Here is a 144,179-nt window from a genome sequence, read left to right as displayed (position 1 = left end):
ACCACACACACACACACACACTTACACACTTCATATTCATCCTATGCAAACGGATATATATATATATATATATATATATATATATGCATTCACGCACATACACACACAATGCAGAAGGAAGGAAAAACCCTTTGACAAACCAAAACCAGGAAATAAAAACACATCTACAGCATACAATTATTTCCAAGTATTTTAGGCATAAGCTCTTTCAAATTTGCAAGGAATAATTTGTCATCCAAAATAAAAGTTCCCCAAATAAAAATACATTAGGCTGCCAATTTATTTTATTAAATAAAGTAATCCTTGTAGGAAACTATCACTGAAAGAAGATAGCATACAAATTTTACTTGCTATTTTCAGTTTAAAATTTTAATAAATTTGTAACTAAGTACATTTGAAGGTGGAAGGTCAACATGCTTTAATATTAGAAAAGTTATTAAATATATATTAATAATTCAAAAGTTAAGAAATTCTTAGATGAGGGAAATAATCAAATTTGTCATTAATATCTTACAGTATTAAGTCAATTTCTTAAGAATATCTAGCTCAACTATTATATTGAAGTCAGCAACTAGATTAACAGAGTGAAAGCTGTAAGAATTCAGCTATAACTCCAAAGAACAAAAAAGAAGCTTATTATTCTGATTTAATTTTCACATTCCAATTATCCAAAGAGAATTTAAAGTATAAATAAAAGTTGGAGGCTTTGTAGATCCCACCCTAGTTTATTTCATTGTTTTCCTTAAACTTCTGGGCTGTCTCCTCATTCACCTTTTTGTAGATGAGAGTTTTAAATAATGAGAAACTTCATAAATTAAGTCATTAAATATTTTTATTTCAAAATAATCTATGTTAAGAGACATAGCCCATAGTCAATTCCTAACTTTAACTCAGTCCTCCTGTTGACTGTTATTCTTATCATTTTATTTTTAAATTACATCCCTAACGTTCCTAGGCAGGAAGGAGGCAAGATTCTGAGGGGCACTAAGAATGTAGATTTCCTGTTACCTGCTCCTTTGGAAGCACTGCAATTCCCATGATTAATTTTTCAAGCTGTGAAAATGTCCCCAATTCCAAACAGCTCTATCAAAATGCCATCTCTCAGATTATCAAGCATCAGAAGAGCACTGATGTCAAGTCCAACCACAGGTGGCATCTGCTAATGAGAATTTCCTTCTGATGCCCATGGAAATGGCATCTCAGCGCAGGCAAACCAGCCAGTGTAAATGGTTCCTGCAGTACTATTTCCACAGTTAAAATGGACGGTTTCCACAGAAGGACAGCTCTTGGGACAGATGACAGAAGAGGACTCGGACAGGGGACAGAGGAGGACCTGGACAGTGACAGAGGAGGAGGGCATTAAAGAACATGGAGTCTTCTGTCTCTAACAACACGAAGACCTGCTGGAGGGGCTCCTGCTGACTTCTGACCTCCCCTAAACACCTAATGGCATCATCGTTTGTTCCCAGTGATGGTCTCTCCGTGTCTCTTTATTCCTGGTTACAGGATATGGAAATAATCTCTTTGTAACGTAAGAAATTGCATTTATGATAAATTCAACTATTGATAAACAATAGATATTAAGAAACAATTTTTGGTTTGTTTTGCTTTTAGTGAGTTATTTTTTCTTATATGTTTCCACCACAAAAGCAAGGATCTCATCAGAAAAGTTAACACTTCACAAGGCAATCAAAAAATTTAACTCGGTATCCATATCTGCTACATTAGCCAAAGCATTTGCTATAGAAAAATAAATCACAAAGTAAAGCTATCAAGTTAAAATTTAACACTGGAATAGAATATAGTAAGATAGACACCTGCTTCCTTCTACTTACACTATTTTCTACTGAAGTAAAGATAAAATTATAGTTTTAATGCTTCCTCCCTACTTGCCAGTTTTTATCTATTTATCATGTCTTCCTTTACAACCATATCAAATATTTTATTTGGGAATTTTATCTTTTGCAGAAAATTTAGTGGGTTGTTTCTAAACATAATCATCCAGCAACATCTGTCCATCAGCAGTTGGCTAATGAGTGCTTACAATGGAGAATGGAAATGTCAACTAATCATTTAGCAATGAAAATAATTCCCTTTATTTGTGGGATATAGAACTGTCAGCCGCTAGCTAATACGAGAATATAAATGAGAGCAGACAACATCTAAAGGCCTTAAAGAGAGACCTTCGGTGCCCACTTGGGTCAGATGAGGATGCAAGGTCCCCGTTATTAGCTGAGCTACCACGTCGTCATCCAGGGTGGTTCCCGGGCAACCTGTGGGCGCCGTCATCAGGCTCTGTTCTGACCACTCAGCAGAATTCTGATAAGCAAACCATTATTAAATTAAAAAATAGGTGGATATTTTTCCATGTGCAGTACAAGCCCAGTAACTAATGACAAGTCAAAAATTTAGTCATCGCATTTATTGTAAATCTACGTGAATAAAATGTGTGGCTTAACGGTAACAAAAACCTTACCGTGCAAGTAATAAATTTGTACTATTTTACCTGTTTATGATTTTTTGTAAGTAGATTTTTTTTTTACTTGTAGTTCAATATGAACTGTGGGGTCAAGTATGTCATTTCTGTAATCCATGTGCAAGAAACCTCAGTGCATGCAGACAACTGTGCCTCTCAGGGGATTGTCTGGCCCCCTCTGTCTTGCCCTCTCTTGTGCTCGCTCATCAATGGGTGTCAGAAGCAAGTCTGCACAGCAACACCTGCTAGGTGTGCAGTCCACCCTGTCCTTTCTCTGCACTTTGCCTTAAAATTACAGTGAAATACTCCTACAGGTTTCTCTTTGTCCACACTACTTTGGATTATAAATCCACTGCGAATGGAAACCTACTTTATATTTCTAGCCCTTCCCAGTAATGCCATAAGTGATCTAGAGATGTTTGTAAAAGTCAAGACAAATTTGCTCACAAGTACCAGAGCAAGCCGGCTGTCATACATCCGAGATTGGGGAGATAAGAATTCACCCAAGCGTTCAAGATATTATCTGCGGTACAGAATTATTTGCCTGTAACCTCTTATTATGTTCAGGAGGGGAATAGTTTCTCCCTCTCATCAATAACCATAATGAACCACATTTTGCCAGAATTCAGAATGCTAGCTTTAAGGATTCCATCTCTGAATTAGAGTCCTTTCGTTCTTTGACAAATATTCTATCCCTTGACATTTTGAGGAAAGAAACTATTCAAAGATGAGTGTCCCCCAAGAACTTCGGGGCTCTCTGTGAGTCTCAGTTTATTCTGCCAGACACAAGCTACACCCACACATCCATAATGGGCGGGATGAGTTTTGATTTCAACCAACAATCTTCTATCAATATTCTGTCAGGGACTATCAATACTTGTCTTATCTATACATTTTTAATCAGCTTTCTCATCCTATTGGGCACTTCGTGAGTGAGCCAAATAAATCTTGGACTCATGCTCAGCCAAACTCATGCTCAAACTTGGGTAAGAACCAAGTTTTTAACCATTTTGGAATTATGCTTTCAGAATAGATTAAGTCTGAGGAAACACAGGGTTTCTCTGATTAGCAGAATTTTGTTGGTGATGTGGATGCTATGCTGTGGCTGCCTTCCTATGTTGAAATTATGGATTAATAAAGGATAAGAGAACACATCAGAATGAACACAAGCAGAACACAATGTCTCTCGCTGTCTGATATATGACCTGACTGGATAGGTCATTGTCTGGCCAGGAAGGTTCTATTTCCTCATCTGGAAAGGGTGTGGAGGGGCCACAGAGTTAGAAGAGCAGAATGGCCTTCTGTTGAAATCTTAAAAAAAAAAAAAAAGAATATATGGGGCCTCCCTGGTGGCGCAGGTGGTTGAGCACCAAACTGTGAAGCTGTCCACAGCTTCTGTAGCGCGAGTTTGATCCCAACAGGCCAGGGAGATACCCACATGGCACGGCAGATCTCTCCTGTCTCACCTGCTGCTCCCCTCAGCAGTGTATTTCAGTCAGTCTGCCTGTTCTGTTCCCCACTGTCTCTGGTGAATCTTCTCATCCCCCCCACTTCTCTGACCTGTACCCCAGCTCTTGTATAAATAAATAAATCTTTAAAAAATGTTTATTTAAAAAAAGAATATATGTGGTAGAGGGTTCCATTCTCCTTCTGAGACATCAGATATAAAACTGTTCCTTTTGCTCTTGACAATTTAAAGAGCACCATAAGGAATAGGAAATACCTATTAGGTAATAAGGGAAAACCTATTTATCTTTTTATTTCATCAAAGAGGCCATCAGTTGAGGATCACACAGGTGAAATGGGTACCTTGCTTATCTGGAGAGAGACCACACTCTTGGGAATGGGAAATCAAGTTCCTCACATGCAGACTGACTGAAGCCCCATCTAGTTTCAGGTGTGCAGAGTGTGGAAAATTATATGCTTTGGTTTTATATTTTTTTAAAGCATGTTGGGAGAGGGACAGGTAACCACAGGCTCATTTTCACGGCATTTTCTGTGCATTAAAACAATGGCTGCAAAAACTCAGGTTGCCAACCTCAGTGCCAATTAAAGACACTGATATCTCATATCAGGGGGTTCATTTTGACAAATAGTAATTTGATGAAAGAGAAATCTCAAAACAAGGAAGCTATCGACAGAGCTTGTTCCTTATCTTAATGCCAGACTATGGAGACTAGACACTACTTTCTATGATATATTTTTGTTTATATAACATCTCTCTATTTTGTCTTTGACTATTTTCTTGGAAAAGCAGCCCAAACAGTTGATATAAGAAATTCTGAAAAATTTATGTATACCCAGTGCTGTGACATTCTTTATGTCTGATTTCCCTTCAGTCATATTCTAGCTCCAGAGTTATACACTCTTTAAGCCAGCATAATAAATCATGAAATAGTTTTTCTCAGAGAGACAAAGGGGACATTACTTGAGATGCTAGCATGGCGCTGGGTGGTGGGGAGGCTGATGCAATTATCTAGAATGTCTGCTTATTCCTCCTTCATTCCTCTCTACCTGAGAACAAAATTATTATTCAGCACCGTTAGTTCTAGCATTCCATCAAGACTGAGATTAGAAAGTACTGATTTATAAGGAGAATTATAGCTGGAATAAGAAATTCCGATAAGCACGATGACTTAAAGGCTTTATTTTCACCCTTTCTCCAAACTACTCCGGTCCTTGCTATCTACGTTTAAGTTATGTAATAATTAATATTAGGACTTTTATTATCTACTCACCTACCTCAAATATTTAACTTTGTATTAGGTTGCTGTTTCGTCTCTGAAGCTTAGGAATTCTAATGTGCAGGCATATAAATCATGCTGGTATATGATAAATGTACCACAGAACATTCGGTCCCATGTCCTGGGAGGGAAATGAATCGTCTTTGAAGGGTACAATGTTCTCAGAGTCTGTAGCAAATGTGGAGGGGGGCCATGTCCACTAGCTCTTACCTTTCCGATATAAGTAGAGTTTACTGGACTTCCCCCGAGACACATATACTCAAATTTCTTGATTTCATTTTATTTTCTAAGTATAGAAATAGGAAATACTACAGATTGAAAACCACAGGAGCAGAATGGCACACGAACGTTGCTGATGGTGGTGTGCCCTTGAGCACCCACTGGCCCTTTCTTGCCCTCTCGGCCACGTGGTTTGAGATGTAGAACAACAAGGAGCCAGCAGAGCGGCATCTATCAGCAGTAGGACCATTTGAGATTGAAAATCAAAGTGTTTCTGTATTGTCCTTGATGCAATCTGTTGAGAGACAGACAGCAGAGCAGAAGCAGGGCCCACACAGTAGACACAGAGACTTCTGCACGCTCATCGCAACACACAATGTCAACGGTGAAAGGACAGATGGGTGAGGGCACTAAGATACCAGCATGGTAGACACTGTGCATTGAGCCCTGGCGAGCAGGAGGGTCGCTAGTCTACGTGCCACACCCACTCAAAGCAATGACCGAGCCATTCGATCCTCCAGACAAATCCAGTTCTTCTAGTCTATCTATTACCTCTTTTGGGTAAGAGTATCCTGAAATTCTCCAAAGTTTACTCTTCTCTGATAAAGAAGGTCTGCATCAGAGACACAGATCATTAGCCTCCACTAGGTCACTCTCCTCCCACAAAGACAGGGACAAATGCAAAGCATTTTGGTTGGTTGTGTTGTAACAAGTCTACTTACATATCCAGAGACCCAGAAACCCCAGATCATAGGGAATGGTGGGTGGTATTTTCAAAGGAACAAGCACATCACATCATCAGAGAACATCTGTGAGATCTCCAGCCGTGTGAGATTTCCATTACATTTCAAGCCTATACAACTTTCCGATAAGAGCTGGATAAAAAATTTAATAGCTGAGCTGTTTATTAATGAACATGATGACCCGAGATTTAAGAAAATGATTCTCTTGCAATAAACATCATAAAATGTCACCGGAAGTACCTTAACTTTCATATGTACATTATTAATTGTAGTTTTCAGCTTATATGCAAACAGAAATCCTAGTGACTATTTCTGAATCCTATTAACAAGCCCCCAGCAGGATGTCAAGGTCATTCTCCAGTAAATATGAAGGATGAGATCTAAAATATGAAAACCACTGAATTCAAAGTAAATGAACCATAGAGATCAGAGTCCAACCCCTCTAATTTGCACAGAACATTTAAAATAGCAAAGGCACAGCGTGTTTAAATATCACTCATTTTTAGCCAAGTCAGCATTAGAAACAAAGGCAAACTCCCTCATGATCTTGAAATGAATGGTATATGTTGCACATCAGGCAGGAGAGTGAATCTGTCATTCATATTTTGTGATCTGATGGCAGGTAGGCTGATTCCTGTTTCCCATTGGCTAATCCAAGGGACAGTGAATTGCACACTACTCTAAATAATCCTCAGTAACCTCTGTTGCACCAAAACCAATCTGGACTTAAAAAAAGTTTTGCAAACAAACTAGTGTTGACATCACCAAATATAGGATATAGGAAGCTCTGTCTGTGCCCTGTTGGTGCTGAAATATCAAGGCGCTTAATCACAAGTCCTATTTGTATTAAGGCCTCTAAGTCCTGAGGTGGGGCTGGGAGTGAGCTGGACAGAGCACTGGGAACGAGGTTGGGCTCAGATCACGAGGTTTAGGATTCCTTGATGAAAGGGTTAGTTCTTTGGAACGATGCTCTAAGACCATAGGAAATTTCCTCACAGTTAGATGAAAGTGGAAGCATCCTGGAAGGTATACCTTCCTGGAAGGTATCTGGAAGAAGGTAACATAAGTGATGTCAATTTAGGCTCTACTCCATGCCAGGTGTTTTGCTAGATTGTTTCCAGTAGAATATTTCCTTCACTCCTCACAGCAACCCTGGGAGGTCAATGTTTCTACCTGAACATGTGAGTTCAAACCCCTTTGGGAAGGTCACACATAGAATAGCTGTAGAAATATATTTGTTGGTGGGTGGCAAAGGCTTCCACTCTAATGTTAACAGAGCCCAAAGTAGCTGTTCCTACCGAACAGAGATGACATGAACACTTTCTGGAAGTGGACGACCTGGATCTGATCCACTGACCGGCTGCATGTCGGTGCAGAGTCCCTCCAGGCACGCACTTCTGCATCTGTGTTCACCAACCTGCACCCAGCCAGGCACCGGGCAGGAGCTCAGTGCTCAGCTGGTGCTGTGTTATAACTATCCCCAGCAGGGGGCGCTATGCACCCATCAAAGCAGATTCCCAAAGGGGCCCTAACCCTTCAGATGGCCAAAGAGAAAAGCTACAAGTAGAGAAAGAGTAGCTCCCTGTGCAGGAAAACATGACTGTCTTTCAGCAAAGAATTTGGACATTGAATCAACATTCAGAGACCCAAAACTCCAGAAAAGGATCTGGAGACTATAGGCCCCGGGGAAGTGAAGCGTTGGTGTTTGGGAGCCTCAGCAGCCCCAAAAGGGGGTGCAACAGCCAGTGTGAGGGCCTGGAAAGGGCTGCCAGAGCATGTCCTAGGCTGCCCCAGCCCTCCCATGTGGAGGGAGCAGATAATGGTGATGGTTGCTGGCATCAATCTTGCATCCCTCAGGAAAATGCAGGAGTGATGAAGCAACAGATCAGTTAAGCATTTTCCCAAGGTGTCCAAGTAAGGAGGGAAGAAGCCAAGATCCCACCCATTATGCTTCTTTGTGCAAGTGTCTCCACCAATGCAAGTGGGTCCAGATGACAGTTGGCATTTCAAATCCCTTCTGGTCTTTCATCATCATTCTGGCCCCCAAAAACACCATCACGGGTCACAGAGGCTCTGCTGTGTCCTGATGGAGAACATCTTGCTCCCTGTGTGGTGGTCATATCGCAGGTCAACGTTATTCATGTCCGCCTGCATCCAAATGTTCTCCATCCACACAAAATACTTTGCATTGTCCCACTCAAAAAAACAAAAAACAAAAAAACAAAAAACTAGCCATGCTTTGCAAGTGAAGCAACTCAGATGAAGCTTTCTTTAGGTTATTCAAACAGGAGATTGGCTATTCAAACAGGGATTCTTCAAATGCGAAGATGTGGTGAAATTTTGGGTTCAAGATTCTAGCATCATCAGGATCGCCCATTTGTCCCTATGCCATTTACAGTCCCAGCCTTCCAAACAGGGCCTCAGCTTTAATAAGAGGGACCCTATAGATTGGGAAGTCATTTGCATTGTACTTCAATCACCCTCAAGATCAGATTCTAGGTTTGATTTCTAGCAATCTCAGCATTGTAACTACAGGACATAAGGGAGGATCTTCAGGGAGGTCGAAGAACCTTCCAGGTGCTTGGACTGTGAGCCAGGAATTTGAAGACCTGTACTTATCATTTATTACTCCCAGGTTCTCCAGCACAGTTATAAGGAGCCAACTCCAACTTTCAGGAAAATTTGTGATGACAGCAAGCACTTGGTCAACTGGAGCCTTCTACAGTTACTTAATTACAAGTATCGGAATGTGAATTTACGTAACATTTTGCAAGGCGGAGCTTACTGGTATCCTCTTAATCATTCATGACAGGGTCACTGAGACTTACACAACCAATCAGATCAAAGAACCAGTTCCAGAAAACCCAGAACCAATACTGAGTAACTTAAGATTCTGCTCTTCTAGAGTCATTTCTGGTACCAAATTAGTATAGATCAGGATTTTGTTAGAGAGGTAAAACCACCAGAATGGAAGTAGAAAGATAAATCAATCCATTTGCAATAAGGGTTTCACCTTATGGAGTTTGGGGAGCTGATTTCACAGTTGTCTTTGCATTTGATTCAGGAGCTTAAAATCCACAGGATAAGCAACTGGGGAGGAAAGAGAGGACCTCATGTGGTGGACTGAACGAGCAGACCGGACTCACAGCATGAGCTGGAGCTCACAGGGACAAGCAGGACTCTCTGACCTTGGGAAGTGGGTGTTTGTTAAGAATCCAAAGAGCTTCTGTTTTAACTTGATAGGTCAGGGCCCGTCCTCACTGAGCTATGCCCACGTCTGCCCACGTGAGGTAAGGGACCAGGCAGTGACTGCAAGACACAGTCACTGTCCTTGACTCCCTCCTCCAAATCACCCTCATAATCTCTTGATCTCACCCAACCAGAAGCATGGAGATTTTAGGAAAATATAGGAAACCCTTGCCAACTTGACACATTACAAAGCCACCCTAGTCTATTACAACTCCACTCTGAGGCATGTGACATTCACAACAAACCCGATGCAGTTTCCAGGAGAGACAAAAAGAAAAATGACTTGACTCAAGCCAGTGTCATCCCAACAGGAGAGGGGAGGACGAAACTGGCCCTTCAGGAAGGGGATATGCAAAAGGAACAGGGAAAATCCCAGAGGACTTACTGCTAGCCTTGACTCAAAGCAGTCTCTACACCAGCTAAATAGGCCCTGCGGGAGAGGAGAATGAGTTTGCATTTTGGAATCTACATTTATTTCTAATCAGCTTGAGGAAGACTAGGTTTGCTCAGTGATAAGCTAAATCTATGTGCCTTTTTCAGCCTTGGTAAGTTTTATAGCAAATTTATAATCAGGGCACAAAATTCTTTCTTTTATAAAATGTGTTTCTGCAAGTATGCCCGATGAGGAATTTCTTCAGCCAGAGTACTAGCCTGGGGCAGAAGTTTCCACACTGCCAAGGCCTTCTCATGTCTGTCTAGCAACCTTGCCAGGATTAATTCAGGCAGCAGTGAGGACATGAGTGAAAGCAGCTGGTCTACAGAGCCATTAGCACGAGGTCTACAACAGTGCTGACCCCTCTAGGACTCAGAACACAGAGTTGCTGGCCAGTGAAGAGAGGTGGACTCCCCAAAATAGCAGTCCTGAGCAGAGTGCTTTGACCCATTTTCAACACCTCACCTGCTCAGGACCATTAGCCTGTGACCAGTCTGAAGAGGAAGACATTAAGGAGCGAATTGTATCCAGAGTCACCAAAGCAAAAACAATTTGGGCATCTACTTAGAAAACGTGAAGCCTGCAGCCCTAAACCTTTACAAGTGTGGTTCAAAGACTAGAAATATCGACACACTAAAAGAGAAATCTACAGCAGGTGAGGAAATACAGCACATTTGGAAAGATCTCTCCAGTGAACTCAATTTGACAAGGGGAAGGGCATCTATCTCTCCATCATGTGGAGCGAGGCATGCGCCTGCAGAGGTGCAGAAAGAGCAGCAGTAATTTGGTGGGACGTGGTTCAGCCACTCAGGAGCACCCGATGGGTGTCATGGAGGTTTTTCATTCTGAATGGAACATGCCAACAAAAAAATAGGTGCAACCAAAACGAGACCCAAACATCTCAAGGACCGAACCATGTCTCCTTGGTCCCTGGCTACACAATAGATTTCATCCCATCCCAGTGATTTGCGAAGCCAAGACAGACACTTCTTTTTTGGGTCAATATCCTTCTTCAAACTCCTCCAAGTGATTTAAAAGAGTGTTTCAAGTCCAAGTGATCCTTCCCTCTCATCACACTGAGTTCCTTGTTAAACAGCCAGCGACCATAAAAGAGCATTTAACAATCTGCTTCGAAACACCTCTTTTCCAGCCAAATTGCACCTATCAAGTTAAAACAGAAGCTCTTTGGATTCTTAACAAACACGCACTGAATATTTTATGGTTTGCACAGTAGTTACAGCATGTTGCCTTTTCTTAATTAGCATATATATGGTGCCTTTCTTTCATGGCACGTTATGATCGTTGCAGTAATTCAATAAAAGGATCCTAAACATTTACATCGCGGGGCATTTTCATGAGTTATACCGACAGAACGGCACACGCACTGTCATACATCTGCTCTCAAAGTCATTGCTTTACATCCCCGTATCATCTCTCCCCTTTTAAGAGCAAGAAATAGCATAGCTGGAGCAAGCCTTCATTTTGTTCCCTTGTTGCCTCTCTGTGAATTTCATCCTTTCACAGACTCTGTTCTCCATAACTAGGCTCCAATCAGTTCTATTGAATGATAGCAATTTTTTTTTTCCTGAATCCCTCATGACAGACTAATGAATTGTTCTCTTAACCTCTCCCATTGGCGCTTACTATACAACAATAAACAACGCTTCCCCTGTCTGGTCACCAGCTAGACTTACACCCAGCCTTTTCAAAAACAAGCCATGACTAGTCAGAAGTACAAGTCTTCCATGGAGAAAGCAATGCATGTTCAAAGAGAAATCATCATTTCACTACAGTGTACTGTCCCCCGAAACCATTCCCAACCTCAATGGCACATGGGGTAGAGTTCAGTTGAAAAAACTGTTATGTAAAACATCTCATGCTCTGTATTGTTAGAGCCATTTGTGACACAGTCACATGATCTGCTCCAGTTTGAAACCCGAGGCTCTGAGGTGCCTTCATTTGCAAAAGCTCGGCCACATCAGGCTCCTGCCTTCGGCTATACCCGTCCTAGTCTCCAAGCCGCCTCCTTTATATATTGAAGGAGTAAGTCACAACTTCAGAGAAATTCAAGAGCTATATTCGGAATAATTCAAGCCTACAGCATCAAACTGATGGATTTCAAATAAGAGGCTTAGGAGGACATTCTATTACCTTTAGATGCATTCTGAGTGAGCAGCAAACATACCTGAAGCAGTAAACCGCCAGTGGTTTGGAAGCTGAGGTCAGGTCAGCGCTTGCCTGGCTGCCCAGAGAGGGAATAGACTTCTAAGCATCCACACTCATTTTCCAGTGGGTCCCTGGGGAATCTTGCAGGGAGACCTGCGAGAGAGGTAAGGCTAGCAAGCTCGGTTTCATTATCTAGGCATTGTAAGCAACCAAGGAAGCCATGACTTCTACTAGAAGGGAAAGGGATAGACTTTCTCTCAGTTGGAATTTCAGAAAGGGGAGATGAAAGGTCAGGGACCACACAAGAAGGGGGACATCAGAGCTGACCCGCAGGAGGAGCAGCGGGGTTCAGATCAGCCTGTCAGAGAAACACAACAGTGCACCAGATGCCAGAGCCCAGTGGTGCAATGGCAAGATCTTCAGGAAGGGCATTTTAAAGGCACAAAGGAGAATCATTCCAGATTCCAAGATGGAATAACAATCACTCGTATTTAAAAATTATTCAGGGGCCTCCCTGATGGCGCAAGAGATTAAGACACAACCTGTGAAGCTATCTGCAGCCACTGCAGCAAGAGTTCGATCCCTGGCCAGCCAGGGAGCTATGCACATGGCACAGCAGACCTCTCCTGTCTCGCCTGCTGCTCCCCTCCACAGTGTATTTCGTCAGCCTGCCTGTTCTGTTCCCCGCTCTGTCTCTGGTGAATCCTCTCACCCCTCCGCACCTCTGGCCTGTACCCCAGTTCTTGAATGCATAGATAAATAAATTTAAAAAGTAATAAAAAATAAAAAAATAAAAATTATTCAAATGTGTCAAGAAGTACTCTAAATATCTAAATACTCATACAATTGAGATCAGTTAACACCCATGCCATCTTTGGGAGGCAGAGACACCATGACCTCTTTCTAGATGGGAGTTGAGGGAGAGTGGGCTTACATTGTATATACGCAGTTTCCATGGTTACAAGAGTGATGCTCAGCATTGAAATGGGATCGTCTCGGTGTAGTCTGTGCTCTGGACCACAGCGGGACCCGTGGCAGGCAGAGGGGAGGCGGTCACCGAGGCCTCAGCCGCTCTGGCTGTCCTTCCCTCCTGCCATGCATTCCCTACTTATCATTCATTCAACAAGATGCCCTGCCTGGCTTCCGGGGGCAGGTTGGGACTGGGCCAAAGGTGAGGGAGCCCAGAGGACTATGGTGCAGAACTGTGGGTGCCTCGGCAGTGGGGGTGGGGTGGTGGCATGTAGCTGAAGAGTTGTGTCCCACACCCCTAAATCCCACAGTGCTGTAAATTCATGTGACCACCACAAATGAATTAATTAAACAATAGACTCTGCCCATTGCACAATTTACCCTGGTTGTGGCCAGGACGTGAATGACCCCAGAAGCACTTTCAGGCCAAAACGCCACCTCCTTTCCCTGAAGGCCCACGTCTCATCAGCTCATAACAGAACATGCCTTAGACAGTCACTGCCCCAGCCCGAGCTCTGTAAGGCAGAAAGAAGTCCAGAGCCCAGGATTTCTCTACCGCGTGTATCTTCCGTGGTACTTGCTTTGTGCTTATAGTCAAAATACCTCAACACACAAATAAAAGGCGCTGTTCTGCTGGAATGTATTAACGATAATCATTTACAAAAATGGTTGGGCTGTGACATGGCTGGAGAGTCAAGTGGGTTCGTACCTACACACATGCTTGAATTTTCGTCATATAAACCCCAAGCGAGTTAAGCATCGGTGCAGGACGAGCAAAGAGCGCAGGTCTCAGTGAGTCGACGATGCCGTAACAGTAAATGTCCTTCAGACTTGGAAATACATGAATCACATTCACAAAGAGGAAAAAATGCCCTTTTCATCAGTATGTTCATATCCCCACACGGCTCCACTCCCTAAAATTTACTGATCAGTGACCAAAATAAATACAGCTTATCAGCATGCTAAGAGGTTTATGCTGCTTGACCAGTGAGTGATGTGGTAGCTCTGAAATGGAGATAAATCTACCACCTACCTCTTCATTTTTCTTTCCACCACCTAATTTTGAAGATGCAGAATAAATTAAAGGTCAGCGACTCATTAAAATCCGCATGGTTAATCCTGAACACCTACTCTGATGGATTCACCCAGTTACACCCTGAGCTACAAGATCGTGCAAACATACCAGAGCCTTGAATCCACTGAAGAGTTATAAAATCCAGCCAGTACACCCCTTCTTGCGAGTGTTTCATGATTTTTTCCCCAAAGTGGTAGCTCTCTGGGGAGCTGACACAAAGCAGCTGCTCTCCTCTTCAGAAAGGGAGTGCCAGTTGCCAGACCTGAAATCGCTGCTGGGATTACAGCAGACTCCCCAACCACCGCACCACAGAAACAAGCAGCTAGTCTGACATGTGAGGATAGCAAGACGGGCTTGAAGAGCCTGGAACTTCTACACTGCAGAGCCCAGTCAGCACCCCTTGGATAACACTGACAAGGCTTGAAATGAAGGTGATTTTGCTCTAACAGTGACTGGGGAGAAAGGTCAGAATGTGCCAGTAGGACAAAGAAACAGAGAAGACTCATCATTTTAGAAAGTTTGGTAAACAGAGTTGGTCAGGCAATCCTTACAGCCTACTACCTAGCCACGTGGTGTGGTTGCATCTGCAAGGCTTGTGTTCAGAACAGGCTGTTGGCTTAGAGGTGGCCACTCCCAGCTGGACAACGCTCATTACCGTATGCCTGCAAATGCCCATAATGCTTTGCATTTGAGATGCATTTACTGACTCTTCCAAGCTAATGAAGATTGAAGTCATCGTCCTAAACATAGCAAGGGCTAACGTTCAAGCACTGGGCCATCAGAGAGACCAGATGGCTATTCTAAAAATTATAAATTCATATATTTCTGTCACTCGATGGGGGATTAATCATTGGATGTTAGTATGGCTGAACCCTTGAAAGGAGCAACCCCTTCAAGGGAGCAGTCAGCATTAAACATCCAACACTACACTGGACAAATGACTGTCTATTCACTTTCTATAGAACCCCAGAGAAGTTTTAGGAACCATTCTCATCAGGAAACACTCATATCGCCCCGTACTAAAGTAATACAAATAAATTTATTGACTAAATGGCAATATGTCAATGGGAGAATTTAAACCTTAAATGTATTCAAAATGCAGCAGACTTTGAAGTTACTATCACAAACCCAAAGTCTTCTGGGTATGTTAAAAATTCAGTCAAAACTTTAAAAAGTTAATGGGCAAAGTCCAAGTCTCCCTGTATGGATTGTTTGAGGGCTGCTATTGCAGTGCTTGAAAATCAGGTATAGTACAGAAAAATTAAACTCTGCCTAAGGTCCATTAATTATAACACAAGGCCTCAGCCAAACAACAGCTTGGCCTTAAATCAATACTCAATTAAATACATCCTGCAGTGCTAGTCATTAATTGCTCTGCAGCTTAGAAATAACATTCTCTCTGCTGTAGAAGGGAATCAAAATTGGTGTGAAACTTCAGCTTGGTTCCTTTACGATCATCTTTTCTCCACAAGGAAAATTAACTTCTTCAGTCACTTATAGTTCATCCATTTCAAATCCACTCAAACCCACTGAAAATTGAATGCAGTAACAAGCAATAGCTTTTTGGTTGTGAAATACCATATTAGTTTGCCTTAAAGAACACACGCCATCAAATAGGATTCTCAGTCTTCATAACGAAAAGCATCATCATTTCTACGTTAGAGCTTTTCTTGGGGACACGGGCAACTCTGCTGCCTGTATTGGAGGGAAGAAGATGAAGGCGGTATCTTGATCGCCACTGGCCAGGAACTTGTCTTAAAATAGGAAATGTTATCCCCGTGTAATGAGGAGCCACCTTTCAGCTCAACTCCACCCCACTGCAAGCAATTCATCCTGACAAAGGTAATTACCAGCGCCTGCCCACCGGAGAGTCATCTGGAGCGCTGATTGGACAGCAGGGCAAAGAGTGGAGCAGAGGGCGGGTGGAAGCAAGGGTTACTGCTTTAGAAAGGAGGGTGCGCAACCTAGAAACTCCCAGAAATTGTCACCATTGCTAAAGAAGAAGAAAATAAACAAAGCAAATGGAGACGCCAGCGGGCAGGGATTGTCGGGGCTTGCAGATGGGGGAATGGAGACTTTAGAGAGCATGCTTGTGTTGTCTTTATCAAGTTGTATTAATTTGCCATTTATTTATAAGGCGATACTATTTCAGGACACAGCTTCAACCCTCAAGGCGTGCACACACTTCATCTGCCTTCCACCAAAGTTTCCAGTTCCGGTGCCCCCTACGGTCACATCCACCCCCCGTCCCTTCTTACACACACACACCCCACGCCCCTGTCCCCCACCCCTACTCCCGGCCCTTCTGGGAACTGTCACCTTTTTCACAGACTCTAAGTTAACTCTGCTGTGTACCATCGCTTTGTCTGCTTCGGTGACTGGTACTGCGTGAGGGAAGCCAAGCCAAATCCGCCTTCACTTTCCCCGCCTCGGCTTCACTCCCTCACTCCCAGCGCCCTGGCCTCTCGCAGGAGGCACCAGCGCTTTTTAAGAGCAGAGGGTGTCCACTGAGCCCAGATTCCGCTGTTTGTTCTCACCCAGTCATCGGGCAGCGGGCATTTAAATCCTTTCTACGTCTTGATTATTGTGACTAAGGCCACGAAGGTCGGGTGTGCGCGTCTCCTAGGTCAGTGTTCTCACGGTCTTCAAGAAGTCGGAGCAGGAGTATCGCTGCCTCGGTGCATTTCCACTGGTATTTTGTGAAGTGGTCGCCCACTTCCCATAGGGGCTGCTCAATTTACACCCGACCCCCAAGGACTGAGAACACCCTCTTCTGAAATGAGGGGGTATCTCAGGTCTACACCGGCTGGGTCAGGACATTGTCGGTTTAAACCAACAACCCCCAAAATACAACGATGATGTAAACCAACGTGGTCTCAATGAACAGGATTTCAGAAGCCCTGGGAGCAAGCAGAGCTCCAGGGCGGACCCCGAGCAGAGAGAAGAGAGCAGAGCCTGGGGGTAGCTCCCTCCCCTCACACGCCCCCTTCCCAACCGGAGGATCAGGAGGGAGCCTTCGGCGCTGGCCCTGTCCTTACTCACCGCAGCCTGGCACTGACCCACTGCCACCCGATGTGCAAAAGCAAAACGTCCTCACGTCCTCGCTTTCTCCGAACAGCCTCAGTTTGAGTCTCCTAAAAAAAACAAACAAAAAAAAACCACTATTAATAATGCAGCCGAGACTCCCAGTTCCTCCTGTAGGAAGGTGCGAAGCTGCCCCCTTCCAACAAGCAGCAAAATGCTGAACAAGCTGAAAACGCAACAGCTCTCTTGGGCTCCTAAGGGACGAGGGGTTCATAGGTCCCTGACAGGTGCGCACAGAACCCCACGTGCAGAACCAGGACCCCAAAGCCGAAGGCTCTGTGGGCCCCTGAGCTGTGACTGACCAAAGGCTGGGGGCTCGGTGTGGGCAATTCTGAGATGAACCCCCAGGGGGGCCGGTCACTGGGAAGACCCACACTTCGTGAGTCTCGCCTTCTGGAGTTCCACCACATCCTGACAGGGACTGAGACAGTCACTCCTGCTTTCCAGACGGTCCGGGTGAAAGAAACCATCAGCGGGTAGGATGAGTTGCCCCAGGTGCTGGGTGAGCCGACATGGATCTGGGCTGCGGGCCCTGTGGGAGCAACTGGGCTTCCAGGCCAGAGGGCGCCATGATCATGTCCGTCTCGGAGGGAGGAGGCCGGGAGCCCACAGTGGAAACACCTGCGCCTGCCGGGGAGATCCCAGTGCAGAACAGGCTGCCACGCCGCTCTCCTCAGCCTTGTGGCAGCCTTTCACCCCCTGCTCCTAACACCCAGCAGGAGCGGCCAGGCCTGCTCTCCAGGCTGGCTCCCTCGGGCGCCGCCAACAAAGCCTTGCCCGCTTCAGCTGCACCCCGCGCTCTCCAGGGAGTTCTTTCCCTAGAGGCCAAGCACCCACTCTTTGGGGTCAGGACCCTGTTATGCTTCCAGCAGTGGATGGGGAAGAACCATCTTGACCCCCAGGCCCTGTGTCCTCTTAACACCGTCCCCCAGGGGAGGCTGTTGGCCAGAGTGAGGCCACCTGGGAGTCTGCAGCGGCCAGAGGGCCTGGGGAGGGAACAGCAGTTGCAGCCCCCAACCATCCAGCCCCTCCGCCACCCATCCTGTCCCACCTGAGGGGTGGAGGGGAGGTGTAAAGGCAGGAGGGCACAGGGCAGGATCTCTATGATCTGAGCAAACAGGGTAAGGAGAGAGTCCTGGAGCCCTGGGTGGCTTTTCAGGCTTTTATTGGGATTTACCAGGTACACAGCAGGCAGGGGCGCTGGGGGGCCAGGAGGCTGGCAGGCCTCTCGCCCCCGGCAAGACTTCTCTCGTGTTCTGCTTCTGCTGGTGTCCCAGTGATGCCGCCCTTATAAGCCCAGTCTCAGCCCAGGTGAATCCCATCTACCTACGCCCACAGCCTCCTCCAGGTGCCGCCATCAGGCATGCATTCAGGACCACAGGGTTCTGTCATCCATCCTAATGGCGGGAGGGCAGAGAAGCCTGATGTTTTACTTACCCTACAGAAGGGGTGACCTGGAAAGGCCAGGGGGTGCTCCCACCCAGAGACTGAGACTGAGAAGATACGAAGACACAGAAAACCATGTTTTCTTGATTAAACATTCTCGTTTCTGTAAAAGATGCGCATTGTTATGCAATGTTTATTCACTTCTTTGCATCCCACCTATTAAATCAATGGCCCATATTTTAAAATACCCGGGAGTGAGCAGCAGCCCCGCGGGAGAGCTGGCTGAGGGGCGTTCTCCCCGGAGCAGGGAGCTTCCTCGGGTCCTCCATCTTCCTGCCCAGGAAGTGTCCACCTCAGTTCGCTCACGGGAGGGACCTGGTCACTCGGTTGCTCTTGGACCCTCCCCGGGAGACCGGCTGTAGGGTAAGGAAAAATGTCAGGCTGTTCTGCCCTCCCGCCATCAGGATAGATGAGGATCTGCGGTCCTGAGTGCATGCCTGATGGCGGCACCTGGAGCGGGGTGTGGGCCTAGGGAGATGGGATTCACCTGGGCTGAGACTGGGCTTTTAGGGGCAGGTCACAGGGACGCCAGCAGAAGCCGAGAAAGAAGCAGAGGAGCAGAGAAAACGTGAGAGAAGGCCGGAGAGCCCAGAGAGAGTGAAGACTTGCAGGGGGCTGGGAGGCCTGCCAGCCTACTGGCCCCCCAGCACCCCTGCCTGCCATATGCCTGGTGAACCCTAATAAAAGACCTGCAAAAACCACTGAGGACTCTGACTCCTCCTTTACCCAGTCTGCATGGGATCAGAAAACCTGCACTGTGTCCTTCCTGCCCTTACAGGAGGAGAGGGGCCCCGAAGCCCCCTGGGGCCAGCAAGCATCACACAACACGGGCTCGGGAGCACGTCCTCGCCAGAGGCCTCTCTCCCTGCTGGTCCCCTGGTCTGTTTCTGCTCAGCTTCTTGGTCCAACAAGGTTCTAAAAAGCCCCGCAGCAGCACGAGTCAGCCCTCCCTGCCCATCCCGGCAGCAGGGCACCTCCAGCTAAGTTTCAGCAAAGGACGGAATGCATTGTTTCACATCAAGGGAAAATGCAGATGTGGTGGAGCTTCAGGTGCTGCCAAGCCTGAGAGCAGGCCGTGCCGTTCTCATCTCCCGCTTCTCGGAGGGACTCGCCTCACACAGGCTCACCTGAGACCAGCTCACCTGGGCGGGGCTCTCCCCAGGCAGGGAGCCATGGAAACATGGTGCCCTCCTGAGGGCCGTCCTTCTGTTTTGCTAATCCTGAAAGAGAGATGCTCTAAGAGCCCACCCCATGCGCCCAGCCGTGGGACAATGACCCGTGATTCTGGTCCGCGGGGCTTGGAATTGTCTCAGCCTCCGAGAGCGGCCGGCCTCCATCGCGGCAGAGAGCTGAGAGGGCTCAGAGGCAGGAGTGTGTCATTGTGGAGGCGGGATGAAGGGCCCGCGCCAAGCAGGACAGATGTCTCGGGCACACGACCGGGCGTCAGATTCCAGACACCAGAATGGGACATTCCCCCGGATTTGAACATAGTAAACAACACTGCCTGTCACTGCACCAAACAAATTAAAATGTCACATAAAAATCCTGTCTCCTTGTAAGCTCAAGTAGTCAAATATTAAAGTGCAATAATCTTCCCTTCAGTTTTCTTTTGCACCTTAATTCAGCCCCCCAGAAATCCTGCAGAAGGCGGGCGACCCAAGGGCTCTATCCGGTGCCATGAGGCTTCGGAAACGCAGCCAGCTTGGCCGCCCGCACAGGTCTCTAAGCACCTCCCAAGCTGAGCTACCTCACCCAGGTCTCCCGTGCTGAGACCAAGCAGGATGTGGGGGCCCTACCCCTCGTGAGGGGTGGGGTCAGGCTTCTGAAGGGGTGTCCTCCTACACCTCTGAATCACATGTGTGTCAACCAAGGCTGCCTCCACAAAAAATAATACAAATTAAAAATAATATTTAGAAAATACGAACAAAGCCTGCTTCACGGGGCTAACTGCCACAGAATAAAGCCGGGGGTTTGATATACTCGGGAGACAAGGAAAGTGGGGAGCAGTCTCTGCCTCAGGCTGTCCTGGTTTTTTCCCTACGTGATCAGGAGAAAAGAAAAACAGACTGAAGGTCCAGGGTATTCTCTGACTAACAAGAAAATGTCCACGGGCTCTATAGGGGTGGGATAAATAAAGACAAGTCCCCGGGTCACTGCCCATGGGTTAATTATCACAAGGTTCGTGAGAAAATTCAATTACCAATGACAAAGACGGTCTATAAATATAAGTGAACAATACAATTTCCGGACACATATTTTCTAAGCCTGGCTTGCAATCTGAGCATTTTAAGGGAGAGCAAGGCGACCTCTGAGGAGAAGTTTCTGCTGCTCCAGGTGGGTGTGGGGCTGCAAATTCGCAGTGATAAATTACAGGATCCACAAGGATTTCATCGGAATAAGGTCTCTTGGCTTCTTGGGGAATTCCCTAACAAAATTATTATTCGTTCTTTAGAGACTATTTACAAACCCACTTTTATCGCCTCTGGGGTTTTTAATCACTGACCGTTGTAACATGTATTTCAGATTTAACCAGGCAGGCATTAAAGTTTCCTCAAATCCCATTAAAGTTGGGATTTGAATTTCCACTGCAGGTTTGTGAGGTTGTCATTTGCTCTTCCATGAACCCCACCCAACCCCGGGAGGAGGGAGGCAGCCTTTGTCTCTGTGCCCTCCCTTGACAGGCCCTAATCTGAGTGGCAGAGCCCCAGGGGAAGCAACTCATTTGGCCTCAGGCTCTGCTGACCCTGCCCTTCCTCAGCCTCTAATTCCCCGGGTCCTGGAAAACCTGCTCCACCCTGGAGCATAAATTCCTTCCCACGGTGGCTTCATGGTTTCAGCTGCACCTCATTTCACTGCTCCCTTCCCCAGCGTAGCTGAGAAACAGGCTCACGTGTAAAACCTTAATGTTGCCCCAATGTTGTCAACGCGAGAAGATCTGCTGCTCCCTACAAGGTTCAGAACCAGGTGTCCAAAATCTTCCCACCAGAGACTCGCCAGCCTCCATCCTCGCCTTCATCGTTTGCAGCTACAGCTGAAGAAATGATTAGTCTATGATGACATTTCACTGACGCTGGAAGTTTTCATGCTCACGTGGGCCTCTGAGCTTGAGGAGATGGACCTGAGCTCGTGGCTTTCAAGAGGGTTGGTCCTGACTCCTAGCAGGAGTCTCCAGCCTTAGCTCCAACATTCCACCGTCCCATCCACCATGCCAGAGGACTCTCTCCAGCAACACCACAGCCACCTGCTACAAAAACCACCCGCACCAGCCACGTCTGTGAAACCCACCAGCACATCAGCTGGCTCCCTGCAGAGGACACTAGTAAATGACAGAGCTGGTGTCGTTTAAAAAGTCCACATCCTGGGCCTCCCCTGGTGGCTCAGCGGTTGAGTGCGAGGCTGCAAAGCTGCCCGCAGCCTCTGCAGCACCGGTTCGATCCTCAGCCACCAGTGAGGGTCCCCCATGGCGCGCAGACCTCTCCTGCCGCCGGCTGCTCCCCTCAGCAGTGTATTTCGTCGGTCTGCCTGTTCTACTCCTTGTTCTGGCTCTGGTGAATTCTCTCACCCTCCCATGCTTCTGACTGTACCCAGTGCTTGTATAAATAAATAAATAAATCTTTAAAAAAAAGTCCACATCCTAACCACAATCCCATCCTGGATGGCTGGATCAGTGGAGGCCTAGAAGTGGTCCTCTAGGAGAGATGACTCTTTTCTGAATAGATATTTTAATTTTTCAATAGGACAATCTACTGATGAACCCCCACCCCCAGGATTCTACACCAGAGATAACAGGATCCATCAGTGCTATTCAAGATGTGGAGCATGCACTAGTGGTAGCCTGAAGACCCCACCAGTACCCCTCCCCCGCCGTCTACCGCAAGACACATGCAGAAACTGGGGATAAGCACTACATGGCTTCTAAACAATTTGATATTGTCATGTCCTCAAGCACCTGGAATTACATTCTGCATGTCTGTGAGTGTGTAAACACTGAACAGGTCATAACAACAACAACAAAAGCTCTTTATCACAGGTAATTTAAGAAGTTTTGGCCTAACTGGTTAATCTTTGAAAGCCTGTGAATAAAGGTTTACTAGTTGATGAAGATAGTCATAGAAAATTCTCATTAAATTATATAAAGCATTGTTGTGAACAAGATGCTGATTGGTACATCTGTTAGGATTAGCTATTTATACAATATGTCCCAAAGTAGCCAGATGAATTGACCTATTTTAGAAAATGGTATCCAGTACAATGATGCTGGTTCCTGACTGACATCCTGAGGCACTCCTGTGCACAGTAACTGGAGAACAGGAGTGATTGTCCATTCAAGCCAAGCTAAGCAGTAAATTAGCCTAATATGACCAGTATCATTTGTTTAAAGTTAGAAAAGCAAAGTTTTTTTTTTATTTATTTTTACTATGACAACTCTTCTTACACCCAAAGTGCCTTCTCAGAAGGGTCGATAATATTTTGAGAGGTAGAGGGAGAGTTTTGTGAGAGATGTCCATGACATTTAGAAGTTGTATGATTTTGCTGTTCTTGATTTTGATAAAATTGATATTTTTCCTAGTGACTTGCAGAAGAATGGAGAAAGGATGGCAGCAGCTGGGAATAGCAGAGTACTGAACTTATCTCAAGGCTGACCAATGCCAACAAATGAATAATAACAGAATAAAGCTCAGAAGATGTAAGGAGTTACATGAAATTTATTGAAAGAGGTTCATCAGTCTTTCCTCAAAATTATGTAGAAAAAGAGGCCAGAAGTTCTTAAGTCTTGAAATAACATTTAAAATGAGATGGAGTCAGACATCTCAAAAATGTCATTTAATTTGCCCTGATGAGACACTGGGCAAGTGGAGAGCTCCTAGGGTCAGAATAGAATAGGAAAACCTTGGGAGGAATAAGGAAGGCTCCGGAGATAAGGGTAACAAACTTCTCAGGGGACTAATCAAACACCAGGACTAGGGGCAATAGGACATTCTGGAACAAGGATAATAAAGAAAAAGGACTCTAGGATAAGGGCTGGGACCCAGAGACTTAGTTCTGGGCTCAGAGACTTTAAGGCCGAGTGGGTGAGCCCACGGAGAGCTAACCAATCACAAAGAGGCTGACTAGGCTTTAGAATAATCAGAGAAAGCAGGTGTATATGCCCCGAGGCACGTCTCTACTTCAGCTCCCTTGCCCTCCCTCCTGCTCCCTTGCCCCTCCTGGCTCCACCCGCCTGGGAGTCCCACTTTATTTCTGTTCCTTTTCTCTTTAATTAACATTAATTGATGGCTGAGTAATATTCCACTGTGTATATGTACCACATCTTCTTGATCCAGTCATCTATTTCCAGGCATTTGGGTTGTTTCCATAGCTTACCTGTTGTGAATAGTGCTGCTGTAAACATAGGGGTGCAGGTGCCCTTTTGAATTATGCAATTTTCAGCAACATGGATGGAGCGGGAAGGGATCATGCTCAGTGAAATAAGCCAGAAAAATACCGGATGGTCTCACTCACAAGCAGGAATTTAGAAAACCTAAATAAGGGACCAGGAAAAAGACTAATTATAATAAAGGAAAAATCAAAATCAACAAGCAACTATAAACCAGAGACACACTGGGGTGGGGGGAGAGAGTAGGATGAAAACAAGGGGGGGGAGGTGTGGGAATGGTATGGGGACTAGAACCAAGATGAAAATGCATACATTGTGCAAAAATGAAAAATGATGTAAAAATATATAAAATAAAATAAACGTTTTCTTTCTCTAAGCAAATCTGCCTCTCTTTGTATTCTAGCCTGAGCATCAGCAAAGTGAGCGTCAGCTTCATGAGACACCAACCCGAGGTGGTCTAGTGGCCGGGACTCAGCGCTGCCTGCAGCCCGGGGTTCCGTTCCTGGCTGGGAGACTAGGCCTGAAAACCTGAAGTTGCGGTATCACTGAGAGCATTTCAACCAACCTGGCTCTCTCGTGGCTCTGTCTGAGGTTCAATAGAGGCAGCAGTGACCAGGAGTGCACAGTGACTTCTTGGAAGAGAACTGATAAAATGTCCCCGTCCCCAGAGTCCAGTCCTGAATTAAAGAGGCCGTCTGGTGTTCTTGTCTTAAATTCTCTGGACAGAAAGAGTGACGTGGGCCCATATCTGAATAGGTTTAGTAGCCTAAAAAAGGCCCACGTCTTCTTGTTCCTCACACAACAAAATGACTGCAGGGTGTCCCACTTGTAATTTGTCAGAAGACACACAAAATGCAGATGCAATGGGTTGAACTTTTAATAGAGTTAATAGAGTTAAGATTCAGAGAAGTTTGTGTGAACATGGGACAAAATATACTCTGCTCAGGAGAGAAAGTGTTGCTGTCAGGATTATATATTTTTTTAAATCTTCAGGAAGCAGATATCTGAAGATGCAAGCCCTCACACTGGTAAATTAATTACAACGTTTTACTTAACTGCACTCTCTGAAGCAGCTGAGTGTTCCAGTCAAAGGTGGACCTAAGATGTACACATATTGACAAATTCCCTGTCATTATGGAGATGGAAAATTACCTGTCAAAGCAAATGTAGCTCAAAGTTGGTTTGAAAGGACAAACCCAATACCTCTCACTGCGCTTATTGTATTTTAAGTATTTGGAAGCAATATGCAAAAAAAGGTTATATTGGAGTGGTCCTGGGTAGCCCTTTTCATGACATATCTCACTTAACCCACTTAACCCACTGATTTTATATTTTGCTGTTGTTTTTTCTCCTTCACAAAGTTAGTCAAACCAGAAACTCCAAGACCCACAATCTTCTCAATGGAAAATAAACCAAATTCTATCAATTATCTGTTGATGAAAAAAGAATCATCACTTTCAAAATAGAATAAAAACTTCGTTACTCTTTCTCACTATTCAAAATCGTTATCTCGCTAATATATAGAAGGATACAGGCTTCCCCCACTAAGCGAAAAGAGTTCCCATTTGGTGTGAACTGGTAGATTACTTGGGAGGTCTAGGAATGATTTAACTGTTAATTTAAAATGAAATAATTTTTGAGCATTCTCAGGCCCCCCAAAATGACCTGCCAATCATATCAAGTAGGACTGCTCTACTTTTGAGTTCTAGGGAAATCTGTATAGCTTAAGAGTCAAGAGCACCTACATCCAGCCCAGAAAAACCAAGAAATTCAATCAAAGGCTTACACAAAGGGGAAAAAAGAGTTTGCTATAACATAATGAGGACCATTATCTCAGTACTTAAAATATACACGAATTTTTCCTAAATACAAGTGATTTGGTTGACAAATTTACCTCAGATGCTGCCATTAAATGATATAAAATTTTATGTCTAAATACATTAAGAAATAAGCTTTCCATTAAACTGATATAGCTCTTTGTCAAGAAATGTACCATCTTAAAGCAATATTCTCCAGACCATCATTTTTTTAATCCTACAGGCACACACAAAAAAACTTCATAAATAATTCCATCTGGTATATACTAACAATGACTAGATAGTAAGGTATAACATACAGTCAAGTGAAAAAGTTCATTTAATTGAAAATGTGCACAGGCGTTCCCACCAAGTAAACTCAAAAACCTACACAGAAAGATTGTACATTCGTTTTCCTGCCAAGACTCGATTCTGGAGACCATCTCCAAACAGGCTGCCAAAATGGAAAACAACACAATCATTATCCCTCAGGCGACTTCAAGAGAAATCTGTTGGCACCAGTTGGAGGAGGCAACTCTCTCAAATCAAGAACGTGAGGCATCTCAAAGGGTTTCTGCACAGCGGATGGAGGTTCCAGGCTGTGGGGGAGGAAGCCATTGGGTGTCGTCTTCAGTTACCTCCTGGGGCAGTGGACAGATAGTCGACTGGAGGCCCAGGCTTCAACTATCTACCATTTTATATCATCCTAAGTAATTTTTAGGATGATTTGATTTATGTATTTATTTATTTATTTATGCAACAAGAACTGGGGTACAGGCCAGCGGTGTGGGTTGAGAGGATTCACCAGAGACAGAGTGGGGAGCAGAACAGGCAGACTGACTGAAATACACTGCTGAGGGGAGCAGCGGGCAAGACAGGAGAGGTCTGCTGCACCATGTGGGTAGGTCCCTAGCCGGGGATCGAACTCTTGCCACAGTGGCTGTGGGCAGCTTCATGGTGCTGTGATTTAACCCCTTGCGCCACCAGGGAGGCACCCCATTTGTGAACTTCTAATAGAATTTTAATGTATGCTCTTCTTAGTTCTCTAAATCTAATACTTTGTGAAGTCCAGTGCTGTTGACTGAGCCGGCCCTGTGCACCATGGCTAAGTTGAGCTGCACGCAAGCTAATCTTGGAGAGAAAGATGAGGATCTGATCATTATACGCATCCATCATGCCCAAGACTATTCAATCTAGTAGCTCACTTTACATAAAGGGGTTTTCAATCACATTTTATTTTGGGAACTGCCTTTAATATTTTCCTACAGTCCCCCTTCGGCCAAGACGTCCCTGCCTCTAGCTGGAGTGTGGTCCTGTCGTGGCTTCCGCTGGAGCCTGGCGGAACCCCTCCCCACTGTTCCCACATTTCTTTGTCTGCAGACCCCCGCTCCCCAAACTCAATCTCTGTTCTTAATTTCCTGAGGACTGCAAAGAATGCCACCTAATGAGAAACATCAGAGCTAAGGGTGGAGGCAGTGCTTTAATTGATCAGATAAACACGGTCCATTTAGTTTTGCTTTAACTCAGACTTCAAAGTACCAAGCTGCATGTTGGCTTCATTTTGGCAGGAGCCAAAAGCCTGAAACTCTTCAGGAGGCAAGGAAGTGGTGGAAAGAGGCATCTGCCCAAAATCCAGGCTGAAGAATAAACACGTACAGCCCATTTTAATTTCTACTTTGATCTGGGAAGGAAAGACTCAGGAGGAGGCTGGAAGACAGGAACAGGGTGATTTTTCAAGACCATGAACTTGAACCCATTTGACAGCAGAGGATGTGGTCTCAGGGCCTCGGACTATCGCTCTTTCGACATTAAAATCCCATCCCAAGGAGAGGAAAAGGGTCTTGAACCCCCCTTCACGCTTCCACCTGCCACAGGTGCGCTCGGCCTCGCCACAGACTTGCCTGGGGAGGATTTATAGAGGCACTTTTGAACTTCTAATAGAGTCTCTCTTTTGAGTAACCATTTAAAAGAAGATTAAATTTAATTAGACGGTATCTTTTTCCCCTGACATGCTGCTTTCAAAGTCCACTTTATTACGTTCCTCCACCCAGCAGTGCGGTGCTGCCGATGCCCATGGGGCACCTTCAGATGCAGGAGGAAGGGAAGATGCGCGGGGCCTCGCTTCACCCCCCGGGGATAGTCTGGCGCGGGCCCACCTTGGTCACCTACACCTGCACAGACGCAGCTGGGGAGCCGCCGCGACACGCGGCAGTTTGGGGGTAACCTGCATGCTCCAGCCTCCGCGCTGCCCAGGAGTTGAGTCGGCGGGGTTCGGGCTCTGCTGAACCCCTAGCTGTTTCTATGATGCAGTCTCTGGACATGTCTATAGTAACTGCGCTTGGAGAGCGGCTGGTGCCAAGCTGCTTACTGGAGAGGCATCGTTTTCCCAAAATTCTAGATATTTCATTCATGATCATCTCAGTGCAGTTTGCTCATAATGCTGTTCACATATTTCCTGTTATTCTTCTCGTTATTCAGACAAAATTAGTGTCTGGGGCCTCCCCGATGGTGCAGCGGTGAGCGCTGGGTTGCGAAGCTGCGCCCGCTGCTCCCCTCAGCAGTGTACTTCGGTGCTTCTGCCTGCTCTGCTTCCCGCTCTGCCTCTGGTGAATTCTCTCACCCTCCCGCACTTCTGACTGTACCCAGTGCTTGGATATATAAATAAATAAATCTTAAAAAAAAATCCGTGTCAGTGACGGCGACTACAGTCCCTCAATCCCAGCCCACCACTAGGTCACGTCGGAAATCGCTAGATGCAGGTCCAGCGTCTGTATTGTCATCGCCGGCTTTGGAGAGGGGGAAAAAAATGCCACAGAGAGAAGCAGACATTGAAATAAAGATAAAGTTCACCTTCTCAGCCTGCGGCTGCTCGTGCGTCCTTCAGGGGAGAGAAACACCCGCGCAACCCCGGCCTGGACGCCCATCCTGGATGGATGCTGCGGGGGCGCGCGACCCCTCCCTGCACAGGCTCCCCCTGCGAGGACAGGGGAGAAGGCGAGGAAGCCTCTCGGGATCCAGGCCTGCCTGCTCCGAGGTCCCGGGCCCGGGCCCCGGCTGATGTCTCCACTTTCCAGGGGCGCGGGCGAGCGGGCCTGCAGCAGGGGGACCCTCCACGGGGGTACAGCGGGCAGGGGGGAAGCAGCCGAGGCCCGCCTGGTCTTCCTCTTGGGCGGGAAACGGCCTGAAGTTAATTGCTCACCTGCAGAAGGGGAGCGGCGGCGCCCTAATTGAATTTTTATGGAAATAAACAGGTGGCAGATTTCCTACAGCAGTGGGGATCGGAGGGGGCAAAGCGCTGCAGCCACATTAACCTGTTTAATTGAATAGCTTCAGTCCTCGTGGACAAAAAAAGGCCACGTTGCCCGGTGAGTCCGTTGGATGCCAAATGTAAATAACTACAATTACCGTGGCAGGCCCATGTGGCCGAGCACAAGAGGGCACCGTGCCAGCTTCGACCGGGTTTCCATGTTCGTTAATTAAGTGCCTGGAAGTTTCATGAAAAAGTTTTAACCTACAGAGAACCCTGGAAAGACGAAGAGGATTGCACAAAGGAACACACACACACACACACACACACACTCTCAGGTTAAAGGCAGACACACACACAATTTGACAAAGGGAAAACAAAAACACACACATGCACACACACATGCACACACATGCACACGCACATGCACACACACACACCCACATACACACACCACACACACACGCCCCGCACACACCCTCACATGTCAAAGGCGCAGCTCCAGCGCCCAGGGAAGCCGGCTGAGCCCCAGCTTTGCGCGCTGCTTCCTCCCAGTGGCCGAGGCTGGGAAAGGCATTTTTCTATTAGAGCGAGGAGGCCAGGCCTGGGGAACGCAGAATTTGGGGGTACCTCGTCCAGTCCCCGCCTTGCCTTTCACTTTTAAGTCAACTGATAAAAATGAGAGCTTGAATTTAAAATTTTGTCAATTTGCTTCCAGGAAAAAGCAATATGATCCCTTCATAGGTTTGTTTGTTTGCATCAAAGGCTGAAATATATATATATATTTTTTATTATTATTATTTTTTTTTGGTGGGACCCTCGCTGGAGGCTGGGATCAAATTGGCGCTGCGGAGGCTGCGGGCAGCCTCGCAACCCAGCGCTCAACCGCTGCGCCCCCAGGGGGGGCCTAGGCTGAAATATATTGTAAAGAAGAAAATTATTGATACCGAGCTAGAAGCACTGACTATGAGGGAGGCCTGCAAGGCACTGACCGGAGCAGAGCAGAAGGGAGCGCAGGCGTCCTGGGCCATCCCTGCGGGTGCCTGAGTGACGAGACAGCAGGCCGGGCGCTAGAAATGGCCGAGAGAGGGGGACGGGGGTCCAGTGAGAGTCTCAGGAGAAACTTCACGAATGACAAATACTTTGCATTTTATTTGAACCCCCAGATCAGATGCCTAAAAACCGGCATGATCAGAAGCAGAGGCATCAAGAGGAACGTCACAACCCAGCCCAGAACCTTCTCTTTGGATTTGCTGTTGTGGAGCAAGCGGGAATAAACAAGAGCGCCTGAAGGGGTTTGCTCCTGCTCGCATCGCCTGGGGAGTTTCAAGCCCATAAACCTGTGTGACTCCTGCCGGGGGCATCCCCACGCCTGGCTGCGCCCTCCGGGCGGGGAGCTCCCCTCCTCACGCTGCATGCTCCCACATCCACGCCTGGGCCAGGGACCCCAGTATTGTGCCATCGCCCAACCAGTTCTCCCCCTTCATCCTCATCATCATCCCCTTCCTCAACCCCCATCACTCTCTCCACATGAACGCGCCACCCACAAGCCCAAGAATGAACTGGTGGTCACCGTCCGATCCTATTCTCATGCACCGTCTCCTGTGCGTTCCATACCTCGCTCTGCATCATAACTGTACCTACAAATAATGTATGGATGCTTCATATGTGGTTTACGTATTCAAAACATGGCTTATGTATATGATTTTAGCCACATATAAAAATATATTCAATATAAGATAGATGTAAACATGTTATCTATACTCCATGAGCCCCTCGTTATGCACAAGGCACATGCAGTGCGCGCACCCTGCAGTGGAGCCAAACGCTCCCAGGCACCATCACCAACCCCGTCACCACCAGGCCCACCTCATGCATCTATTTCTGCACGCGCACAGCACGCTGGCACTCGGAGCGCTGCACCGCACCACGGCGTGAGTGGCACCGTCCAGACGTCTCCTCATGGTCTCTGGCCTGCGTGAGACCACGCAGGGACGACGGTGCCCGTGGTGGGGGTGGGGGGTGGAGAGGAGTCCCCTATGCGATGGCGCCTCCTTCTGTTCTGCAACTTGTGTCTGCTTGGGCCCTCTCTGGCCACCCCGCACCGTTGCGTCCCGCAGTGCTTCTGGCACGTTCTCCTCTGCGCCGCCTGCAGGGTTTGCGCCCTGCCCTTCCAGGGACCACCTGCTGCCTCAGTGCTCATGGGAAGTGTCACTTGCTGACCTGAAGGGAGATGTCCCTCACTTTCCCTGCTGCCTTCCCCCCAAGCCCTGCGTGTGCACACACACACACACACACCAGGACACACTGGGCCCACACAGTTCCTAACATTTTCTTAGGTAACGCCAGCCTGCCCTGCTCAAATCAGTCACAAAAGCAAAGTCACTCCTAAGGGCGCGCCAACGGCAGCCGTGCAGAGATCTCCAGGGCGAGCTCTCAAGGCTAATCACTCACTGCCACTGTCTCCCCGGCCTGCGCGCCCCACCCTCCGTCTTCCAGGCTGCAGCTGCAGCGGAGCCGTTCATTTTCATGCAGCACCTTTGGCTCCAGCTGCTTTGGATTTTATTACTTTAGTCGGTAAGGACCACTCCAGAAACTTGGTGTTTCCAACCATAATAGCCCTATTCATGGAACAGGGCCCAGCGGGGGATCCTGCCAATTGCTTAAAAGACCTATTCCAGTTATGTACTCAGAAAAATAACCACGAGACTGGACCACCCAGAGGCAGACTCAGATCAAAATTCAATTTATAATCTGAAGTACAATTTGTCCTCGCGATCAGCAAACCGCGGTGGTGTTGGCAGTGTCCGGGTATTAGGCAGCTCCAGCCAGTGTTTAACAATATCCCAGAGCTCTGGTTATCCCCCTCTGCCGGGCCCACGCTCTCTTTGTACTTTACCGTGTGGAATTTTACAGCTCCTTTGTATTCTGTTCACACACACCTGGCATGAAATGTCTGTGTAGCCAGATTCCAGGATGCGATTGTATCAGCATGACCTGAAATGCCAGCGGTCTATTTTTGTCACAAAGTCAAAACAATAATATTGGGTACCCGAAAATGTTTATGTGAATGCTGACTCCTGAAAAGCACATTACCCTGAGAATAGAAGATCACTATTCTTGATGCTTACTAGATCATTGGTATGAAAGAGCAATAGGTCTTCAGAATTCTTTCTCCAAAAGGACAGTATTTCTCAGCCATACTGAATAAACCCAAAATAAAAAAAAAAAAGTCTAACCCAAAGAGGTATTTTCCTGCAATGCTTAGTAAATGGCCACAGACCCCCTGGTGAAGGCTGAGGAGATTTAGTGCACATACAAGTGACGTCATTGCAGAGCCCATCACGTCATTCTTGATGATGGAACTAGTGCAGTGAGACCCAGGGGAGAATGACAGTGCTCTGTCCTGGATTCCATGTCATACCTCTGCTTTCCAGCTGAGAGCACTTTCCATAAGACGCACCAAGAAGGGCTCAGGTGCTCAGTCTAGTGCAACCAGAGCCTCCTGTACTTCAGAACCTTCTGACAGAGGAACTTTCTGTGCTGTCCACCTTGGTAAGAGTTGTACCTCTTACCTTTGGATGCTGCCTCTGGGCTTCTGCTACCCAAGCAGAGTTTCCACCTCCTGTCTATCATTTCAACTGATGCATCAAACATGGACACCTTAGCCTAGAATGCATGATAGCACCAACTCTTTTAGATCTCCTGCCCCTTCTTCAAGAACACACTTCTAAGACCTTGGTCATGGAGTTATCTTCAAGACAAGTTAGGGTGCAAGTGATCTGTAAGGGACAATTCCACTCCAGAACACTTGACACCCCTCCCTGCATGGAGGGATTTCTAGTGTCTCAACTTCACCACCCTAAGCCTCCGCCGAATCCAGACTACAGTCAAGAAAATGAGCCAAGAATCAGACCTGTCCCATCAACACAGGTTGAGAGTCGTTCCACTGAAGGGATGCTTTGCCTGTCCAAGGTCCATCACTCTTCCTGATCATTATCATTCTTTAAATTCCCAATTTGTGTCATTAAATAAAGGGAAAACACGTCTCCAGCTGGGTTGACAAGGCAACCAAGTCCTCTGGGACATGGCGGCAGCTACCTGGTCGTTAGGAGTCCGGAGATAATGAGAGATCTGTCCCTTCCAAGTGGTGACTTGGCTCTGCCTTGCAAAGTTAGCTTGTAGAAAAGGACTGCAAGTCTCCAAACTATCAGGGAGGGACAGCCCCAGCAAAGGAGGGCGTGACTTCTGTGCCCCAAGACCCGGATGGGCCCATAAAGACTAGGAGCCCACTCTCCAGGAGGGGTCACTGCGCTTCGACCGCGGCTACTCCGAGTTGCAGCCAGTGTTGTCCTGGATGCTCATGAGCCACAGAGCACTGACTGCAGGGCGCACCCCCGGGGCAGGGGCCGTTCCCTCAGGCAGAGGCAGCCCCTCGGGCTTAACAAGTCTTGAAAACCAGTCCATTCTGGTTCTGGGACCCTACACTCTTCTCATGGACACGCTCACTGTCCCGGGGAAGAACACCGAGGCGTGTGGATGGATGCCGTCAGCGACCACGTCAGGCCCAGGCTTCCTTTTCAAGTACCTGGACATTGAGGGGAGGGGGGACGAGAGGCTGACTGGGCATTGTTTGCGCTCCCGAGGGGCCATCCTGGCCTTAATCAAGAATTTAAAGAAAGCAGCTCCTCATTCACGCCCGTCAGCTCCCCAGGGCTCGCAGACCCCCTGGGACCCACTGTCCAGTTTCGTTGGCCACGGCGGTGGCACCTCACTCTCCCCTGCGCCTTACCTTGAATAGGCATCTCCTTCAAGGGGGACTTTCATGCCAGACCCCAGAGACTTTGTTTAAGTAGCGCTCCCAGCCCTGCGCCCACAGGACTGCCAGCGTGGCCTGCGGGAGATGGATGGGAAGCCTCGCTCTCTGGCCCAGCCCACCTCTCCTGACTTCTCTTCCCCAGACCCCATTCCATGAAAGCCGCTCCCCAGCATTTCTGCGTCCATGAGGTCGTCCACTCCAACACAGCCACACACATTCCCACCAGGGCGTGGGAGGAACCAGCGGTGAAGTTGCAGTGAGCTCACAGGTGAAACTCAGAGCGCCCAGCTCCGGAGGGGGAAGGGGGACTCAGCAGGAAGCGTTGGGAGAAAAGGCCCAGGTAGGGGTGCAGCTCGCTGCCCTCCCCTTGCCGGGCCCTGAAAACCTTCCCCTCTGTCCCCAGGTAGGACCCCACCAGCAGGCAAGCCTGGGCCTCCCGCCTGGCTGTAGCTGGGGGGCAGGGGAGGGGAAGACAGAGCCCCTGCTCTCTTCACCCGGGCCCTGAAGCCCCTCCTTTGCCAAACGTGGACGCTGCGGGTTTCCCCCACATGCACGCTGCACAGATGCCGAGTAGTCTAGAGCTGACAATTATACCAGTAGATACACAGAAATTATGCGCCTACGTAGAATAGTTTCCAAGTATGGCCATAAAAAAGTAGAAAGTAGATTGCAATAAAGTGAGGAGTAAATGAGGAAGAACAAAACAGGAATCGTAGACTAATCTTTCAAGTGTCTGGAATGGAAGCAAAAGTAGTTTTAGAAGTAATAGGTGTTTCTTTTCCTTGATGAGGAGAAAATGCAAGTCATCCAAAGGATCCATGGAAGAGGAAAGGGCAGACTCTCGCAGTAATTAAGGAGATCACTGAAGAATGAATGGAATCATGCAAAATTCAGGACACCTGAGATTGGGTTAGGAGCAGACCATGGGCCTGCCTGAAGGCAGAGAGGAAGCGAGAGGCGGTGGAGACAGGGCCCCTTCGCTGGAGGGGGAGCAGGCTGCAGTGTACTGAGGAGCCTGGAGATCTTTACTTCACAGATCAGAGCAGAGTTCAAGGCTGAAGGCAAGGCCAGAGACAGGCTCCTGCAGCGAGGGGAAAATGCTCAGAAAAGCCACTTTGAGCCATGATCGTGAGCCTGTGAGAAGAAATGACCTGCCAGAGGAACCACGGGTCATTTCCTAGTGGACTCCCCAAAAGCTAGATGATCATAGACTGAGTGATTTCTTCCATGATGGGAGAAGATATACACGCACTACACCACCTTCCCTGCTTCAGTGCGATGGTGCAAACACCTGACCAGGACCAGCTCTGCTCACACACCCGCGCACACACAATGCACAAGTCCTTTCTTATAGTTATAGTAAGAATAAAATATGGCGGCGCTGGGATGGCCGTGGCAGATGGGAACCAAGGACCACGTTTCACAGTCGGGGCAGTTTTATGGTGGCCCTGTGGCGACTTTGATGGCCTTTTAAAGGAGATAGAATTGAGTCACCCACCCACTGAGGGTCTGCGATTCACCTTGGGCTCCCGAGGCCTGTCCCTTGTCCAGAGAATCTTCCGGATGCCTTTCGTAATGACACTCTATCAGGCCACTGAGATCGACTGCCAAGCCCAATCTGCTACAGGAATCTCCTTAGAAAAAAAGGGTGATTCATCAGGGCCATCACTCACCCAGCCCACACCCCGCCTGCTTCTGATCTGCCACTGTTCAAAACATAACACACTGGAGGAAGATTGTGTTATATTTCATGCGTGCTCTGTCCCGCCACCGAGGGACAGAACCATCTGTTATTTGCTCTCAGCTTTGCTTACTGATAAAACAGGAAGGACAGCTTGCTGATGGGCTCTTTGAAGCAAATGGCTCCTCTCTTTCCTGCAATTAATGTTTATAAATTATTTCTACAGTAGACAGTATGATGGTACCATGATTCCAAAATTAGTTTCACTAAACGGAGGGCCTGCATTCATTCCGAGAGGCGCGAGATTGCAACGCCGCTGGTGGAGATGCGGAATGAAGTGTCTTCTGCTACCGTTTGTGAAGATGGCTGCCTGGCACTGACACCGTCATTAATTCTGCCGATTATCATCCGCTCATGAGAAGATCTGAGGTCGGATGTTCACGTGTTGAAATTTCATTTTACGTTCCGATGGTGACAGGGTTCTAGTGGTTGGTAGAAAATCGGATTCTGGGCACTTTCAGGATTTCAGAGATGAGGTTAATCACCCTTTGCCATACAAAGACCAAAGATAACTCTAGTGATTTTTTTTCCCTAAAAACTATTTCATTTTTCTCTCATCTATACCATTTTTTAGGGTAGAGAATTACATCATTTTTGGTCTGTCCACTGGATTTTCTATAGACCTAGAATACGAATTACTTTTTCTGAGATTGAAAACATTTTTTGTTAAACCTCAACCCTCTATGTTTCTCTCCTTGGCTCAAAATCTATGACCAATTGTGTGCCTGTTTCCTTGGTAAGCTTTTCCCAGCATCTATCATGTTATATTTTCTAGGAAATAGTGACTATGAAATTTATATTAGACTTGTCATTTTTTTTTTTAATTTTAGACTAGAAATGTTCACTTTTCCAGCAATGCCTACCAGCTCAAAGTGGGAACTAGAAAATGGAATCAAGATTTCTATAGCCCTGGGCTGGGAAGTAAAGCCTTTGAGTCATTAAAAGACTCTGATGAGCCCTGGAGGCAGCCACCTCTTCTTCTCTGTAGGAGGTTAGTTGGGAAATAGCACCCTGCAAGGGAGGCTGGAGGGGCCAGGGATGAAGGTTGCTAGGAAAATAAAAGCATAAATTTGACTTTGACATCTAATGTTACATTTTCAACTTTCAACACAACCCAACATCGAGGCTCCTTGGAGCCAGCTAGTAATTGCAAAATGAGCAGAATTACTGAAACATGGAGAAAGAAAAATAGGCATGAAGCACCTCTATGCCTTCAACAGGATGTATTTGGGAGGATATTTTCTTAAAATTCGGGCCAGTGTATGGAGCATGTCTCCGTCCACTTCATTTGCCACCCACACTGACCCGCAGAGCACAGGGTCTTGCTGCCCCTGCAGCCGGGGCACCGAGGGAAGAATCAGAGAGCCAGGTGGAGAGCTGGAGACAGGGCTTATAGCACAGAGAACCATCAATGAGATTATTTAAGGTTCACTTTAGTGGCATTTGAATGACAACATTCTTTATCCACTCCACCCTTCAGAGAAAGATAAGCTAAAGCTCCTGTAAGATTAATAAAGAAAGAATAAAATATTCTGGAACATTTTAGTTAGCACTGAATCAGTTTCGTACATTTGTTTTTCTAATTTTCCGAATACCCAGCCATCCTCAGTAGCTTGAAATGGTGTCAGAACAGCACCAATGAATGGAAAAGGGGCTAAGAGAACACAGCTAGGAAGAGGTTAGAAAGAATGCATTTGGTTTTTCAAAATATTTCTGATAGAATTAAAAGAAATTACTGAAAAGGTCATGCTATTGTTAAAACAAACCGGACCTCTGCTGTCCTGAGTGTGATGAATCACAGCAACGAGGCCATTTTCCTGCTGAATAGACTCATCCCTTCATGGGGGAAGCCAGGGGCCATTGGGATGATTTAGATATTTGACAAAGCACGGCGGCCAGTTTATATTCCTCAAATCATCCGCGAGATAGAAACATCACAGAGGTGGAAGGAGAGAATAGATGAAGGTAGATGATATTTTTGAAAAAGGGAATAGCATGTATTGGAGCGAGAGAACAGTTTATCATATGTCAGACTTTGGCAACGGGAAATTCAACTTTTTCATAATTCATAAAACACAACCCAAAAAGTTGAAAATGTAACATTAGATGCCAAAGTCAAATTCGGGGAAATATACACAGAACGTGAAAGTCACCAGCCGTTCTTCTGGGTGTGCAGAGCCTCCCCCTGCGGGCCCTGGTTTGACACCATCCTCCTCTGGCCCGTTCCCGGGCTCTGGCCCGTTCCCGGGCTCTGGCCCGTTCCCGGGCTCTGGCCCGTTCCCGGGCTCTGCCCCGCGACTATCCCCTGTGACACAGTTTACAAAGTAAGTGGACTGGATCATAAGCTACTGCCTTTTGTCCCTGAGTTGTTTGTTTTGATTACATGTACACCGAACCACATCCCTCTTGGGGGGAAATAGATTCATTTTGCTTTGGAGAAATTAAGTGCCTATTTTTAGAGAACTAACAACAATGACGGCCCCCATTCCATTCTTATTTTCCAGCGACAGTTGACTGCTGTTTTAGGGTGACAGGAACAAATAAATGACTGGCTACTAATAACACACAGTTTTTTTTTGATGTGAAATTTTAAAGTTTTCAGTTCTCCCTGGTGGTGCAAGGGGTTAAGCACCACACTATAAAGCAACCCTCAACCTCTGCAGCATGAGCTCCTTCCCCGGCCAGCCAGGGAGAAATCCACACGGCACAGCAGACCTCTTCCTATTCGCCCGCTGCTCCCCTCAGCAGTGTATTTCTTCAGTCTGCCTGTTCTGTTCCCCACTCTGTCTCTGGTGAATCCTCTTACCCTCCCTCCTCTCCCCACCGCCCATGTCTCTGGCCTGTACCCCAGCTCCTGTATGCATAAATAAATCTTTAAAAAAAAAAATAAAGTTTTCAGTTCTGCACTTCAGAATTTTCAGTGTTCTGCAGGAGTGATACTGGGCAAATGGGCATCACAGGTCTAGTTATCTAGAGAAAGACAAAGATCGTAAAAGAAAAAAAAAATGGTGTATTGCTACAAAGGAACAGATTTCTTGTGCATTAAGCTTCCTGTCATTCAAATGGGTGTTTGTCTTCAAAGAAACCTCCATGGGAACCTGTTGTTCCAATGAGAAGGTTGCCCTAAGTATTTGGAAAATGGCACTTTTGGGACTTTGTGACTATTGCCTTATACTAGGAGGCAGCCATGATAGTTTTGCCGTATCCTATGAAATAGTTCAAATCTGCTGTTTCACCCAAAAGATCAAAATAAATATTCTCTACACTGAATATTTGCTGCCTCCTTACTTTATTGATAGAGCCATATGGTTAAACTGAAGAATTACTTTTAAAAATTCAAATGTTGGGCCTCCCTAGTAGCACAAGGGATTAAGCACAGCACTGTGAAGTGAAGCAATCCACAGCCACTGCAGCAGGAGTTTGATCCCCAGCTGGCCAGGGAGCTGACCACAAGGTGCTGCAGACCTCTCCTGCCTCGCCCGCTGCTCCCCTCAGCAGTGGATTTCAGTCAGTCTGCCTGTTCTGTTCCCCACTCTGTCTCTGGTGAATCCTCTCACCCCCTGCTCCTCTGGCCTGTACCCCAGCTCTTGTATGCATAAATAAATCAATCTTTAAATAAATAAAAATAAAAATTCAAATGCATTGTTAGAATCATAAATTGCAATGCAGGCCCTGGTCCTTACATTTTTCCATCGCCATGTGCTCTGTGCATGGTCTCTGGGAAATGAACCAGCTCTCCAATCGACCCCTATTCTACTATTGATTTGGTTCCAGGAGGCTACAGTATATTACCGGATAACCTTTTAGGAAGAAAAGGTGCCTCCATCAGCCTGTTGAAACACCACAAGCTACTTCATAGAATTCGGTCCTCCAGTGCCACCTTAAATTACTCAGCACTAATGCAAACTCTGTGACCTACTTGGGCCTAGTGTCCATTCCTGCCATAGTTGTTTACATCTCTACAAAAGGTCGTGTTCCTCTATTTAGGACTGCAAAATTCTGAGGATTAACACCCTTGAATTTATAATCTCCAATTTAAGCAAAGCCTCTCCTTTCTTATAGCTATGAATAAAATTATTGTTCTTTGGAAATTGTTCCAATGTTGGCTGATGGAGGACCGTAGCATCACAGACATTTTAAAGGAAAAAAAGAGCAAATAGCTACACTCTTCAGAGAAATATAAGGACATGATTCTTGTCTTGTAAACATGTATCAAGCAAAATGGCAATACTTAGTAGAAGCACCCCCTCTGAAGGGCCATTCCAGTTCTTTCCTTATTGTTTTTAGTAAAATCTCTTGCCTTGGAAGGGATGGTAGCAATCTGGCCAAAAGAATGCGTAGGTTAATTGCACATGTAGCAGGTTCATCTATACCCTATTAACATAAAAATAGTGTTTCAGGAGAATCTATTGTGACCAGGACTTGATACTGGAAGGTCAGATAAGCTTCATGCCCCTCCTGTTTCAGAGATAAGAAGAAGGAATTTCAAAGAGGTTAATAACTTGCTCAAGCTGTCCTCTCTAAGAAATGGGGGAGCCAAAATTTAAACCCTGGTCTAACTTTTAAGGTTTGCGTTCTTACTGACGAGCTGAGGCTTATACTGCATTCATTCGAGCTGTGAAAGTTTTAGAAGGAAAAATCTCAGAGTCCAGGAGCTAAGATGCATGACTGTAAATGACAATACCTATCAGACCAGGAAATATTCGGACTTGAGACTAAACTCCATGTCTTCGTTCTCACTTCAGAAATGATTCAATACATTTCTTTCCCTGCTGGCTTATCACCAGGATGGCATGTGATAAGTCTGATCGCCGCCATCCGGTCCCCAGCAGCGAGAGACAAAAGTTGCTTTCCTGGCATCTCTAAGCAAAAGTCAAAAAGTCAAAAATCACTGGAGAAATTAACTCTGGTGGTATTTTCAGTTCATTTTATTCTCCCTTGAGATTTAAGCAAACTTCAGATAATCATCTTGAACTTGGTGATGAACCAAACTCAGCTTCAGACTACAGCTTTTCAGAGGGTCAGCCGTTGTGTGTAGAATATGCCGCAGCTTAAAGTGATGGCCAAGTGGGGTGAGATGTTCAATACTTGGCAAAAGCTTCAGCTGTCGGAGTGAAACAAAATGTTGACGAGATGGCAGGCTGTAGGAGAAATCCCCTGTGGAGGCTATTGATACCGTTCTCGCAGGCCCTCTGACTCCTGTCCAGGCTGGCCCCTCTCTGGAGCCCACAGCCCATGCCAGTCACACACAGTGCTTGCCGGGAACTTCAAAGATCGCACCACAGGCTGCTGCTGGTTCCAGCAACAGGTGCCAGTCCTGGGCACACATAGAGGGACTTCCTTGACACCCCAGCGCAACATCAAGCCACTGCTGACGCGGAACCACTCAAGCGTGGGATATTAACTCTTTCCAATCAACTTCACTGGATAAAGGGAGTCCAGAGCCCAGTGAACTCTTCTGCTAAACAATGCACCTCAGCAAATGCTCCGAGAATGTTGATTTCAGGTAAGTGTCATCAGTCCACCTTTGCCGTAAGCCAGAAGCTGGCTCACCAGCTTGGCGTTAACCATGAAATCACTGATCTTAGGGATCAGTTACTCTTAGGGTGGCACCATGTCTCCACATTCAACTAACTTGGACCACTTTGAGGATACCCTGAACCTTTAGTCCAAACCATGATGACACGTCAGCTTGAGTTTTAAGACATGTCATGTGTTTTGATCAATTCTAGAGAGAGCGAAGTAGCCATTCTGTGAGGAAATGAACTCTTGTTCTGCAATAATTGATCATCTGTAAATATAAAAGAATAATAGATGAATAATAGAATGCCAAGATAATTTGACATGAATGTGAGATTGTTTCCATTGGCTCACTTGTCTGCACCATTGGGGTCCACGTAATATCAAATTCCAGTCCATGAATCTTTCAGATACACAATTCTGAAGTTGGTTGATAGGCAGAGGTCACTGAGGCAGCCCACACCACCTGGATATCCAGGAAAATGGCTTCACTAATACAATGAAAAGTGGAAGAACTACCAATGGGAACATGCAGAAACTCTTAAAATAAGCCCATCCTCAGGTGATTCACCTGTTCAGTGTTTGCAGAGTATTAAAGTCATAAACAAAGAAAAGCTAGAACTTGAAGGGACTTTCATATGATCTCATTCCAAATGTACAAAGGGTCACATTTCTTTCTTCCAAGGTGACTCCCATGTACTGAGTTGAGAGCAGTTTCAGCCAGATCAGCTCCAGAATCTTCAATCTATTGGCCTTAAAGCGGGAAATCAAACTCTTGGGGCAATAAAATGGTGCTATGAGGAGAAAATCAAAAATCATGGCTCTTGCCCACGCACTCACAGGTGACTGGCTGAAGCGGAGAAAGGGGAACTGACCAGGCCGCAGCCAACAGCCAGTCACTGACAGGGTCGGAGCCATTTCAGGGCCTACACTTAATTTTTTAATCTGTAAAATAAATAAATAAATACCACAGTAAATCCTCAGGTAGATACTGAAGATTTTGTGCCAGGTTCTTTGGTCCCAGAAATCTATTTAGAAACAACATTGAAGCAAATGCTTAGAGTATCCGAGGAAACAAAAGACCCGCCCTTTAAGAAATCCAAGACGGGTCAGGACCGCGTGTGCTGCTTCTTTATTTTCCTCCTCCAGAACCGAGCTACACGTTTAGGGTACGGTGTAGGGAAACAGCTAGAACACAGTCATCCAGCATCGGCTGCTATTCCCTGCGGCGAAGGGCCCCTCGGGTGCCTCAGAGCACAGACTATTTCGCACTTGGCCAGCAGGCAAGGATGGCACCCACATTCCATCCACAGGTGCACCCACACTTTGCTCTTTGGTTTGGACCTTGATGAGAATCCAGGACCTTGATGAGATGTCCCTTTGTTCCCTTTGGTTTGGGGGTGTCCAGCTGGCAGGCGGGGGCCTCAGGGTGATGCAGCTCCCCTTTGTGTGCTTTTTTTCTTTTCCTTTTTCCTTTTGCCACCGATGATTGCATAAAAAAAATAAACCATTGGCCTATGATGCTTAATAGCACTCAAATGTGCCAGGGCAGAGACCCTTTCTCTAGAAAATGAAATAAAACATATGGAAGGAAACTAAGAACTCTTGTCAAAATTATTCCACTGTGAAATTAGTTACATTCCACAAGAAAATATAATCACGCCAAGGGTTTATTTCTTCAGTGACTCTCACATAAACTGCAGTCGGAGAAAAAAATCTAGTGTTCAGCTTCATAAGCCGTCAGTGCCATTGGCTACCTAAACCCATTCATATTTCATTATTTTCAGTCCACTGCAATTTCTATGCAGCCCTTGTGGATATTTCTTTGGTTCATTGAATGAAACACTCACACCCGTGCAGGGCTGGGGGGCTGCAGTCCCGGCCATAATTAACACAGTAACAGATTAAAAATACTACTTAAGATAACTGGTGTACAATTCACTTCCAAACAGAATACACATAAAAAACATTATCCAACAGAGAGCTGCCAAATGTACTGTAAACTGGAAGGCTTTCAATATCCCTTAAACACTCGGCGAGAAGCTAACTGAACCACATCTCTGCTGTCATCCGAGCATGAAGCTCTGAGATTTGTTTCAGTTTCCATCCAGTCTCTGCCAGTTCAAACTCAAGACTTCCACGGGGTAAATGCACATTTCCGTTCCCACTGGCACGGTTTACTCACTCTTTTATAAGCAATAGGTTCCCCTCTCAAGGATACTTGAGCCATCAATGAAAGAACATTCTGGAAAGGGCTGTGCTCCAGTTTCCATTCTCCTCACCTCCACAAAGCCTTTCTCTGTGCACACAGTGGGGAAGGGTACCCCGGCCTTTTCCCTATCAAAATGCACCCTGGGACACGCACACACGCACACACACACACACACACACACACACACACGCCGTATCCAGAGGCAGAGAGAGAAATGAGCACAGACTGTAAACCCAGCTCCAAAACGCTGCAGTGGAGCCCAGTTCTGATTAAATCAAACACCATTTTCTCAGTCTCTCCCTCGCAGACATCCACCTCAGCAGCCTGGGGCTCTCCCGCCTGCACCCACACACCCCGGGGGGTGTCTCTGGCTCCTGGTGACCCTGATGGGTCCCAGCATCACTGGTCTTGCATGATTGGTCCCCAGGGCCCTGATAAGCAAAGCCCAGGCCCCGGAGCCCACAGTCTGGAGTGGGGCTGAGACAAGGGCTTCACCCGGCAGGAAGGGGGCATGGGAAGCAGAGGGGCCCCATCACCTTGTCAGCAGAGCCTCTGCCTCTCTGACTCTGGGCCAACCTCGGGATGTGAAGAGCCTAAATGCCCCTTCCTTCCCATCCACCCAACTCCGAGCGCTGTGATCGTGGCCTTTCTGCCTGGACCACCTCGCTCTGCTGGGTCTGATCACATCCCGCTCAAACACCTTCCCCACAAAACACCCCCCATGCTTTACAGGCGCCAGCCTGCCCCTCCGCACACCTCTGTCCAGCTCGAGCCTACCTGAGTGCCTTGGTCTTTGGTTTATTTGTCTCCTGCCTTTATTGTAACAGAGACACTGCAGGATTGGTCTTTCTTAATATCGACAACTAAAATCACTGATACATAATTGTCACTCAACAAATATTGTTAAGGTTTTAATACCTGGACAGGGAACAAATATTTGCATGATGTGTGGAAGGAGGCCAAGGATGTCCAGTCCAAAGCTCCTTCTGGATCTCTCCCAGGCGGTCACTGGCCTGGGCAGCCCAAATCCAAGCTTCAAAGCACAAACTGTATGTGCTTATCTTACATAGCATATTGCCCAAAATTCCGTGTGGACCTACTCCATCAATCTGCTAATTTTTCAGAATAAAATTCCTGATAATCTGGAGGTAGGTGGAGGGTGTTGAATAAATATTCCCACTGAACCATAGAAATGTCCATTTTAATATTCTCTTCCGTTTTTCTTGGTATGTCCAGGAAATCATTTCATCCCACCAGAAAAGTCTGATACCAAGATTAATTGGGGTTAGGTCTTGATCGAAATGGGACATGCTTTTTTAATTTAACTTAATTAATTTAACTTAAATTTCCCACTATATTACCCCTTTGTTAAGCTTATCATTTTGGAAATACGTGCTAGAAATAGGCATTTCATATAGACGAGTGATAGGAAGACCTCACAGCAGCAGGTACTCCTGGATGTCTCTGTGTTAACTACTTCGCAGATTGAGGTCAAATTCTCAGTTAAGCAACAGCAAAGCCTATTGAACATTACAAAATATATTTTATGATTAAATATTATTCCCAGGTTTATCTTCCTTTTTCCTACCTACTCTCCTGGTCTCCAATTTTCTTGCTTGAAAAAAAAAAAAAAAAGTCTTTTTTTGTAGAAAGTTCTTATTTGTAATTTTATTACTTTTTTTTTTAAATTAAGTAACATTAGTTGACAACACTATGTGATTAAGCTTCTTTAAATGCTTATTTTAACCATGTAGGGTATAAATAATAAACATGTAAACTTGAAGTGATCCACTCTTACTTATACTTCCATATCCTGAAGTCAAATATGTTACACGGCAGTGTAATATTATTAAATAAAAAAGAGAGCACCGCTTTCATGTAGCTTTTCTTGAAAGTAAAATGATTTTAAAACTGGCTGGAGGGAAGTTTTATTTATTACATAGAGGGAAGCCATTTATTCAATTTTATCTCTTACTTCCTCCTCAAAAGGGTAAGACAAATAAAACCCTCACCTGCCTACCCACCTCACTTTCAGAATTCTATCATAAAGCAGAAAGGTAAGAAATCTTGACTCTCAAAATATTTTACAATATTTACAGAGCTGGAAGATGTTAAGAAATGCAGAGTGATCACATTTATTAGGAACCTTGCTTTTCAAGAGCGAAGGAATGCATCAAGAAAATAAATCATAAATATGATACACTACTGACTCTTCAACTATTCAGAAGATCTTCCTTGAGGACTATACTTTTGAAATGTGTAGTTCTTTCACTAAAATAAAATAAAAACAGAATTTAAAGCTGATTAGCAGCAAAATTATTGCAAGTGTAATGAAATTTTGTCACAGCTTTTTTTTTATAACTTTCATATTCTTGGTGATGTTATGACATCTGCTTTTTACGTGGGTATTTCCATTTCCAATTAAAATGCTCCCCAAATTAATATTTTGACAAAAAACAGTCCCTGAGAGGCCAGTGCATGATGTAAGTTTTCACAAACAAAACCTATTCTTTTTAAATACATGCGAACAAACGCCCTAGGATGCTTTTTATGAACTCATTATTTAAATGCGTGGAGGTGAGCAAATGTTACCTTGCTGCTGACTCAACGCAGGCGTGTGGGCCGGGGATGCGGAAGCTATTTGCGAAGGGAAGAGGATGTCACCTAAATTAATGTGGTGGCCTCACCTCATAAGTCATCTCCTCCTTTCTGCTCTGCCACACTCTGGAAGAAGAGAGGTCAACACTCCACTCATTTAGAGCCTGCTGGGCCTATTTATCCACCACGGGCCTCACTACCCTTCACGTGGTCGGGATCCACTAAGACTGAGACTATAAACTCCTTTAAGAACCCACTTATTCAAAACAATGAATCAGCCATTAAATTTGAACAAAAATATCAAAGCGCTTCCTGCTAGGCCCTTAGCCATGGCTAGTCCACCCGCACAGGCGAGCAGGTGGCTCCAGATGCAGGCTTCAGAGCTGCTGAACACCCTGCTCATCCCAAAACAGTCGTCTTCTTCTGTGTGTTCTCTTCATAGTTTCCCCAAAATCCTTGAAAAAAGCAACCTGGGATTTCTTTGTGCCATTAGACTGAAGAATTAAATTCCTTGATGCAGGAGCTCTCTATTAAGGCCGGCGACCAAGTTCACAAAAAAAGCAGGAAGCTGAGAATCTCAGAGAAAAGGAGGTGCTGAACGTGTCAGAAACAAATTTCAAGCAGTCAAGACTTTGTTTCTGGTTTGCTTTTTCTGAAGGTGGCCACAAGCCACGAGGACCCAGGGAAAGGACTGAGCACCCTTTCTGGAGATTTAGATTGGTGAGGACATAATTATGACCAGTCATAAAAATAACTGAGTACTGGACAAATGGTTCTCCTGGTCCTGATGGGCCAACTTCCATCAGTAAACATATTCTCAGCACTATTTTGTTTCCAGTGATGTACAAAGGGTGGTAGCTTCAGTTTTCCTGCCCACAGATCAGCTATTCAGCACATCCACATGGTGCTCTGGAGTCTATTGAACATTCAGTGAATCAGGGTGAATGGCAGCCGGCCACCTTGGATGGGCTCACTTTTTTTTTCCCATTCTTTGAGGTTTTCAAACCTTGATTTGAGTTCATTTCTATAGCTAATTATCAAGTTAGAGATGACAGAGAAGATAAGGGGAATAGTAAGGAGTTGAAGAAAGACTCGAGACTGGTGGGGGGATCTGAATGTTGGGGTTTCCTGCTTCCTGATGCACATGGAGATCCATGTGAATTAGACCTTTTCTACTCAAGTCTTCGTTTCCACCAATTACATACGAAACTCTAGCACAGATTTCCAATTATATGAAGATTAAAAGAATAAGATCCCTGTTGCCAAGGAGCTCTGGGTCCTTGGAAAGTCACCACGAATGTATCCCAGGTGCATAAAATCTCCTGCAGTAGCTGGAGGCAGACTCGAAGGAGCAGAGAGCAAAGTGTCTTAAGAGTTCTGAGATAGAAAGACTAAGAAGAAAGATTTCATGAAAGAGAGAACATCGGAAGGGGTTTTTTTAAAAATTATGATTATAGAATGGGGTATGAGTCTGACACATGGGAACCAAGGCGTCACTCCCAGGGCCTCACCAGCTGAGAGAACGATAATCCCGAGGGGCTGTTCTGGGTAAGTAGTGTCCTGAACAGGTGGGATCTGTAATATCACGTGTTCAGCCATCCTGATCTCTTTCCTTTCTTTATGATAAATGCCTCCATTTTTTAAATTTTTTAAAAAATATTTATTTATGCACACAAGAACTGGGGTATAGGCCAGAGATGTGGGGGGTGAGAGGATTCACCAGAGACAGAGTGGGGAACAGAACTGACTGAAGCACACTGCTGAGGGGAGCAGCAGGGGGAACAGGAGAGGTCTGCTGCACCATGTGGGTAGCTCCCTGGCCAGGGATTGAACTCGTGCTGCAGAGGCTGCGGATAACTCCATAGGTTGTGCCTTAACCCCTGGGCCACCAGGGAGGCACAATGCCTCCATTTTGATAAACATATTTTCTCACATGTCTGTATTTCCCAATAATTTGAATCATCTGCAGGCCCCTCCTAGACAATTTGTCAGCTGTCTAAATTCAATGTCACTGAGTGATTATTTTCTTAGTGGGTAAGAGTCTCAGACATGGGCACATTCAAATCAGTTTTTCTTCTCCCTTATGAAGTAGAAAGAAAATGAATATTGACAAGGTTAAGGAGGAGATTAAACCAAGTGAGATTCAGAGTCAGCCTGATTCCTCAGCTTGAGGGAACATGTCCCAACAGAGAGAGGGGACACCGGCCACTGGGTGTCTCTCCTGCCTTTTCTCCGTGTTCATGTCCCATAAAGCAGCCAAGCTCTTGGCACCAACCTCAAGCCTGGATTCAGGTGCACCCAAGTGCTTGTCAAAGTCACCCACTTATATGGGACCAGGGTATGAATCCAGGGTATGCAGCTAAGAGAGCAAGTGGGCAGAGGTGCTGCAGGGGCTCTCATGACAGGGAGCAGGAGACACCAGCAGACACATGACATCAGGGCTGCATATGCACTCACCACCCTTCCCTCTGGGGAAGCTCCCATCACTGCCCCCGAGGGATCTGCTGCATACCTGCCATCAGTTCTGCGTTCATTTGCCCAACATGCTTTAGCTCTGAACTCTCTCTGGGCATGACAGCGGGGATGGCAGGAGGCCCCTCGTCTTATGAACAGTGGGTCTCACCTTTAGGAAATTATTGAAATGCTGACAGTAATTCATTCCTGCCAATGGCTTCCAGAAAGTCAGAGAAAGAACAGGCACAACCTGGGAGGACAAAGAAAGGTAATTCTTTTGTGATTTTAAACGTATGGAAAGAAAGATCTCTTTGTAACACTAGCAATGTGCTACACAAACAACAGTTTGCAAGACTGATTACGCCCCAAGGGTCACTCTGGGGATTGATCCATGGTGCAGGCAACTTACCACTTTACCTGTCATGAACAGAGCAACAGCACAAAGTCAACAAGAACAGCTGAATTTGGTAGTAATTTTGTTCAAGTACGGAAGACAAAACACAAAACAGGGGTTAAGTGGTCCAACTGTGTAGACTTTCTGATTTACATGATTATGCAACTGGTAGAGTTTGATTTTAAGATGTAGAAATTTGAGGGTAGACTTTGGGTCATAGTGTGTTCCAGGTTTTCAAAGGCTTCAAGTTTTTCCATGCTCACTTCTAGCCCACAATGATTGTAAGTTTTTCCTATCTTTGTGCATCTTTGGAAAAGAAATACTTTCTTTAATCCCTTTTCACTCCCTTTACTTCTTTTTTCCTACTGGCATACATTTGAACTGAAAGTTTAATCTCTCCACTTTAGCAAGCACATTTTTCAATTTTTAAAAAGCTGACAGGAAGATTGCTGAATGTGACACAGGAAAACAGAATGAATCCATAGAATTATCTGAAACTTGTGTCTCCCGAAGCAGCGGGGGCATTTTGATTTCGATTTTTTGCATCTATTCCATTGCCTAATGTAGTAGGTGGTTCTTATGCAGTCCTTTCTCAGAATTTCTAAATAAGCTAAATCAGAAAGAGAAAGACACACACCACATGATTTCATTCATATGTGGTAGATAAAGAAACAAATAATCAAAATAAACCCTTGGGCTATAGCGACAAATGTTTCTCAGCAGCAGGCAAAGAGGAGAAGGGACAAGCAGGTCAGTCAAAAGGGGTTAACTGTATGGTGAAAGGTGAAAACAAGCCTTTTGATGATGAACAAAATGTTGTTTATATGGGTGTTGACTTATAAGGTTATACACCTGAAACTTATATAATATTATAAACCAATGTTGCTTTCATAGAAAAAAATGAATGTTTGTGTTGAAAGGATACAGTGATTATATTTTGTCACCTGTCTCTTTCAATATGGCCTCCAGGAAGACAAGAGACCGTCCTGCTTCTCAGGACTAAGCCTGGAAAAGTAGGTTTACTGAGACAAATGTCAGTGAGCCAGTTATAGGATCAGAGAGTTTGAAGTGTGAGACCTGGCCAGCCAGTAAGTCAAATGCCTTTTCAAGGAGGAATAAGGTATAGCAGGGAGAGCAGACAGAGGTAGGTGCTGACAGAACACTCTCTTGACTAATTTGTTAATGAATCTCTACATTACTAGGTTTCAATCTGTTCATTTCTAAGCTGAAGCAAACTGAACTTAAAAAAATGTTCTATGTAAGTCAGGGTAAAAGTTCTCTGTAGTCTATTACCTTTCATCTAGTAATCCAAAAAACAAGAACTATCACAAGAGAGGTCCTGAAATTTTGCCTTGAATAAGTATTTCATCATAATAATTGAAATTAAAAATAGGGCTAAAGCAGGTATCTTATTTGTTTCCTTGCTCAGAACCTCACTTTCTTCATTTCCCCTCCTCTTGTTGACGTGGGTGTAATCCGTATGTACTTCTGGTCTCACTTGGCTTCTGGGGAGATCAGTGTTGTGGTTTTCTCAAAGATCCAATGTTTCTGATTGTCACAATATTTTCATGATTTTTAGTAACTATGTCCTAATCCCCCAGTATCCCCTTTCTAGAACATCACTTTTCCAGCACATCTCTACATTTGTCTATGGCTAATTTTTCCCACAAATTCAAAAACCCTTCATTCCCATGGACCCACTGTGGGGCAGTTCTTCTAACTGAAAACTCATGGGTACGCAAGATGGCGGCCAGTAGTCTCTGATCTTTCCACATTGTGTTCATTCTCTGCAAATCCCTTCGCCCCTGACTCACTTTGAAGGCTCCTGCTGGAAGAACACAGGAAGAACACAGCTCTGCACTCCTATTCTTCAAGAACATGAGGTCTTGAGGACTGCTTCCTGCCAAGAGCAGTTCCTCATTTATTCTACAAATAACAGGATAGAATCAGAGATGAAATGGGGAAATTTCTGGGCTGTTCTCTGTATCAGGCCCCTTCTAAAACTGTTCCCCAGTGAAGGAAGGAGACATGAAAATGATTATCAAGTGGAAATCTGACATCTCTACATATTTTAAAATCCATTCTTCTAAGAATAGTTGTATAAAACAGAAAATAAAGAGAAAACTAGGAAGGAAGGATGCAGTTAGTTACTGAAAGTCAGTCAATGTAGGTGCAAGCCATTTAAGAATAAAACTAAAAGTAGCTGTGATTGACAAATGGATTTCAAATTGGTAAGTGACAGGCATTGGAAAGAAGATCACCGGGGGAGGGAGAGTATAAGCACTAATTACTCTGAAAGGAGCTCTTACTCCTTTTCCTGACGTTTCTCCGCTCCTTTTGTGTGTTTTATCAAATGCACAGATGCAAAAACTCCAATTGAAATAATTGTCAGTGCTCACCTCGGCTCCTTTTCATTCCAGCTTACATTTCTAAATCACATTTATTTCATAACGTTAAACTCAAGCCAGATGAAATCCCTTGACAAAAGAATCGAACACATCCAAATTGATCTCTTAAGTGGATCAATAGAAACGTAACTGAAATGGATTGGGGATTTTATCAAACTTGATGTAGTAGAACACTAATAAGATCACTTCCAATTCACACATATAGAACTAAATTTTCAGCATAAATTCATCTGATTACTAAGGGTGAATGACCACCCTTAATAATGGATTAAGGTGGTAAAGAATTCTCTTTCTATATGAAAATGCTATTTTTTTCCTTTTAATTCTTAAAAGATGACTTTCACTCTTCTTCTTATACCAAATTCCATTTTTTTCTTAACAGGTCAAATTTGACTTCAGAATTGCTTTAATTTTCATCAGTTGACATGCCTTCTATTTTTGTCAGTCAGAAATGTCTTCTGAAGTATTTTCAAATGGGAATTTTGTCAGACAGTAGAAGCCATGATGATACACATGCATTGGTCCAGTAAACCATAACATGCCTAAAAGCTGCTTGCAAAATATTGCAAATATTAGTTAGTAAAGCTGTCAATATGACAGGATTTTGTCTATTTGAATTATTAGCTTTGTCAGTTTTGTGACTATTAATTTGATAATCCAAATAAAGATTTCTTAGAAGATCTGTTACAGGGTAGGATTGGTAAATATTTTCATAAAATGCATGCATGACAATTTCATGATAAATCATCCATTTAGTTGCAGTGATGAGGGTCTTCAGTTGTGTTGAGTCTTGACTACCGAGGGCCCAGAGCAGCTTTCACTTTTCTTCCATAAAGAAAGTATTACCATGAAATGTGCAAGTTTTTTGCTGTGCATTTTGCTAGTGGATGCTTGTAGTTGTACTTCTTCTGAATCTTTTCTTTAGAGGATCATAAAATAATGGCTCGTGATTTAAACCTCTTTCAAAAATCTCCTCTTCCCTCTCCCTCTCTCTGTGAGGTAAGTAAACCCAAGAGCAGAAAGCTTTTCAATACCTAAGAAAATGCTCCAACAGGCAGCCTTGCTTGCAACCCTTCTCTTGGTATCTGCCTCCTGCCCTCTCTTCTGATGACTGCTGGCTGATACGTGTGCTTCAGTAATGGAATAAGGAGAGTAACAAGATTGGACATGTGCTCTCCTTTGCCACTTTGGGTCTTAAAACCTAGATGGTTTGGAGGGACAACTGCATCTAAAACATTCTCGTTTTGGTCCAAGAGAGCCCACAGAGTTCTACATATGAGTATCAATCTAAAGCCCTGAAGCTTCTAGTGTGCTGTCCCCATGGGTCACCATCTCTGTTCACCTTTGTCCAGAAATGAAAAATGAAAATAAAAAAGAGGCTAACTTGTGTAGGGTATATTTAGCCATTTGTGGGTTCCCCAGGAAGACTACCAAAGAAAAATCACCCTAAAAGCTTTTAATAATGGGAACCGTGAAAAAGATAAAGATGAGTAAGATGCTTTACAGACTCTGACATGATCTAGAATCACCCGCACCCACTGATGCCAGCCTTCTCTAAGGGCAAGTTAATTTTTCCCTAATGTAGTTTTTCTAAATAAATGCTTTGCTTTTTTTTCTAAATATATAAGCAAGCTTCTGCTTATTGTAAAATAAAAATGTAGAAAATCTGGTAAATCACAAAAATTAAAAAAATTAACATATAGAATTCCACGTGCTAGAGAACCCGCAATGTGTTTTAGTCTAAAAGTTTGGCAACTGAAATATTAACTAGGAAACTTTTTTCTACTTCCAGGTCAAAGGTCCAATAAGGTTAAACTTTGATATAGTCATTGCAAGGAGAGGCCACCATTTCAGAAAGAAGAATATTCAAGGTAGTCAAGAAGGAGCGAAGTTGCCTCAATTCTTGTAACGAGTTAACTGGTTCCATCCCTTTTCTACTTACCTGGTTATGCGGGGAATTATCCCAAAGGGGGAGAGAGGGTGGCTGGAAGAGCATGGCCATCTCTAAGAGGGGGAACGCGTCAGGCCACCAAGTTCCAGGTCAGCACAGAGAAAGCGCCCGTCCATTTTCAAGTGGATGATAATGCAAGTTTTGCTTTGAGTAACACCCCTGGAGGCTCATTAAGAATATCCCTCCATCTCCTCTTGAATAAGGAGTCAGGAGGTTGTACAGGAAATAGGATTTGAATTCCTTTGAGAGGGCAAAGTCATAAGAAAGGATGTGACTTGAGTATGGAGACCTAAGGAAGAGCAGAGGCGAAAAATTATTCAAGGTGAGAGATTACTCTTGTGACGAAGTAATGGAAATGAGAGGTGGATGTCGCTGTTTCCTCAGAAATCAAATATCACTCTTTCCCTTCTTCCCAAGTGCTCCTGGAGGGAGCTTCCACAGCCCCACCTGACTGAACTCGGGCCTACCTTGGCCAATGAAATGTGCATGAAACAGTGCAAGTTGATGAGATGCCAAGCCTGTGGTTTGCCATGTTCCTCCTTTATGCAGTGACAAAGTTCCAGAAGAGAAAGGCTCCATCCAAAGGAAACACAACAAGCAGCACCAGAAATCACCATGAAGAGTATTATCTTGAGGGAAGTAGACATGTACCATTATAAGTTAATAAGATTTTAGGTTATTTGTTACTGCAGTGTAGAACAACCTTTTCTGATGGCATGGCCGGGTGCCCAAGCTTCCCCAAATCGATGGGAGAGGCAGAGATGACACCCACAGCAGGAGTCAGGCAGAATACCATGTCAGAGTTGAGCTATAAAAGAGATCTGTTTTGCTTTTGTTATTTGCACAAGAGTTTTCTTACATCAGGTAAACTTCTGGCAGCTGTATAGACTGAATTTTTTCACTACACATTTGATTTTGAATTACACGTCATTTTTATGAAAGAAATGGTATGAGCATCGTTCATGTAAGCACTTTTGGAAATTAACATTTTTAATGTTCATGGTTCTATCCCATTTATTTATTTATGGTGCCACTGACATTCCGATTGTCTATTATTTACCGTTCTCGGTGATATTATAAAACTATCTTCATCTCCCCCTTGTATTCAAATTTCGAATGTATGTAATTTTGCAACCTTAGTTGACTGAATTTTGCTTATTTAAAAATCTCTTTTGGACTGTCTCTTGCATTTGATGGGAGCTCATTATAGGGACTTATTATGTTTATTATTTTCTCTTAATTTCCCTTGATACTTATTCCAGTAAATTACACAGAGCTAATACATAATAATTATAACTAGCCAAGTAACCAAATAGCTATAAACATACTTTTCTCTGACTCTTACAGAGATAGCTGACAGGATGTGGAATGTTTCATAACAAAGCTGCTGAATGGCTGACTTAACAGCATAAACATTTGCATGTATTTATCGGGTGACTAATTCTCGCATATACACCGAGTTTTAGCCTACATTTGATATAGATGGTCAGGCTCTCATCATAGTTCTTTAGAATTTTTTCACTGGCAAAACCAATACTATAATTTTTCCAAATCCCAATTCCCTGCATTATTCAATAGCTAAACACTATTAAACACAGTAAGTTTTTACTAAATCAATAGAAAAATACCACAAGTGAAAAAAAAAAGACTTAGTCTTTGTAATTAATCATCTATAAATAATATATGTTCACAGAGACAACATAAATCATCCTCAAAGAGGGTAAAGAAAAATTGGCTTTGGGCCTCCCTGGTGGCGCAAGGGGTTAAGATGCAACCTATGAAGCAATCCGCAGCCACTGCAGCACAAGCTCGAGCCCCAGCCAGGGAGCTACCCACATGGCACAGCAGACCTCTCCTGGCTCACCCGCTGCTCCCTTCAGCAGTGTATTTCATCAGTCTGCCTGTTCTGTTTCCCACTCTGTCTCTGGGGAATCCTCTCACCCCCTGCATCTCTGACCTGTACCCCTATTCTTGTATGCATAAATAAATAAATCTTTAAAAAAAAGAAAAAGAAATCTTTGCTTTCCAATTATCTTATAAACCCTTACAATTAGACTCTAAATTCAGCAAAAGTAATGAATGTCTGAGACAAGAGTGTGGGCAATGGTTTGGAATGATAGGTGAAATTTTTTGATGTGAGCAAGAAGATAAATGACAATATCAGTCTCTAAAAGAGAGAAACCCATGTTGAGGGGCTGATGTGGGAGGACAAGTCTCGTGGAGTCACAGGAGGGTGGGAAGAACGTGGAGCAGGTGTTCGGTGTGTAGATGAGGATGTCCATTTGTTGGTATGGGGATAATTCCTGCACTTATCTACCTGGCTGTGCAGGTCTAATCTTGGTACATTCAGTGGTTTAAACTTTCACGAGAAAAGAAAAGCAGTAAGTGGAGAAATAGGAAAATGCCTTACCCGGGCAATAAAGTAGTGAAAATAAATGCTTACACAATAATACGCTTTAACTCATTTGGGGTAAGTGCTGGCCGTTAAATGCAGTCAAAATAGATACCATGCTGTGAATTACAGGGTCTTAAACATCCCTTTAACTGATATTTGACTTGTTAGAATGTAATGGTGGGTGGAGAGAGGAGTATCACAATAAATAATAGAAGATAAATTCTAGGCCTGTCAACAATGATTTCTTATGTGTTATTTTCACTTAAACACTGAAGGAAATGACAAAGGCATAAATAGAATGGAAGTCAACTTAATGAAGTCTTTTTTTATTCAGTTCAGTAACACTGAATCTAATCCAGTGTGCAAACAGGACAATTTTGGCATTTAAGTCAGTCCTCGGTACCGGTTTGCTTGGATATAAACTGAGAAGCGCGTCTAGAACTGTCTTTATTCGAGTGAGTCAAAAAGGTCAATGTCTTCATGTCATCCACTTTTTGCATTTCTTCAACTTGATGGTGTCTGCAAAATCTTTTCGACGTGTAAGGTTTATTCTTTTGTTGAAGAAGATTGCTGCAGATTAGTGCATACTTGGTTACTCCAGAGTGGAGCGGAGCAATAAATCTATATACAGAAGCACTGTAGACTTCTGGAAGCTAAGAGGCCCTCAGGACAAGCTGTTTTACCTTTCAGCTTCTCTCAGTACTCCTGTCTCAACTGCCATTGATCTAAATCTACTCTGTCAGTTCAAAATCAAAGCAAGTCAAAGGTCGGGCTGTGCCGTCCTCCGCTGCACTAATAGCTGTCTGTGAGCAAAAGTTGCTTCAAGATGCCAATTGGTACTGGATTATCCATCCATTCGACCATCTTATAGAGGGTCTAGCTTACGTCAGACATCATGCCTGGAAATAATATAATTAAAATAGTAAGTGCATCATCCCTGTCTCTCTTAGGGGCCTAGATGTATTGAGTCACAAATTCCACAATTCTAGAAGAGACAAAGGCAGTCGCACAATCACTGTGCTTCCAGTGCCCAGCTTTCTCTTGTGTTACCTGCTTCCAGAGCATTTATGGTCTTAGCTCCTTTAAGCTAAGAACACACACACACACACACACACACACACACTTCTACCTACTCTGAAGCTCAGCAATGCTGCTGAAAATCCAGTGCTCACAAGCACAGAGCTACCGGCAGGACGCATGGTCTCCTCCTACCTCTCTAGCTCCTTCAGTCTCCCCCTCTTATCTCTTCTCCACTCTCCATCTGTCAAGACCAAGAAAAATTATTTTTCTAGTTGCATGGCTGACATGTCTGCCTTATTTCATTTGAATGTTCTAATTTAAAACAAAGTCTCTAATTTATGACACTCTTATTTCCACCTATTATCTCTAGATTCCAGACAGGGTTGTTGAGTAGAACTTTCTGCAATGATGGGAACGCTCAAAGGCCATCTTGTCCATTGACTGCTGGTGGTTTGCAGCTAGACCACTGCACATGTGGCTAGTGCAAGTGGGAAATGGAATTTTTATTGAGTTTCAATTCACTTAAATTAAAGTAGTCACATGAGTCTCGTGACTCCCACATAGGAGAGTCACTCCAGATAAAGCAACCTCTCCCAGCAATTCAAGAACTTAATAATCAGGACTATATTTGCAATGAAGTCATTAAGTGTATCTTCATAGACCTCGTTTTCTTCTTATTAAATATCCAATGTCTTAATGAAAAAGCACAAAGGACTGAATTATCCAACTAAACTCACATGAATCAGACTTTTAAGTTTTGTTATAATGTTGAGTTTTGAAATCATCCATGGGGGAGTCTGGGTCCCTAATGCAGCTGCCCTGTTCCTTTCTGGCCACATCAAAATGTCTTCTGGCCCCGATTAACATGAGAGCACGAGTAACGTCTGCAGCTATACTATGTACACCGAGGTGTCTGTTTTAACCATGAACGAGTTCCATTTTATACCCAAATGGCTTTCATGACATTTCCTGGAAACCGCTGTCCACAGAGCCATAGATTCAGTTCCCTGAAAGTTGATAGACCACCCCAAAATATCACTAACAGACCAGGTGCGTCTGCTAAATGCAGTCCTAGACAAAAGTCTCCCCCGCTGCTAAACACCACTGGCATGTTTCCCAAGAGTTCTGGAATTAGAGTGTTGGGCACCTGTCCTTCCTCGGGCACCTGTCCTTCCTGGGCACCTGTCCTTCCTCGGAGGCATTGTCCAGGTAAAGGAAGAGAGTGGACTGAAGAACTGATGCCTGGCCATTCCCTTCCTACTCAAGAACCTGCCTTCATTGATGCCACGCTGACTCTTAACTGCAAGCATCCAACTCTCAGGCAGCGAGGGTGTGAGTGTATTCCTGTAAGTGTCACCCAAGATACAATTTCATATTTGATCCAAATCCAGCAGTCCTAAGGGAATACTGCAAATGAAATCTTAACACTGGTTGCAGGTCTCCTATACTATGGAGAAGTAATTTTTCACGTCTGATTAGGAAGCCACTAGCTGCATGTGGCATCTGAGCACCTGAGTCGTGGCTGGTTCCAATGGAGACATTTTATTTAATTAATTAATGTAAAGGGCGGTGCCCACCCGATCTTGAAGACTTAGACCAAAAAAAAAAGTAAAATCACTAATAATTGTTATATTAATTACTTGCCTAAATGAAAATAGTTGGGATCTAATATGTGAAATAACATTAAAATTATTTCACTGATGTCTTTTTATTTTCTTAATGTGACTGCATTAAAGAATGTTGAGAAAGACTCGGTCTGGCTTCCGTGGCTACGGTTCGCTTCTCTGGGGCTGGCACTGGTCTGAAACAGCCTCCTCCCAATACTCTTTGCTTTCACAGTTCAGATCCTCCTCATGCTGCCTCCGGATTCCCAATTGTTGCATTTTCAGGGGCCCGCCGTCCAGTGCCGCCTTGGACACACCATTTCTGTTTTGCTCTGCGCCAGCGCAGCCAAGATCTCATAGCCTTGGTCAGTCATCAGTGTAAAGAACAGGACTCGTACGTGTGGCGACATCATCGACAGGGCCCAGGCCAGGGAGGCGGCGAAGGGCTTTTCTTCTCTTTGTGCCGTTGGGTCCTGCTTTCCCTTCCTTTCTCCCCAGGAGCAAAGCAGCGTCTCTCTCTGTCTCCGGCCTCCAAGACTAGTGAGCGCCATGTTTGTGTGGAGATGCGTCTGTCTCCCTTTACTTGAGGGGTTTTCTCCTTAAGAGCCGGATTCTTGAGGACACTTGACTTCACTTTTTTACATTTAAGATACAAAGATGCGCGTCACACCGAGGTTCACACTCTAGAAGGCCACCCAGAGACGTCCATGCCTTCATCGCTGGCCTTTGAGGATGACTTGGCCGAGTACAAACGCCCTTTGCATCTCAGGGGCCCACCTGCAGCTCCCAGAGTTTCATAATCACATCACTTCAATGAACAATGAGAAAAAGAAGCAGCCTCCCCCGTGGCACAGGGGTTGGGGCTCAGCACTATGAAGTTACCACAGCCTCCGCAGCACGAGTTCGATTCCGGCCAGGGAGGTGACCCACATGGCACAGCAGACCTCTCCTGTCTCCCTGCTGCTCCCCTCAGTAGTGGATTTCACTGGATCCGCCTGTTCTGCTCCCCACTCTGTCTCCGGTGAATCCTCTCACCCCCCACCTCTGGCCTGTACCCCATTTCTTATATGCATAAATAAATATTTTTTAAAAAATCAGAAAAAAAGAAATGTGCCAGGACAGGGTTCCCCACGAATTCTCGGGGAACACAGAGCCAGGGGCGCTGTTCCCATACAGGTGGGGGGAAGTCAGCAGAGGCCCAGCTGTCCAGCTCCACCCTTGGAGCTCCAGCCCCGGGACCCGTTACACGCGTGTCTGACTCTGCCTAACTTTCTACCTAAGATTTTCTGATTGTAAATGCAATTTTATCTCAGAACCTTCACGTAAGTAAAACCATATGGAAAAGGTGACCAGATGACAAGTGACAGGACAGTTGCTCTATCGGAGAAAAATGAACCAACAGCAAGTGAAAGTGCAATCGCTGAGTGGGGGAGGCCTGTGCCCCTCTATTCACTCCTCTGCTTTGGGGGCTTTAGAGAGCTCTTGCAAAACCCACCGCTCCCTCCTCTGGCCTCCCCAGGCTCTTCTCCCGAGCCCTTTCCTGGCCAGCGCTCCTCTTCTGCTTCCTCAGCCTCTACCGCCAGCCTCCTGCTGTTCTTCTCGCTCCGGCCCTCCCAGTTGGTTTTGACACAACCCGGCTTCCACCTGCTCCCTCAAGCCGAGAACCCCACGTCCACGCCAGCTACAGTCCCCACCAGGCTGCAGGATCAGAGAGCACACACCTGGGGCACGTGTCCAGCCGCTCCGGATCCCCGGGGCCTGGAGCTCGTGCTCCCCACCTCACACTCGACTGGCTCTTCCTCACACCTGGCTGAGGATCCTCACACCCCAGTGATTCTCTCCTCCACGCTTCACTGCAGTGGATAACATTTCTTTTCTTAAAGTCAGCTGAATTAAATACCTGGGTGCTTGTTTTTTTTGACTTTCTTTTTCACTCTTCCCTCACCACCTTCATAAATGCCCAGGGCCTCCCAAATACTGTTTTCAATTTGTCCCTGTGGTTGACAGAGTAATGGCCCAGCAGCGATGCTGACTTCTGATGATCCCCTAGACCTGAAAATGCATTCCCTCCATGGCAAGAGGGACTCTGTGGAGGTGCTAGGGCACGAATTCTGAGGTGAGGGTGGATCCTGCACCACACGGGTGAGCTCAATCCAGTGTGATGGTCATCAGGAGGACGGGGCACAGTCAGAGCAGACCCCATAAAAGAAACGGGGAAGGGAAGGGAGACAGGGGCAGTGATGATGGGGGACATGGAAGGCTGGGAAAGGCAAAGCAAACACAGACGCCCCCCCAAGAGGCCAGAGGACGCAGCTCTGACACCTGCCTGTGAAACCCATTTCAGATTTCCAACCCTCAGACCATAAGACGGTAAGTCTGTGCTTTCTTAAAAAATTGAGGCATAATTGACAGACGGCACAACATGTTATATCACAACATGGCGAACGCCATCAAGTCACATCATCATCAGCTGCCAATTTCACTTACTCTTTTAATCACTTGTTGAGTATCTGGTGAGTAACTGATTTTTTTTTTTAAGATTTATTTATTTATTCATACAAGAACCATGGTACAGGCCAGATGCACGGGAGGGTGAGAGGATTCACCAGAGACAGAGTGGGGAGCAGAACAGGCAGATGGACTGAAATCCACTGCTGAGGGGAGCAGCGGGCGAGACAGGAGAGGTCTGCTGCGCCATGTGGGATCCTCGCCAGCGAGCAGGGATTGAACTAGTGCTGCAGAGGCTGCGGACAGCTTCACAGCACTGCGTTCAACTGCCTGTGCCACCAGGGAAGGCCCAGTAACCAATATTTTCTAGGCACCGTGTCTGCATTAGATTGTGGAGACAGTGCAGAAGACCTGTTCTCTGAACCCAAACACCCAGTACAAGTCTCTGCAGGGCGCTCCTGAATGCAATGGGTGGCAGGAAGAGCAGGCTCCTCCCTTACCTGATAATCACCTCCACGTAAAAGGAGCCAGACTCCTAGCGTCATTCTAGGAGAGTAGAGCTTGACTCTTATTTTTGAGAATTAGAAGAAAAAAACAGAAATATGTATCTTTTCTCTCTTGGGAGCCACCCCTCTCTCGGATGGCATCTGTGTGTTCTGCTGTGTTGTCTCTGGTATGAGTTTTACAGGGTCAGAGACCCTTGGGGAGAGATTGAATGTAGCCCACAGTTGCCATGATGGTTGGTTTCATCCTTCTAACCCTAGATCCAATAGCAGAAGCTGCTTCACTGCAGCTATGATTTCCATTCTCCAAGTGAACTGCGACAAGAGTAAAGGTGAAATTTTCATTCTTCCATCTGCCACAGGATGTTGACTTATGTCTTGATTAACTCATAATGCTTGTGGGGAACAGAGTGATAAGTACAAGCCTCCCCAAAACTCTGACACACACCCCTCTCGCCTGACACGTGTGTATCTCCTCTCCTCTGAGCTCTTGCCCGTCATCTAATGAGAAGATGGATTCTCACTACCTCAACTCCAGCCCCGCAGAAAAGGAAACATACTCCAATTACCTCACGGAAGGAAATCAGAAGTTTGGCACCAAATCTAGTCATTACTTCATTGAGGCTTGGGGTCACCATTGTCTCCTCCTCCTCTGCATCCTCCATAATAAAGATGGCACAGAGACTCTTGTTTTCTCCAGATTTTCTCATTCATCTGCTTCTTTATCTCCAACCCCAATCTCAACTTCTTCATGCCTCCATTTTGTGAAAGCTCATCAACAAGATTATGCTGATGCCAGATTTCTCAAAAACCCATTTGTTGAACTGACAGTTTTCACTTTAACCCTATTATTCCCTTCAGAAGTGCCTTTAATGGCTTCCTTCTTCAGATCAATCTCTTTTAGTGAGTGAAAAGGTTTTGCCATGGGACCTCCCCTGGTGGCACAGGTGGTTGAGCGTAGCACTGTGAAGCTGTCCGCAGCCTCTGCAGCACCGGGTTGATCCTGGCCACCAGCAAGGGTCCCACATGGCATGGCAGACCTCTCCTGTCTCGCCCACTGCTCCCCTCAGCAGTGTATTTCATCAGTCTGCCTGTTCTGCTCCCCACTGTGTCTCTGGTGAATCCTCTCACCCTCCCGTGCATCTGGCCTGTACCCTGGTTCTTGTATAAATAAATAAATAATGAATAAATGAAGCTTTAAAAAAAAAAAAAAAGAAAAGGTTCTGCCATGAGTGGACACAATACACTTGTCCTTTCTGCATTTACTATCCTTGATTCTACTCTTCTGTGAAGAAAAAGCAGAGTATACTTTGAATAGATGCCTTTGCTTGGTTGTGAGCCACACACACATCTTCCAAGTCTAGCTTCTACCCTCCTGACCACCTCCTCCAAGTGTTGGAGGACTAGCGCAAAGCCCAACATCCCTCATTCTCAGCCCATTTTCACTCCAGCACAGATTCATAACGAACCTCACACTGTATGAAATTATGTGTTCCCGTGGTTTCTTATAGATTTTTCTTTACCCAGGATGAATTATTGTGAGTTCTTGGGGTTGAAGAATGATGGTACATTTTCCATAGCATAAAATGTACTGTTAATGATACAGGAGACACGAGACAAACATTTAGTGACTTATAAATAAAAGGAAGTAACTGTCTTCACCTAAGAGATGGTTTGATTCAATAGTCTGAAATTGAAGTGTGATTTTATATCAGAATTTCTACTCTGACCTCTTTGACTTTCTCTGTTGCTCTGGGCAAGCCATTTTCGCTACTTTAGACTCATCTTCTTAATCCAAAATTGGAAGGAAGTCATCTGTCTTATTCATAAAAAGTGGTGAGGAGTTGGCTAGTCAATGCAAAGCACATGGCTGATACAAAGTTTAATAAAAATGATAAATAACATCTATTACAAAATTGAACCATTGTTCAATTTCTTCTGCCCTTTCAGTCCTTTGATTCAATATTCTCTCTCTGAAATCTCAGAGCTTTAATTTGAGAAAGTGTTTTACTAATAATCATAGACTTTCTACATTAACCTTTTCTTATCATTAGGCACACCTGGATGATATCAAATTATTCTCTTAAGGAAATCAATATATCACTATAAGTGCATAGAGAAACATCTGGTAATGGAGATTCAGGTAAGGGAAACCTAGATGTGAAAAATATTCTCAAAGTGAAATAGGAGGTTCCCACTTCAGGCCCTCATGGAAAGAGCAACTAGCAACTCCCCATAGACAGATGGCTTTGTGGAGATCTCAGAACCTGGGGTGAGGCTGCAAGACCCCTTGACCCACAAAAGCCACAAAAATCCACATCAGAAGGATTAGAGGAAATGTTTCACATGTGGTCCCATCCCTAAGACTGATGCATGCCATGCCCACTTTACCAAAGGGTCCCCCCTGACCCCCCCACCTACAACTTCTCCAGTAGGAAAAGGAGCAACAAAGGTAGACACCCAGATTTCCCAGCATTCCTGGTGCTTCCCAGGAGACGCACCAGAGACAGAGACGGGAAGCAGGGCCCACAGCACACGGCTGGCAGGTGTGGGTAGCAGGTTCCTATTTGCACTGGAGCCTGAACATGAGGCCCAGACTCACACGCTGTCCTTCTGCAGGCCTAGCTATTGGCCATGCTTGTCCATGATGTTTGGTTGGCAGTTCGGTCCAGTTTGAGTCCATGGCCAGTGGTGGGCTATTGCATGGACTGAGCCCATTCGATGACCAGGCCAGAGGCAAAGCAAGTCAGCAACTCCACTCAAATGCTGGAAGTAACTGGGATGTCTACAGCACCTCCTAGAGCTGCCTTGTCAGAGAAGCAATTCCACTGCCATCTAACTGCGGGCCAGCAAGTCAACAATCTGGGCAGCTAACAAGTCTAGTCTCCTGTTCTGCCTGTCAGAGAGCCAAGCCAGCAGCCCTAGCCAACTGCAGAGCTACCTCCAGCCTACTGCAAAGGAGCTCAGTCACCCCAGGCAGTCATCAGCAGAGCTGAGGGCCCTGCCCAATTGCTGAGCACAGCCCGTGCTTGTCCAGGCAGAGAATGCAGCCTGCAACCCGTCCCCCACCCCAATCATGGGGCATAGTTGGCAGCCCACCCAATGGCCAGGTACACGAATCCCACTCAGACCTCACCCAACAGAGCACAGCCCACTGTCCAACCACTGAGCTCTGTCTGCCGCTCAGCCTGACCACAGAGTCCAGCCTGGGACACCATCTGGCCAGGAACACAGTCTGATGAAAATGGATTCCAAAATTCTCAGTGAAATATTAGCACTGAAGTCAACAGCCCATTAAAAGAATAAGACACAACGAGCAAGTGATAGGTGTCCCAAGCTGGCATTATGTGCAAATCAATCAGTGCAACACACTACATAAGGAGAATGAAGGCTAAAACCTATGATCTCAATAGATGCAGAAAAGGCATCTGACAAAGTAGAATATGCTAGATAAATAACAGAAACTCAATAAATTGGGTGTAGAGAACCATATCCCAACATAATAAAAACAATAGACAACAAACCCACAGCTATCATGAAACTTCACAGTGCAAGGTTGAAAGCTTTTCCTCTAAGATCAGGAGCAAGACAAAGGTGTCCTTACCCATCACTCCTATTTAACACAATACTGGAAGCCCCAGCCAGAGCAATCAGGGGAGACAGAGAAATACAAGACATCTAAATGAGAAGAAAGTGAAGTTGCCTTTGTTTGGAGATGACTATACTGAGTAAACTCTAAATGGGGAAGGTAGTCAAAGGTGCAGATTTCAGCTACAAGATGAGGAACTTCTAGGAATATTAATCATGGTGTTTTAAATGTAATATGTGCCAAAGTAATTGGTTTCCTTTTTTAACTGTTCTCCCAAAACAACTCAATGGAAAAAAAAAATGCTACTTAAACTATTTCAAGGAGAAGTTGAATCATCAAAATTTAGTTTTCCCTCCACTTGACATGCCCAACCATTTTTTCTGAGTTATTATTATAAAAAAAGTCACCTTAACAAGAATGTAAGACCCTCCTGGCTCTTCACAGGAAGTTTGACTGCTCATTCCCTTGACCATCAAGACCCAACGGCCTACAAGAACCGAAGATGGGGGAGGTAGGGACAGAGATCCACAGGGAGAAGGGGCGGGCCAGGGGGGAAAGGGGAAGAGACTAGAACTCCCACTTCTCTTACATTCTGGAGATAAGAGGTTTCAAGGAAATACTCTTTCCATAGAATCTAACAGATTGTTTAAATTTAGAGGTAATAAAAACTGCTTCTAAGAAAGTTTATTATGAAATCTAATGCATAAAAGTCATTCTCTCGTTCATTTATTGAATTTATGAATTTAATAAACACTTAGTTCCCTCTATGCTTTAGTCAATAAAACAAAACAAAAAGCCCTGCAAATCCGGTCAGAGAAAAGATTCAAGTAAATCAATTGCAGTGGTGTGTGATGAATTCTACAGAAGGGTGTGCCCGGAGGGCGAGGGCATTGAGTGAGGCCCTGAACCAGCTTAGAGACGGTTTCTGGAAGAACGGACTGGGTAGAAGTTTCCTATGTGGGGAGTAAAAGATGAAAACAGGGCAGCAAAATAGAATTCCTGAAGCATCTGCAGCATGTCAAGTGAGAAAATGGCATCTTTTCTTTGTCAAACTGCATTAAATATGGCGGCAAAGAACGAGGAAATGGTGATTTGCAGACAGATGAGGAAGGTGGCAGATAATGAAAAGCCCATTATGCTACAAAGAGGAGTTTTGATTTTATTCATAAATAAACAAGAAGACATTGACATTTTTGTTATATTTGTGTTTCAGGAAGAACTTTCTGGGGAAATGGGTGTAGGTAGGATTAGAGCTAGACAAAACATAAGACTTGTTAAGAGATAAGAAATACAAAGACTCAACTAGGACAGGTGAAAATGAAAGCCAGAAGTCACTGGATATTTCAGACAGATGTGTGGCTGTGGGCCAGGAAGGGAGAAGAGTGTACTCAGTGTTGGCTGCGCCTGCCGCCACTCTAAATTTTCAGGGCAGGAAACTGAAGGTGAGATTTAGATTTCCTTCCAACAAATTCATACAATCAACAATAGATCAATTCAGTCATGACAACCAAGGAATCTATGCTGCTAAAAAAAAAATAAACAAAAAACCAAACACATAACTTTGATTATGTAAACTAGCAAATGTTTATTTAAATTTCCATTTAAAATACTTTCAAGTAAAAATATGCACAAAAATAGACATACAAAGGTCGAAGCAAATGGAAGCATGATAAGTGTACAAATATGTAAGAACAATTGAAATTAAATTCAATGCAAAATTGAGTGACATCATATTGCACCAAAATTTATTCCATATAAAAATACACACGTCAATCATTTCCATCAGATGAAAGCACGCTTATTTCATAGTATCTCACCACTTACACAAATAGCCCATAAACACCATCTGGCAGTGTGATTGCTGTACCAGAACTCTCCCCAGAGGGAAATCATTAAGCTGTAGAAAAATCTATTTTACTTCACATGTCACATGCTGGTACAGGCATCAGCGCCAGAGGACCCCACAGAACACAGCACAATCCATAACTGCAAGTCCCTTTGCACCATTTGTACTTTCACAGTCCTCTATCTTGGTACTCTAATCTGGTTGGGACGTAGGTGCAGAGAAGGACTCTTGATTTTTAGGAATTAATCCATAGGAGACATTGTATAAAGTTAGCATAAACCAAATTTCAACATCAAATGCTGGAATGAAGAAACCCCAGCACAGACGGAAGACCGTTAAGGAGATCCAGCCTGAGTCTTTCTCTGCTGGGTCTCTCTGCACGTGTCTTTTAGATCACCAAGTCAACCCCCTGCTCCCCAAAAGCCCCAGTTTGGGGAATGGTATGAGAGGATGACAATGGATTCCAGAGGCGAGTTAAGAGGTGTAAGTGGTCTGTGAATGGCAGTTCAAAGACAGATCAAAGAGATGCCTGAGGCACAGCCCCCCAGAGCAGCCTGGAAGCCCTTGCTCTGGGCTAAAGTGGTTCCATTGTTGCAAAATTACTGATTCTTGCCAAAGAAAATAAAAGGCTTTTAAGTACATTCACAGACATGTTAATAATGTTAATACCAGCACACCAGCACGCAGGTTGCTCTACCCCTTGCTACTGAAAAAAGAAATTACTAATTCAAATTGTAACCCAAAGCTCATCCACCCCTTTTTTAAAGTAAACATAGAGCTACCTAAAATAAAAAGAAGATTCATCATGACATGAATTCTGAGTCAAAAACTTCAAACTGTCTCTGCCAGTGGATCACGACCCACCATCCCACCCCAGGGTGAGCCCGGCCAAGCACTGGGACGGGGTGGGAGAGTCAAAAATGTGTCAGAAAAGGAAGACGAATTGCGCTGGCCCACAGCACAGCTCTAGAGGCCATCGCCTTGCCTTGCTCTGCCGTGCTTTTGTTGTAAAACCACAGGTACCAAGACTTGGCATCAGTAAAACACAGTCGTGTGTTTGTTCGCCCACTGGCACCGGGAAGACTTGTATCTCAGGTCCTCGGCAGTGCCCCCATCACAGCTAATGCTTATTACACTCAAAAAGTTCTCGAAATGTCGAGAGGCTCTGCTGAAAACCTGTTCCTCTTTGCTGCAAGCCCCCTACAAAGAGCTGGAGATTTGGACAGGATGCCTGTGTTCAAAGCGACCAGCCCAAACAATGCCTGTTTATTTTCAACACTGGTCTTGACCCCTGAAAAGCAGATTGCTGGATCATTCACTGAGCATTGATAATGTCAAGAGAAGAACCCAGTTTTGAAATGTAAGTATCAATAGTTTTGCGACAGATTTACAGCAGTAGTAAAAATACCTACAGGGAGAACTGTTAGGTAACAAATTTCCTCCAAAGAGAGGATTAAAATAATCCCAGACTACTTAAAACATTTTGGAAGATTTTTGTGGATTGTGTACTGGCCATAGCTACGTGTGTGTGTTTGTGTGTGTGTGTGTGTGTGTATCTCGATGCTTTGCTTCCAGAATAAAAAGGCGCCACGTGGTCGTGTTTGCAAGCATTGCTGTACACGGTAGTGTAATGTCGGTCGTTTCTATTCTGATAAGCATGCATCCATTTGAAACGTTTTATTTCTCCAAAGCAGTTTTCCACTTTAATATCCTACCCTTTATGTTATATTATCCAGCAAATGCAAATTTGGAAGAGGAACTGCTAGAGGAATGTTCGTTCAGACATTCTTTGAAATAAGACAGTTCCGCCCTAAGACCCAGGGCCACACAGCATCGCTTCCCAGACATACGGCGCGCCTGGGGCCAGGGCTGCAGGGGCAGCAGCGAGAGAGGGCGAGTGTCGCAGCCCACGCTGGAGTCAGGCACTCACAACCCCACCCACTACCCAGCAGTGCGGCTCAGGAGGGTGCTGGTCTTAGTCATTTTCCTCTCCAGCTTTCAGCTTGGCCTCAACAGGCTTCAGCGAGAGGTCATGAGGACTTAGCAAGCAGGTCTCTACCCAATAAATTAAGTCACTTGAAAGTCACACTGGAAAAGGAAAATCAGGAGTGTATATATGTTGAGGGGGAAAAAACAGGTTCATTTTCAAACCGGGGTGTCCAACTGTACAGCTCTCAGATGCCTGAGGCTATAGTGTTCTGGGAGGCCTGTTAGCTCTGTGGCTGCTAAGGCGGGGTTGGATGCTATAAATGTGTCCTTGATGCAAGTAACTGAAATACACTCATGTAACAGACAAGGAACTGCGCGGTGACCATTCTCCAAGGATAGTTTAAAGATAATAGTAACAAAGAAAAGGGGCAGGTCAGTCTCTCCCAGACAGAACCCCAAGCGGTAGTTTGGCACTAGGACATCCAGGTAATTGTTTACGTTCATAAGAAAACTCACCCCTTTCTTGAGGATATCATGAAAAAAAAAAAAACCAAAAAAAAAAAAAAACCAAAACAGTGACTGAATCATTGATTCACTCAAAGAAAAGGCAGCAATGGCTTCAAAAGATCAAGTTAATAGTTTCACCAGGTTATCAGGAGGGACAACATTTCACAACAGATGGAAAATTGGTGACTTCCCCGTGAGACCACACTTAGGATTTGTGAATTTGTATCGGATCTAAAAATAGACCACCTGTTTATTTTTGGACACCAACTCATTTGAAAATGCAACAAAAGGAAGGATCATCTTCAAACATTGTTAAAATATCACTTTTAGGTACAGTACTAAAACGACGGAGGGGTTACATTATTATATGTTACACATACAAGGATTAAATACTGTTGATGGAAAAATTAACCTCAAATAATTACTTCATTGATGAATCTGTTTTTGAATAACGTCAACAGAAGCTGTGGAGATAATGCCTTAGCTCCTCTAATTTACATCCACCGCCAACTCCTTGCCATTTACACAACGCCCACTCTCCTTCCTGACTTTGAATCTCAGGGCAGTAAAATGTAAGTCTGTAAACATCATCAGTACCAACAAACTGCACGTCACATTGGTAAAACGAAGCAAGATTCTATTCAAGTAAAATCAAATTTCTTGAGCCCTCTACATTCACATCTCGAAGCTCTTTCTATTGCTTTCCAAACTAAGAAAAAGAGCTACCATTAAAATCCTATTCTTTGTGTTTCTATATCTCAGAGGTGACACATAAAATGTGTCAAAGGTGAAACTCTCTCCTTACATACCACATGATATATTTATGAGAAAGCCACTTAGAATTACATAAAGATATTTTAATTAAAGCACAACATTGTTAAAAAAATCCTACAAAGACCCCATAATTATTTTTTTTTTCCTAACAGAAAAAATGTAGTGGTAGCTATTTAACCTCACGCATAGAGACAGATACAGATTTTGTAGGGCCAGAAGTATATATAATTTTGCTGGTTTTCTTGAGAAAGTCAGTACAAAATTCCTAATGTGCAACAGGAATGGAGCTGGAGTAGACATGTCTAAATGAGCGACCCAAGGCTTGCATTTCTTTAGCTCCTGGCAAATCCATCTTTGCCCAGCAAACAATTAATTTTTAATATTTGTCTGACTAAACAGCAAATTATTGTTACCTCTAATCATGTACTAACTTTGATTTCCTGTAATGCTGACCTTGTTTTGTGTTTCTTCATAACCTGAACCTCAATTACAAGAAAACAACTCTAGGTCAAAAATGTCTACTTCCTTAGTTAACATTACGTTCACCTGCAAACAGAGATGAAATGAGTTTCCTGCAGACTGATGACAGTTCACGACTGAGGAATTCTGTCAACTTACACAATGACATTCATGCCGACCATCTGTTGCTACATCAAGTAGCAACTGGGAATCAAGTTTACCGGACACATAAGACAATCTGGAAATTCTCTTCAACTTCCATTTTTAGTGTTAAAGTACCACACATGTTAGTGTAATGGAGAAGGGAATAGAGCCTGTCCTAGTTCGGGCCAGCACCGTGAGGGAGACACGTGTGTGAGGCACGTGTGTGAGGGTGCAAACCCACGTTGGAACTGAAGCCAGCCATCTTGGACAATGGTTAATCTCCTAACAAAAGACAAGAAGGGGTCTCCTTCCCCTTGGCTGAATCATGATTTAGATAATCTAGTTTCTTTTGAAAAAAAAAATCTCAGGTTTATCAATCCAACATTACAAAAATGGGTCAGATCTGTTTATATACTAGAGATTCTATGTACCCCCCAAAATCAGAACATTTGAAAATGGTATATTGGTTTTCTTAAAATATATTCACCACTTTTACTTTTTGCGTTATAATAAACATATTCTAAATATATGAGAAATTAGTATAAAATGTGTGTGTGCCCACGTGTGTGTGTGTGTGTGTGTGTGTGTGCGTAGTATTCAAACTAGAATCTGCTTGACATGATACCATTCTGAATAAAAATTATGAATATAGATTCCCTGGTTACAGAAACACTGTAACTCATCATGATGTCTCCTAAAATTATGTTGAAGTACAACATAATCTCCATCACTTTTTAAAAATGACTGGCTTTCTGTCTGGCTAAAATACAATACAATGGCATTAAACATTGAAGATGCAAAATCACTTTGAAAAGGACGGAAGAACAGTGCATCCATATTCTAACTAGCATGCACACTGATGTATTTTAAGAGATGTGAGCCAGTAGAGCAAAAACAAACATAGCGAGGAGACCAACCTGCCACTGTCCATACCAGCACATTAACCTCGGGAATAAGCAAAGCTACAGGAACCTCCCCAGGAGGCTTAGCTTTTTTTTTTTTTTTTCATTAGACAAGAGAAAAGTCAAAAACAGCTTGCTGGTTCCAATGATATGGGCCCAGAGTATAAGAAGGGGGAATATAAAGAAAATCTATTTTAACCTCTAGCAACAATATTGTGGAGAGAGACACGGACAAATAGATCAAGGAAGCAGAGACTGCAGATCAAATTCCAAAACCCCTCTGGTCAAAGAAAAAGGAAGAAACTTTTATGAATTCACTTAGAGACCCAAACACTAGGTTTGTATGGAAAAGCTTGGAGATATATATTCAAAGTTACCGAGAGCAAAAATTTAAATCAGTAAACTGGAAAGACTTCAAATGATAAATTGTCGTTTTTCCTTTGGCCGGTGGTCTATAAACTCTGTATCTGTTCTAAATGATTTTAATCAGTGTAATTCTCTTGAAAACTCTTATTTGCAAATGGAAAAAGAAAAATTAAAGGAGGATCCGTTGCCTGGCCAAGACTAAACAGTTAATCTCAGAAGTATGTAATAGTTAACAGATGTGATCATTATGTGATTTGCATTTGAAAACTCCACACTGTTTTCTGAACATGGCCGAACAACCGCTGTCTGAATATACAACTCTCTGGCGCAGTTTCTCCCTCTTTCAATGAATTTATTATCCGTTATCTCTTGTGCAAGTTGAATGATAATTAAGGTGAGGAAATTACTGACAAAGCCTAGAGATAGAAGTGGAAAATTTTCAGAAACATCAAGTTGTAAATCTTATTTAGCAGTGACATTTCTTCCTCAATTTTTATGTAAATATATGTCTTTTCCTAATTGAGCTGGACAGTTTTATCTGAAGAGCCATCTTAACAGAATTTAAAATGTATAAAAGAAATATACAAACTGTCAAAATCCATCATCATGTAAATATAGCTATGAAATAAAAAGATTGTTCAGCATTATGAGCTTTGCATATAGCTATGTTTAGTAGGCTGGATATAGTATTCTGGACATTTTCTTTTTTGGACATTTCTGTGTTATATCAATGTTGTAATGTGAGAATATAAAAATTCGAGACGTATCTAGACATATTTATCCAGGGGTAAATGATCAGTGAAACTGGTGATTGTGTTTAAGAGAATAACACCAAACTAACTATTGCTTTGCTTCAGGAAAGGTGTTCTGTGATATAAACAGAGGTGATATCAAAACAAACTGGCATGTAATAATGAAACCTCCCGATCATGAGTGAAAAAAAAACTTAATGTCATAAATTCTCAAGGATTTTTACTTACATATAAGCCACCTAGAAACTCTTCTTTAATGTCTCCAAGAAAACTGGATATATTCCCCTCTCTCCTTTGTTCAGATTGCTCTCGGTGTAATCCACTGGAAAATGAGTGAGGCCTCAGTTGGCCACTCAAAGGAAGCAATGCAGTGTAATAAACGTAACATAAACGTCTGTCTTTCCTCTGGGCCACAATGATGAGTGTGTGGTTTTTTTTTTTCCAGAAGAGTAGAAAACACTTTTCACAGTATTGTCATCTATAGTATTCAACCGCCATTTTTACAAAAATTCCTATATATACAGAAGCCATGTCAGTCTTCAGTCAGAAGGCTCTTAGCCAGGCTAAGAGCCGTGACAGAGAATGGCCACTGACAGCCTGAACACACCACAGCCTGACTCCCTCGCCCACCAGCCAGGCCCGGGCGATGCAAGAGCCTTGTCAACTCATGAGCCAACCACGCCTCAGCTCCCGCAGCTGCATGGAGTTATGACTATGTTTCTTAGAACCAGCTTGAATACACTAAAAGAGATGAACAGAAACAATGGACTCCTTTAGTCCATCACCAAAGTTTCAATCGTCTGGATTTTCAGAAAATGAAGTGAAGATCCAAATTGTGTTTCTACCTGTTGGGCAGAAACAAGGCCAAGGACAGAAGGCCAAGATTCTGAATGCACTAATTCATAATTTATGACAATCTTCTTCTGGTACAACTTCCAGTATTATTTGTAATGTTCTGGTTATTTTGTCTACAAAAAAAATAAAGAAGAGAAATTAAAAATGCACAGAAATCAGGAATGCACAAAAAACAGCTAAATGTGAATTATTTGGGGTTGAACATGGAGAACACACAACCGCCCATTTCATACAGCACTTTCAAGAATTATTTTCTTCATTAGAATCCTATCATGCTCAATTAATTTATTTGTCACTGCTGTAACTTGCCATGATAGCTTCTCAGCAAGAATACATTAATATTTTGTATTCAAATAAGACTTTTATTCATGAACCAGGAGTCTGGAAATAGTTTGAGACGAAGACACAAATAAACATTCAAAATACACTTCACATTCCATTTAAAATTTCTTTGCTGATTTTGCACCTATGAGATTATAAGCAATTCCTCAATAAAATCAGAAGATTCAGGATATAATTTGAGCCCCAGACATGTGGTGTGTTATTGAGTGGATGTCTTCTCTTCAGGGCCTCGGTTATCCACTTTATAGGGTGAGGTATCTGGGGGGCGAGGTCACCAAGATGGGGGGCTAGAAGGGAACAACACTCACCTTCCCCATGAGGAATACCTCAAGAGCTACCTACTTAAACTGAAGAAAACATCTCAAGAAAAGCGCTAGACAAGAAAGAAGAAGCAGTAAAAACCCAGCAGAGCTCAAGCTTCAAAGATGCCCACAGAGAAAAGGCGGATTTGCCTGTATCAGTCCATCCCTATAGCTGTCATACTCAGAAATAAACTGAAGGGAAAATTTTTTGACAGTGGCCTCAGCAGTGATTTCTTAGATAAGTCCCCAAAAGCAAAGGCAAAAAACTAAAAACACTGAAAACTAAAAATTAAAACAAACAAGAGGGACTACGTGAAACTAAAGCGCTTCTACATGGCAAAGAAACCACCTACAAATAGAACTTATGAAGTGGGAGAAGATATTCACAAACCATGTGCTGATAAGGGATTAGTATCCAGACATATAAAGAATTCATACAAGTCAACAGCCAAAAAAAAAAAAAAAAAAAAAGAGGGAAGAAAATGATTTAATTTTAAAATAGGGCAAAGGATCTTAATAGATATTTTTCCCAAAAAGACAAACAAGTGGCCGAGAGGCACAGGAGGTGGCAGGCGTCATCGGTGATGAGAACCACCACACGGCACCTCATCCCTCTTTGCATTTTTTTTTTTTTTGAAAAGGTCAGAGAATCAATGTGGGTGAGGATGCAGAGAAAAGCACTCCTTACACACGGCTGCTGGTGATGTAACTGGTGCGGCCATTGTGGGAAACAGTGGTGGTTCCTCAGACTTTAAAATCTGAACTATCCTGCGACCCTGGTGTATGTGTGAAGGAAGTGAGAGCAGCATCTCCAGGAGTGACCCGCACCCCCCAGGCCGCTGCAGCGTTACGCACAAGAGCTCAGAGGTGGACACAGCCTAAGGTCTGCGGGTGGGTGAGTGGATGAGCTGTGACCTGCACCTGAGGAGAGGGACATCCCGCCACTGTGATAAGCAGATGGACCTGGAAGGTGTTTTGCTAACGTGGCTAAATCGGAAAGACAAATACTCCAGGATATCACTTTTATGTGGACACTAAACAAAAATTTCATTTCTGAAAACAGCACGGTGGTCACCAGGGCCTGAAATGGGGGGTGGGGTGTCACTTAAGGGTACGAGCTCACAATCAGCAGGTAAATAAGTCCTGGAGATCTGACAGAGCCCAGGAATACAAGTCAACAAACAGCTCTGGATTATAAGCTTCAAAGTTGCCAAGTGACTAAATTTTAACTGTCCTCAGCGCAGAAAGGAAATAAGTGCATTGAAAGGATATAGCTAAGGCTTCTGCAGTAGTCACACCGAAATACAGAAATGCATCAAGCCAACACCTTAAACTGGCACAAGGATATATGTCAATTACAGCTCAATAAAAGTCATGTTTACAATGAGGGATTTGGGCCTCCCTGGTGAGGGAGCTACCCACACGGTGCAGCAGACCTCTCCTGCCTCCCCGCTGCTCCCCTCAGCAGTGGGTTTCAGTCTGCCTGCCTGTTCTGTTCCCCACTCTGAGGGGAATTCTCTCACCCCCAACACCTCTGGCCTGTACCCCAGCTCTTGTGTGCATACATAAATAAATCTTTTTTAAAAAAATAAAAGGAGGGATTTGGATGAAATCAGCAGTTTTTCAAAGTATAGTAATCCCCAGACTGGCAACACGAACATCACCTAAGACACCAGAAATGCATCTTCCCAAGCCCCAGCCTAGACTCACAGAAGCAGAAGATGAAGACACAGCTCGGCGGAAATGCCGGGCGCCGGGCGGGAGGAGGCCTCGGCCCCTTCACCTGGCCAGCCCTTGAGTTCTGAGACTCTAGCTCCTGGGAACATCAGCTCTTCTGCTCACCTCTTATCTTTGTTATCAAGCCCTGCAGAACTTTTTCAAACCTATCCTGGTTGTGGAGCCTCTAGAGCTATTATCTTATTGATGGCTTCAATCCCAGCAACACCTCTCATCCAGACAGACGTCCTTCTCACTGACGGACTTGTAATGGTCACTAGGAAGAGTCCCTTCCCAGCGTTACTTAATGTCACTAACACCGGCCTATGTTCTCACCCTTTGCTTCCAACACTCCCCCGCAGTGCGTCCTCAGCACACTGATGTTGCCGCCACATAAATCACACGGGGCTGACCCATGGGGAGCTGCCGCGAGTGCGCCTGAATAAACGGTGTGTGTCACAGGCCACTCCGGGCAGAGCCGTCCGCGGGGCATGGAAAGGCTCAAGAGCGACTGAAGTCCATGTTCGCATGAAAAGGAAATGGTAAAATTATCCTGGAAACAAATAGGCTCATGAGAAAGCAAACAGCGATCAATAAGAAGGAAGCAGCAGAGGAGCTGGGCCTGACCTAGATGGGCCATGAAGAGTCTGGACGGGCGGGGTCAGGGGGACGCCCCCACTCTACCTACGGGACCCGCCAGCAGCTCCCCGAACTGACCCCCTGCAAGGGCTGCCGCGAGCACGTGTGTGTGACTCTCTGTGCGCTCGTCTCCTGGGATTTCTTCCTCTCGCAAAGGCCTCTCTCGCACAGCCAGTTCTGGCCCAGACCCAGAGCCTGCTCCCCAAGTGCTCTTTTGTGTCCTAGACCCCCCAACCCTTTGTACTCTCCCTCTCCCCAACCCTGAGTCCATTCTGGACAAACTCAGGGAGCCCCTTAGAGCTCCTGCTTTCCCAGAGCGACCACCTCCTCCTGGAAGCACCGCCAGGTCCTCTACCCAGCAGCCCGGAGGGCAAGATGCGGCGCTGGACAGGCCCGTGCGGCCCTTCTGCCACCCCCCCACCCCCCCGCCACCCCCATCCAGTTGTCTCCACGCTCAATATCCTCCCCGGGGTTTGGCCATGCTCTGCCTCTCAGGACCTCAGGCCTTGAATAATTTTCATCGAACGGGGGACCTGAGGCAGGGCGGGGAGGGGAGCCAGGGGCTCAGCACATGCGAGTAGCCCCGGTGGGAGTCTCCGGCCTGCCAGAAGTGCACAGAGCCGGTGGCACCCGACCTCGCACTCGTGAGAGGCTCTGGCTTTGGGGATCTCGACCCCCCCCAGCACTCTGTCCCTAGGGAAAGCTGAGCTGTTGCAGCCGCATGCGGGGTTTCCAGTGCCTGCAGCCACTGCAAGCCCCCAGGCCAAGCACCCTTGCACTCTCAGCGCCCCCGTTCCTGCGCAGGAGGGGCCCCTGAGGTCAGGTCAAACACCTGACCTCGCAAGCTCGGACGGACCCACTCACGCCTAGCAACGGGGGCCAAAGTTGAATAAATCTGTGAAGGATGAACATAAAACCAACCTTCCCCGGGAGCCGTAACATGAGTAACAGTCTGGTTGGGTTTTAGAGGCTTCACAGCCCTTTCACAGGTCGCCTCTCGTTTTATGCTCACTGGAAAGACGGTTCAGGCACTGGGGGAAAAGTAAGCAAGCTGGGCTCATTGAAAATGTCGCACCGCAGCGTCGGCACAGAGGCTGCCAAGCACATCAGGCGGCTCCCGGGGGGCGCCTGGGCGAGGCGTCGCGGTCTGAGCAGCCGCTGGGACGCGGGCACCGCAGAGCCTCCGTCCACCATGACGGGCGACAGCCCGCGTGCTGGCGACACCCGGCAGGAGCTCCAGAATCAAAGGATTCGGTTTCAATAAAGCTGCTCTCTGCGTCTCACCCCGAACCCCAGGGACCGACGCGCTGTCACCCCTCGCCCGCTCAGCGGTGACGAGACTTGGCTGAGAAGCGAAGCAGCCAAATAAAACAGCTGCCACCAGCCGCGCTGGCCCTGGTCCCAGGTGCAGTCACCCCCAGGGAGTCGAGCGTGCCCCCGCGGTCTGCGCCGCATTTTCCTGGGGTGAGAAGCTCATATCTCAATCAATCAATCGATGGATCTATCAGTCACCGGGAGAATTAACCACTCTATCGCAGAGGGTGGAGAGCAGCTTTCTGTGTCTCTGAATATTCCCTTCAGAGCACATTTCCATCTCACCGAGAAGCACCCTCAGACAAACCGTGGTTCAATACTGGCATCCTGTGGCCAGAAAAATTCCTCCAACCTCTGAAAATCTCAGCACCTCAGATTCAGCACATCTCCCTGACTGTACAGCCATTCCCCATTTTCTCAACGTTGTGCAACCTCTTTCTCGCAGCGCCCTGGGTAAAATGCATTTTGATAAAGGAAGGTTTTCAAGTCTCATCTGGTGGAGATTCTGCGGTGCACTTACATGCTAATAGAAAACCCAAACGTTACCAAGTAAAAGCATTTGCTATCAAGTCAGCTAACTGCTCCAAGCAGACACTCATGGTCGCCAAGTCCAAGTTCACAGAAATTCTCTCTAGCAACGAGGAGGCATTTGGACGAGAGGTGAGGCGGGGTTTCGGGACTCTGCTGTTCTGGTGCCTGCCCAGTGTGTTTTGTTTTGGCCAAAGGCTAGGAAAATGGTTGCTACTGCAGGCATAAATAATACAATTATTTATTTATTTATTTATTTATTTATTTATTTACCAAAAGGATGCTGCCTGGGAGAATCAACCAAGATCACAGAGGAGACTGCGTCTTGCAGCTCCCTGTGGGCAGCCCCAGAGGTGAAGGGCATGAAGACCGGCTGCAGCTGAAAGGCCTGGCTGCAGCTGCTCCCCGGGGAGATGGAGCAGCATCCTCAGGCGCCAAAGGGCCATCCAGGACCACAACGTTGCTGCGTCTTTCACAGAAAGCTGCCTCTCATTTTGGGACCCAAAATACGAGACAGAAAAATCACCAAAGGATGCCTCGAAATGACACAAGCCAGGAGATCCCTCCGGGAGGCTTGCAAGAACCGCCGCCTGATAAGTCTTGGCTCAAGAGGAAGGAGCCTCGGGGCTGGAGAGCGAGAGCACATGGGTTGGGAGAGCAAAACAGGCTCTGGCATCACTTCCCTTCCCCTGGAGCCCACCGGGCTGCAGCTCTCTCCCACTACGTTCCCTGCTCCCCGGGGGCTCAGCAGGTAACTCCTTCAGCCAGGATCTGCTGCACAGCGGCGCCCCTGTCCTCAGCGTGGTCACGAGGAGGGCAATCCCGGTGGTGGATGTTGCTTAACAAGACTTTTTTTTTTTCCAGATAAGGTTCTATATTTACGCTTACAACAGAAAAGACATAACAGAAATAGCCTACAGGAAACCAGTGCGCTCCGGCAAGAAACAGACGAGACCCCTTCGCAGGCGAGCCAAGCCTGTGCTGCCTGCCTGAGAGCAGCGAGCGAGCAGAGTGACTGTGCTGGGGGATGAGCCTCCAGCTAGAAAACAAAACCAGGTATAAGTATTAGTGGAAGTGTTAGGGGGAAAAGGCTGTCCCAAAGCAAATTCCATATAGGCTTTGTGGACTCCACCCCCACCCCAGGCCAAAGCCAAAGACACTGGGAACTCCAAATCCCATCCCCACCAAAGGGAAGGTGGCTGGGACCTGAGGGTGGGGTTAAGCAGCCAGGTGGATACAAAAGGCAGACACGTGGGCTTTGGGGGCTCTCCATTTTGGGCTCTCGGCCAGCTTGCAGCGTCCGGTCAGCTCTGAGAGTGACTTTGGGTTTCCAGGTCGTCGGATCGGGTAGGACACATTAAAGACTTTATTTCCCTATTTTCTCCCTGAGTTGTACCTTTTCCTTATTTTCTTTTTCTCTTGTAAATAAACCTTTTATTAACCCTTTTGTGTGTGTCTGTAGTAGAGTATTTATAAGTCTCTTTAAAGCGCGCGGGTGAGGACCCACAGCCAGGAACCCGTTTAATATCGGGGTTGCTCTATAACAGAAGGTCTACAGATACCAAATACCAATTAAAATCTGATGAAGAGTAGCAGAAAAATATGTCCAGTGCGTGACTTCCAAATGCATTCGCGAAGCACGCTAGGAGTCCACATGGACACCAAGATGTTTTTTTCAGTAACCCAGATATTATTGCTCAACAATTTTATCAGGAATCTCCCTAAGCTTTTTACTAGGCTTCTAAAACTCCACTCGGTGAAGGAAGCCAATGAAAACAATTGAGAAATACAAAAGCTGTTCCCTAAACTCAGCAGCAAGCCACACCCACTCCACTGGCTGTGTGTGTTGTGTCTGTGTCTCTCCCCACCCAGTCACTGGATGGAGAAGGAGCGTGGGCTCCAGAGTCCAGTCAACATGGGTCAAATCCTAGCTCAATGGCTTAGAGTCTTTATGCTCAAAAATAAATGCCCCATGTCTGCAAGTCCTGGTTGTCCAACTGGCCTAGAAATACCACCTCACGTGTGGATGTTGCGCAGGGTGGAAGGAGCTGATGAGGGAGGGAAATGCTCGGGAAAGCAGGGAAGGGTTTTCAAGGAACCTGTTCCTGAGCCCTTCCTACCTGCTAAGCCACTCTGTTTTCCCCTCCCCTAGCGCCCCTGGTCACTAAGCCCTATAGATTTTCCTCTGAAATGTCTGTCCTTTCCTCCAGGACACCTGCTGACATGGTTCATGTGCAGACTCCCCTAATCTCTTCAATATCACCACAGAGAGTAGTATTCCACGGTGTATATAGAACCAAAATGGAATACTATTCAGCCATCAAAAAGGATAAACTCTTGCCATTAGCAGCAGCACGGATGGAGCTGGAAGGGATGATGCTAAGTGAAAGAAGTCAGAAGGAAAAAGATAAACGCCAAATGGTTTTGCTTACATGTGGAATATAGAGAAAACAAACACAGGGTCAGGGGGAAAAAAGATAAAACCTGTAAGCTGATCATAGATCTGAGGCACACAGCAGGGGAGAGGGGAGGGGGAAGAGTCAAAACAGGGGAGGGAAGAGCTCAAAGGACAGTGGAGATGGATTAAGGGTGCTATGGTGGTGGGAAAGCTACGGGGACTACATCTGAGGGGAGAAACCAAATACTGTCCAAAATTAACAATCCCACATGGCGCAGCAGACCTCTCCTGTCTCGCCCGCTGCTCCCCTCAGCAGTGTACTTCGTCAGTCTGCCTGTTTTGCTCCCCCCTCTGTCTCTGGTGAATCCTCTTACCCTCCCGCGCTTCTGACTGTGCCCAGTACGTGTATAAATAAATAAATAAATAAATCTTTAAAAAATAACAATAATATAAAAAAAGATCACTACAGTAATCACCTTCTCTGATCCATCTTCACTGCCCCAGGAGGGTTTTTCTAGATTCCAAAACCGAGCCTGATTCTAGAGCTTCTACTCCATTTCTGTTTGACTTGAGACAGGTTATGTACATTGTCCCATGGTATAGCTGAAAACCTAAAAACTGGGGAAATACTTTTTCCTACCTCTGAAGGTCGTTTTAAGGATTAAATCAGATCACAAATGTGCTAACACGTGGAAATCAAACAACAAAAGGGGGAGGTTACTCTTGTCTTGATTGTTCTCGCTCCCCGTCAGCTGGCACACCTATGACTAGGGTTGTGATCTCACATAAAACCTGTGCGGGTCTCTGCCTTCCTCCTCTTCCATCAAATGTCCTATCATTCTTCAAGTATGTTAATGGCGTAGAATCTCAGAACCACATTCGCCCTGGGTTAAAGAGGACGCCCCAGGGATTCAGAAGAGCACTTAGGTCACCGACAGAAGCGCTGATGAAACACCATCTAAGGAAGCAGCTCTGCTAAGAAGTCCACAGCGGCCCGAACCACAGAGCCCGGGAGGATTCAGTGGCTCTTCCCTAAACATCCTTCCCGCTTTTTCTTCTCCTGGTTCCAATGAAGATGCAGCAGCGCATCGAAGCCACCAACCTCTTCTAGTTCTAAGCCTTGAGGCGTGCAGGGAAGGTACCCACACAGGTGTAGGGTAAAGGACGTCGGCCAGGCTGTTACCCCACCGGCCTCGGCGGCTCTCACCAGGGCCCTGATCTTGTTAACGCAGCGGGCACATGGGTGTGGGGCCCGCGTGCCTGACTACGGACACCTGAGCATGGGTGCGTGCGTGTGCAAGTGTGAGCCCCGGAGCCCAGAGGCCAGGCACCTAAGGGCAGGACGCTCAGAGACAGCGATGGAGGAATGGCCACGAGAGACGAGCCCACAAGAGACGCCAGAGAAAGCCGAGAAAAGCGTGTGCAGAGATTCACAGGGGCTCAAGTTGCTGTCTCCCCACTGGCTCAACGCCCCTGCTGACCTTTAAACCCTGTGAAAACGAGGCCAAGGGCTCCAAAATGCTCCTTCAAATCTAGAGCCGGCAGGAAACCCACCAGCCGCAGACGCCTGTGCTGAGGCCCCCCCCAAAGGTCCAGACCCCCTTCACGGCCTTACCTGACATTCTTCTGAACCATGTGGGCTTCTTGTCCCAGATGATGAAGAGATAGTACGCAGGGACCCCGGTCAGGGTGATGGCGAAGCCCACGCCAGTGCTAAACGGGTCCGAGTACAGGGACAGCACCACCATGAAGAGGCACGTGAAGGAGAACAAGGCCGGGATGAAGAGCGGCACCTGCAACACGGAGGCACGTCAGGGCTCCAGGCCAAGGGTGCAGGAAGGGACTCACTCCCCCAACCCTCCCCCCGGGACAACCATCCCACCTCCACCTGACCCTCGGGCTCCTTAAAGGGCCCAGAAAGCACTCAACACACCCCTGACTTCCTCTCAAGAGAGAAGCACCTCTAGAGATGCGTGGGATTCTCAGCTGCTCCATCTGAATTATTTCTCCAGCTAGATACCATCATGGTTTCTGTTTCTGAATTCAAAACCCTGGCTCTCTGATCATTAGGATGAGCATCCACCTTAATGCGGAGCCCAGAGGGCGGGCTGCTTCTTATGGGTAAAACCTCAGAGAATATGGATTTTTCATGGGAGATTCTCCCTAAGAACGGACGGGAATAAAATGAGCCAACTCCTGTTCAACCGCTAACAAAGCTGTGGCCAGCACTGGACCGGGGTAGAATTAGAAGCCAAGCTGGCATGGCTGGCGCCGTGATCTGCGCTGTTGCTTCAAAGCAAATAAACACTGAGTCAGATCAACCCAGCGGCTTCAAGGCCGAAGGCGATGAGAAGCAGGTTCCCGGCCCCTCCAGAAGGAATCGGGCTTTCTAGTGAGGGGCAAAGTTCACGCTTCCTGGTTTTCCTGGTAAATGTCACCGTTTTCTTTCTTCTCGAGTGAGCAATGTAGAAAAAGAGCAATATAACAAGGCATGGCATGGAAGAACACTTGAAATGCCCACTTGGTGAGGCGGCATCCTCTCTGGAGTTTTAATTAGTGATGATTCCATATGCCTCTGCCCGCGCCCGGCGTGGCCGGCCCCAAATGCTCAGCCTAAAAATAGGGGCCAGGACCCCCGCCTGGAACATATCAGGTCATCGCACACATTGCTGAAAAAGCTCCATGCCAAACAGCCCATCTTCAAACCATCTCTTTTCAAAAATGGGACAAAGCTCAGTACATCCTGTAAGAAAAGATGAACAACTTTTTCCAAGCTAAAATAAATCCGACAGGCAGCGCTGCCTGCAAGAGTTAAAGGTTTCATTCCAGAGGAGGCGGCCCCCGCCCCAGCTCCCCATCATGGCGTGATGAGGACGGGAGGACTAGGCATGAGCAGGAAGATTTATGTAAACCCATCAGGACGGCGAAGGTTACCTTGAAAGGACGATGCATATCTGGGCGTTTGTATCGAAGATAAATCAGCCCGGCCACTGCCAGCCCAATAAAAAGCCACCTGGCGAAACTGAGGAAGTTCAGGAGGCTGTAGAGGTCCCCCGAGAAGAGCATTATCATCGTTAAGGGGTGCTGCGGGGAGGGCGGGGGACAGAAAGAGGCCATGAGTTCAGAGGGAACCCAGCAGAGAACGAACAACAGCACCCCACTCGGTATTATTATCTTTCCTGACTGACCACGGGATGGACAACCACCAGGCCGGCTGAGGCCTAGAGGCTCTGCAGAGAGCGCACCGCCATGGCCACTCGGCAGACGGGCCTTCTGTGGACGTGTGGGTCACCCTTGCTTTCACATTAGAGAGAAGCAGCTCTCAAAGAGTTAAAACAGGGGTACTCAGCGCCTCAGACCCACACGCTGAGATGAGTAAATAATAATAACAATCAAAAGTGACCCCATCGGATCTTGCGTGGAGTCTCTGGGAGTGGCTACTGACACCCAGCCCTGCTCGGGGTCTCCCCGATGCAGAAACGCGACCTCTCCCTCTGCCCGTCTCTCCCCCGGGGCTCACCACCCTGACCCCGGGGAGAGGCGCCGAGGGGGGAGCCCGCAGCTGCCCACGCCACGGGCAGCAGAGGCGTCCAGCAAGCCCTTCTCAAGGAGGACACGTGGTGCTCCCCCAAGTGACGGTCCCTTCCTCCAGACTCCGCGGAGCACTTCACAGAGAAATTTCAAGGCGACGTTGTGGGACAAATTAAATGCTTGGGGGGAAAATAACTGTTTGGCGCATCCAGTGGTGTTCCTGATAGCGCATTCCCTTTGAGATCAATGTCACAAAACAGGTAAAAATGAACGTAACATTGCCAGAGGGCGTTTCAGGACTTTCCCGCAATCTTCTGGAGCCCTACATTTCCCATTTTCTCCACGCAGAGGATTCTGCACCTCAGATGTAAGTTTCTGCCCTTTCTTTCCTTCCCTTTGTGTTCGCTCGCCAATGCCTGGCTTTTAATCACAGACTCTGTCTGCGAGTTCTTGGATATTTTTTCTATCATTTCGTGTGCATTCCATTTGGGGTCTGTGACGAGATATGGAGCTTTTGGCTCCACTTTTTTTTTTTCTGTTTTTGTACGTAGGACTGGGACTTAGTGTTCAAGGCAGGAGCCAAGCCAGCCCACACCCTTACCCCTCAGACATGCGTGCCCAGGTGAGACCCCAGCGATGTGGCTACTGCCCCAGGGTCACTTAATGCATCAGAAAAACTGAACAAGGAAAATATCCGGCCTCCCAAAGCCCACGTTATGTCCGTCAAGCTGATTTTGCAAGGAACAAGAAAGCCAAGTCCGCTCTGAAGTCTGGTTTGAATTCTCTGTGCTCGCCTGTTATTCAAGACTACGTCCAGATACCCCTATTAATATGCATTACCAGGACGATGACAGCTGGGAGGGGAGTGTGCTTGCGGACATGAATCATGGAGAGGATTTCCGGAAGGTGACCCTCTCGAGACGCCACATAGAACAACCTGAGGGGAGAGAAACGTGGGTGGAGAGGACTGTTTTGAAATTGCTCATTCCAAAGGAGAGATCCAGAATCCAAGGGAAAAGGCGCATCTTTTTCATACCAAACGGTCTGGCCTGTCTGCAGGGCTAATTTTGGTGTCAGTTTTCAGGTAAGATAAAGAACATCAGGAGAAATCTGACTTCAGATTGTATAAAATCTGCTGGCATTATTCTTTGAGGAGGAACAGCAGCACCATCTGGGTCAGCTCAGTTCTCCCCATGTATGAATTTTGCTGATGGCGAATTTAGCTCTAGATTCCCAGAACCGTGTGTGTTCTGTACGTCCAGTCCCGCCTCCTACACAAATGCACACACGTGCAGACACACAGATGTGTCTGACGAGGTTTTAATCTTTTGTGAAGGCAGAAGGGGCTTGTGTATCAAATGAAAGGGATCCAGATGGTGGGATGGTGATTTCTGGAGTCTCTTACTTGCTTTTCTTGCCACCTTTCGATACACAAAAGATTTTATCACCAGAAATAAAACGCTGTCCTTAGCCTGTTCTCAGGCCACACGCCCGTGGTGAGTATCCACGAGTCGACAGCGCCCTCTAATGGGCACAACAAGACATGCCGTCGCCACCTGGACCCGGCCTTCGCTCTTGCTTATCCCTTTAAAAACTGCAGACTCAGACAAGCTCTCTATATTTTCCCTGCAAATGGATCCTCATCACATCCAATCTCAAAAACAGAAATGTGTTGGTGGAAATGCTTGAACTCACTCACCTGGAGACAGCAAACACCCCGCCGTTCATGGAGCCGAAGCAGGACAGGGCCACAAAGATGGGAACAGCTAATGAGAAATTTCCCAGGAGCCTCTCGGAAAAGGTCTAGTGTGAGACATAAGGAGGCAAATTAATGCTTTGCCGGAAAGTGGATAAAATGAAACAGTCCAGGCCAAACTCGCTCTGTGACCTTGCGTGAGACTGGGCTGGGTGGCTGCTCTGTCACCTCCCACTGGTGAGGGGCAGCTCGAAGGCAGGTGCCGCTGCTTGCTGAGATGCGCTGCGAAAGGTCTAAGCCGGCACCTTCCTACCTTCAGGAAGCCTCCATCATTCTCTGACTCTTTATCAACGAGGGCCCGACATATCCGATGACTCAACTCAGTGGGAAAAGCCCAATTCAGAAGTCCCACTTTCAGAGACAGGACTCTACAAAACGCCTCCCTCGTGAGCCTGGGAGGCCACGTTTTTTTCAGCAAAGCACCAACGTGCACCAAGAGGTGCCACAGATACTTTTTTCGACTGCTAATCCCACTGTCTGGACACAGAAGTGGGGTGAAAGCATCGGTGACCATCGGCTCTGTGAACACAGGAGTTCTGAAAATGTGGGGCCCATTCACCAAACCCCTGATTATGGGGCTTTCTCCCACACCTCTCAGGTATAGCAACTCCTTCAGCAGCTTCCAATAAAAAAGCTAGATCACAAATACAAGGCTGAAGAATTCAAGCCACGGAAAATAAAAAGGAGAAAGAGAACTGCTGAAATCTCTTTTTATACCCCAGCATGGACGACGCTGCAAATTTCCGGGAAGGATGTCTTTTCAAAAAAAAAAAATAATAATAGGTGGGGAGTCTTTAGCTGTCCTTGTTCCAGCTGGTGCTGGGTAATTAATGGACCCCATTAGGCTCAAAGAGTAAGTGGCGCCCTTTGTCTAGTGAGATGGGATGAGTGACCCGACATCAGCCGGCTGGTCCATTTGCTGCCGGGAGCGCCCAGAGCAGAGGGCTTTTAAGTCCCGTGAACTGGCACACAGGTTCACGTGGAATGAGATCATCTGGCCCCCGTGCATGGTGCTGATATGAGGTAATAGTGACTATTTTAATGGGAGCTGACACCCAGTGATGGGGAGGAAGTCAGTTGTTGACTCTTGGTTGTTATGAGGTCGCGAATGCATGCTCTCTTGCCAGCTAAGTTTTATACCAAATCAAAGCGTGTGTCACAAAATCACAGCCTCGCAGCAGGACCTTCAGGAACAAAGAGAGTCCTGGAGTCAAATAAATTTTAGAAAATGCTGTAAAATTATGAGTATCCACTTCTTGGGGAGCTAAAAGGCAGATAAGTATCTTTAATATCTGAGAAGTACTGTAGCGATGACATCTATTTAACTTTGAAAAACTTGGCATCTCCCAAAATTAAATACATCCCAGGACTAGTATTCAAAAGGATACACTAGAAACATACATATATTCCACTTGGAAATTTTTAAGTCATACTTTGGGGAAAGAATTTTAAATTAGCATTTGAAAGTTTTCAAACAAGAAAGAGGCTAGAATCCATTGCAACTCTGCATATCCCAAACGCATTCATTTTCATTCAATAACTGCCCATTTGTCCTTAAAGATCCATTAGGAGAATAATACCGTCTACTCAACAGGGTGGATTTTCAAGTCTGTATATGTGGAAATGTTTTACGCAGAATTAATAGTCCAGGGAAATCATATAGGACGTTAGCAGCATCAGTGAGAGGAATATGCTAAGGTGAGCTCTGAATTTGGTGAAAGCTCGTGATCATCCGGGTGACGGTTGTTCACTCACCACGGCCACGGCTTTGGACAGCAACATCTCCTCAGCGCTGATGGTGGTGAAGTAGGCCACGTTGGTGAGCACATAGCCCACGGTGACGATGGCCATGGAGATGCAGATGGCCAGGGGGATGGTTCTGAAATGCACAAGCGAGGGTTGGTCAGGCAATTGCATCAGTTATGTTCTGAAACCAAAGCAGCAGGAAATCCAAAAGAGAATAAAATGATGATGATGGTCCAGATCATGATGACGGGACAGATCCTTAGTCTGTGCTCTCCAGAACATGCACACCCCCCTGCTCATGCTCCTGGGGGCTGAAGCAGTGTTGCACAAACTGGGACATGCACCCCCCAAGGCTGGTTAACACGTGGCCTGCGGAGCCCATATCAGGGCTTCTGATTTGCTTGGATTGGCTTTTCTAGCCAGCTTCTGGGTGTTTCTGCTGATACTGGCCAAGGAGCCACACTTGGAGAAACAGTGTCCTTCCATCCTGGCACATACTCACTGCCTTCTCATCTAACACTGGGCCTGAGAACAGCTTCCCGGGTCAGTGTCCCTCCCCCCACCCAGCGGCCTGAGGAGCGTCCCTGCTGGACACGTCCACGTTTCCAAGGAGTGTCATGGTCATTTTGTAGGTGACACTAAAGGCACATAAACGCCCACAATATAATGACTGTATTGCCCTGATGTGAGCTCATAGGAAGCTCGAGACCACAGGGATCTGTTCAAGCAGCAGCACAGATAACCCCGTGAAATCAGAGGAGACACAGTGTGAAGGGTACAGGGCCGGGCGGCGCCAACTCCATGCGTGAGGGAAGCTTACCTCTCCGTGGGCTGTGCAGGGAGAGCCGGGGAGTTACTGACCCCAATCATTTGATCCCATGTTACTGATACACATCCTTGCTTAACATGATCACCTTCTCAGACTTTCTGGATCGAACAACTTAAACCTTAAGCTCCTTCTCCCAAGGCTGATGGGGTGTTTTTTAGCCAGAGCGTGTCCCCTGGCGCCTCCACCCTGTGGGCGCCACTAGTGAAACCTCAGTATCATTTCTTCCAAGATGAAAATGCGGTTCAGACCAGCAAAGCCAAGGGCAGAGCCTGCCTCCCTCCCGAGCGGCCTGTTGGGCCAACTGAGGCCCAGCTCGATACGCGGCGGCGCTGTCCCTGCTGAGAACAGGCAAACCCAGCCAGGCAGCAACTGCCATCCATTATGCTGCTTGGAGCCACCTCCCTGCTCCCCCAAGCCTTCAGCCTTGGTGGGGAAGCACCCTGACCTCGAAATCTGGCGACCTAATACAAAAGTAGCAAATGTCCCCTCCCCGGTGCAAAGGGGGTGCTACGGAATCTTCTGTTAACGCCATAACATGCATCACTAGCTGTGACGGATAAATACTAAATTTAGCAAAGAAGAAAATCACCAGGCCGCTGAGATCAAAGGGCGAACGGCGTCCAGCAAATTAAAGACAAATCGCAAAGCAGCGAGAAGGCGCGGGGAGCTGGGGGAGTCCCCCACGGTTGATGTTACACTTGAAGCCTTCGGCTTGCACAGTCTTCCAAACGGGACGCAGGCCCAGCTATGGGAAGGGGTGGGGGGGAGCGGGGAGAGGGTGGGAGGGGACAGAGTTCATGTTTTCAAAGCTTCAGACTAAGAAATGTCAGCTCCATCAAGACCAAGTGAGGTGACTTATTGTCACGAGCGGCGCAGTGAGGAGACCCCTCGGCAGCTACTACACTCACGACGCCACACCCCACAGCGAAGCAAGTCTGAATGGGAGCCCAGGGCCTGGGGGGGCCTGACCCCCCTGTTCTGCCTCAGCCTCCCCTGTGCTTCCTGCCTGGAGACCAGGGTCTTCCTGGGAGGCTTCCTAAGGGATCTCATCGAAGGGATCCTTCAAAAATCCAACCTTCCAGGTTTGTTTCCTTTGTTTTTTTTTAAGCTTGTCAGTAACAAAAACCAAGAGCAACAGCTGCTGTTCCCCCTCCTGTGCCCCCACATTTTTTTGGGCACTTTACATATTTGCCTCATTTTATCCTTGGAGAACCTGCCGGTCAGGAACATCTCCGCCACCTCAAACATGAGGAAGTGAGTCTTAGAGTCACGACGACGCTCGAGGAGACGCAGCTGGAAGGAGAAACCAGGACTCGCGGCAAAGGCTCCTGCCTGGGGATCGAGCTCGCTTGCCTCGGAAGGGTGCTCTGCCTCTCACATGGGGCTCCGGCTCGACTCATTTTCAAGGAAATCCTAACCGCTGAATGCGATGCTCTTGGCAAGCGCCAGCAAGAGGCCTTCCTCCCGTGGGTGCTGAAATGCGGGGTGACTGGCTCTAAAGGGGGGACGGCTCTGTTCCATGGTGTCTGGCATTGTTCCGTGTAAGCGGTAATGCCCAGGGACTGCGCTCAAAAGCTTACGCTGTTTAGGTAATAGTTTTGGGGTTTTATTCATTTGAGAGCTAACAGAGGCCGACTCCTACATTTCCCTAGATAACCCCTGCAGAAAAGGGGAAACAGTTGCATGCATGTCAGGTGAACGTGGACTGGAGTAGCGGTTTTACTACTGGCCAAATGAATGGAACAGCTGTTAGACGCTAAAAGGGGGGGGGGGGAATTAGACCAGAGGCGTGCGCAGGTCTAATCTTGCCACCCTCTTTGCAGGAAAATGACACCCTGGGAACTGGAGCGGTGAGGGGCCTCAGGCCTTAGCTGCCACCTCACTTTGACAAAGGGAAGGAAGAGAGCTGTTCTCTGGGCTGCCCTGGCAGAAGAGGCCCCCAGGAACCCAGGAAAGTGGGTAACTTGTGCAGAAAGGCCCCATCGGTTAACGCCTGGGTTTCAGACATCAAAGCTTAAGAGCCACCAGTGAGCTGATAAAAGCTGTTAGGCCATGGGGGGCATCGCTCTGGAGGCTTTCCAGCACTCCAAGACGAAGGCAAATGGCCCTGAGAAGAAGAGGAATTAAAGGAACAGGTGGGCCGCTGCTACTGCAAAGCTCCAGGTTTCTGTGCAGTATTATCCGAGGTTCTAAGGGTAACAAAAGCCTCCCCTTACAGCTGGACGCCAGTGACTCACACCCAGAGGTGACTCACGCCTGCTCTCTCCAATGTTTGTGCATGTTTGCTATGATTCACAAACCACAAATGCCCTGGGAAAGGTACTTAATCCTCAGAGCTTTTTTGTCACGTTCTATAGTCTTTGCAACTAATGGGCCTTAAGTAGGAGAGGGCATTGATACTTAACGGGAATTAAGTATTATTAAGTTGTGAAAGGTCTCCAATCAAAAGGCACAGGTTTATTTTAAGTTGGGACCTATAACCAGCTGGGTCACCCATGGATACATGTTTGTTTTATTGGAATATCAGATGAAGGTCTCTATAGCCCCTACTGAGAACCCCTTTTTTCTAAGGGACAGACATTTCTGAATGGCCCCATAGCAAGGGCTGGTAGCTTCTATTTGTCGGATCTGCAAAACCCTGGCAATTGCATTTGATTTTATCTTCCAATGCACGCAGGCGCGCGCGCACACACACACACACACACACACACACACACAGAGCCCATGTCAGGTCCTTTGTGGAACAGGTCAGCATATGAACAAACAACAAACAAAATTCACAGCAAGCCGGAGAAATAAGAGTATTTGGCATTCAGCAAAAATGAAGCAGGTAAAGGAGAGACTAAGAAGGGCAAGGAAGTTGCCAGGACCTCTACGTGAGACACAAAATTAAAAGGAAAACAGGTTATTCTGTCTGAGTGCTAGGAACAATTTATCTATAATTGAAATGTAGCTGTGATTAATCTCAGCATAAAATATTTAAAATTGTATTAAGTTCCTTTTGATTCTGAGTATTTATTTTTGAATCATACTGATTTCACATTTTCTTTATAATGACCCTGGAGAGACTTTAAATGCTTTTCTGCAGATGACCTAGAAATGACTTGAGTGTTTCTTACTTCTTTCTTTTTGATTCACCATTGTTTTGCAGGATTACTCCTTATGACCACCCCTCAAGCTTCAGCCCTGAGCTACTGACGGAGAGATTAAGACGAGACTGTGTCAAAGAAAAGGTAGCTATGGATTTGTTCACATGATTTTTCCCCCATACATTTTGAGATACTTTCTCTGAGTCTTTCTTTCTCAGTCCCAAACCTCCAGAGACTCTCCGACGTGGAGCTGTCCTGCCTGGCTGTGATTTCTAACAGCTCTAGCAGGGACTGAATAACAAGTGAGTGTCTTGCTAGTTTTCCAGACTTGAAACAATGAGATTACAGATGACTGGAATCATACAAATTCCTCGGTGTGTTTTCAGTGATTTTACTGCCTCGTCCTTTAGTGCTGCCACTCAGCTAGTTACCCCGCAGGAGCCAGCTGTTAAAACATGACCACAGAAATGCACTTGAGGAGACTCGGCGAAGAGGTGGGCTGCCCTGGAAGCAAAACCATGGCCTGATGAAGAACAGCTTCTTTGCAGAAACCCATTGATGAGCATTCTTTAGAATCTGACCTCCCTCACGTTCTAACTTAATGACTCTTTCTAGGCCAGGGCTGAGCACAGGGACGAGACAAGCCTGCCCCACCCCTGCTGATTTCTCGCATTAAGCGTTTGCCCTCTACTCCTTCCAGACCCACGGCAAGGCTAGAGGTGGGACCACTGAGACATTTTACATTTCAACACCACTGCTGTCCAAATCACACCTCACCGTTCTCCACTGCTCACAGAAGAAGAGCTCCATAAACACAGAGAAGACAGAGAGACCTGCAGGGAATGCAGGGAAAGCCTGCAGGGGTAAAGGAAGCTTCTAGAAAAACGCACATAGACCATAAGGGAGAGAGGAAAGTATCCCAAAGCCACATAAAAAAGGAACTCAAATGGAAACTTACGAAGAGTAATAAGCAATGAAAAACATTAGAAGTAGTTTTATCCCTTAAAATACGTTTCTTTTATCCTACTATGAGAATAAATTCATGCCTAAATAAAATTATTCAGCACAATGTGGCTTGAGAGTAAATTTTCATTTGCTTGCATTTCATAACAACTCAAAACATTTGCATTGTCTGCATCCCATTTTTTCTCATTTTCTAAAAATGTGGAGTGTGTCTTCCAGATCTATTACAGTTATCCATATTTATCATGGGAAAACACAGAGCTATTGCCAGGCGAGGTCCAGTGTACAAGCCTAAATTGGTTTCCAGTGAAATGTCAGCAAGTAAATAACTAAGAAGACAAGATATTTTAATAACAATAAATTAAATTACACACTAATGCTCCATTCCTATTGTTTTTACAATGCACCTTTTAAAATTTCATTATTTTCCTCCGCCTTTGGCGTGAAAAGGATGGTAAGATGAGGCTAAATTTCAGCACACGCTGTTTCTTACAAGAGTTCCTGAGACTCAGATGTTTGGCTGACACTGTTAACTTGCCACCGCAAGCTTGTGTCCCTCTTTGCAAAGTGTGAGCTACTCCCGAGAAGCAGCTACCCACACAGACGCCACATTTCCAGATTCTCGTGACCCATTCTTGGGGACCCACTCTTGGGTGGCATCTTTGTGCCGACGGATGACCGCGGCGGTAGGATGTGGACTGGCTCGTCACCTCCTCTCGCTCCCTGACAGCTGCATCATCGGGGGGCAGACCCCACGGGGGCGGAATCTGGGTCACAGCATCAATACTTGGAAGCAAGCCCACCCCCCAGCCAGGAACACCAGCAGAGCGCTGTGATGTGACTTCGAAATTAAACTCGTGATGCTTTCAAGCCTTCGCAGATTTGTGGTTTGTTTGTTGGAACAGCTGGCAGCCCCCAAACTGATGAAACAATGGCGGCCCTCCTTCCAAGGAGACGGCTTTCTGCAGCTCTCGGCTCGTTGACAGAAGACTTGCCATGGGTCCTCATTAAATTTTATTTGATGCTACTTTATTTGCTTTATAAGAACAGTATATGATATCAAATTCTTAAAATAGTCTCCCAAATGACACAATCAAATAAAAAATTTACATCTGCCAAAGCTAAGACAGCAAAAAATGATTGCAACCTCGCAGACACAGAGCCCATTGTTGGCAGTTTTGGAGCAGAAACCGGCCCGCACGCCTGACAGTTGCCACCCATGGGGTGAAGCCCGAAGCACAGGTGCCCCCTGCCTTGCCCAAGGACACACCATGAGCCATGTGAGGGGGGATCGGTGCGCTCTTACCCTGAGGACACGCAACAGGGAGTAAGCACACCCACTCTGGCTCAGTACACGGAAACTAGAGTTGAAATGACTTCCAGCCATAAATATATCTGAGAAGCAACTGATAGCACGTCTCCCGCGCACACCCTGTGCACACACACATCAGTGCGGCGGCAGCACTGACCGGCCATGTGACACGGCGTGGAACAGCCAGTACAGGCATTCAGCCACCACATGAGCCTCTGCTTCTTCCACTGAAAAGTGAGTGACCATTGCTGACAGCAACCGCAGGTCTAATTATTAGTAATTATTTTGCTTCTGTAGCTCCAACGGGGTGCTCCGGGATTGAAATAGAAGGTGGACAAGTGAGAGGAACGCAGAACACCCCATTCTCGCGCTCTTCCAGCAGATCAGTCCCTTAACTTATTTCACGTACTGATATTCTGCCACACAACAGACGCGTTCAGGGCGTTCCAAGAGCTCTGAAGCCACTGTTTCAGAAACTACAAGTCAAATTATGTCTTTAGGTCATATTTTTGTATGTCAGATTGACTGCCTAGAGCAATGAGTGACTTCGTCTTAAGTGGCATGAGGAGAAAAGAGATGATCCAAATAAAACAAAAGCTTCTGGACAGTCCAGCCAAGCAGCGGTCACCAGCAGAGAGGGGAAGTGTACATTGTAAAAGGGACAGTGGGAGAGTGAAGGACAGAGCTGGACTTTTGGTTGAACGTGCTATAGTGTCCTTCCATGTTGATTAATAATGATGCACAATTTAAACTTATATAATGCTATGTTGCTATGTTACTTCAGCAAAAGCTAGGAATCTGATCAAACACATTCATGCAAAAGCTGTGAAGTGTGTACTCAGACTGAAAAACATACATGACCTTTCATAAGGTGTCCATATAGGAATGATATTTGAGCTCAGAAAGCTGAAAATAAATTTCATCACAATGATCCCTATTTATACACCTCTGGGAATTGAGGAAAAAGTTTTTAGTAGGGATATGAAATTGACCGAGCAAGCAATAGCCATGAGCCAGCTTTAGACAGAGTGGAAAATCCACATGGTAGAACCACAGAGAACAGGACGAACAGAACAGAGAGCAGGATGTGAGCTTGACAACCTTCCTCCTGTGTCCCGAACATTAAGATTCTACCCTCAATCAGGAATACCGGCAAGCAACTTCCATCATTACAACCTCGAAGTGTCAGGTCAGCTGAAAAATAAAACTGATCAGTCCAGAAGATCACTGAAAGCAGAAATGGCCTGTCCTCTGCTCTTGATTCCAAATTAGTGCCTGCAGATTAGACCTCCTGCAAGGCCACACCCAGGGACCACCCCCACCCCCCATTATCAGAGACACTCAGGAATGTCTTTATGAGTCATAAAATGTTACGCTTTTAGCTTTGATCACTTCACTGCACACAGATTTTAAAAATCAGCTGAATTTCTGGAGAGCATCTCTAGTCATAATAGTAAACATGGTGATTTGCATCAGAGCTCTTTATAAAGAGGCATTCACTCAATGTTTATCAAATATCTTCCTTGCGCTAGACATTAGTAGTAGTAAAGGGTCAAAGTCATCAACTATAACAGAAAATTCATTTTCTTGTGGGATCTAAAATCCAAACAGAATAAGACAGGAAGACCCACTTCGGGAACACTACTCTCTGCACCCAGAGCCTCCCGCCTTCTTGTTAGTCCCAGATCACAAGCCAGCCCCCCAGAGAACCCTTCCTTTTATTTTCTAAGTATGTCTCCACCCCAAAGCTCCCCTCCCGATACTATTTTATACCATTTTTTATAAGCTATATGGCATGTTACATTAATCTCAGGTGTGTAACGTGGTGACTTGACACCTGTCTATACTATTTAATGACCATCACATACGTCTAGTTACCACCCCTCATCACATAGTGTCACACACATTTTTTGTGATGAGAACTTTTAAGATCTACTCTCGGAGCAATTGTCACATATGCAATACAGTGTTATTAACCATGGTCACAATGCTGTGTGTGACATCCCCAGACTAATTTATTTTAAAACTAGAAGTTCACAGCCTTTGGCCCACTTCACCCACCTCTCCCACTTCCCAGCCCAAGCCTCTGGTAACCAACCTTCTCTGTATCTGTGAGCTTGTTTTGTGTGCCTGTGGGGGGCAGGGATTGTGTATTTCTTTGCTTTTAGTTTCCACATATAAGCAAGATCATATGGTATTTGTCTTTCTCTTTCTGACTTACTTCACTTAGCATAATGTGAAAATAATACCATTTGTAATATAAGGGAAAACAAAAGAAAATGTCTCCTAACTCTTAATGGTCTTTTCAAATTTATTTATTTATGCATTCACACTCACCAAATTCTACAAAGAAATTAAGACCACTCACTGAGCATTATAATGTGTCCTTAAGGGATGTCCCTGATATCTCAAAGGCAACAATTTTGAGAACAGGTGGCAGCACTATCTGTCACCATCAAGAATAACTCTGCTCTTCATAAAGCTGTTACCACCGATGGGACAGTTCCTGGCCGTTCTGAACACCCTCACACTTTTGCTTTCTATCTTCTTTATGTTTTATTTTAAACTATTCTTTTTTATTGTTTTTAAATAAAATTGTTTTATTTCTAGAACTTCTAGGACATCTCCTAAAAGAAAAGTTTCATTAAGACAGATGGAAAAGGTGATTGTTCTAGAAGGTAAAACTTGGGATTAAAAAGAAAACAATTAAAATAAAATCATGCTTCCAATAGATGGGAAAACTCAAAACTTGCCAAATTTAAATTCCTACACCCAATTGGAGTTATTTTGACAGTTGTTTTTATATTATTTTCAAAGTCATAAGATATAGTGTACAAACCTCCCAAAAGAAGACTTTTAAAAATAAGTGGAAGTAATGAAGAAGAAAAAGAAAAAGAGGAAAGTTAGGAGGTAGTTTTACAAGGAGATGTTTATTCCACTGAATTCTCCTGTGAATTCTGACAGATTCGATCTTGGAGAACACCTGGTTTATGAACAGGTAACATAGCCCCTAGCCAACATCCCGTTTCATAGAAAGCAAAAAAGCCACTGAAGTTCATCTCACATTTACTGTCAAACACAGTGGCCACTCGTGAACATCATTGAACCAGGACATAGGCAAGGGGCAGAGGCAGGAGAGGCAGGAGAGGCAGGCGAGGCTGGACCAGGGCTGGACCAGGGCTCACCCTGCCAGGGAAGCAGCCAGCGGACGGAAGTGATGTCACCGAGGAGGGCAGACTCAGCAGCCAGCTCACCCTCTGTCAAGACACTGAGCTTCAGGATGGACTATTGGATTCCAAAGTGCAACACAATTATGTTTTCCACTTTTGATTCCTAAGTTTAGAATATACCACCATGAGTAAATCAAGGTTAGTAAGGAAACAATCTCACCCTGTCCTTTGCATTGGGTAAGAAAAGTAGCAAATGTCTAAGGTGTATAAAAATGTGAATAGAATGTGCCCAGAGATGAGTAGGATGTCAGAGAGGTCACTATCTTACTCCTTCTGAAGTTTGCTCTTTAGAAACAGTGTTTACTGTAATGTGTATAATCTCCGTGATGATAGATTATTTTCCAGGACTACAAATCCAACTAGTTAGACACAAATATAATAATTAAATCCATCCATGTCTAGTTCCTTCTCCAACAGTTTCAACCATTATAAGAATCATAGAGAAATATTTTTGCATATTTTCATTAATTTTTTTAAAAGATTTATTTATTTATACAAGCACTGGGTACAGTCAGAAGTCGGGAAGGTGAGAGAATTCACCAGAGCCAGAGCGGGGAACAGAACAGGCAGACTGACGAAGTACACTGCTGAGGGGAGCAGCGGGTGGCAGGAGAGGTCTGCGCGCCATGCGGGACCCTCCTCCGGTGGCCGGGGAGCAGCCGGGGATCAAACCGGCGCTGCAGAGGCTGCGGGCAGCTTCGCAACCCAGCGCTTAACCGCTGCGCCACCGGGGAGGCCCTATTTCCATTAATATTTTAACTGATATGTTGACATTTGGTGTTTTGTTACAAATAATCTGGAAAATAGAAATTTATTATAAATGGTATCCTATTAGTAGTGTGTATTAAGTAAAAAAAGACCAAAAGGGAAGCCTCAGATTAATATCATCAGCCAGAACTTTGTAGGTAATTTCATACTTTTACTCTGCAAGAAGAAAAAGGAGAAACCAGCCAAGAATTAACCATAATACAGGGGAAAAGAGATTCTGGACTATCAAAGATTGAGTCATACTTGCAGAACACAGCTTTTTATAGTGCAGATTCGGTTATGAAATCATAATGCCAAGATCATTTGAAAAGCTCTGAGCTTTAAAATTTCAAAGCCTTCTCTAGGGTTTCTTCCCGCACATGAAAAGCTAAGAGCAGAAATTGCCTCCACACAAATAGAAGTGATGCTCAATGTTCATTTATTCAGAGAAGGTGAGTAAGGTTGGACACCCTCTTTCTCTCCAGATAAAAAGAGAATCACAATTTTTTTTTTATTATAAAGCTGTAGTAATTGCCTGGTATATCAATAAAAAAGAGGTAAAGCTTAATAGATTACCTTGAAATACAATTCATTGTGTAACGAAACCTTTGCACATAGTAGGATCCCAAGTATCATAATTTATAATGTCAGCAAGTGTGACAAACCCAGTAAACATCAGAACGTAAGGGGTAATGGGACTATTCAATAAATGCTGGGACAGCAGGAAATTTAGGGGAAAATTAAATGAGTACATTGTATCACACTAAAAATGCATTCCAGATAAGTTAAAAGGAATCAGGGGAAAGCAGAAAATGAGTGCAAGTCACATGATCTAGGCACACAGATTTATAATATATATGCAGAAACAGGGGCCTCCCTGGTGGCGCAAGGGGTTAAGCACCGCACTATGAAGCAAGCCACAGCCTCTGCAACACGAGTTCGATGCCCGGCCAGGCAGGAAGCAACCCACATGGCACAGCAGACCTCTCCTGTCTCGCCCGCTGCTCCCCTCAGCAGTGTATTTCAGTCAGTCTGCCTGTTCTGCTCCCCACTCTGTCTCTGGTGGATCCTCTCACCCTCCCGCACCTCTGGCCTGCACCCCAGCTCTTGTATGCATAAATAAATAAATCTTATATATATATACATATATATATGCAGAAACAAAAATGGTTACTATATTTAAATGTGGTTAAATTTTAAATAATAATTACTATACCTAAATGCAAAGTTCCAATGAAAGTTGAAATATAAAGAAAATTTAGTTACGTGAAAAACTGATGAAATCTTTGCAAACACTAAATAAAGAATAAGTGTTCATCATAAACAAAGAATTGTGTTGAATCATCAATATTCCCATCCCAAAATAACCACTGCATATATAGCTCATAATGAGAAGTATTAAGCGTCATGCGTGACTTAAAAAATGCAATTTAAAATAATGAGGTGTAATTTCTCTTTGTAGTTAAGATAGATTTTTGTCCATAATGATACTCAATGTTGAAAAGTATTCTTAACCCTTGCTGTCGGCAGAGGACACTGATATACCCACTTTGGAAAGCAACTTGGTAATACAAAAAAAGACTTAACACTTGTCTGCCTTTGACCTAGGAATTCTCTTCTCTCTCTTTAAGGAAATAATTGGATAGGCACAAAAATTCATATATCAAAGGTATCATAGAGCATTATTACACCATTAAGGAAAGATGAGATATGTTTACTGCCTGACAGGAAAGGGAGTAACTATCGGTGCATTTACCCAGGGAAGTATTAGACCCTCTTTAGAAATGGTGCTTGCAAAGATTGTGATGACCCAGGAAAACCTAATGAAGTGAAAGCAGGTAACGAAAGCAGCACAGAAAAGCTAGAGCTGAGCTTCGAGGCGGGGCTCACGTGGAGAGGCACCCAGTTGTGGAGACACAGCAAGGAGAGACCCCAGAAGACCCACCTCACAGGGGACAGACGCGCAAGGTCATGCGGAAAAACGTGTGTTTTCATCTCACACAACCCTCACATGCACCCGGCACACACACATGTACAGGGACACACACATGCACAGGGATAAAAACAAAATATCAGATGAGGTTCCGTGAGGACTGTAGCTGGAATTTTGCAATGATTGTTGATTTACGATTTTCCCCTACGTGTCTTTCGGCAATTGAAAACTGGATCATCTATTATTCTTAAAAATAAAAGGGAAAGGCTTTTATTTGTTATTAAAATAAAAGGAAAAGGCTACATGTTGTTTTTGAAAACACGACGAGATATATAAGGTTTCAGTTAGACTTTTCCTCTCAGGGTACAGAAGACTCAGAAAGTTCCCTGTCACTTGACTAAATGCATTGTTGAGCCACAGCTCTGAGGTGCAGACTTGTACCCAGCCACTGAAAAACAGAATAAACTGATCTGTTCGGGGAAACATGAGGAGATAATCAGGATATATTGTGTTTGCAGGTGCCCTCGTGGCGTGGGGCTGGGAAGCTGAGCTGAGAGGAAGAGGAGTCGGCCCAGGCGTGGCCCTGGAGAGGGTAAGCAGCGCGCCAGCAGGAGTAACACTAGCTCCTGGAAACAGGAACCTCTGGCTCTGCTCAGCCCCAAACTTGGCTCACCCTAAGCCCCAGGGCTGGGGAAAGCTGTGTGGCCCAACAGAAGCTTCCTCCTTGGCTGAGTTCAGAATTCTGGCTGGGACTTGGCATCGAGATAAACTGAGCCGTGGCCCAGAGAGAAACATCACTGCATGCGACCCGGAGCTGCTTTCTCCCACATCTGCTACCCGAGCGCCTCTCCCGGGCTTGGGGTCAGGACTTCGCGAGGGTCCAGGAGCTGAGCACTTATATCCATTGAGAGCACATTTAACCTCGCTCCCGCCAAGCAGCCACCCCACAGCATTTTGGATTGTGACCTCCTCCTGCGACTCTCTCACTCATTTCTTTTGTCATTTTCTGACTCCACACAAAGTTAATCGTGTCTGCTTTGTCCATTTCTCATGTTGCTTGCCTCAGCCCAGAATACAGGAGGTGAGACCTTGGTGTGACAATATCAATACAAAAAAATTAAATATTGCCCCCCAAAGAGGTCTCAGAACTATTTTAAGAAACAGGCTATCTGTATAAATGCTTAAAAAAAAAGAAAGAAAAGAAAAGAAAAGGCAACTACTACTTCTTTATGATGTTTGAACATTTCAGCATTTCTTAATCATCAAGTTTTTGTTTTCATCTTGTAACCAAATGACCTTCAATAAAAGACCTGGAATAGATTACTTAATTCATCTCGCCAGGGACCTCTTTCATTATCTGTTTGAATAACAGCTTTAGAAAGTTGAAGGCAGGCAAATGTTAATGCTTTTACACATTTTTAAAAGCAGTTTTGTTCTATTCTCAAATGACATGCAGGTCACTCCTAATGATTACATGCTTCCTCCCCGCTAATTTCAAGGCTAACATCTTGCCACCTCCATCTCTCTTACTTTTGTGTGCAACAATACCAAATGTTTGGAAAGAGGACGAGAAGGGATCAGGATTTTAACTCGTAAATATAGGCAAATTAATCCATCTCTATGGCTTCAATTTCCTTATCTCTGCAATGAAAGCACTGGAAGACTGGATAGCTCCTTCTTTTGAATTCTAACTCCCAGGTCTTTGAGGTCTGCTTTCTCAAGGTCAAGTTCATTGTGTTTATAATTGTCAGTGAATTAGCATAATAGGTGAGGCTAGACATGCCAATGTGTGGATGGAAGAAGGCCAGTGGGTGGAGAACAGGTAACATGAAAATGGATACAGCTTTTAAATTTAAAGATATTATTATCACATCCTCGGCTATCTGTCCCGGAGAGAATGACATGACAGAAGAAAAGGGGGGACAGAGCGGGGTCGGCATGAAAGGACAACAGAGAGACACTTTGGGGCTTGGGATGCCTGTAGAAGACACCAGGCGATGGGCAGACCACGGGGTCCTGGAAATGTCTCCAAGAAGCCAGGCCTTCTAATCCCGAGTCTCTTCCTGATTTGGGGTGCTATGACAGCATAAGCTTGAGTTTTTCAACAGTATGAAATCATTGAGTGGGAGGCCATACACTTAATGTCATAAACTTTCCCCACATAATATTGCATCTCTTACTGTAAAGAACAGTGGCCTTCGTATTTGATCTCTGCTTTCTCGACTAACATGCACCGTATGATTATCGTCGAGATTTGCCACAGAGAGCCCTCTCTGTTCCATGCCTACGATTTGGAAAGAGACAGAGAACGTAAGGGAAGAATGAGGACATGGCATACTAGTCAATAGTTAACCAGGAAGACCATCTAACTTTAAAAAGCTATGAACCCATCTCTTTTCTAACCAATTTGAAATACAGAATATTTTTTGATAACAACCTCCAGTGTCAGAAATCGGAGATGCCTAACTCGGAGACTGAGATCACTGCTGCCTCCCATAACAAGGCGTTTCAAACAAGAGTGTCCTTGACCTTGTCATAATGGATTTCAAAGCCCACACTTAAGCCGTGAGAAGAAAGGAGACGGTGGGGCAGGTTCACAAATCCCCACCAGGTCACAACTGAGCTAATGGCATGATGCTCGACAACAGCAGTAAAAAGCAAATGATCTCCCTTCAAATGAGTGTCCACTAAGAACATGGAATTGTCGGACACGTCAGCTCAGAGTTTCTAATTCCCACAAAGCCTCTGCGATATGAGCACTGGCATACCCCTTGACAATTGGCTGAGGATTAAGGAATAAGTACACAGTTTTAAAAGTTGCAAAGCTCTCTCCCTCTCTTTCCTTAGGTAGGCAGCATAAAATTATAAGTGAATGCATGAATGAATGAATGAAATGCAATCTAGATTATTGGAAATGTCCAATGCTTAAATGCAGAAGATAGAGCAGAGGTGAGACCTTCTCCATAGGTATTCTCTCATAACATATGTCTAGACTTTTGAGAAATATGTCTATACACATTGAGACAAGAAACAAGTAGTAAAGGTATATTATAGTAGTAAATAAATTTAAGTAGTTTATTTATAGTTTCTGTAGTAAAACATATCCCTCCCCCCATGCGTAGACAAAGAGGTTATAGACCATTTTATACCTTCTGTGGGCACAGAAGATGAATCCAGTGAATAGCATCCTGAACTCAGAACTGCGTCCATTACTGACCACCTCACAGGTATATTAACATGCACATCCCTCCCGTGCACCCACGTAGCACCCGGCTCTGCACTTAAGCTGACTCCGGAGCTTGACTCTGCCCCACATCTTCAGATGTAGTCATTAATTTCCCATGTGGTGGGCTGCCAACCTGACCTCATTTTCTGCATGGATCCATTCCAACTTCTTATCATTTTCCAAAATAACTCATAACAATGTAGTCCTGTCCAACCTCCCCATCATTATGGGATCTAGAAACTGGTCACAGAATCCCTTTCTCTGTATCTGTGTTCTTGATGCTCTCTCTTATGTGATACGGGTCTTCTGTCTAAATTTCTACCCCTTTGCCTTGCTTCCAAAATGACAGATTCTACATGCTAAACAGGTGCGTCACCTCCAAGAACATGGAACATACTGGAGTTGAAAGGAAACGCAGAATTTGCTGCACTTCCTTTCTACAGCTGAGAAGTGAGGGGCTCAGAGAGGATGAAAGATAGAGCCAACATCACAAAATTAAGTATTTCTAGACCTGGAACTAGAACCTCAGCCACCTGACCCCAAGTTCGCAGACCCTTCCACAACACCCCAGAGCAACTCACCGTGCCTGCAAGCAGTGCCTCCTCTCCAGGCCCTTGTGCATTCCTGGCCCTGCTTAGCCTCTGTCCCGAACTCACAAACCTCTCAGGGCACTACAAGCTTGAAAGTCAGACCTTCAAAACATCTTCATAGAAGTGTCTCCAATGTAGGATTTCTACTTGATCTTAAAATCTAACTTAGGGTTTCATCTATTTCACTACCATGCAAAACTCCCCAAATAACCCAGACATAATGAATGGTCTTTACTTCCCCACAGTGGTTCCTATGTATTCACTAACCAAAAAAATGGGTGACACTATTGAAACAGGGCAACCTTAGACAATGGGACTCTCATTTTTTCAAACTGAAGATCAGATGAGTGTCACTAGTGAGTCACCTCTTGAATCTCCAATTTGGAAATGGGGACTACCAACACTTAGTCAAATTCCTTTGTTTCAACACTATTTTAATATCAATTTTATGTTAAAATTCTTATCTTGCTTAATTTAATCTCCTTTGCTCTCCCATTGGCATGGACAGTAAATAACAGCATCTTTTTCACTCTAGTAAAGGACAACTGTATTTTTGAAGAGAGGATGTGAACTCTGTGCCGACTCATTCTTTTTCTCTAGGCAGTTTAACCCATCTCTTTGGGGAGGAGCATGTAGGGATTATGGTGCAATTTGCCAAGCTGATTTTATCACTTTTTTCTGACTCGAGTAATGGTTCGAATCCAGGAGGCAATTAATTTTTCAAAGATGCTTGATTTTATTAAAAATAAACACACAAAAGGAGAGTGAAGGTGACTTTGTGGACTGTGACTCTTTAAGCTTGATGGGTGGTCCTCGCCCTGCCAGCAGGTTCACCTTCCCAAAGCATTGCTTCCTGTACACCAAAAACTGGCATGTCCCTACCCGCCTACTGGATCTTATCCAAAATTCCTATAGTGAAGGGTAAGACTCACCACATCCCATGAACCACATCTGAGTACCATCATCTCTTTGCCTCCTATTCGTAATCCTTTGCTTTAGCCAACCAGTCTGCATAGCAGTCCCTAGATGCTTCCAGGCCTTTGTGTATGCCCGTTTCCTGCCTGAGAGGTCTCCACTTCTTTATTCCGCCTTTCTAGGTCCTATTCTTCTTCCAACTTCTACTTCTATAGTGAAGTTACTTCCTTAGTCAGCCATTACTCCACCTTATCTTTCCAGGGACCACTTCTGCTTTGCTTCCCAACAAGATCAATAGCATGTTGGGAAAAGTATGAGCCTTAGAACCAGACAAACTGGATTATATTCCTAGTTTTCCATGCACCAAGTTACTTCCCTCTACTACGGAAGAATGGAAAAAATATACGTATTATTAAAAATAATCTGAAGCACCACCCTGTAATCCACCAGTCACTCAGATAATACATACTATTTGTTTTTCTAATACAAAAGTCATAAAAACCATGTGGAAGTAAACTAATTCTTGTATTCTATTTTGTATTAACTCAATAGCTTCTTTTCTGGAAATAAAAATGAAATTTTCAATACATGAGAGTAGCCACTCACATCCAGACCTTGTTTGTCAGATTTCATAAAGGAGTTTCTTGATAAGATAGAGAACCTAAAAATAGTAACTACAGTGGAAATACAAATAATCCATCCATTATATCAGCACCATCAGCCAACGGTGTGACAAGACAGTAGGGCTAGGGGAATACAAATACTTGATTCAGAAGGGAAAAAAAATCTGCCAAGAAATTCATTCTGATTATGATGTGTGATTATATTGCCACCTGGGGAAGTTTAGAGACCATGAAATAAAAAGCAAATCTCATCATCTTCTGGACCTTTTAACTACTAATAATTGGGTACTTTGCTGATGATGCAGAACACTTTTCAAGCTGATTAATAGGTCATGTGTGTAGAAAAGGCACTCCCCCCTTTCATGAAACAATTATGCTAATCCTCTAATTTTTTCCAAAGATTGTGAAATAATCTAATCTTTGACTATAGGTTTGGATGCAGAGGGTTATTTGCACATTACTTGCCAAGCCCATTAACATTTTTGAATTTCACATATTTTATCCTCACAACCCCATGAGAACTATAACATGGGATTATAACCCTCTGCTTAAAAGTGGAAAACAAAGATTCAGAAGCAATTTAGAAGTCTTCTCAAGGTCAAACAACTGGTTAAAAGGAAACAGAATTAGAATTTTGATTTCCTGAACCAGTGCTATTTTCAAAAGCTCCGTGAGTAAATATTTTTGCAGGTCATGAAAGTGAAGGAAATCTTTCTTTATTGGAAAATCTCGACTTCATTTGCTTCATTTCAGATGTTTACACCGGTAACACCAATTTCACTCATGCCTATGTGCCTGCAGCTGTTGCTCATTCCCTGAATCGATGGATAAGCTGAGTTAATGTTTGAATATGACTAGAAAAAACACTATCAAAATTATTTCCATTTGTGGCAAGTATAAATACAAGGGTCTGGATGCATCCTGTCTCTGCCCAAAATGAATAAGAAGGGATATTATTCTATTTCTGTTAGAATCTTAAACAACACTGAATCTGAATAAATGCCACACAGCAGGCCAAGACTAGTGCTCATGGTCTAAGAAGGTTTTCACGACATAACCCAGGAAGTAAAATTCACTTATGAACCACCTTCTGGTATATTCATTAACTCTAAAATCCAGGCAAAAGAGGGCAGCTGATTTGCATATATGCAAATATGAAAGAGAGCAGCTACTGACTTGAATTTGAAAGCAGGGACAATCTAATGTCTGACGTAATACCTTTGGTTATTAAGGTATTTCCTTTCCGATCGAGGACTCTCATTCTGCAACCTCTTGAGAGCGTCATTTAATTCTTTGTTTGGATTGTATCTATTGCAGTGAAAACATCTAACCTATCCCACTCATGCCACCCAACCAATGACAGAACGAAGCTTGAAATGGTCATAGCAACTAGCAGGTTGTTAATCAGCAAGTAGCACATACTGGTAGTCCATTCAAGGGCATTATTGTCAGCATCTCATTTTATTTTATAGAAATTACTCTGCTTAAAGATATTGTAGAGAAGATTTGTGAATCTGGTCCAAGATCCCCTCCAATCCTGAAATGCTATGAGTCTACGCATCATATCCCTTGTGGTCTCCTATTTTGTGGATGAAGGTAACAGAAACAATGGATAAAATTAAATCGGCCACTGTGATTGATGCGAAATCTAAGTTTATGACTCTGGACTCAAAATATGAGCTGCAATATAATTAAAATTAGAATTTAGAAATGATTATGAAAAGATTTAGAAACATCGAAACCACTGACCTTCAAATTTTTGCCTCCTGAGGAAGAGAAATCTTAAAATTAAAAAAATCTAAATGGCTCCACAAAGCACTTGAATGATTAATATCTGTCTTCTTTGATTACAGCCTGGTAAAATATTATAATATAAATCCTGTAATTTCTGTACCACTTATTTGACAATTTAGCCATATTTAAACAAATTGTGCTGGGGTGAAATGTATTTTTTAATGCATATGTGAAGCTGAAAAATGCAAGAATTTTGATCCCTTGTGTACATCAACCACATTTGATGAACCTCAATTTCAGTGAGAAATTTTTAGAGCAAAAGCAAGGAAGAACGACCTAGTGACGTTCACAAACATAGAGCCCTCTCTTCTCTAGGACATCTGGACCTTTGTGCACCCGAGGGGCCCAATGAGCATCAGTATATTCTTGCTATGAAATATTCAATAATGTGTACATCAAACGTTGTATGTATTTCCAGAAGAAATGCAATAATAGAATTATTTTACTTTAGGTATTATTTCAACAATTGAAGACAAACATTGTCACATGTCAAGATAATTCTAACAATGACTCTTGTCACAAATAAAGAAATGTCTTATTTTGGCAAAGAGATCTCTGTAAACTTTTAGGTATAAATTCAATTTTACAAATTAACTCCCTTTGGAGACCTCATTTCTAAGAGATTCATTTAGGTAAGTTAGGTAAGTTTCTCCAAATATTAGTTTATATATTTTAAGAAGATCTGTAACTTGAGTCTTTATATAATAAACTCTTGAAATACTCTAAGAAAGTATATAACATTACTTTGTAATTAAAAAAATTACAAAATATAATACTTCTGTAATCTGGCTATATACAGTCAAGACATTATATGCTATTTTCCAGCAACTGTTAAGTTAGAAAGCATAAAGCATATAAGTAGGACCATTTGTCTCTTATAGAACATTGCATCCTTAAAATGCCAAAATGCAAGATAAAAGACTTCAAAACAATCTTTAATTTTTTTTCATGTAATGTTGCCACAGCACATTTGGGTGAGGTTTTTTTCGTTCTTTTTTCTACGTTTTCAATCAGGTTCATGGTTTTGTGTCCTACAAGCAACATGCCTGATAAAACAATATAATATTATTAATAAATGCCTTTACTTTGGCTTACTACAAATCAATAAGGAATAAAAATATACTAAGAATGTAATATCCAAATGACTGTAATATCCCAAACAGATGCAAATGACCTGATTGTTTGGAGACCATAGTGTTGACCAGTCAAATCCATCACATGACCAGAAAGGTCTTTCGAGTATTTTTTCCAGACCAGATTTCTCTTCTTTTAAATTATCATTGGAGCAAGGTGTGATGACTTTCTAGCATCAATTAATACAAACTGGAAGCAGGCTAAGTATTAATTAAACATGACACTCTGATTATTTAAACCTTCTATTAAAGTTGATTATTCAGAGCATGTTGATAACCTGCTCTTCAGAAATGACTGATGATGTCAAGCTTTGCTGGCTTCCTCTAAGACTACTATTTCCACCTCTACAGAACAGAAGGAATAAATGAAGTGAGAAGAACACTGGAACAAGTCTAATAGACAAACCAACTAATCTCAGACCCCCAAGGTCAAAGGAAAGCAATTCATTTCTTGGCTTTCATCAACACAAGACATGATTTATCCATCTCAGAGTAGGATCACAAACACAATACATCTCAATGATACATTCTTTGTACTGTGTAACTGCCTGAACAATGACAGATGGCAGGGTCGTCGCCAAAGTAATGTCATAAGGCAAAACTCATTATATTTGCAAATAAAAACACTTTCATTTTTAAAAAAACAAATGTGCACATTAGCAATCATTAGGATTGCACATATCAATTGGGAGGAAAATAACATTTTAAAATTCATATGTTCTTTGGGAGTCTATCACCTTCATGGTCTAGATGTTGGACATTCATTTCTTCAAAATACTCTTCCTGTGCCAAAATATTCAAGCATGCAGCCATTATGCAATAAACAGGTGAGTGTCAAATCCAACATATTTCTATTATCACAAAAATTTCAATGATCATTATTGTATTTTCACATAAAAATGTTAAATAACTATAAAGGGATTGTTTCTTCCATAGATCCAAAACCAGTCTTTGAATTAAAAAAGTTATGAGAAAAAATCAGGGAAAACATTTCTAACGTTATAAGTGTAATCAAATAAATCCAAAACTTTAGGATTAGGTTTCACAGAGTAGATGAGACTTAATAGAAGTGAGAAGTCATGAGCTCCTTATACTGATGTCATTAATCTCCCAGTTCCGCTCTCACTTGTTACAGCACCAAGGAACTGCTCTGTAAGGCATGTTCTTCCATATCTGAAATTATTCCAGAGGAACATTAGGGGCTGTGAGATTGCCCCTGACATGAAATCCTATGTAAGGGGTGGTCAGCTGGCTCAGGAAACCTTATTCCACATTCTATATCTTCTCAATCACATTGTGATTTTTACTGATCTAAGTTCATGATCACTTTCTCCATTAGGTCGCAATTTTAGGAAATTTTATTGCCCAGGTGGAGGAAGGTAGAGAAAGGTGTCGCATCTTCAGCTGATGATTCATTTCGCCAGCTGCCAGAAAGATGCACATTGCTGCACACCTGGATACACGCACCGTGACTGATTGGGAAACACATTTATCTTGGCAGTTCACAAAGGAGATGGAATTGTAATTATTCTCCCTTGTAACAAAAGGTATTTTGGAGCTCTCTCTACCTACAAAATAATACAAATTACACATCTGGACAGGGCCCACAGAATTTTACCATCTGCTCTCTATATTCAACCATAAATATTTCCCAAAGCATTTTCTGTGTTTAAAAAATAAGACTTAGTTTTGAAAGACCTAGACTGATTGTCAACATCACAGAGAAATGTGGTGTTTCAAGACAGAGGATAACTTGCTCACAACTCTGAATTTCTCTGGTTGCTAAATATATAATACAAATTTAACCTTTACTTTCCATAAGGAGATTTTATAAACTCATATTTTGATTTTGAGGAAATAAATTTGTTAGCTAAGGTTTACATAGAAGACTCCATGCAGAAATTGCCTGTCTGAGTATCTGTTATGAAAGGACAAGAAGGTATCAACTATAGCCTAAGCAGTTACTTATCATATTGACCTGGAAAATCTAGAGATTCTTAGTAATCTCTCCTGAGAAGTAACTTCCTTTAAGACCTTAAACATAATGTTAAATTAAAGGTTTCCTAGGAATATTAAATGAAATTTGCAGAAATCCTGATTTCCAGAAAGTAAAAATATCTCATCCAACATAATCAGTGATAAATCTTACTTCAAATCGGCTTTGACAGCTACTTTTAAATTATTACAAAACTCTCCTGTTTTCCTTTAAAATGTTGAGTCTATTTTCTCTAAATTAAAAAAATTCAATGAAACCTATACATGAGAATAGAAGTGAACAAAACGCTTATTCAATTTCAATACTGAAAGATTTCTGTGTATAAGAAATAAGACTTTAGTTTATTTTTTAAATAAACTTAAAAAGTTTATGTAAGAACAGATTTAAAGAGCAGGTTTCAACATGGTGTAAAATAATTTTTCCTTAATTTCTTTGAAAAAACAATGAAGAAAAAGAATTTCTGGGGATATTGAAACCTTGGAAACACTTATTTCAATAACATTTTACCTAAAATAAGGATATGCTAATAGCAACAATAGTCAAACAATTATGATTAAAACATGACAGTCACTAATCTGAGTATTTATACATATTAACTCATTACCACAACCCAGTGAGGTCAGGGTATTATTATCCTCAATCTTTGAGGTGAGGAAATTTCTGTTCAAAAGGAAAAATAACACTGTTCTTTAGTATTTTTATAGACTGAATCATGGACGTGAGCAGTGTGTGAAACTAAGGCCCTTAAATTAGAAAAGGGAGATGCAGAGAGAGAATCGTGCACTACCACACCACTCCGAAGAATACGTCAGGATCTCAGGCCGGGGCATCAGGCCATGAAGAGTTTGGGATTATGCTTAATACATACAATAGTACACGTCAAATAAAAACTATCTAAAACTGTTAAATAGTATTAAAAGAGAACATGAATTGTGTATATGCCACAGATACACAACATAACAGTCGCATCATGGGCCAGAGACACAGGCCTAAAGTTGCCATTGTTTTCATTTTTTGACTTAAGACAGTTGTAAACCATGTAAACCATAGCAATCTCTTTCGCACCACAAAAATTCAATATGTATTTTACATAAAATCTAGTAAGACCCATGTTTTATTTGCATTTCCACTTACATGCTAATTATTCTCAAAAAACAAAAAAGAAAAATCAAGCTATGATGTTTGTACTCAATTGGCCCAGATAAGGCAGCTTACCATCTCCAAGTAATGCTGGAAATAGCTAGTTCCTGCTAAGTGTAGGTTCTCTACCACAATTCCAATTATAAATATGACAATACTGTCATCAGTTTGTCACATATCTCAATAAAATAACTTTACATATTTAAATTCCATATTGATTTGCATAACACTTGGTTCAAATAGTATGAAACACCATTTTAACCTCAATGGTTGGTTTACATGTTGAAACTCTTACAGTCTTTGTAGAAATTTGATCAGCAATCAGTTTGTTATTTCCCAATATAATAAATGCCAGCATTCCTCAGCCTACCCTCATTTGAATTGCCAACCTCGGGTATGTGCTCTCTGTCTGTCCTCCATACTTACCTAGGGAACACCTACTCATAAAGCTGCATGTCTCTTGACTTACACATTTTCCCCGTCCTCTCTAGCAAAGTGGGTAACTAACCTATTATTCATCTTGTAAGAACTTTCTAGCACAATGAGTGGGATATGGTAGCTGTTCAATAAATGTCAGCTGAATTAAATGATCGTGTGATTCTGTCTATATCTTACTTCTTAGAATTCCTCTCTTCTGTCTATAGATTATGCTATTTTCCTATACAAAGTTGAGTGTGATGCAATCATAAAATTAATTCATTTAAAATGCATTATATCAATCATCATCAAATCACCTAAAGTTAAAGCAATCATCTTCATTTGGCATGGAAGAGTTACAAATTTATAATATTCTGCAGTTACTTCTAAGGTCTATTACTGTTTAATAAATAAATTTTTCTTTTAAATTGGATAGCTATGGAAAATTCACACAAATAATGTTAGAAATGATCAGCTTGTGGAGTACACACTCTCTGGGATACCTGTGGGCAGCTGAGTGTCCACGCTTAGTTGTATGCATCTATTTTTATGCTATTGGTTTCCTAGAGTAAAACTTGATTCTTTTCTTTTTTCATATTACCAGATCATTTCATGTTGAATTAAAACATACAATACAGTCAGTTACATTTAATCCATAATAAAATCAAATAAATTGTATCTGCCTAAGAGCAATGTGATGATATGATGATAAGCAAGAATAAGCAATTGATTAACCCACAGTTAATTCCCTGTTTAGCTTTACTGTTTCAACAATATAACCTTACACTTTATCCCTTTTTAATATTTGAGTAAATACGACTACCTACTTTTCAGGATTATCCACTTCTTCAGTAACAAAGTTGAGATAAAACCTGAAAAGATATAAAGGAATTCAATCTATTAGTATAGTAATAGATGAGTCACATGCTGCATATTTAAAATCAAATTCAGAATTATAAAATGTTTGTAAACAAATACTTAAAACAAGATGAAAATCTCCAAGAACCCAAAGTTTCTATAAATCCTTTTTCTTTCAAACCATATTAATGGAATCCTTCCTTATTTCTTGATACTTTCATAGAGGCAGCGAGTGCAGACAGCAAAGTGCACAAACCTTAATGGGATATTTCCATAAAGTTTGACTTAATGATGCACCTAAGTAACCAACACCAAGACCAAAAGGTAAAGCAACAGCAGCATTCTAGAAGCTTCCCTCTCGCCCTTGCTAGCCTATCCCTCCTCTGCCTTGCAAAGAACCATTATTCTGACTTTTATCACCTTAGTTTGCTTTTGCCTGTTTCATCATAATAGGGTAGTATTTGCTTGTTTGACTATTTCAAAATATTTGGTCTTTGGTGTGTAGCTTTTTATTGGGCTTTATGTGTAAGACTCTCATCCAGCAATTCATTATTTTTCATGTTTCTTTTTATTGGACAGGCTTACACTATACATTCTATTGTTCATGGGCATTTCACTTTAATTTATACTATTACGAATCTAGACACCACGAGCAAGCGCCGGCGGGCCCTGCGGTCATTCCTCTCCGGCACAGACTCACAATATGATCACGGGGCTATGCGCGGGCTGGACGTGCCTGAACTGCCAACTGTTGCCCGAAGTGGATCTCCTGTTTTGTGTCTCCGCACAATATATGAGATGATCAAGCATCGGTCATGGGCTAGGAAAGTGGAACACCCCAAGTCTCTTCATTCCGGGAGCCCCGTTTCTAGACGGCCGTGGAACTTCATGGTCCAGGATTGGAGGCAACATCTGGGCAGGCCGGGGCATGGTCACCCAGCCTGGCAGTCAAGGAAGGTTTGGCAGTAGGGGTATCACCCCAGTTTTCTTTAGAAATGTTCGCAGCAAGCCACAAAGTGGAGTGAAGACATTTCAGATGGAGTGGAACTCAGGGGTGCAGGGGAGCACAGCCCAGGGGTGTCAGCGCATGGGCAGCACTTGGCCTTCACAGCACAAAGTGGGGATTGGGTGGAGTAAGAGCAGAACTGAAGAACGAGAGCACCTTTGGTTTCTGGGGTCCAGATTTCATTAGTGGAGACAGGGTCCTCATGGGGATAGGGTCCGTCACTGGACACGGAGTTGAGACCTTAAGTGATAGATGCGCCTGCTGACTCACAAGGACACACAACCAACATGTGCACAATGTAACCATGCAATGTTACTGCGATTAAAAAAACAACTTTATACGGCAACAGAAGTCTGACAAAGGCATTTCTAAGTTATGGGGAACTGGTTTCCCAGATATAAATGCAGGGAGCAAAAAGAAACCAAGAATGGGATGAAAGATGATAAAGTCTCCATTTGTATTTTTCCCTTCCATGTGCTGCAGCCCAGCGTGTGTTCCAGCCAAACAACCTCAAATCCCAGGACAATCAAGCCGCTGTGTTAACTGGATAACAGGCAGCACAATTTTGTGGTTTGTCATGATACTAAAGTTGATACTAAAGAACAGAAAACTTGGGGCAGCTCCTAAAACCTGAACACTTTTCCGGGTCTCTTGCCTGACAGGAAGCAAGTGAGGTGCAGGGACACCCTCCAGGTTCTGCAGACCTGCAGAGATACGCAGACACCTCTCCCTCACATTGTGACTCCACGTAGGTCACACAGGAATGTCGCCCTCTTTGCATCCTTGACTTCTTTTTCCATCTAAAGGGACCACCACAGTCCCTTTAAAGCCCTTCGAGTTCTCTGTCAGGCTCCAAGGTGGGAGCCTGAGGCAGACCCTAGCTCCAGTGAGCACATGGGTTACACGGACGAGAAATCTAGGACTATATTAGGAAAAGCTAACCATAAAGGCAGAGGCTTACCTCTTTGTTTTATAGGAAATTTCCACAACCGAAAAAGTTTTTCAATACACTCGACTGTCCTCTTATTCCTTCATTATTCCTTAGACGGGAAGATGGCCTTTCTACAGGTATTCAGAAGCACGAGTCTATCAGTAAGCCTTAAAACCTCTCTATGCACTAAAGTATCCCATAACCTAAAACAAAGGGGAGAAAAAAAATCCTGTCCTGTTCTAGCTTTATAAAAACCCCAACCAAATTCACAGAGGCAATCAATGTTAAAGACTTAAAAACAAGACAAATCTAAGATGGAGTCACTTATACTAAGCCCCACCCGCTAAACTGAGACTGTTCCCAGGCATGGAACCTTAAGCCAGTCAATCAGGGCTCACCCAAGCAGTGCTAGTCAGACCATCTGCCACCCCCGATGGATGTAACCTCGAAATAACCACCTGAGCTTTTGCTTAGTCTGGCTCCCTGGAGACTCCAGCCCTCCCAGCCACGCACTGTATTCTGCACAGCTCCTCAGAGCTCCTAGTCTGGATGTTGCCTGATCTGAATCTCTTCTTGCTCAAAACAAACTCTTAGAGTTTTTAACATGCCTCAGTTTATACTTTAGCAAGTCTAAGGTGCCCAGCATATCAAGAACTACGTTTTAAGTAGAAACAGTAGAATAGCTGAGAGAACAGTAGCAATAAAGGTAACCTGAAAAGTTAGTGGCCCCAGATACTTTTTATTTTTTTAAAGATTTATTTATTTATGCATACAAGAACTGGGGTGCAGGCCAGAGGTGTAGAGGGTAAGAGGATTCACTAGAGTCAGAGCGGGGAAAAGAAATACACTACTGAGGGGAGCAGTGGGAAGACAGGAGAGGTCTGCTGCACCATGTGGGTAGCTCCCTGGCTGGGGATCAAACTCATGCTGCAGTGGCTGCAGACAGCCTCATAGGTTGTGTCCTAACCCCTTGTGCCACCAGGGAGGCCCCCGGATACTTTTTTAATGACAGAAAATAGTTGCTAAAAAAAAGAAATTGTAGTTATGCCAGGAAAGCAAGCAACAATCAATACTTATATCTGGAATATACACTCTGAGGGGTTTGCTGAGTTTGTTATAAGCCTGAGGCAGTGGGAAGTACAGGAAGAAAATATTTCCCTCCCCCACCAAAAAAAAAAAAAAAAAAGAGAGAGCGGGAGAGAGAGAAATGTCCAGGCTTCTCATGTCTAAAACAGACAGTTCCTTCTTTATAGGTGTATTAGAAACCGATCTTTTCTGACAATGTTAAGGCAAGAAAGGACATATTTATAAGAACAGAACACAGTTTCAAATATTTGCCCGAGAACAGACGCAAGGAAGGTGCCCGGGGGCTGAAGGCGGGAGGGAGAGGCCTCTGTTCTGGTCTGAACACTCACACCCTGTGGGAAATGCTCCTTTCTATGCTCCGGGTCTGCAGCAATGAGCCTGGAGCATCCCCTGTGCTTTCTGTCTCCTTAAGGCCTCTAGAGAATGTTCACAAGGCCTATTGTCCCCGCTTCCCCACCACTGTGTCTATGACTCGACGAAGCGGGTGACGCGTTCCAACACCCAACGATGTGAATTATTTTAAAAAGCAGCTTATTCTTTAGATTAGATTTGACACAATGGTACAAAATAATCCCAGCAGGTGCTTTAGAAAGACCAAATCCATTGAGGATAGGATTTAAAGGGGAGAAAAAAAAGGCGCTGAAAAACTATTTTCTATCGCACGGTTAAAAAAAAAATAAAAAATCGCACCAAGCAATATTCGGCTTTGGATCGGGAGATGGGACTGAAATTGGCTGAGTTCCCCCGCGGTCCCCGGGGAGCAGCAGGCCTGTTTCTCTGCACGCAGGCCTTGGCAGTGATATTAAAGTCGTTCTAACCCAACTCTGCGACCTGGCTGGGTTAATGATTTCTTTTCCCCTAATCATGTTTCTGTGAAGGAGTTTTTATCATTCTAAAAAGGTCCTGTACCCCTCAAAGCCAAGTGCCTACTCTATTCAGAGCCAGGGCTGGCTGGTGTCTTTCTTCTATTCAACCCACAGAGCTGAATTGCTGAGCGAGGGAGGATGCCTGGACAACCTCAGTCTTGCTGTTCTTACTTACGCAGTAGGTGGTTAAGTTCTGGTGACAAAGGCTGCTTCTGTCTTGTGGATTCGCAAAGCCCCCCACTCTGATTTTGCATCAAACACTGCCATCTCCTGCAGTCCCTGCACAAAGTGGGAGGCTGACGGGTGGGACCCTGTTCGTATTCCATGGCCCAGCTGCCAACTCACCAAGACAGACAGGGTGGTGAGGAGGGCAGAACATTCAGAAAATGACTGACAACCCCCTCTCTGAGAACTCTTTGAGCCTCCATCTTGTTTCACTTACATGCAGATCTTAGTGTTTCCTCTAGAACTCCAAACAACAGACTCTTTCTCCCTAAGCCACTCCATTTTTCTAAGACTGACGACTGTCAATTAACAGCCACGTTACTTCTACCTGCTCACAAGATGGGGTTCAGGTAGCGGAACAGCCTCGCCTATAACACGGCTGACTCCTTTCTCCTCCCTGAGATAACACCCCATCTGAAGTTCTGGCCTGAGCAGGTGGGACGCGCAGTGGGGAGCAGACCCCATGGGCCGTGGTGGAGGACAGTGGGGCTGGTGGTGAGTATGGCGTGGGGAGAGCATCTTCAGAGGAGTGAACCTGCACACTAAACCACAGACAGTAGTGTGGACCAATGTTACTGCCAAAAAAAAATTCAAAGTGCAAACACATACAGATTCTTAATGCAAGCAAGCTTGGCCTTGGTTTCCAAAACTAATTCAAGTTTTGATTAAACTCTCAAGAGAGCCTCCCCTGGTAGGTGCAGGCAGTTGAGCGCTGCACTGTGAAGCGGTCTGCAGCCTCTGCAGTGCCGGTTCAATCCTGCTGGCAAGAATCCCACATGGCGCAGCAGACCTCTCCTGTCCCCCCCGCTGCTCCCCTCGGCAGTGCATTTCAGTCCTTCTGCCTGTTCTGCTCCCCGCTCTGTCTCTGGTGCATCCTCTTACCCTCCCATGCATCTGGCCTGCACCCTGGTTCTTGTATAAATAAAAAATAAAATAAAATAAATAAAGCTTTAAATAAATTAATAAATGAACTCTCAAGAGCATAAGAAAATCAACAGCATCCTCTTCTTTAAAATAAGAAGTGACTGTGAGGATTATTTATATGGGTCAAGTATATATAAAGGTTCACTTAAACCCCATTGTAAACAGAGGGTTGAGATAAATTTCTAGGCCAAAGATGGCGGGGCTCCGGACCAGGTGCCACATCCACAGACAGCGATGCAGGTGAGCCTTGGTGTCCAGGACATGCCTGCTCTGAGAAGAAATGCAGCCCAGTCCATCAGCAGCCCCACAACCAAGTCACACCCGGATTCAAGCCACATTGCCTCATGCCTTATTCATTTTCTATTTTCCTCTTCCTCGTTCCTTAATCTTTATCCTATAAAGAAATCTTCGGCCTCATTTTGCTGTTCTCTGGACTCTTGAGAGAAGAGACAGCAGCTTCATGAAGTATTAAAGTTTGTATCATCTAAATTATCTTTTTAAATTGTTTGAACAGGAGTAACATGTTGAGTTCAGACAACATAAAATGAGAAGGGTCTTCAGCCGATGCATCCACCAGCCCGCCAAAGCCTTCAGAGGTGGAGACGGGCTTGGCCGAAGCAGGGAACCTGCATGTTCGGTGCAGTTGTGGGGGAGTTGCTGGGGGAAGGACATGTCAAGATTCTGTGGGAAAGCAGCATGGTGTTCACAGGCCAAAGAAACCCCATTCAGCAGAATTAATCAAATCTCCCTTGTGACTATCTCCGCATTCCACATTCCTGATTGAATATTGCCTGGCTCCCCACACTTGGCTCTAGCTGAAAGCTTTTGTCAGCTCCCCACTTGGCTCCGGGGTCCCCTGGTGACCCTCTGCCCAGCTTGGCTGTGGCCCCAGGGCGCCCGAGCTCTGATCCCGGCTGAATAGCCCTAGAAGAGTGGATTCTGCACCAACCGTGTGATCACAGCTCTGCTCTTGTCTCTGAGTAGGACGGAAATAAAGACTTCAAAAATACTGAGTGATTCACAGCTAATGCTTACACACAACGACTGTAAAAACACTCCAGGAAAATACCCATATTTTACACCAGATTCCCCAGAGCTACAACCCTCAACATATTTTTCTTCAAAAGACATGCTAAAATTGTAAGGTCCTGGACTCTTCTAATTCTGCTCTACTACCATAGGTTCATAATTCAATGAGATTAATAGGGTAAGCACTCCATTTATTTTGAAATATATCTTTATAGTCCATGCATTTGCTGGAAGGTAAGAGCCTAAAATCTAAAGAAAAAGAAAGAGAACGTGTTTGAATGACATTTACATAATTTTTGGAGCTACTATAGTTTCCTGATACTGTTTTCAGGTTTCTAGAACCTTCTTGCAGCTAAAGCCATGCCTATATTATACACATATAACCATGCCTATATGTGCACAATACAAAATGACTGCTGCTACTAATTACTCCAAAGCAATGAAATTTAATCTTACTACAATGATTTTGATGTTCAAATAATACCTTTGTACCTTGTGGGCTTTCTGGCAACTGTTACTTCAACTAAATTTTACCTGATTAATAAAAATGAGTTAAGAAAAATAATTTCACTCTTCACCATGATTTTTGTGATTCATTCAGCTTCTGGCCAAAGCAAGGTATCACAAACTCTTCCTGCTTTAGCCAGTACTGCTGCACAGCTGGGTATGCAAGAAAGCAGCACACCCCATACATAGCGATTTTAAGCATCTTTGCTGATTATTTTTTCAAATATAACTAAAATTTAAGAAACTAGTAAGGTCCTTTATAATAGATTATCTAGTGCAGATGATTTCCTTATCTCAGATTCTCCTTCCCTGACTTTAGAGAACCATTTACCTCCTGGGAATGTCTTGCTTATTTCTAGATCTGAATTATTTCTTTCTCATGGGAAGGTGGAGAAAATCAATTAATCACTCTTGTATCCCCCTTGGAGCTTCCCCTGAAAGGCCTTTTGGCAAGCAAAGTACTTTAGTATCTCCTGGCACTGTTAGATCCTTACTACACATGCTTAGAAGTGATTTGCACTGGTTCTTAAGACCCAGCATGTTTTGTTTTGTTTTGTTTTTTTGTTTGTTTTCTTTTGTTTTGTTTTGTTTTGAACATCAGACCAAGCACAGCGGTCACCTTGACTAGAAAACCCAGTTACATTGACATTAAGTCAAGTACACATGGATTGGCCTGGTGGACGGGGTCCGGCCGCCATCTTTCCCACCTTGAGAAAAGCTGATTATGCTGCAGGGGGGCAACTCACACTTGCCTCACATCTTCCTTGGCACCTAAAGTATTTGAAGGAATAAATGAATGCAGAAGTCACCAGATGGAAAGAGATGGACTCACCAGCCTGCGTACGCATACATCCCATAATAAAATGCCAGCGGCAACCCCATCAGGCTCGCATCTCTTCCCAAAAAGGCATCTTTGAAGTGTTGTGTTTGCCCTGCAATGAGAATAGAGAGACTCTAGGACTTTTCAAACAATTGTTGATTATTCATTCTTGAGCCATAAACATGAGGTGGGGGCGGGGAGAAGGAACAATCCTATTACAGGTCTAGCCATCTTACCCTCTCTGCTCATTGCCAGCTTCAGCTGTTACAACTGTACCCATTCTCCACAAAGGGCTGCCAAAGTGTACTGACCACTACTAACACCACGTCACATTTCTCTTCACATAAAACTGCAGTAAAGACAGCAACGGCATTTACAAAACAATCTCTTGCTTGGACCTGCCTCTGTTCTTGACAGTCTGACTGTGACAGGGTGGTCCCCAGGAAAGGGGGAAGTTCCAGGTTTCCTGCCCCACCCAAGGGAGGGTGGAGCTGAGCAGGGAGAGAAGAAGCTGCAGAAGAGACTGAGGAAGGAAGCAGGATGGAGCCAGGAGACCTGGAGGAGGCGCATGGAGCCTAGAGACAGTAAAGAAACTGCGCTTGTCTTTTGGTCGTGGACTGGGTGACACAGATGTGGGGGAGACCCGTGGGGAGGTGACAATGGCAGCTTTTATCTTGATGTTGATTTTGCTCTTTTCCTTCTGGGCTTGTCTGATTGTTTCTGACCCTTTGCTGTGGGTCCCCACTGGAAGGTGCTTTAGACTCATGGCAGGCTTTGGGGCCTTGCTCTGGGCCAATCCCATTTGGATGGACTTTTACCCACGAGGGGACGGGTAACTCTGGGTGCTTCATTTAGAAACTAGACTCTTTGCCTTACCTGTATTGTTTCCTAGTTTTATTAAAGATCCTTCCCATTAGTCTCATGTGTTTTGTGATGATGCGGCGGATGGCAGAACCCATTTAGAATAGGCAGGTTTGCGGGGTTTGGGCTGCCCCTCTCCCTGTCCTATAACATGACCACAAAAAAAAACTTAAGGATCTTCTGTCAACAATAGTTTCTAGACTTGTGACAGAACCCTTAAACATGAGGAGGTTCTATTTCCTAAGAAGAAATTCAAAGAAACCTCCTGGAAAGACATTCTCAAGGAGGAGGTGACAATATGTATTTCCCCCTATAGTTCACTAGAGACCCTTTGGACCAAACACTCCCCAACCCCATCAAGCTTTCTTGCTCATCAAATGTTACCAGAGCACAGCCAGGCCCAGGTGTGCCTGGGCTACACCAATACTGTCCATCCATGGCTGATTTCACCCAGAAATAACAGACTTGGGTAGTGGTGACAGAGACCTGTGGCCTCAAAGTTAAAAATACCATGCAGCGCTTTGTAGAGAAAGCCCACAGATCCTGCCCTAGAAAACTGCACAGCTTCATCTAGAAACACTGGAAAGAAATTACACCAAACTCTACATAGACTTCTTTTTGCTGGGGGGTAAGGAGGGTGCATAAAAGGAACCTCTCACACCGTTGGTGGGAATGTACACTGACTCAGCACCTCTGGGAAACAGTATGGAGGTTACTCAAAATATTCAAAATAAATCTACCGTGTGATCCAGCAGTCCCGCTGCTAGGTACCTACCCGGAAAAAGCAAAAACACTACTGGAAGGTGTTCACTGCAGCACCATGGAAACAACCCAAGCGCCCAAAGACACGTGAGTGCATTAGGAAGACAGGGCTGGATGTGCAATGGAAAACCAACTGTCAAAAAATAAGATGAGCTCTTGCCACTTCTGACAATATGGACAGACCTGAAAGGGAGGCTGCTGAGTGAAATAAGTCAGAAGGACAAAGGCAAACACTGGACGCTCTCACTCGTAGGTGGAAAATGGAGACACAAAACAGAGGAACTAAACCAAAACAGAATACAACTAGAGACATGACTGCAGAATTGAGGCTACCAGAGGGGGAGGGAAAGTAAAGGTGGGGGGGGAAATGGGGAAGGGGTTCCAAAGGTCTAGGGTAAAGGAATATGGGGGCCTTGGTGGTGTGTGGGGTGGCGACATCCATCTGAGGAGGGTACACCTATACCCTTAAATCGTATGCAGTGTGGTAAACACGTTACCTCAACAAAAAAATTAATTTATTAGATTTTAACAAGTTTTGCCTCGATGTGCAGATTAAACATTTATATTCCACTACTTTGTGCCTCCTAAGTCCTTTTTCTTGTACATATTTTGGAAAATTAAAAAAAAAATAAAAATCCAGATTTACTTTACTCGGCCAATATCAAAGTTAAGCAGCAAAATGTCTTTATTTCCCAAAGAAAACAGCAAATGAGAGCACCCAAATGGGAAATGAGACTTTGTTTCAAAATTGGTGCTCATAAAAATTTCTGCAAGGAAGGCAGACTATGGGTGAGATACGAGACTCTCTTCAAAACCAAACCTCACACCGTAGCGGCAAAATAGGTACAAGTTTTCAGACCAAGCATAGCGAGTTATACACTAAATGGATTTTCCCTTGACGCATCCGGCTCCCCAGTACAGTTCATTTCTGAAGTGCTATGGTGAATTCAGAAATGTTGTCACTAAAACATCTCTGTATTCTCACAGAGGTAAATGTAAATACTGGAACCGAGATATGGGAAACATCCATTGGACATTCTTTCATCAAGAACTATGATCTTCGTGACCTAAAGGGACATTATTCCTACGCGTCAAACACTGAATAATCAATAAGAGAAACCAAACTTGGTAAATACCAGGTCCCCGGTGCTGAAAAGTGCTATTTCGAGAGTATTGCAAGAGGCGTTTCTAAGCTTCAGGAATATGGTTGCTGCCTACAGAGGCCTCTCGGGTAGATGAAAGTCATGATATTCAAAGGAAAGTTTAGCAAATCCTCTTAAGTAAATGCAGAACACACCACTATGTGCAGGATCTGATTAAAGTAGAAAGGAAAGCACAGTCTGTTTTAGTGAAGTATTTCTCTTCCTGGAGTTTCAAATTAATGTGAAAAATATGTGGTCGTGGGAGATGGGGTGGAAAAAAATCACCGTTTCATACCGATAGAGTAAACATTCCAGCTAAGACTGCTGTCCAAAGTATTAAAATTTACTTGAAATGTGGTGATGCTCTCTGGGCATTTATGAGGCAATGAGGTGTAGCCGAAGCCTTTCGGCTTATTTACATAACGTGTCTTAAGTATTAATTAAAGCATCATCCTAGAATAAGGTCCAAAGATACATCATGACCTCTGCTCTCCAGGAATTTGAGATACAATAACATGGGAGCAAGTGAATCTCGCCCCCCCCCACACACAGAACAAATTGACTGCTCTCTGACATTGTACCAAAAAGAAAATGCTAGAAAAAAAAAAATCTTAGTTTGCAAGGATAGTAGATCACCTTTTCTAATCTAAACCTGGACTAACCTAGGATCCATGGACCAGAGTTTGTCTTTCCAAAAATGGAAGAAACTCGATACACAAGACTAAAAAAAAGGAAAACACAAACAAAACAGATGATTTTGCCTGCATTCCCCAGGGGTCGGATAAAACCCAAGCAGGCCGGCCCTGTGAGGGCGGATGGGAGCCAGGGCAGCGAGCTCAGGGCCTCTTCTGTGCGAACCACAGTATTAACAATCTGGTCTGATTCCCCCAGGGGCTGAGGATGCTGATGGCCGACGCCCCCCAGGTGGGCAGGATGCCCACCCATCCCATCGCAGAGCCCCGCAGCGCCCCCTTGCGGCCGCCCCCGAGGCGGCTGTTGGGCCTCCAAGCTCAGGGCGTCTTGCTGCAGGCTGGCATTTCTTTTCGCCTTGTGCAATTCTGCCTCTGCGACTTCATTAAATGCCCGTATAAACTTCCTGTCTTGGAACAGGCTGTAGCAATGTAAATAGTACATACTTAGCATGCCCCAGCCATGTTTCGCTCCTCCACCACCTCCCCTGGCTCCCCTGCTTGTGCCCTGAGAAGGTGCCCAGGCCCCGCGGGTACCTGCCGGGGGCTGTTCCTCTTCCAGCCGTTCCCACGGACTCCACGCACCGCGCGAGCCTCCTGCCCCACAGCGCTGCTCCAAACGCCAGCCTCCCTCCCCCAGCTCGCCCTTCCTTATTCAATAGCACACTCCAAAACAGCACTCCCAGGGAAAAGGCTCTTGCATTTCTATAAGAAGTGCAGATTTGAGGGGCCTCCTGGGTGGCTCAAGGGGTTAAGACGCAACCTATGAAGCCATCGCAGCCTCTGCTGCAAGAGTTTGATCCCCCCCAACCGCCCCGCAGCCCCAGGGAGCTACCCACATGGCACATGGCGCAGCAGACCTCTCCTGCCTCACCCGCTGCTCCCCTCAAGTGTGTTTCAGTCAGTCTGCCTGTTCTGCTCCCCACTCTGTCTCTGGGGAATCCTCTCACCCTCTCACACCTCTGGCCTACACCCCAGCTCTTGCATGCATGAATAAATAAATCTCAAAAAAAGAAAAAAAGAAATGCAGATTTGAGAGTAAAAATACTGGCACAGTGAAGATTAAATTTCCCCAACTGTTTTTATTGTCCTGTCATATTTGCTTGTCCGGAATGCTGTGCCCATTGCCGACACCCCTTCTGTGGAGACTCTACCCACCAGATCAAAGGAACAATAATGAGGGTCTCCCTGGTGTCCTAGGGGTTAAGTCTCAGTGGTATCACCTGACAGCCTGAGCTCAGTCCCTGGCCAGGGAGCTACCCACATGGCGCAGCAGACCTCGCCTGTCTCCCCGCTGCTCCCCTCAGCAGTGTATTTCAGTCAGTCTGCCTGTTCTGTTCCCTGCTCTGTCTCTGGTGAATCTTCTCATGCCCACACCTCTGGCCTGCACCCCAGTTCTTCTATGCATAAATAAATAATCTTCAAAGGAACAATAATCATAAAAGGATGATTGATCACCTTTCATTATTTTCCAGGTCTCTTTCTCTCTAGTCTTTATTGCTATCACGAACTATTTTAAAATAAAAACAAGAAGACATACTTTCCCGTCGTTAATAGCAGATTCTCCCCCCACACACATACACTTTGAGTTTTCCTTCTGAACAGCTCACACCAAACAGGAGTCACTGCTGCCCCTCCTGTGGTTTGACCCCGGCTGCTTCTCTTGCTGCCATTCAGCTGCAAGCCCCCTGCTCCCCCCAACAGCGGCCTTTCTAATCAACTGGATGACAGCAGAGAGTGAAGGTTCCACAAGCAGAGACTCATTAAGAAAACCTGCCAGTGCAAGGGAACGCTCCTGCGAGAAGAGACGGAAAGCAGGTAGGTATTTTAAAAAGCATTTACTTTTCAGTCCATACCTTTAATTAGCTGCATGACTCCAGGGACTATAATTATCAGGATTGCCGTGAGCTTGCAGAAGGTCAGGAAGATCTGGATCCGGGCGCTCCAGCTGACGCTCATGCTGTTCAGGACCATCACCACCGCTGCAAACAGACACGTGTTACACGGCGCCCCGCAGGAGGTGGGGGGGCTGCTCCCCAAGTGCCCGCCAGGTTGGGGCTACCGGGACGTTTCAGAAACCCCGATCTCAGGCGGTGCCCCCAGACCTAGTGACTAGAAATCTGCATTTCCACAAGGTCTCTGGGTGAATTTAATGCAAGTTAAGATTTGCGAAGCGTGGCTAAAAGCTGCAGACAGGACGGGTCGCCACTTGCTCTTTGCAGAGGGCAGGGGCCTCCGACAGCAACGCCTGGACAGTCAGATAAAAACACCTCCGGGTCACATCCTGAAGGACCACGGCCTGCAGGCGGCTGGCAGCCTCATCAGACAGGCCACTTCTGTGAGGGTGGCAGCAGGAGGCCTCCCTGCCCCACAGGGCCAAGTGCAGAGACCCCTGCTGGCTCCTGAGCCAACCGCCACGCTGGCCGGTTTAACTCCCCACTTTCCGGTAAGCACAGGAGTGACTTTCACCCCCTAAATGGGTTGGTTTCCAAGTCATGTTTCCTGAAGAATAATGTAGGAGTGATAAGAGCAAGAATTTCAGGCGCAAGGGGTTAAGTCCCAGCACTATGAAGCCATCGGCAGTCACTGCAGCACGAGTTCGATCCCTGCCAGGGAGCTACCCACGTGGCACAGCAGACCTCTCCTGCCTCACACGCTGCTCCCCTCAGCAGTGGATTTCAGTGGATCCGCCTGTTCTGCTCCCCACTGTCTCTGGTGAATGCTCCCACCCCACACCCTACCTCTATGCATAAATAAATAAAATGAATCTTTAAAAAAGGGCAAAAGAGTTTCCAGTGGCAACAGACAAGGGTCTGAAGCAAAGGCATTTCCTGTCTCCTCCATGCTCCCTGCAGGCCTGGGCCCCACTCAGCTCCCTGAGCTCCCAGCACTGGGGCAGAGGCCCCCAAGGAGCCCCCAGCATTACCTCCATCACTAGCAACAACTCATGCCTCACCCAGGAGGAGGTCAGGGAACTGCTGAGCTGAGTCCTTAGTAAAAAGAACAACAAAACCACCTCAGCTCAGGGGCATGATATGAAAGGCGATCTGCTCAGGCCTCCTTCCCAAGTGCAGGAAGGGCCCTTGTTACTCTAGACGGTGGATTTCAACTTTACATTCTTTCCAAATCCTATGTTTAATGCCATCCCCCCCCAAAAAAAAATTACTACATACATGATGGTTTCTGTTATTATCTATAAACTTTGTTTTTAAAAAAGTTTATTCCCTCTAAACAAATAACAAAAATATATGAAGGTACGTCTCAGGAAATGAAACAAGCACTTAATGAATTCCTGTCACTGCAGCTGCAATAGGAAGCTTCCCCCCCCCAGCACAGCAATACGTTATCTTCATGGCTTTCTTTGCCTGATCAAATCAATAGCTCCTTTCAGAATTTAAAAATGAGTGCAACTGTGATCAACTCATCCTATATAGCAGAAAAATTTTTAAATAACCGAGACCCATAAAGGAAAGCTAATTCAGGTATAGCTTTGTAATGGTTAGCTATGCCACCCTTTAAAATTACAATACAGCTATATATTTATTACATGAAAGGGTATTCATTACATATTACTGACCAATACAACAAGTTATAGAGCGGTGGGTGGGTGGGTGGAATAGAGAGATGATAGGTAGGTAGGTAGGCAGGCAGATAGGAAAGAAAAGGAGAAAATGTGAATGTGTATTTGTCAAAACATTGACATATCCTCTATAGATGATGAAATATTGAATAGTTCCTAGCTTTTTCTTGTCTATGTTCTGCATTATTTTAATTTCTGTAATAAATAGGCATCATATCAGGTAAAAAATCAATAAGGCCATTTTTACAAATGCAAACATGAGAGATACACAGATAAGCAGGCCCCACACAAAGTTCAATCAGGGTGACTAATGAAGAATTGTTTCCAAGGCCCCAGGCTGGGCAGGGTAGCAGTTCCGAGAGAGCCATGTGGGCGCTCCGGGAGATACTTCATCTACTTTTGAAGCTGAAGACTTGAAGAAACGGGCAATCCCAGGGTGAATGGCAAAGTGCATTATGTTGTCAGAGGAAGGATAAAAGTAAATCATTTCTCTCTCCCCAATAAAAAGCACTTATATATTGAAAATTAATGCAAGGTTGTTCCCCCTTCCTCATCCAGTGATTCTTTTTCTTTTTCTATGCAAATGACTCTGTGATGAATTAGTCATCATCCTATGAAAAGGATTACTTTTTTTTTTTTAGTGAGGGAGGTTCAGCACTGGCCTGAAAGAAAAAAAAAAGGTTTCACATTCCCTCCAGCAACAAAAGAGCAGTGTGGGTTTTTTAAAAAAATAAAGCTTCTAAACCCCAGGGCTCTCTCTTTCTGAAAGTATTCCAGAATAGAGGGGCGCCTGCGGAGAGAGAAGGGGGACAGGAGAAAGGAAGGAAGAGAACAGGGGAGGAGAGGCAGGCAGGGAGGGGTAGTCTTGCTCTTGAGCATCTGTCTACACAGCTGAGAAGTGGAAAGAGACTGTGACTTTCATAAAGAGTTTATTTACTGAGTGCCTACTGAATGGGGAAAAATGAGTCCATAGGTTTTTCTTTCATATCTTGTAAAGTTTTCTTAGAAAAATAGAAGATAAAATCAAATACACAGATTGATAATCTAAACTTGCTTTCCTCTCAGAAGGCTGAAATAAAAATTCTGGTTAAGACTGATTTCTCTCAAAGGGTTCACAAAATCCTGCTTTATCTGGGCATGCAGACATGCACGCACCAGTGATGTGGAACATGAACCCACTGGGGCTCCCCCCACCGCCCCCCGCCCCAGTGACCCTGAAGGACACAGCTCAACAAGGAGCTGGGCGCCAGCTCGGAGCAGGGGACCTTGTCCAGGGGCTGCAACTGCTGCCTCACCCCCCACCCCCCTTCGTGCCCACTGCCACATTGAAGTCCATGCGTGTTGCTCATCTGACAACAAGGAGGACGGATTTGGGACTGACCCAATGCAGGAGTATTCTGAGTTTCTAGAACAAATAAAAGCAACTTTTATTTATGCTATTTACCCACATTGTGATAATCAAAGCAATGTGAGCAAGCTCCCTAGGCTCCTTTGCGTCCCTTTGAAGAGCAACTGCTAATTGCACATATCAGGAAATACTTGTATCAGCTCAGGCTTGCTTGCCCATTTTATTTATCTGCGGCTTCTTTAGCTCACCTTATATTTTACCAAAATGAAAACACAGGGACATTTCATTTTTATTTACTTATTTATGACGCAGTTTCCAAAAGAACTGAAATGCAACTATGAAAGTTCTATGTATAAATTCTGGAGAGAAGAAACCCAGAGCTGAGAAGCTGTCTCTGAGGAGAAAGTTTAGGAGTCGTGAAGGACTGATGCTGTGATTTAAAGACCGGCGAGATTTTCTTTCTGCACTTCTGTAATTCAAGTCTGTCCGGTTTTACAAAGTGAGATTACCCAGCCTGGATATATTGAGCTTTCTCCCAAGTTCAGGTTCTGCCTGCCTTCTGGCTTCTGCTGCTTCATGCTAAACTGATAAAATGTGTGAAAGCTGGATGGCTGCTTTACAGTGAGCTAACATGGATTGTCTTACTGTTTTGTTTTGTGTGTTTTTTTGTTCTTTTTGTTAGAGCTGCCTGAGCTCTTTATCTCTCCATCAGCATTCATCTTCTGGATGCATTAATTTCAGAGAGGATGTGCAGCACTAAACACCTGCACAAAGCAGACAGAATGTGCATAGCTAGGGCCTTGCTACAGGAAAGAACGGTTGTGATCATTAAATAAATGTAGACTCTTATTATATGGAAGAAATTGTGCAGAGACTCTGCATGGATATCATCCAATCTTTGTATCTTTATGGCATGGTTACCATCACTGGTCTTATATTTCAGATGAGCAGTGAGACATGAGATATTGTTTAAGTGGCCTATGTACACACAGGTAGTAAGCTACAGCTGGAATTCAGGTAAGCTAATTCCAAAGTCCACACTTTCCTCATTAGTTCACAGACCGTAATGAGGAAGTAGCTTCAAAGACATGTGATCTCAGGAGTATACTTAGTTCTTTCAAATTCCTGACGGCTCTTCCTCTCTGCTAAGGTTCATGTTTATCTTGGCTGGGATTTCAGGACACTTTGACTCATATTTTATTTGTCATCCTCTTGAAGAATATGGCTGTTGTTCTGCAGTACTTGTGTATTTCAATACTACGTGTATCTAAGAATTCATTGTCTTGCTAATTTAGTTAGGTATAAAAGGATAAATACAGCCAGACTTCAAAAAGATTTATACAGAGCACTAAACATGCTATACATGAAATTAAGCACAAAATCCATCTTAGGTTTTCTTTTATGTCATTTAAAGATGCCAGGAAAATAGTTTTGAAAAAGATAAAATAGCAATACATGTAGAAAACTGGCTACTTTTTTTCACAAAGCAATCATAAATGTTACTTCTCTTACTCCCCACCCCCACCTGTATAAATAAACTAGCAAGGAAATTGAGACTCAGAGAAGTTGCTAGAGATGGAGCTAGGACTATATAGCTCACTGTTCAGGTAAGTATTTTTTAATAATATTCTGCCATAAAGTGTTTACTTACAGAGCAGCTAGTTTGAAGAGACTCTAAAAACAGATGGAAGAATATTTTAGGTGGTGAACATACTTCAACGTTTATTGAATCTACAAGGACAGTGATCATTCTGGAGTTCCATAGAGGTAAAGAGTATAATGTCAGTTTTAGGCTACAAGAGAACACTAAATATGAACATCTCACACTTCCATGCACCTGACATGCCTAGAGACTAGATGGGAATTTGCATAAACAAAATCTTTTTTTTCCCCTTTATTAATGTGACGTTGGTTTACAACACTGTACATGACTTAGGGATAGAGGTTCATACTTCCTCAAATATATGTTACCACACCTCCCTCACCATCAAAGCACCCAAAGTCCTTTAAAGTAAAGCAAAACCTTCATCTCTTCACTAATTTGATGGGTAAAGAAGAGTAGTTTGAAAAGGGAAGGAGAGGAAATTAGCAATTAGTACCTACCCACCCTACTTGCTATCATTTCTCAAATGGCTGGTTAATATTTCACAAAATTTGTACTTTCTTTTTCTATGATTTGATTATAAAAACACCCTTCAAGTTTGCTCTATTATACTTGAACTAGAGATTTCCAACTACCACAAATGATTTTCTTCCCCAGGGAATACAAGGGAGCAATTCATGCAATTAAACTCCATTTTCTACTTCTCACTAACCTTCTGCCCCTAACAGGAAGATATCACCTAGACTCCTTTGAATGATGCAGAAATGAGAGATTTACCCCCAGGTAAATTTCTCCTCTTGTCACCATCTCCACTCCCTGTTGCTCCATTAAAGCTAAGTTCTTCTCAAAGACAGCTTGACTTTCCAATTAGGCCACTGATTTACATTACCTACCACTGAATCATAAGCACATCCAGATTTCTCTTTCAGTGTTTGATTTTATGAACACATTTCCTAGAATCTCAAGCTTGCAAAAAGTCAAACTTTGTAAACTAATATTATAACTAATGGCAAAAATAGAAGGAAATGTCTAGAATCATCCAAGATTTACTGAGATTCTTCACTAACTATTCTATCACTAGTCTCTACTAGGGAAGTTTTGTAAACCAGAATATAGTTATCCTTATATATAATTGCTTTAAAATTGTAGTTTAAAGTTTCCGTTAACTCCTCCAGAACACAAATTTACCCTTTAATATGTTTAATAGAATTGGGATAAACAGGCAAAGTCATCTAGACTTAACAAAATAGTAAGCTGCTATCATCACCCATTTTGTTTCAGCTCCAAGCTGGGCTATATTTGTAAATATATAAATGTTTGCATAAAATGTAAAAACTTTTGCTAGTTATAGCTTTTAATTTCTATTGTCAATTTAATGACCTCACAAGAATACTACCCCTACCCTTAACTTTTTAAATAAACTAACTGTGCTGTGATTCTGCCTGCAGGATCAAGGGTCCTGCAGAACCTGTCCGGGTCCTGCAGGAACTCCAGATTCCATGAAGAAGTTTCCAGGGACAAGGCCTTAAAAATTGGACACAATTCATCTTTCTACAGTCACTCAAGATAGATTATCTTTTCACAAGCATTTTAACAAAAAATGAAACTGATGCTTAAAGAGGATTACTATTTTAGCCCCACGTGCCATAACTAAGAAGCTGTAACACTAAGTTTCAATTTCAGATTGTCTCATCCAGTCTGAGCTAGAACCACCATACTAATTACCATGGCCCATCTCACAAAAGCTCTTGTTATTAAACCTGAACTTGACAGCCAGCAAACTCAATTTCATTTACCACCATTTTCCTGTTGCTTGAGAAAATTGAAGCTGTATAATCCTTCAAGATTAACAAGTAGATATTCTATAGACTTCTCTGCTAGAGAGAAATTCTTAGACTTCTCATAAAAATCAGTCAATAGATAAATATTTATAGAACACATGCTAGGCATTATGTAAGTTGCTGAAAATATTACAGTGAATAGGTCTCTGGCTTCATGGAATTTCAAATAGTATTTTTCCACAAGAGTACAAATACTACCATTTGCAATTTGTTCTTAATAAGTTGCCCTCATTACCCAAAACACTTCACATATAGTCTCTATCAATATCATTTAAACCTCATAAAACACCTTCTCACTAACAACCTGGTCTTTGTTTCTCTATTTTTAAAAGGTTAACCATACAATTGATCTGACGCAATACTGGCCTAGAATATATTATCAGGAATCACTCCAAATCCCTATTCCTGTCTTTATTTTCCAACGCAAATCATCAAGGAAAGGTAAGCAAATAGGGCGTACTATGGGGAGTCATCTCACCATGCAAAAAGTCCAAAAAAAGTGTATCTCAAAAAACATTTGTGAATTTTTCCTTTTTCATATTTAAATCTTTAATACTCACTTATGCCCACAGCTGTAATGAGCTTGACTGCAAGTTCAGGAATTTCACACTGAACAAAAAATGGCTCCAGAATGTAGCGTCCAAATGCCAATGATATCACAGCAGTGGCTGCAGGGCTAGAAAACATATACTTAGATTAACTACAGGAAAAACAAATGGCACCTTCTTTAAACTTCTTCCTTGAAGTACTGTTATTCAGCATAGACAACATGTTAAACATGATGGTCTCAAAATCTTGGAACTCTTTATTTCTTAGGTTATCATAGATATTCCATATGAAATATTGCCTATAATTCGGGAGCCAATTTTTAAATTTCACATATGCTAGGAAGCACCACCTCTGCCTCTGATCACCCATATTTGACTTTTCCCCTTTAAATATCTAGCTTATTAACATTCTGATAGAACTGGGCCTCGCAAAAAAGCAGCCTCTTTCTCAATAAGTCAGCAATTAAATTCCAATCACAGTATAAAAGGGTTAATGGCACAGATCTAATGGGTCAGGGAATGGCCAGGAAAATTAACACAAAACCCAATGAAAACAATTAGCATCAGTAAGGTTGCTTTGCAGCTCTAAGCTTATATGTTTGACATTGTGCTATTTTTATTTTTCCTATACAGATAAAAACTTGAAGGGCCAAGAGATCATCCTTGATTCCATAGAAATACTTAGAGGCAAAGTATAAGTCAAAAAATTTAAAAGTACTCATAATTTTATACAACTGAGAAAACATGAGTGAGGTTAGAAAATGAAATAAGTTCAGGCATACAACAAAATAGGTAATATACCCCTCTCCTTTAATTCTTCAAATATTTCAATGAGAAAATTACACATTATTTCAGCTTGATACATGTATGTGAGAATGCATATTCTTAAGATCCACAAGTCCATGGATTACCCTAGTGCCAGTCTTCCCCCTAGTTGTTCTTTCTGCTCGTGGCCACCTAACACCCAAGCCTGCTCCCTAGAATGTCAGAAAACCAATTATGTGATTTCTTCTTTTCCTGGAGACCTTCTCCTCCTCACCCAAAACAGACTATTTTTCCTGTTCTCCATGATATTATCAATTTTTGATATGTAAATTAAAATCTAATCATGCCAGTCTAGTGCTTTGCAAGCATGTTTGGCATGAGCACAAATCCTTCCATTCAAGGCTCCATTTTGGCTATGCTTTCCAGCTTTCTCCGTTTCTGGCTTTCTACTAGAAAGATCTACCTAACCATTGCCTGGAGCCCCAGCAACCTTCCTTTCCCAAAGAAGGTTCAGTTTTCCTTTTCCCAAGGAAACTTCTCCACGCTCTGGGATGGGCAAGAACTCCCAGAATACACTGTCTTATTTGACTCCAAGGCTTCTTTCAGTCCTTGCCACATTGGCAACTCTATGTCCACTCCTGTGATTGTTTGAATGACAATATTCCCCTCACTTGACCCTGAGTTCCTTGAGTATAAGACCGTTGGCCCAGTGTTCAGGGCAGTTGCTGTCATACAGTAGAAACCCAATAAATACAGTGCTGTTAAAGTGACATCTGATGATGAGCTACTTGAGATTAGGCAAGCAGGTCTCTTTAATTTTAGTCTCATTCTGTACCACCCGTGGCATGGATAAATCAATGAATGATCACTCTCTCTGTGCTATTGCAAAAGATTATGTTTCTCAATATGCCAAACAATTAGCCAGTCCTCACAACCAATTCAGACTGAAACAGGATTCAAGTTCAGCTATATCAGACTCCAAAACCCCTCATCCTGACAAGCCGGCATCCCAAATAAGTAGTATACTTCTCTGAATGCTGAGTAGGTTGCATTCAAAATACTACTTTAAGCTTCCAGCACTTACTCACAAAGAATTTCATGTCTATGCTACCCACACTGCTGCAGTAAGTAGGTATTCAATGAGCACTAGTCTTTGTGCTTGAAATGCTTGCAGTGTGGAAACAAAACAGACACCTAAAATACGAAGCAAGAAGACAAGCCGTCCTGTTCAATGGCAGATGAGCACCAGAGACTGCATTTTTCAGAAGAATTAAGAGAGGAAAGAAGCACACGTGTGCACAGCAACTGAACTGTGGCACGACAGGATTTAAGTTGACCTTTGAAAAGTAAGATTCAGATCATCAGGAAAGAACAGAAGGTACAGTCCAGGCAAATCGCAGATTTTGGAAAAGGAATAAAATACTTGTTTATCATTGCTTCATTAAAACAAGTTTGAAAGAGCACAGAACTGTTTTAAATGAGAGCAGACTTAACTAAGAAGTAAATACGACTCTGAAGCACTTTGTTAAAAAAGAGACTCCCAGGACTATAAAAATCATGATTAGTGTTAAGTCAATACTTATTAGCTCTGCATTTGCTACTTAGCCTCAAATGATAGGATAGAGACTCACAGGAGCTCTGAGCTCTGTGTGTGTGTGTGTGTGTGTGTGTGTGTGTGTCTGTCTGAGAAGTTTAACTTTGTCCCTCTTTTACTAGAAGGGCTGGCCTCCCCAGTTATTTCTACTCAACTCTGTGTTCAGAACGTGCAGGTCACGTCTCCTGGAGACGCCTCAAGGAGCAATGCTCCTCTCATGCAACAACACACCACCCCCACCAAGTGCAAGGAAATTTACAGTTCAGGGTGACTCAGCACTATTTGCATTGATTTTAAACCAAGTCAGGAAAGAGAACATCCTTAGAATCCTTAGAACAATAGACTAAAAAAGATTTTCACAATCATGGTTCACCGATTTGCTTCACGTGAGGAAATGAGTCATTTCTGACACGCGAAGTTTGGTTTCCTGTGAAGTATGGACAAGGCAGCATCCCGGGTTGACAGGCAAGAGCTTCGCTAGTCACAAAAACTGAGTGAAGTTCATGACTTCATGGCGTTCTCTGCAAGAAGGAAACCTCCCGTTCCCAGCCTGGCTTTTCATTTCACTGGGCCTGACGAAGACAGACCTGCTGAGGTGGGCTGGACCCTTGCTGTCCTCTAGAGCCCACCCCTTTCCTAGAAGTGTCTCAGAGAAGAACCAAAGAGTAAAGAAAAGCAGATACTTTGCAAGGCTGGCACAGCGTGAGTGAGCTACTGCGGCAGCAAAACTGCGTTCAAGCTGTGCACTGAGGAAGGTGTTTTGCCAGGGAATTTGCAGATGGACCGCACGGTCATGTGACAGGCATGCTGCTACTTAGTTCAAAGCCACCAAGGGGATTCCAAGAAGAATGTTCTGAAGAGATTCCTTTCTCTCACTCCCTGTTCTTACCGTATTATGAGTAGTTCCACCCACACGCGGACAAAAGCTGGTAGGGGGCCAAAGACTTCCAGGATGTAGGTGTAATGGCCACCAGATTTCTTTATACTTGTTCCCAGTTCCGCATAGGACAAGGCACCTGAGAAATATGTATAGTAAAAAGAGGCAAAGTTAAAATAACATCGAGTCATCCAACAGCAGAACTGATTCAAGCCTCTCTGAGTGACATGTGACTGCACCATCCGGGCTGGATGACACCCTCATTTCAAAAGAATTCAAGGTCATCGATTTGCTAAGAACCAACAAATTCCCCCTGTGTCACTTCCTCAATTTGTTTGGCTCATTCTAGCCACACAATGCAATTTTACTTAAAACGAGCAAGACAAGCCTCTAAGATAGTAATCATCTCTCTAAAATTTTAAATCTCAAACCCAGAACAAGGGGGAAAAGAGAAGACAGAAAGATAATATGAACCTGTTTTTAGATCAAAAATTCACACCACCAAGACAAGGAACTGTCCCACACTGACTTCAGCATGTGCAGAATCCTTTTAATAAATAATTTCTGAGGCACATCAAAATAAATCAGATTTATCTGTTCTTCAGTAAAGTATGAACTCTATAGGCCTGGCAAGGCTTCAGATAATTTGCAGGGTGTCTTGTTAACAAAATGAGTTTTGGTTCAGATATTCTTAATCTAGTTCTGGACATGGTTGCTCTGGAGGTTTTCGGGACAGGTGAAAGAATTTTTTTTTTTTTTTTATATATAGAGGCATGTTTTTTATTTATTTGTTTGTTTGTTTGTTTTTTTGTTTATACATGCACTGGGTACAGTCAGAAGCGCGGGAGGGTGAGAGAATTCACCAGAGCCAGAGCGGGGAGCAGAGCAGGCAGAAGGACCGAAGGACACTGCTGAGGGGAGCAGCGGGCGGCAGGAGAGGTCTGCGCGCCATGTGGGACCCTCCTCCGGTGGCCGGGGAGCAGCCGGGGATCGAACCGGCGCCGCAGAGGCCGTGGGCAGCTTCGCAACCCAGCGCTCAACCGCTGCGCCACTGGGGAAGCCCTGAAAGAAATATTTTTTATAAAAGATACTCTACGATGTTTATGTACATAAAATTAATTATAAACCATATTTTTGCATGTAGCAATGTAATTCACATGGACTTGAGCAAGTTCTGCAATGGCCCAAATGGCGACCTCTGTAAAGTAGAAATCTCAGACTCCCCCTTACACAGGGGTTTCGTGTATGAACATGAAATGGGTAGCACAGGCCCAAAAGCACCTCATGAAATACAGTCATGCTCATTAATTTGACCAATTAATGATCAAGAAAATAAAAACTATATTTATTGATGTGATGTGCAGAGTTCTAGCCGTACCGCTCAGAACTCAAATAGAACACGCAAATATTCTCCTGAGCCACTTCTGTGTGGGAAATTAGCATCAGTGAAGCTTCAGGTAGAACCATCTGACGTGAATATAACCTGGGTACTCAGTGAAATCGTAGTTTCATGTATCCTATTCTGCACCTAGCACTGTCTCAAAGTCAATGACAATCCAACAAACAACGGAAGACTAAGGTCTCCTCCGATGGTCACTCCCTAACCCAGGGAGGCCAGAAGCTCTGAGAACAGGACACAAGAAAATCTATTTTCATAGTTGCAGATGATTCTAACGTGGCTGGTCCACAGACTGTTATTTGGGGATCGCTGGTGCACTTCACCCACTGCTAACTAACTCTAACTAGTAGGATTCATTCTCTCCTGGAAATCCATCTCCATGCTGGTGCACTGGATAGAAAAGTATCCAATATAAAATGTTACTGGAAAAATATCTCTGCGCTTATTGCCAGAGAATCTATCCCAGACCTATGTAAGCTTTGTTGAAACTCTAGGATGGTAGCCTTAGGTTTAAATTAAGTTCTGGAAGAATGAGATTTTCATTTAAAAGTCTCAAGCTCCATAACTATTTCACCCAGATGAAAAAAGTTCTAAACAGGATGTGAAAATCCATGTATCGACCATGGTTTAAAAAAAAAAAAAAAAAAGTAAACGAAATATAGAGATTCTTTCCCCTTAGTACCAAAGTTCGAGAATTTTCCAGAGGACTTTTCTCATACATTTTGCTTTGCTTCCTGATAGGGAGTACTCTTGTCAAGAAGTTCTGAGGCACTTAAGTGACAAATGCAATGTAAATAAAGATAAGCGAGTTTACACAGGAGCATACTCCCTGCAATTAATAATCAAATAACACCTGGGCAAGTGTAACTTTAGATAGTCCCTTTAACTTCTTTTTTTCTGAGTGTCTGCTCGTGATGATCCACTTGTAGTAGATTTTCATAGTATAAATCAACATCGTTTCAACTAGGTCAATGTGCAGAGCAGTTCATCTCGTGTTTGAATAACCCTTGTCCAGCATGAAGGGCACAGCCACACAGTGGGAGCTGCAGGCCAGGTGCCAGTCCAGGAAACTGGCTGCAGTGTTTGTTATTAGACATTGATTTCTCCTGAACGGATCAAGTGCTGGAGAAGGTTAAAAGTCGAGGGCGCACAAGGTCATGACGAACATCAACCACTGCCATTCTCGTTACCTGTGGATGTACATGCTAGAGCCACACAGAACACCACCAACACTTAAAAACCCCAAAATGATTCCTTAATAGAAATTTCTAGAATAAGGCTTTGTATTGACAAACCCACACTTAAAATCCTTTCTAATAATGGACCTATGACTCCTCTACAGAAATACCCAAATCTGTGCATCCAAACATTGCAAAGCCTTAAGAAAGAATGGATTGGTACGCAGAGGACCACACGTTAGTACCTTTAAAGAGTAGTGTCTTTGAAATCAAAACACACCAGGTGTGACAGAAGAACAAATGTATCTCAGCCACTTGCACCAGAGCATAAATAAATGCGAATTTTTTGACTCTTCACCAGTTTTAATCCCTTTTACAACCAACTCAGGTAGCTTCCGAATAACATGCCTACTCCACTGGGGGCATTTATTACCATTTGACTATGAATGTTAAGTCAATAGAAGAGATGAGATCTTGAGGGGGAAAGAATAATCATGCCTCTCCTACCAGCTAACTCTGGGAACAGGTAGGCAATGATCAGTGCCTGGAGCCCAAGTGAGCGAACCCTCCATGAGGACCGCAGATCTGAGCAAGTACAACAAACACACCCCTTTCCATGCTTACGGTTTCTACTGCAAAACTTTATGGGTACCAGGGAGGGCCTCCCTGGTGGCACAAGGGGTTAATATGCAGCCTATGAAGCTATCTGCAGCCTCTGCAGCATGAGTTCGATCCCCGGCCAGGGAGATACCCACATGGCACAGCAGACCTCTCCTGACTCGCCCGCTGCTCCCCTCAGCAGTGTCTTCAGTCCGTCTGCCTGTTCTGTTCCCCGCTCTGTCTCTGGTGAGTCCTCTCACCCCCCACACCTCTGGCCTGTACCCCCGCTCTTGTATGCATAAATAAATCTTTAAAAAAAAACTTTATAGGTACCAGGGAGAGATGAAAGGTTGAAAATATCTGAAGTATGTTCAGACCCTTGCAATCGCCTGGCTCATGAGCGCTTGAGTGACAGGACCCGGCATCCACCCTGGTCAGGACTTGTGAAAGAATATTAGCAACGACAAGCCGCCAAGCCCAGAAAGGAGAAGTCTGCCAGCCGTTTGCTTTGCCAATAAAAGGACAGTAAAAGTTCTGCTGAACAGCCAGTTCTGCGTCTAAATAGGCCAGGCCAGGCTCACCTCACAGGTGCAGCATCCAGGGCCAGCTGCGGGAGGCCGGACCGAGTCACTCAGCCCCAGAAAGCGCACGTGCATTTTACTGGGTCATCAAAGTTTACCTTCGCTCTCTGGCCCCAGGGAAAAGTCAGAAAACATTCTGTCCCGGTCAGAAAAAGAGGGAACAGCCACAGCCTGCAGGAGGCAAGAGAGGGGATGCAAGCGCCTGCCCCGAGGGAGCTGCGTCTGGGTCGTCTGCGCCCGGAGCGCAGCTAAAAGGGGGTGCAAAGGGGGTGCAGCCTTCGCTCTCCCTTCCCTCCTTAGCCATCAGTCTCCCAGCCAGCAAAGCCCCCTGCGCCCCAGACACACCCCCGGGGAGCAGCCGCACTCACCGAACAGCGACAGGACCCCGCAGAGGGACCAGACCAGCAGGGACATGCCCACGCTGCCCGTGTTCTGCAGCACGCCCTTGGGCGAGATGAAGATGCCGGCCCCGATGATGGTGCCGATGATGATGGACACGCCGCGCAGCAGCGTGATCTTCTTCTTCAGCACCACCTTCTGCGGCCCCGGGGGCTCCTGGCCGCCCGGGGCCGGCAGCTGCCCGCTCGCGCTCCCGGCCAGGTAGCCTCCGTTGGAGACGGCGGACACCACCGGCTTCCTGACCATCTCTGCATCCACCCACGGGGGAAATAAGACAGGAAAAAAGCACGTGAGGCACACTTTCAACTGGTGTGTCTGCTGCTCTAACTGAGCGGCCGCTGCCTCTCTGCCCTCGGATGCTCTCAGGGCTACTGTGTTGACAGGTAAAGGCTCAGAGGTGTGTTTCTCCTCACAGCTGACTGGGGCGCCTGGGAAACACCTGCGTGGCGCGGGGCTCCGGGCCCTGCACCGCCTCTGCCGACCTTGGCCGTGGCTGCAGCCCGCTGCTGTCTATCATTACAGGCCGGGCAGCTTCCTCGTGGGCTGGTATTTAAGCTTCTGCCTGTCACACCAACTTAGTGGAGCTAAATGATGATGCAAATTCTCCAGGTTTGCATCAGCCACAGGAGGAGGCTCCAGCATTACTCAGCTGTTTTTTTTTTTTTTTTTTAACAGTAGCGTGTTGCTCAACTGACCCAAGCTTTGCTGAGAACAAAGCCCACACTTGAAAGGGACCGTAACCAATCCAGCAGGAGTAAATTCAGAACAGACCTTCCCCGAGAGTTGAAGCAACTCCAAGGGAGGGACAAAAGGTCTTGACGTGAAAGAAAATGAAAAATGAAACAGGAAATGCTCCCCGCCTCTCTGCAGTTTTTTTTTTTTTTTCTGGAGCTCACGTAGAAAGCACTTCACACAAGTCTTGCGAGCTGCTTGCACAGACCCCAAAGCAGCATTGTTGGGAGCGGCATTATTGAGATTCCATATTATGCTCCTGCTTTTCTTTATTTTTTTAATTTGGAGTTTCCTAGCAACACAGTCAAATCTAATATTTACAAAGCTAGACTGGTCTACGCTGCACCGATGCTGTCATGCATACAGCAGTTGGGGAACCGTACTCACTGTGACAAGATAAAAATGGACATTTTACTACCCATAATAAACCAGCATTTTAAATCACCGACTGAGTCAGATGAAGTAAAAAACCGCAGTGACTCAAGAAAACAGGCATTGTCTGACACTGGCAGCCTAGGTTAGCTCCTGCAGGAAGTGAAAAATTCCTGTGCCTGTTGTTCCATTGAATTACCAAAAGAAATCTAATTTCAAAATAAGGCAATAATTGCAATGACCTAAAAATATGGTCTAGACAAAACTTGGAAAGGAACACACAGAAAATGATGGTGGAAGGTGATGATATGCTGCATGATTTCTTCCTCATAGATACAGACTATTATTAAAATACGATGGTTCTCTTTAAATGAATTGGAAATGTAAGCTGAGTTTAAAATGTTTACTATGAAACGGCAAGAAGGCAAAACATTTTTAAATCCTAACTTTCTTAATCAGGTGTCCACACCACAAACACCAATTGCAAAACCCGTCCCCTCTGGCTGTGGTGACAAGAGGTTTAGGGAGGAGCCCCGGATGTTAGCATCGCCCTGAAGCTCATTGGACGAGCACCATGAAATATGCTTCCGAGAGTCTGCATGGAACGAGCAAAGAAATGATGTGAGAGTTGGGAGGGAGGGTGCAGAGGATTCAAGAAAGCTCACTAGGATGAGAAGGGCCGTAGTGTTTTCTGTTATGTGGCTGCTGAGAAATGAGGTCATGACCTTTCCTTTTTATATGATCTACCTAAACCCTATATAATTTGAACTTGGGTCTCCCATGGCAAGGTTTTATCAAGCCAATAAATACATTTTTTGCCAGATGTCATGTCTTTCCAAAAAATAAGAATAGTTGTCATCAATAATGTTGAAATTCCTCAAAAAGGACACTCGATTTATGGTTCTTCTTCAATTTCTTCTCTCTCCCTTACAAGTTCTACTCCTGGCTCCATTCTCCTGATGAATGCACATAGGGAGAGAGAGGAGGCCAAGATTTCCCTGAAAGGGGAACAGATGAGTTCTGAAGCAGTGCCAGTGAAAGTAGAACAAACACTAAGAATTCCAGGGAAGAACTTTATTTCTAACCTCAGAGACACACTCCAACTTCAAATTTCATGATAAATAACTGTGTTAATACAGTGAGATGCAGACCCACTCAGCAGAAGTCAGAGAAATCCTAAAGGAGAAAAGGGTTCTTCCACTATTAAGTAGCATTCTCCTCCTTGGCAGTATTAAAATATATATATTTAGGAAGAAAAGTTGCTAAAGTAAGACTTGAAGGATTGTACCATCTCATAAAAGAGAGTCCCCCTAAAAAAGTCCTGCAAAGCTGCAATTACTAAAGACATTAGGATACCTTTTTCAATCACCCAGAAATTCACAGAAAATGCAGGTTACAAAGAAAATGTTGAGTTACCTTCAAAGTTAACAAACCCTCATAATCAACATTCCTAAACTTATAAATTAAGAACTTGGATGGTCTTCAAATATGTATCATAAAAATGAGTTCCAAGCAAGTGCATTTATTTATATTCTTCCTCCTCCTGTGGCCCTTACTTTAAGCATTCCTATTCAATTAAGAGATTATTCTAGAGCTATTTATAAATATTTATTTAGTGTTCATTGTGCATAAGCAATAGTCCCAACACCCTAAGAGCATCTTGTAGAAAAAATAGACATGATATACAGTGCTTGATACCTTTCCCTGGTACTAATTTCTTTCCCTGACTATTCACGTGGGCATGTAATGACCTGGCCAAAAATAATCGTCTCCCTGGCTGAAAGGTACAGGAATATGACCTGCACTGACTTACTTCTAAAAGAATCAGATTTTTCTTTTCTCATCTGTTGGGAGTTGTAAAGATGTGACCCCAGAACAATGGGTGATCTTGAGAAAAGCCTTGTGAAACAGAGAACATGCTGTGATACTTAGAAAGTTCCAGCAACATCAAGTTCTGTTTTAGTTCCTGTCAGACCCAGATTGACTCAAGAACCTACACCTCTTCCTTTAATTCTATGAGTGACTAGTTTCCTTATTAGGCATGCCATCTCATGCCACACACACAAAAATTACACAAGTGTGGTTAGACTTAAGTGTAGGCAGCATCTCACTAAAGCTTCTAGGATTGGGTTGAATTTGGCATGTGATATAAGGGGTCACTAACCACATGTGGTGATTAGCACATACAATGTGACTGGTACAAATTGAGAAAGGGTAAAATATCCACTGGAATTTGAAATTTTTGCTTAAAAGATGTTCATTAATAATTTTATCTTATTATTCCTATTAATTTCACTTGTTTTATTCTATTTTTATTCTTTAACCCAAAAATTAAACTTCCATTTGTGGCTCAAATTTGTGGATCACATTGTGCTAACTTAGAAGAAAACAGTCTATATCCCTCAATTTGGTACAAACAGGCATTTCTTAAAAGAGACACATGAAGTACTAACCATAAAAGAAGAAAGACTACATTGCATTATATTAAAACTAATGATTTCAGTTCATCAAATGCACAGTTAAAAGGTTGCAAGGAGAAACCATAAAATGAGAGAAAATATTTCCAAAGACCTTATATCCAGAATAAACAATTCCTACAAATCGATAGGAGAAGCTAGATAACCCAATAGAAAATGGTCCAAAAACTTGAACAGACCTTTGATTAAATGACCAGAACATTTGTGAAAAACTGACTGTTCAGCACTGCAAGTCACCGGGGAATTAAAACCCAAACCATGACAGGACATTAATACCCACCATCGCAGTGGTTCACATGAGAAAGACTGACGAGACCAGGAAGTAAAACAAGTAGAACTCAGGCTCCAGCATGGGGAGTGGAAGTTGCTGCATCCGCTATGCAAAGCTGTTTGGCTGGATCTACCCAAGCAAAACATACATGTGCACTTGACCAATCAGCTCACTTCCAGGCATGTGGCCAATAAGAATGCAGGCCCTCCATGTACCAAAGGACATGGGGGAGAACATTCACAGTGTGATTTATAATAGTCAGTTCTGAAAATAATACAAATGTCCACAAACTATACAATGGATAGATGTATGATTGTATTTATTCAGCGAAAAACTATAAAAATATAAAAATAAATGAAAATCGCTATGTGCAAAATGAATAACTCATGATGACAGAAGACCGGTGAAAACTGCATACTGCATGATTCAATTTACAAAGAGATTAAAAACTACCCAAATGGCCCCATGGGATGAGAGCTCTCACAGCTGCCTTTGGGGCTAGGCAGACTCCAGTGGTTGAAAGCACACAGGGTCCTGGTTATGTACTGTTTACTAACAGGAGTAGTAATTACCTGAGTCTTTTAATTTTGTGATTATGCATTAAATTGTACATTTATATTTTTGTGTTTCTGTATTTATGGTAAATTTCACTTTTTATTTACTTATTTATTTGTTTATTAAAGATTTATTTATTTATTTATTTATAGAAGAACCGGGGTACAGGTTAGATGCATGGGAGGGTGAGAAGATTCACTGGAGACAGAGTGGGAAACAGAATGGGTAGACTGATGAAATACACTGCTGAGGGGAGCAGCGGGCGAGACTGGAGAGGTCTGCAGCACCATGTGTGACCCTTGCCACCTGGCCAGGATCGAACCCGCACTG

The 144,179-nt window shown here is 44.4% G+C and overlaps 1 protein-coding gene across 1 annotated transcript; it reads right to left on the bottom strand.

The window, feature by feature from the left end:
* Positions 1-73,259: 73,259 nt before the first annotated feature.
* On the bottom strand, positions 73,260-139,688 carry SLC7A11 (solute carrier family 7 member 11; the record flags this gene model as incomplete). The annotated part of the gene is made up of 12 exons (XM_084244796.1): positions 73,260-73,327; positions 82,069-82,246; positions 83,388-83,537; positions 84,825-84,921; positions 85,684-85,787; positions 87,496-87,619; positions 112,251-112,295; positions 119,688-119,787; positions 124,986-125,111; positions 132,062-132,177; positions 135,298-135,424; positions 139,412-139,688. The coding sequence occupies 12 exons, from the start codon at positions 139,686-139,688 to the stop codon at positions 73,260-73,262; spliced, it is 1,512 nt and encodes a 503-aa protein (XP_084100922.1).
* Between the last annotated feature and the right edge of the window lie 4,491 nt (positions 139,689-144,179).

The sequence above is a fragment of the Talpa europaea genome (assembly GCF_964194135.1).
Source record: "Talpa europaea genome assembly, chromosome: 10".
NCBI lineage: Eukaryota > Metazoa > Chordata > Mammalia > Eulipotyphla > Talpidae > Talpa > Talpa europaea.
This window is presented reverse-complemented; position numbering and strand designations above follow the sequence as displayed.